Raw genomic sequence first — 144,179 nt, forward strand, 5'->3', positions numbered from 1 at the left:
GAAGTCAGGCTGACTAGAAAAGTTGGACAATAATTATTTTTAAAAATTGGTGGAAACGTGCATGAAAATCTTCATTTATTCGGTTCTGGCAGTAATTGCTAGGTACTCTGTGTGAGGGTAGTGGCTCAAAATGCTGTCATCTTGGAAGAAATGGAAAACAATTGACGCAGGAATACTTGTTTCCGGGAGATATTTTTCGCTGTATTATGTTTTGCTGTTGTAGAATTGGTGTTCCGATGGTCCTCGACATCGTTTTTTCCCTCCAAATTACTTCAGCATTGCACATTGTGGCAAATAATAGGCCCAAATGAGCTGAGAGATCAATTGAATCATCATCTGGCTTTTCGCCGATAACTCAAACACCAAACTTTACTTAATCTCTCACGAGAATATAACGTAACAGAAATCCGAAACATCCTCTATAAAACTCGAATGGATGAAACCTACAAATTGTGTCACGTCAATTACAACTAATGTTTTATAGGTTTGAACTATTATAACATGTATAAATTCATCAGAATGAGCACTGCAAGGCACAAATAAATCTGAACCTCTTGTGCCTTTTTGGGGTAATATGGATCATTTAGAGAAAAACAAACTTCATGATGCATAATCTAACAATCCCAAATAATATGCCAAGAACTGACCATGTGACGAGGGCAATGATTTGTCAAACAAATGATGCAAAACTGATTAAATTCAAAAATTTTTCTGAATTCGTAAGTCAGTCTGACTAGAAAACTTGGACAGAAATCATTTTAAAAGATCAATAAAAAGGTGAATCAAGTCTTCATCTATTCGGTTTTTGCCTTTTTCGCAAAGTTATGTGTTCCAAGATTTGCAGGTAAGTTACCTTTAAAGTACGCTAGCTGTAAGGCTAAATTACCTGCGAATTTAATGTTTATTGTGCAGGTAAAACTAATTAAAATTTGGACTGTTCAGGTAAAATGCAGGTAAAATGCGCAGGTGGTCTAAATGCATATTTCAGTTAAAATTGCCGGCATTTGGAGGTACCTGCAGGTACCGTGCATGTAGTTTGCAGGAACGCCAAAACACATGCAATGTTCAGTTAAATTTACCTGCATTATTAGGTAAATTTACCTGCACGTTTTTTAGAGTGTTCTCGAAACAAATGAGGTGATAAACTTGATGAGCAATACTTTTATCATCTTCAATTACTATTCAACTTTAGATTTATCTATTAGCTGCTGATCAAATTAAATTTTGAACTTTCTTCAATCAAAAAGCAGTTTGCGTGAAATTTGTTGTTTCTACATTGGCGCTGAACTGATTTCGCAATTTAAAAAACCAAGAAATCTGCAGACGGACTTGGTATTCAATATAATTCATATGGGAAAACTGCAATAATTCAGAATTCAGTTCAAGAGCGCAGTAATGTATCTGGAGTTGAATGGTTCGCATTCCAGCTTGGATCCCGTTTTTTGTCGTTTTTTTCTCACATAAAAAAACGAAGAAAAAACTATCGGACCCTACATAAAAATAACGACGAATTAACGAAGAGAACGAAATTTTCCACGTAAAGGCCCTGATCTTTTTTGTCTAGGGAAAACGATTAAAAATGACGATTTCCTACAAGTGAAAAACAAAATTCCTCAACACGGGCTGAGGGGCGCTCTTGGCAGATAACCTCAACTATTTATTCTTCGACTGGCCATTATATTCAAAAAACTGCTGTTAATACAGTTCATAGTGATTTAGACCTTTTTTGGATGATTTTTTATCATTCCATAGTAAAAATTTACATTCCGGCTCGAGATTTCTGGTTGATTTTTTTCCTTTGAACGCTGTCGAAGAAATGCTGTAATTTTTTGTAAGAAATGCGGTAAAAAAATTATTCAACCCCTTTCACCCCATTTCTTGCAAATATTCGCCGCTAAATTAACTGCATTTCTTACAAATAAAAAGCTTCGGGCATGCAATCGGTGAGAGGTTCGAAACCCTGTCCGGGAATTTATTTTTCGTAAGAGTTCGGTTGAAAGCGGTAAAAATAAATAATTCACCGCGATTCGCCGCATTCACCTCAAAAAGATGTAAGAAATACCTCATTTCTTACAAAAACTCGCCGCCAAACTTCGAACCTTGATGGCCGTATCGCAAAAGCAATTCCACTTTTCGTGACTTTACTATTAAATTATGTAAAATCTTTTAGTTACCAAATTCCCCAATTCAACACAAAATGGTATAAGTTTCACCCCCCACTGCTATCATTTAATCAGTTTTCACCCATGATGAAATTAAAAGTTCCTGACACTTGATGAAAACCATCAAAAAATTCAGTTCTTTTAGCTGTTGTTGTATTGTGTCCTCTTTTATCTGTCAACAATCTTCTTCTCATTTCATTCTGATGGAATACTTTCTTCTTCTGCAGCGGAATTTCCCTACAAATCCAAGAATGTGCCACACATACAACGTGTTGTTTGAACCAATCAAATGTCAGCTCATTTCTGACACCAGCAAAGGAGAAAAAGACAATGTTTTCCTCGTTTCCGTGGGGAGGGAAAATAAAAGGGGTGTGGGTTACAGAGCCAGATAAATGTAGCCCTCCTTGACCGAAACCAAGATGAACAATTATATTTGCACAATTTTTTGGGTCGTAGTAGACCTGAAACAGGTGAAAGGAAAATTTATCTCTAGTGGATACCGAGGCTGAGGTGCCTGACCGAAAGCCGTTATGTCAACAACGTCCCAGGCGAAACATATTATGTCCAGACCGTCCCAGACAGAAAGTACCCATGTCCAAAGTTTCGTGCATTCAAGTTGCCTATTTCCAGGATCTTCGTGCGTTCATTTTTCTTTCCAGAATGTGTAATTGCGAACACGCGACGCCCCATTATGTATTCATTTCGGTCTGGAGATATCAATTTTCGGTCTGTGACGTCCACCTGGGTACATAACAAATTACCCAATGCCCTTAAACTCAATTAATTCCATTTGATCACGCTGTCTGAGGGACGCACTTGGAGGATAATCTCAACTATTTATTCTTCGACTGGCCATTATATTCAAAAAATTGCTGTTAGTACAGGTCATAGTGATTTCAGACCTTTTTTGGATGATTTTTTATCATTCCACAGTACGTTCCAAATTTACGTTCCGGCTCGAGGTTTCTGTGTAATTTCTTTGCGTTGAATGCTGTTGAAGAAATGCGTTGAGTACTGTGATTTTTGTAAGAATTTCAATGATTACGGTGAATGCGGTAAAAAAATCATTCAACGCATTTCACCCAATTTTTTGCAAAAATTCACCGCTAAATTAACTGCATTTCTTACAAAAATTTACCGCATTTGTTTTGCAACCTTTTTTTAATCTACTTGGCGCATTGGAATAAGAGGCTTTGGGCATGTAATCGGTGAGAGGTTCGAACCCCTGTCCGGGTTTGTTTTCTGTAAGAGTTCCGTTGAAAGCGGCGAAAGTAAATAATTCACCTTGATTCGCCACAATCACCGCAAAAAAATGTAAGAAATACCGCATTTCTTACGAAAATTCATCGCCAAACTTCGAACCAGGATGGCCGTATCGCAAAAGCAATTCACTTCTTGTGACTTTGCTATTAAATAATCTAAAACATTTTAGTTACCAAATTCCCCAATTCAATAAAAATGGTACACTTTTCACCCCCTACTGCATTCATTTAATCAGTTTTCACCCATGATGAAATTTAAAGTTCCCGGCAAATAATGAAAACCATCAAAAAATTCAGTTATATGAGCTGTTGTTGTATTGTGTCCGCTTTTATATGTCAACAATCCTCTGCTCATTTCATTCTGAAGGAGAGCTTTCTTCTTCTGAAGTGAAATTCCCTCCAAATCCAGGACTGTGCCACACAAACAACGTGTTTTTTGAACCAATCAAACGTTAGCTCATTTCTGAGGCCAGCGTAGGAGAAAAAGACAACGTTCTCCTCCTTTCCATGGGAGGGAAAAAGGGGTGTGGGTTACAGATCCAGATAAATGTAGCTCTCATTGACCGAAACCAAGACGAACAATTATATTTGCACAAATTTTTGGGTCGTAGTAGGCCTGAAACAGCTGAAAGTAAAAAAAGTTTTCGCTTATGGCTACCCAGGCTGAGGTGCCTGACCGCAAGCCAATATCTCCACAATGTCCCGGACGAAAAATGTCCATGTCCAGACCGTCCCAGACGGAAGGTACCCATTTCCAAACTTTCGCGCAATCAAGCTCGCCTATGTCCAGATTTTTGTGCTTTCAATCGTGTTTCCAGACCGTGTAAATTTGAACGCACGAAGCCCCATTGTGAGTTCATTGCGGTCTGGACATATCGATTTTTGATCTGGGACCTTCACCTGGGTAAATAACTATATACTCAATGCCATTATACTCAATCAATTCCATTTGATCATTTGGTTCAATTTATCTCATTCCGATTTATCATTCGGTATTGCAATTGTGTTTCATCTTACTTGGTTGTTGATATATGGGAATCGCAATTCGCAATGCATTTAGATAGGAAAGGGCGCTCTCAAAATTGTAATCAATAATTCTCTTTTCCAAAAACACTGAAATATTTGCTCAAATTTGCCGTGAAAACTAAGAGCATTTCAAAAGTTTTGCTTAGTTAGCTTCTATCAGCGCATCTTTTTTGAATATCTTTGCTCATTTAAAAGTTGGCTCCCGGAATGAGGTGTTTAGAAAAATTATATCTGAACCCAGGAAATGTGACAAAATTAAATTAAGATTTCGGTTCAGCTATGAATGCTTTTGATGTACCTTGATAATTTTGAGGCGTTTGAGGTTGCGACCTGAAGGTGTGAGGGTTGTTGATGAAAAGTCAGTCACTCTGTTGCAATACTGCTGTGGAGAGATAACGTTGTCATAGCCGAAGAGGAGGTAAGTGTTGCTTTAATATCTGCAGCATTTTTCAATTTCTAAATAATTTTGATAGTAAATTTTCTTCCCCTATTTCTTAGTTGTCTTAATTAAAGTAGATTTTTACATTCTGATACAGGTTAGCATTTTACCCTCTAGCCAGGGTGTGGTTACAAAGCAACCGAGGTCTGATCAGACACTCTCCATGCTTTGACCTCTGATCAGAGATCACCGGACAAAATTATATCTTATCAGATTCTTGCCGGAAGATGTCCAAACTTTTAGGACCATGCTTTTTGGACAGCAAGCAGTTTGGGTCCTAGGCACGAGGTTTCAAAGCGTTTCAACGCAAAAATATTTAAAACAAAATAGCTGTAAATGATGTAAACTAAGATAATTTCGGCCCGAAGATAATCTTAGAGAAGACTAGGATTACATTCTTTGAGGATCATTGAAGTTACTTTCTTATGTTCCAGGACAATAATTCCCATCACTGGTTTCTAACCGAAAAGATTACACCGTAAATATTGAGCTCCCCAACTATTTGGGCGAGGAATATAAAACTATCAGTACTGACTGTTCCCGCTCATTGGCTGAAAAATTTACCAAAAGAAGACTCCACTATAAAATGGCAAGACAAGGATTCACAGAACTGCTCGCGTTCCAAATCTGCCTGTAATCCCGCCTATCTTGTCATCATCACGATCGCAGACCCGCAATTAGACTAAATGCTAAGGATAAATCAACAGGCTCCGAATTTCTCTTGTCATCTAAAATATAGATTGAGCGTTTTTTGAAGGGTCTCAAAAAATCCCTAAACGACTCTAATGCCAAAAGAATGAGTAGAATCCCAATTTGGCTACCTTCTGGGTGTACTGTGTGAATTTTTTACCATCGTCAGCCGGCAGAGCAAAACCGTACTCCTTTACAGCAATTGTGATAGGGTTCGGTTGAAAGGAGGAAGTGACGGTAGTATCCAATGTTGCTGGCTGACGGCTTCCAATACAAATAGAACTTGTCTGGAGTTGTTTTCGGGGAGTATGCACTTGTGCTCACAGAGATGGGTCATGCATTTGCACTCGAGCAGACTGGCACTTTTCTGTCTCAAAACAATCATGAGAAGCACTCATATGGCACCGGCCATGGCATGACACGCCAGGGTCGCCCATTTTATTGGGTCCCAAGTTTACACAAATGACTTTTTCGTTCCTTCTAGTACACTTTAACAATCAGTCAGTACTTAAGAGCAGCACGGACTTCGTTCGGGTGTAAGTTGAAACGCAGGGACAGAGTGGTGGCTGCGGATATTCAAGCACCTGATTTTGGTGATAAAGGGATCGTAAACGACAACCAGAATTGACCTCCAAATAACCAACTTTTGATCATAGGGATGCTTTCATATGGAAAATTTTTAAAAAGAGTAGTAGTCTAGCTAATCAATGGCAGAAAAAGCATTGCTTCAATAGGCTAGATTTATTGTAACGCCAAAATCCAACACAAAAAAATTGTGATCAGATATTTCTTCCAACTTTAGATTTTGTCATTAATCCTGGCCTCCAAAAGTGAAAAATCCGACGGGAGATGATTAGAATTTGAATAAATCCGGACCGGTGCTCACTTTGGGATTGATATATTAAAATCCTTATCAGTTTCTTGCTTCGAGTGAGATCTTAAACTCTCTCTTAGCCAAACTCTCTCTCGCTTCATAGTTTGGTGTGATCTAATCGAAGATCCAATTGATATGAGATTGGAACTTTCACTTATCAATGAACAGGCATCGTGAAAATTCAGGCAAACAGTGGCGCAAATGGTGAATCCTAATTACAGCATCCTGATTCCATTCAAAAGAACTTTTTTCAACCAACAAAAGGCAGACCAGTTGCAAAGATCGACCGAACCCAGTCGGACTAACGGGTTGATTGTTCTCAATTCTTAGTAAAAAATCCAAAATGTCAAAAGTTTACAAAATTTCGAAACTTAGATCAATACACAATCGATAATAGCGTAGGGTTCATTAGAAATTAGATTTTATTTTTTATTGGAGCAACCCTATGAGACCTGATTCAGTAAAATTGGCCAAAAATAACTCAATACATTAACATTTTTTGTCAACCGAAGTCTCGACAAGAGTCTCGGCGAAAGTAAATAATTCACCACGATTCGCCACAATCACTGCAAAAAAATGTAAGAAATACCGCATTTCTTACAAAAATTCAACGCCAAACTTCGAACCAGGATGGCCGTATCGCAAAAGCAATTTCACTTTTTGTGACTTTGCTATTAAATAATCTGAAACATTTTAGTTACCAAATTCCCCAATTCAATAAAAATTTTCACCCCCTACTGCATTCATTTAATCAGTTTTCACCCATGATGAAATTTAAAGTTCCCGACAATTGATGAAAACCATCAAACAATTCAGTTATATGAGCTGTTGTTGTATTGTGTCCGCTTTTATATGTCAACAATCCTCTGATCATTTCATTCTGAAGGAGAGCTTTCTTCTTCTGAAGTGAAATTCCCTCCAAATCCAGGACTGTGCCACACAAACAACGTGTTTTTTTAACCAATCAAACGTCAGCTCATTTCTGAGGCCAGCGTAGGAGAAAAAGACAACGTTCTCCTCCTTTCCATAGGAGGGAAAAAGGGATGTGGGTTACAGATCCAGATAAATGTAGCTCTCCTTAACCAAAACCAAGACAAACGATTATATTTGCACAAAATTTTGGGTCGTAGTAGGCCTGAAACAGCTGAAAATAAAAAAGTTTTCTCTGATGACTACCCAGGTTGAGGTACCAGACCGAAAACCAATATATCCAGAACGTCCCAGAGGAAACATGTCTATGTCCAGACCGACCCAGACGGAAAGTACCCAATTCCAAACTTTCGTGCAATCAAAATCGCCTATGTCCAGATTTTTGTGCTTTCAATTGTGTTTCCAGACCGTGTAAATTTGAACCCACAAAGCCCCATTGTGAGTTCATTTCGGTCTGGACATATCGATTTTTGGTCTAGGACCTTCACCTGGGTAAATAACAATATACTCAATGCTATTATACTCAATCAATTCCATTTGATCATTTGGTTCAATTTATCCCATTCCGATTTATCATTCGGTATTGCAATTGTGTTTCATCTTACTAGTTTGTTGATATATTGGAATCGCAATCCGCAATGCATTTAGATAGAAAAGGGCGCTCCCAAAATTGTAATCAATTTTTTTTTCAAAAACACGCAAATATTTGCTCAAATTTTCCGTAAAAACTAAGAGCATTTCAAAAGTTTTGCTTAGTTAGCTTCTATCAGCGCATCTTTTAAGAAAAATTTTTGCTGATTTAAAAGTTGGCTCGCAGAATGAGGTGTTTGAAAAATTGATATCTGAACCCTGGAAATGTGATAAAATTAAATTAAGGCTTCGGTTCTGCTAAGAACGCTTTTAATATACCCTGATAATATTGAGGCGTTTGATGTTGCGACCTGAAGGTGTGAGGGTTGTTGACGAAAAGTCAGTCACTCTGTTGTAATACCGCTGTGGAGAGAAACCGTTGTCATAGCCGAACAGGAGTTAGGTGTTGCTTTAATATCTGCAGCATTTTCCAAGTTCTAAATAATTTTGATAGTAAATTTTCTTCCACTATATTCTTAGTTGTCTTAATTAAAGTGGATTTCTTATATTCTGACAAAGGTTAGCATATTACCCTGTAGCCAGGGTGTGTTTACAAAGCAACCGAGGTCTGCTCAGACACCTTCCAAGCATTGACCTCTCATCAGAGATCAATGGACAAAATATATCTGATCAGATTCTTGCGGGAAAATGTCCAAACTTTTAGGACTATGCTTTTTAGACAGCAAGCAGTTTGGGTCCTAGACTAGAGGTGTCAAAAAATGCAAAACAAAAAAGCTGTGAATGATGATGTAAACTAGGATAATTTTGGCTGCAACTTTGGCCCGAAGATAATCTTAGAGAAGACTAGGATTACATTCTTTGAAGATCATTGAAGTTACTTTCTTATGTTCCAGCACAATAATTCCCGTCACTGGTTTCTAACCGAAAAGATTACACCGTAAATATTGAGCTCCCCAACTATTTGGGCGAGGAATATAAACCTATCAGTACTGACTGTTCCCGCTCATTGGCTGAAAAATTTACCAAAAGAAGACTCCACTATGAAATGGCAAGACAAGGATTCACAGAACTGCACGCGTTCCATATCTGCATGTAATCCCGCCTATCTTGTCATCAACACGATTGCAAACCCGCAAGAAGTTGTAACAAAGACTGACTGAACGCTACAGATAAATCAAAAGGCTCCGAACCTCTGTTATCATCTAAAATATCGATTGAGGGTTTTTTTGAAGGGTATCAAAAAATCCCCAAATGACTCTAATGCAAAAATAATGAGTAGAATTCCAATTTGTCTAATTTCTGGGCGTACTGTTTGAACTTTTTATCTTCGTCAGCCGGAAGAGCAAAACCGTACCTCTTTACCGCAAAAGCGATAGGGTTCGGTTGGAAGGAGGAAGTGAAGATAGCATCCAATATTACTGGCTGACGGCTTTCAATACAAGTAAGAACTTGTCTGCAGTTGTTTTTGAGGAGTATACACTTGTGCTCACAAAGATGGGTCGCACATGTGCACTCGAGCAGACTGACACTTTTCTGTCTCGAAAACAATCGTGGGAAGCACTCATATGACACCGTCCATGGCATGACAAGCCAGGGTCACCAATTGCATAATGAGTCCCAAATTTACACGGAAGACTTTTTCGTTCCTTCTCGTATACATCAACACCCAGTCCGTATTCAAGAGCAGCACGGACTTCATTCGGAGATAAGTTGAAACGCAGGGACAGAGTGGTGACTGCGGATATTCAAGCACCTGCTTTTGGTGATAAAGAGATCGTAAACGACAACCAGAAATGACCTCCAAATAACCATCTTTTGATCATAGGGAAGCTTTCATGTGGAAAATTTTTTTAAAAGAGTAGTAGTCTAGCTAATCAATGACAGAAATAGCATTGCTTCAATATGTTAGATTAAATGTAACGCCAAAATTCAACACAAAAAATTCTGATCAGATACTTCTTCCAAATTTAGATTTTGTCATTAAACTCGGCCTCCGAAAGTAAAAAATCCGACGAGACATGATTAGAAATTGATAAAATCGGGCAGGTGCTCAATTTTGGATTGGTATATTGGGATCACTGTCACTTTCTTTCTTGGTATATTGGAATCATTGTCACTTTCTTGCCCTCTCTCTCTCTCTCTCTCTCTCTCTCTCTCTCTCTTTCGCTTCATAGTTCGGTGTGATCTAATCAAAGATCCAGTTGATATGAGATTGGAGCTTTCACTTATCAATGAATAGGCATCTTGAAAATTCAGGCAAATAGTGGCGCAAATGGTGAATCCTAATTACAGCATCCTGATTCCATTCAAAGGAAATTTTTCTTCCAACAAAAGGCAGAACAGTTGCAAAGATCGAATAAACCCAGGCGGACTAACGGGTTGATTGTTCTCACTTCTTAGTAAAAATTCCAAAATTTCAAAAGTATTCAAAATTTAGTTACAAAGTTAGATCAATACAAAAACGATAATAGCGTAGGGTTCATTAGAAATTAGATTAAACATTATTGGGGAAACCCTATGAGACCTGATTCAGTAAAATTGGCCAAAAATAACTCAATTCATTAACTTTTTTCGTAAGCCGAAGTCCCGCAAGAGTAGTCAACGAATAGATTATAAACACTGGAAACTTCAAGCCAGTTTTACGAAAACAGCAAAACGTTGAAAACTCTAATAATTTTAATGTGGGTCTTGCTTTGCCATCTGGCGATATTTTGATTTTCAAACATACCTGCTCCGTATTGCTGAGAAAACGAGAACCAATTTATTTTTCTGTGAATGGGTCCAATCAGCTCCCAGAAGTACAGGAAGTCTGAATCCCGTCTGGCATTCACTCTGACTTTTGGGTTTTTGGGGTCTTCCAAAGTATCCAATCAGGCAAAAATGAAAGCTGCCAAAAAAAAGCTTTCAATTCTTCAATTTATCAAACTTTTTCAAAATAGCTTTCAATTTATCCAATTCAAAGTTCTTTTATCTTGAAAAGCTCTCGGTGTACCCGGGTTTACAAAAATTCTAATCATAGAACTTTCATATTACGGACCTTTGACATCTTGAATCAAAAAGTTTATAAAAGGTCGCTAAAACGATACCTTTGCTATAAATGAAAGTTCCTTGAATAAAACGTTTCAATTCAATCATTTATACTAATAATTATTATCCACACCCTCTTAAAACTTATAGGTCTGTATATTTAGAGAATTTTTTACCGGGTATAGTAAATAGCGTTTGTTATATTTATTTGTTTGGGTGCCTTTCTCATCATAGAAACGAAGTATGGTTTTCACTTCTCTGCTTAATCCTAAAGATCAATAATCTTAATTCTTTGATTTCGTGTTTCAATTAAAAAAGACAATTCCACTGTTTTCACGCCTTCTTCAACCCAGTATATCTTGAGAAAATGTGAATAAAAACAAATAGTTTAAAGAACATTATGAACCTTATACAGCTCAATAAAAACAGATTTTGCTCGTTGTTTGCATAAGATTTTTATAATGCATTAAGTAGCTCTGTCTTAATTTTAATAAAACAATTCGACACTATTCTGGCTAAAATTTAGCTCCCTCATTCAAAACACATTTGCTCCGTCGCTTATTCTGCTCATTTTTTTATTATTTCTGGGAGAAACAGTTAAACGTTTATTTTATTTTCTGCTCTTTTTGCATCCGAGCTACCTATACCTATGGGAGTGTTGAGAAATCCGTTTCCCTCCTGTTTAATCAGTTCAAGCAAAATGTGAAAACTTTGAAGTACTCTTTCTGTTTTCTGAACATCCAGAAAATTTCCCCTAAATTAAAAGTATTTAATTTTATTTCCTTGACAAAAAATAAAACAAACAACTTGTAATGTTCTATATTATGATATAGTTCTTCTAATGCGATGGTTCATATCTTTTTTCCGGAAAAATAGCCAATATCTTCTGCAATCTCTAAACAAATGTTATTGGCCCTCATACCCAAACGATCTAAATATATAGAAAAGGAATCATTTTTTGCAAAAACTATTTGTCCTTTGAAATGGCCCAGGCCAAAGAAAAATATAATTAAAAAACACTATAGTTTAAGTCAACAATGAAAAGATGATCAGAGAAATTGGCACCTTAGAAGTAAAAGTTGCGATATTTTCCTCCTAATGAGCTTCTTCTGCTAAACTGTACCTAATAAACATTCCATAAGATTTGAAGAAGCTCAATTAGCCAATTAATCTTCAAAAAAAACTACTTGCTAATTTTGCTACATTTTTTGTGTTAAAATCACCAGCTACTAAAACACATACATCAACCAGGTTTAAGCTCACAAATTTTTTCATCAAAGAAGACCTGTATGATGCATACTGAGTAAAGACCGGTTACCAAGCACTTTTTTTAGAAAAAAAGAAAAAGTTTGTTGTGGCTGATGTTTTTGGTGATGTTGTGTTGGTGGTGCTAGTGGAATGTCTTAGTGCGCGTGCATGTGTGCGGGGGGATGAACTATTAAATTTTTAATTTGTTTTGTTAATTTGTACTTTTGTTCAGCTTTCAAATGGTACTTCAACTCTTATCCTTCTACAAAGCATTGAAAAGTTTAAAATTTTGGATGGAAAAAAGACTGTCTATTGCCTATAAAATAGGTTTCTATCTATAGTGAACGTCAAATCAAAAGTAGGTTAGCACCCCTTATTTTCACGAAATAAATTTTTTGAGGCAACACTATTAAGGCAATTTTTGTGAAAAATTCTTTTCACTGTGCAATTTGGATGGAACTCACCATCTTTACATTGGGATTTCTGGTAAGTGAAGCGCTGCATTTTATCTGAACTTAATAAGTAGACGAGAAGACTAGTGTATGGGATCAATGTTGTTAAAATTGTTTCCAAAATTTGATTTTAAGTTGGTTGGAAATTGGCTTTTAAATTGAAATTTATTGCGTGAAAATAGGGGTGCAATTTTACTTTTGCTGTTCAGTACAGAACTGGAATAAAACCCCAATATCCTCCGATGAAAAAATCTGTTTATGACGCCCTATGTGAGGACAAATAAGTACCTGAATTTTGAACATATGTATCCTGTTTCATCTTGCTCTTGGCTGGTTGGCATTTGGAAAATGATAGTGTTTGATCCCTCGATCATCATCCCCCCATCATTTTTCACTTCAGTTCCTAATGTACACTGATTTAGCAGATCTGTAATACATAAATCGAGTCAAGTGATCATTTCTCGGCTGTATTTGAGAGAAACTTTAAGCTCACCAAAGTCAAGTGACATTTATTAATAACATCTAATTTAGGAGATCTAATCTTTTATCTTCAATCACGATTTTTTTTTCTTACCAGGCCAAAATGGGAAACAATAGAAACATACAATTCATGTGTGGAAAAAAGAAATGGACTGATGAAAATTGATTCTTTAAATGTTGGTCTGTTATCTTGATAAACATAGTTATGTTATCGAAGTTAAATGTCAATTTCTGGACGTTAAAAAAAGTTTCCTAGAAGGATGAAGGAAGGAGACACTGGTTCTCCTCTATTGCAAGCCCCCTCCCACCCCGGGTTGATTTTGACCCTCTATAAACGATAATATTACGACTTTATAATGGCGTTCATTGATTGTAATGTGGTCAGTCGCTTATGACTAGGGGCAAAAGAGGGCCCCTATGGCCTCTAAAGCCCATATGGTCAGGAGGCAAAAGAAAAGAAGCGCATTGTTTTGTTCAATTAGCACAACCAAAATAAGAACTTTGTTCACAAAGTAAATGAGCAGGGCTTAAAATCGAGCTTTTCCAATTAAAGCCCCTCCACCCCCCCCATTCAATACACCATAATCGGGGCTATAGTTTCAGGTGGTAGGGAGGGGGGCAGTAACACATGGAATGGCGCCTAATGAGGAGACCCACAAAATTTCTTCCTATGATATAGGTGAGCTTCGATCAATCGAACACATAAAGAAGGAAACAATTACCTGTAGTCAAAACAAAAAGGAACAATCCTCTGAAATTTATAACCGAAACAATTTGCAATGTTCTATATTATGACATAGTTCTTTTAATTCGATGGTTCATATCTTTTTTGCTTTTGGCGCGAAAACTGATTTCATTTGAACGGATTCTTATTGCCGGTTTCCGGAAAAATAGCCAATATCTTCTGCAATCTCTAAACAAATGTTATTGGCCCTCATACTCAAACGATCTAAATATATAGAAAAGCAATCGTTTTTTGCAAAAACTATTTGGCCTTTGGAATGGCCCACGCCAAAGAAAAATATAATTAAAAAACATTATAGTTTTTAGACAATAATGAAAAATGATCAGCGAACTTGGCACCTTAGAAGTAAAAGTTGCGATATTTTCCTCCTAATGAGCTTTTTCTGCTAAACTATACCTAATAAACATTCCATAAGACTTGAAGAAGCTCAATTAGCCAATTAATCTTGAAAAAAACTAATTGCTAATTTTGCTACATTTTTTGTGTTAAAATCACCAGCTACTAAAACACATACATCAACCAGTTATAAGCTCACAAATTTTTTCAATAAAGAAGACCTATATGATGCATACTGAGTAAAGACCGGTTACCAAGCACTTTTTTTAAGAAAAAAAAGAAAAAGTTTGTTGATGTTTTTGGCGATGGTGTGGTGGTGGTGCTAGTGGAATGTCTTAGTGCGCGTGCATGTGTGCGGGGGAAAGAACTTTTAAATTTTTCAGTTGTTTTTTGTTAATTTGTACTTTTGATGAGCTTTCAAATGGTACTTCAACTCTTATCCTTCTACAAAGCATTGAAAAAGTTTAAAGTTTTGGATGGAAAAAAGACGGTCTATTGCCTATAAAATAGAGTTCTATCTATAGTGAACGTCAAATCAAAAGTAAGTTAGCTCCCCTTATTTTCACGAAACAAATTTTTTGAGGCAACATTATTGAGGCAATTTTTGTGAAAAAATCTTTTCACTGTGCAATTTGGATGGAACTCGCCATCTTTACATTGGGATTTCTGGTAAGTGAAGCGCTGCATTTTATCTGAACTTAATAAGTAGACAAGAAGACTAGTGTATGGGATCAATGGTGTTAAAATTGTTTTCAAAAATTGATTTTAAGTTGGTGCGAAACGGCCTTTTAAATTGAAATTTATTGCGTGAAAATGGGAGCAAACTTACTTTTGCTGTTCAGTGCAGAACTGGAATAAAACCCCGATATCCTCCGATGAAAAAATCTGTTTTTGACGCCCTATGTGAGGACAAATAAGTACCTGAATTTTGAACATATGTATCCTGTTTCATCTTGCTCTTGGCTGGTTGGCATTTGGAAAATGATAGTGTTTGATCCCTCGATCATCACCCCCCCATCATTTTTCACTTCAGTTCCTAATGTACACTGATTTAGCAGATCTGTAATACATAAATCGAGTCAAGTGATCATTTCTCGGCTGTATTTGAGAGAAACTTTAAGCTCACCAAAGTAAAGTGGCATTTATTAACAACATCTAATTTAGGAGATCTAATCTTTTATCTTCAATCACGATTTTTTATTCTTACCAGGCCGAATTGGGGGACAATAGAAACATACAATTCGCGTGTGGAAAAAGAAGTGGACTGATGAAATTTGATTCTTTAAATGTTGGTCTGTTATCTTGATAAACATAGTTATGTTATCGAAGTTAAACGTCAATTTCTAGACGTTAAAATAATTATCTTAGAAGGATGAAGGAAGGAGACACTGGCTCTCCTCTATAGCAAGCCCCCTCCCACCCCGGATTGATTTTGACCCTCTATAAACGATAATATTACGACTTTATAATGGCGTTCATTGATTGTAATGTGGTCAGTCGCCTATGACTAGGGGCAAAAGAGGGCGGCCCCTATGGCCTCTAAAGGCCATATGGTCAGAGGGCAAAAGAAAAGAAGCGCATTGTTTTGTTCAATTAGCACAACCAAAATAAGAACTTTGTTCGCACAGTAAATGAGCAGGGCTTAAAATCGAGCTTTTCCAATTAAAGCCCCCCCCCCCATTGAATACACCATAATGGGGGGCTATAGTTTCAGGTGGTAGGGAGGGGGCAATAACATATGGAATGGCGCATAATGAGGAGACCCAAAAAATTTCTTCCTATGATATAGGTGAGCTTCGATCAATCGAACACATAAAGAAGGAAACAATTACCTGTAGTCAAAACAAAAAGGAAGAATCCTCTGAAATTTATAACCGAAACAATTGCCATTTCCAAAATTCACTAATTCAATATTTCTCCAAATGAAGTTGAAATGTCTGGATTAAGTTCAGTTTTGTTTGCTTGTTTGTCGATAATATCAACAATTTTGTGTAACATTTAACAACAACCCAAATAATTGATTTAAATTTAGATCTAGCTTTATTTGTATTGATGAAAAGGGTGTTTCTCAATATCGTCTTTGTGAAATGAAAATGTGTTTCCTTAGAGGTCAACTTTCGCTAAATAGGCTTTGCTAAGATCAGCTATGGTAGTCAACTAGTCAAAAACGAGAGAAAAATGCTGAAATCTCATATTGAGTTCTTTCCTTCAATAAATTCCCGATAGGGATGGACCCTAAATTTAAAGTTAACACTGACTTCATAAAGGCCTTGGTAAGAAGAACAACAAAAGGCATGCCGAGTTGCACTATCAATTCACACAAAAGCAGATAATTCCTCCATTATAATCAAAATTTAAAAAGTAGTCCAGCAAAACTAGTTCTAAACTTTGAAGTTATCAACGGACAGATACGAAAAAAAAAAGAAATATAAAATGCCTAACATTGAAAAACTGCTCGACAAAATCAATCCAATATTAAGCTCACTTTTGTCTAGACAATGGTCTGGAACTTGTCTCTTATATCAGAGGTCAATTCCGCCTGGGACTGTCTGACCAGATGCAGTTTTGAGCACAAAATATTCTGATCAGAGGCCGGTTCGAGCGAACTTTTTTCAAGTTTTTTTTTGGTCTTTTTACTGACAGATGTTGTCTCTCCCAAGAGCCAACAATACAGCAGCCTTCTGATCAGAGAATCATCTGGAGCCTGATGGGGTTGATCAGAAACACGAAGGTGATAGCAACTGCCCGTCGCTTTTTAAAAAGCTTTGGCATAAATGTAGATCAAGATGTTATTATGCAAAGCTGTCTAAGTTCATCTATTCAGTCAGAAATATGAACTAATGACATGCTCAACAAAATTTTTTGTTAAGGATTTGTGATTTCTTTTCATTAGCAATAATTTTGGACTTGGCTCTTCTTAGTTGAATATACTTCTGAAAACATCAATTATCCTGAAATGAAAATAAAATAACAATATTGAGAGATTTCATCAGGCTTAATTGCATTCTCTCATCAGACAATTTCGAGTGCACATTAGTCTGACCATAGGCAATTTCGAGCGCACATTAGTCTGATCAGAGGCGGATTCGAGCGGACACTAGTCTGATCAGGGGGTGACATTCGAGAGCACAATATTCTGATCAGAGGAAGTTTTGGAGCGCACTTTAACCACACGCGGAGCCTCGAGCGCACTATAGTCTGATCAGAGGGCAAGTCAACCTGGGTTGGTCTGATCAGAGGTCACTTTTGTCTGGGACGGTCTGATCAGAGGCCATTTCCGTCTGGACCTGGCCATTTCCGTCTCAACCTAGGCTACATTTCGTAGGACGGGAAATCAAAATAACTTGGACCAACCAACGTCTAAATATTCAATTTAAAAGTGCGATTGAGATTCAATAGAAATTATTGAATTTGGCTGGCCTTCTTCCCTCAGAAACTTAAATATGTATACTAAAAATAATTTTATAAATTGGCGATACTCGGTATGTCTAATAAATTTGTCTTTCTGCCTCTCAAAATTGGTAATTTTGTGCACTCGATCTTTCATCCGGTCCCAAGTGAAATGTCGTGCTGGATATGTGGTAATATCGTAAGACATTATGTAATCAGAGTCTGGTACCTGCTCATTTTTAGACTTTATCTTCTAGCCCGTACCTATTTATAACGCAAGTTCAGTACTGAATCAGAATCTAAATCAGGTCACATTTTGCAGTAAAATTGTCTGATTCAGCGCTAATTCGGAGATTCATTCTGATACAGAAAACAAAATATATTGTCTGCATTTTGTTCTGATTAGAAATTTCAGAAATCACTTTACAATTGGTTCTGAAATGCTTCTGAATCAGTACTAAATCTTTAAAACTCTCTGAAATTGTTCTGAATCAGTACTCCTTTTAAAATTTTGCAAAGAAATAATAGTTTTTGATTGTTTTTCTTAGGGAAAACGGTGGTCAAAGCCCTTATGTTTTTTTGTCTTGAACGGATTTGATGGTTTCTTCGACTGAGGAAGTGCTCGTTTTTAAGCGGTATATTAGGGAGAGAACCGTTTTTGATCGTTTTTACATAGTAGGAAATCACCGTTTCTGACCGTTTTTTTAGGACAAGACAATTTTTACCGTTGTTTATTTAGTAAATGACAGTTCTGTGATCGTTTTTTTAACGTAAGAAATTTTTAACCGTTTTTTTTAGGAGATAACCGTTGTAAGCTGTTATTTTTTTAAGAAGATAACCGTTTTTAACCGGTGTTTTATAAAGATATGACCGTTGAGGACCGTTAGTTTTCAGGACATAACCGTTTTTGAACCGTTATTTTATGGGAGAGTATTTGAGAGCAATCGTTTCTTCTCATACCATCAATCAGAAGCTTGCTTTTTAGAAACTAAGAAAAAGAATATTTGGGCGCAAAATTGGACAATTAAGAAAGTATATTTTACCTTCAGTATTTTTATCATCCTCAGAACAAGGTTACCTCAGAATACTATCGCTGAAAGGCTCTTAAGTGCAGCGCCCTAACCTGCTCTGTCCCGTCCAACTCTCATCAAACAAAAGCGACTAACTTCGGGCGAATTGCTCTCAAACAACTGACGAGCAGTTTGTTATGTTAGGTGTGGTTTTGAACGCTATGCAGCAAGATTCGTGGGGATGTTATGAGGGGAGGGATGAAGTGGGTCCATCACTAAGAACTGCCCTTCACACCAGAAATATACCTCTTTAAAACAGTTTTGTTGAATTGTATACTTAGAATCTAGTAAGCTAAAAGGATCTAAAAGCCCTTAACGCCCTTCGCGCGTTACCAGTTGATCCCGTTTTTATGACAAAAAGTCAAACTGATCGGACGCAAAATTAGTTCATCCAAAAACTGCTGAAAAAGAAGAAGACCAGAGGGCTTCTCTAATTGCTACAAACATCGTTTCAGAACAATTAAACAAAAAATCAGTTAAAAAATGGGTAAAAGTCATCATAACTAGGGTTACATAATCCCCAGTGGTTAATTTGTACGCCGACTTTTGCGAAGGTTGTCATCAAACCAAAAACTGTCAAAAACGTTCAAAAAGGATATTTTCCTAAACAAACTATCAGAATGATAATCTCCTAAAAATTGCTCAGAAACAATCATTTCTTAGAGTTCCCGATCAAAAACAATAAAAAAACAATGATTTCCCAGAATTACCGATCAAAAACGATCGAAAACAATCAAATAGAATCATTTCCTAAAGTTACCGATCAAAAATGGCCACTTCCCACACCAATTTGAATGTTTTTGATCGGTTTGGTCAGTAGGGGTGAGTCAGAATCTAATTCAGGTCACATTTTGCACTGAATTGGTCTGATTCATAGCTAATTCAGTAATTCACTTTGAATTATCTTCTGATTCAGAGAAAAACAGAACATTCTCTCTGAATTTTAATGATTCAGAGATTGAGAAATCTCGTCACAATTGGTTCTGAAATCCTTCTGAACCAGTACTCATTCTTGAAAACTCTGCGAAATTGTTTCGAATAAGTACTGATTGTTGCTGAACCGTTGGGACGGGAGAAAATTGGCCAATCAGTGTATGTTAGTTCAATAGTGACAAACCTATTCAACTGAACCAAACATGTCCGATCATGCGCGCGTATGGAAAGTTCTTGGCAATTATTCCCTGTATATTAGGATTGCTGCCTGAATGTGTAATAGACTTACATTACAACCAATCCATTTTGAAGCACACATGTATAATTCAATCATTTATAAGAAAAACTTAATCAAGCGACTACAATGTGGAGAATATTGTTTTTAAGCCCGAAAAATCTCTGAGAGCTATGAATCCAGTCTATATTTGTCATGAACGCTTTTGTGCAATACCAAAATCTGGGCGTCAAGTGTGAATAAAATAAAAACTGGTATTGCGTATGCAGGCTTAAAGATTTCTTACGCTGATGAAAATACATCTTAACAAAATGTGAAACGTCTGCAAACATAATTTTGAATAGTTCTACTTTCTGCTGAAAATATTACCCAAGGGCTTTTTTTAGAACACAAACTCAAATTCAAACTCGAACTTTTCTTGTTCAGACTGTTGATAAACTTCCCTTTCATTTATTACACAACAAGCTATTTACGTTTTGACGAAATTCGTCCTCAAAAACAACAAGTTTGAACACCATAAAAATAAATGATTTTTCAAGGGAAATATTGTCAAAAAATAACGAACAAAAAAGCAATCTGAAAGATAATAATCTGAAAGAATCCAAACTTTAAACCGATTAATTGTAAATTTGTCCAGCTTAGATGAATGGTTTTTGTCCAGCAACGAGCAGAAAAAAAAACACAATTTCAAGTTGAGAGTAACTTCTTACCAGCAAAAAAAACAGGTTAGTTCATTTTTTTTTTCATTTGAAAAAAATGTGTCGCTTAAAGTGAAATTAGGAAGTTAAAAAAAAGTCTTTGAGGAAGCAAAAAAGTAACGAAACAACTTGCTTCTGATTTTTGAAAGATCTATCAGAAATACAAACAGCTAGTTTCAGGAAGAGCAATTGGCCTGAACAACGTATTGTCACTTGAACAAAAAAACCCTGATTAATTTCCGAGAGCATCAAGACTCCCTCAAAAAAAAATTAGTATGCGCTAGCAAAGAAAGGAGGAAAGGAGAACATATGGAAACCAGAGGAAAAGCGTCTTGCTTTTATATCTTCAGAGCCCATCAAGAATGCCTGAGCAAGAGCAGTGGTTTGAAGAAGCAAAACAAATACTTGTGGAAAGTATGTTTTAAGAATTTTCTTTTATCATTCTCTAGCTCTTCCATCATTTCAATATCTTACCTATATAACTCATCTGCGGACAAAAATTCACAATAATAAGTAGTCTGAGCATCCAAATAAATAAAACTAGCGTCCCATAATCTTCAGCAAGCATTTTAATATCTATGTTTTTAAAGGACAGAAGCTGAGATTAGTCAATTAGCAAACAACCAATACACACATTTATCATTTGTTAAAATTGCATGACACATAGAAAATTTATGACCCATCAAAGTGAAATGATCTTTAATTTTTCACCCTAATGTATAGGTCCCTGAGAACAAGAATATTGTTTAATTTGTGAAAACTAACACAAAACTACTTTAAGAAAAATGCTCATATAAGGTATGTATGAGTTATCAAAGGTCAATTATATATCATTTTGTCCCTCTTAATGTACAAGTCAACGAGAAAAAATTCTTAAGTAAAAGTTGTTCCACTCGTTTAAACTAACACAAAAACACATTATAAAACAACAATTTTGCTAACATAAGGTATATATGAGTCATCAAAGGTCATTTGTACATAAATTTTTCCTTTTAATGTAAAAGTCCTAGTGAAAAATTTCTCAAGTAAATGTTTTTAAATTTGTGAAAACTAACACCAAACTACTTTAAAAATGTCAATTTTGCTCACAAAAACTATGTTTGACTCACCAAAGATCAATTGTACATCATTTTTTCCTCTTATTGTACAAGTCAAAAAAAATTTTCTAGTAAAAGTTTTTTAATTTGTGAAAACTAACACAAAACTACTTTAAAAAACCACAAATTTTGCTCGCACCAAGTATCTATGAGTCATCATATTTCATTTGTACATCATTTTGTTTCTCTTAATGTACAAGTCAAAGAGAAAAGTTTTCTAAGTGAAAATTGTTTCACCAGTGAAAACTAACTCAAAACTACTTTAAAAAATGTCATTTTGGCTCACAAAGGTTATATAAGTCACCAAAGGTCAATTGAACATCGCGTTTTCCTCCTGATGTACAAGTCAAAGAGAAAAATTGTTATGGAAAATTTGCTCCATTAGAGAAAACTAACACAAAACTACTTTGAAAAATCAGTTTTGCTCACATAACATGTACATGAGTCATCAAAGATCAACTGGACATCATTTTTTCCTTCTTAATATACCAGTCCCAGAGAAATGATTTAAAGTCGTTTAATTAGTAAAAACTAACGCAAAATTATTTAAAAAACATCAATTTTGTTCACTTAAATTATAAATGACTCATCAATTGTCAATTGTACAAGTCCCAGCGAAAAATTTTCTGAGGATAATTTGTTCTACAAGTTAAGACTAAAGCAGAAATACATTTAAGAACAACAATCATATTCATAGAAAATATAAGTGTCACAAAATGTCAATTTAACTTTTTTTGATTCGGTGTACAAGAACTACAAGTTCTTTAGATCAAAACTTAAACAGTGTCCAAAAATTCTCAAAAAGTTTTTTGTTTCATTTTAACTTCAAATGTCTCTTTCTCCAGACCTGTGAAAAAAAAAATAGAATGACACCAAAACTGTCTTGTATGAGATATATGAAAAAAACATCTAAGCAAATTTAAATCATTTGACATTATCAAAATATCTGCAACCATAGCAATTTTTTTGCTAAAACTTTTTCTCCAGGCTAAATATGAACGTACTCTTTCAAAAAAAGGGACTCAAAAAGCATTCAAACTTCCTTTACAGTCTTGTATGCATCGTTTTCGGAAAAAACAACTTTGCAAAACTTTCGGAAAGGCAAGATAATTTTTGGAATAAACTAAGTTGATACTTTTAAACATAACTAAGTCTGTTCAGAATTAGCCTAAAAACAAGAAATGAAGTTCATCAGTCATCAGAAGTCAAATGATTAATATTAAAATAATGTTTGTTATTTATAAGAAAACTTTTTTTTAAATAGACTACAAACGATTAACAGAAAAAAATTTTGAAAAAAATTGTAAAACCACTATGCCCACTTCTACAGACCTTCACTTATATTCAGATAGAGAAAAAATTCTTCCTGAATTATGTTCAAGTTTGAAAATTGTATGAGAATGAAAACCAATAAAGGATTGTTCTATATGTCATCTAAAATCAAAGAAGAAATGTGAGAGATAGCAATTTGTACAAATTAGAGCAAAAGCGTTTCGTCATTTCAGTAGTCAATAGCTGCAAACTACTTCTTAAAAATTGCCATAAATTTCTATAAATAGTTAAAAGATTATTTAAAACTGCTGTTCAGATCATTTTGTCAGAAAAGAAATTATTTTGGTCTGCTGATGCCTTCGGAGCATAATTATATACGAACAGGTTAATTCATTTTTTTTTTCATTTAAAAAAATGCGTCGTTTAAATTGAAATTAGGAAGTTAAAACAAAGTCTTTGAGGAAGCAAAAAGGTAACAAAACATCTTGCTTTTGAGCTTTGAAAGATCTATCAGAAATACAAACAGCTAGTGTCAGGAAGAGCTTTTGGCCCGAACAACATATTGTCACTTGAACAAAAAACTTGATTAATTTCCGAGAGCATCAAGATTCCCTCAAAAAATAAATTGGAATGCACTAGCAAAGAAAGGAGAACATATAGAAACCAGAGGAAAAGCGTCTCGCTTTTATATCATCAGAGCCCATCAAGAATGCCTGAGCAAGAGCAGTGGTTTGAAGAAGCAAAACAAATACTTGTGGAAAGTATGTTTTAAAAATTTTCTTTTATCTTTCTGTAGCTCGTCCATCATTTCAATATCTTACCTATATAACTCATCCGCGGACAAAAATTCACAATAAAAAGTAGTCTGAGCATCCAAATAAATAAAACTAGCGTCCCTAATCTTCAGCAAGCATTTTAATCTCTATGTTTATAAAGGACAGAAGCTGAGATTAGTCAATTAGCAAACAATCAATACACACATTTATCATTTTTTAAAATTGCATGACACATAGAATATTTATGACCCATCAAGGTGAAATGAACTTTAATTTTTCCCGCTAATGTATAGGTCCCTGAGAAAAAAAAATTGTTTAATTTGTGAAAACTTACACAAAACTACTTGAAAAGTTATCCACTATAAAACATCAATTTTGCTAACATAACGTATATATGAGTCATCAAAGGTCAGTTGTACATCATTTTTTCCTTTTAATGTAAAAGTCATAGAGAAAAATTTCTCAAGGAAAAGATGTTCACTTAGTAAAATTTAACGCAAAAGTACTTTACAAACATCAATTATGCCCACATAACATATATATGAGTCATCAAAGGTCAATTGTACATCATTTTACCTCTTAACGTACAAGTCATAGAGAAAAGTTTCCCAAGTCAATGTTTTTTAATTTGTAAAAACTAACACCAAACTACTTTAAAAATGTCATTTTTGCTCACAAAAACTATGTTTGACTCACCAAAGATCAATTGTACATCATTTTTTTCTCTTATTGTACAAGTCAAAAAAAATTTTATCTAGTAAAAGTTTTTTAATTTGTAAAAACTAACACCAAACTACTTTAAAAATGTCATTTTTGCTCACAAAAACTATGTTTGACTCACCAAAGATCAATTGTACATCATTTTTTTCTCTTATTGTACAAGTCAAAAAAAATTTTATCTAGTAAAAGTTTTTTAATTTGTGAAAACTAACACAAAACTACTTTAAAAAACGAGAATTTTGCTCACACAAAATATCTATGAGTACAAGTATTACAAGTTCTTTTGGTCAAAACTTGAACAATGTCCAAGAATTCTCAATAAGTTTTTTGTTTCATTTTAACTTCAAATGTTTCTTTCTCCAGACCTGTGAAAAAAATTTGAATGACACCAAAACTGTCTTACATGAGATATACGAAAGATATATCTAAGCAAATTTGAATCATTTGACATTATCAAAATTTCTGCAACCGTAGGCTAAATATGAACCTAATCGATCAAAAAGAAGGGGTCTCAAAAAGCATTCAAAACTCCTTTACCGTCTTGTATACATCGTTTTCGAAAAAAAAACTTTGCAAAAATTTCGGAAAGGCAAGATAATTTTTGGAATAAATTAAGTTGATACTTTTAAACAAAACTAAGACTGTCCAGAATTATCCTAAAAACAAGAAATAAAGTCCATCAGTCATCAGAATTCAAATCTTTAAAATTAAAATAAAGTTTGCTATTTATAAGAAAACTTTTTTATAAATAGACTGCAAAAAGTTCAGAAAATTGACTGCAAAAACAGAAATTTTTTTTTAAAAATTGTAAAATGACTATGCCCACTTCTACAGACCTTCACTTATATTTAAAAAGAGAAAAATTTCTTCTTGAATTATAATCAAGTGTGAACACTGTATGAGAATGAAAACCAATCAAGGACTTCATCTATATGTCATCTAAAATCAAAGAAGAAATATGAGAGATAACAGTTTGTACAAATTAGAGCAAAAGCTTTTCGTCATTTCCTAACTACAAATGAATGTTTCATACCCTCCTATAACAGTCAAGAAACAATTTCAGTAGTTAATAGATGCAAACTACTTCTTAATAATTGCCATAAATTTTTATAAATAGTTAAAAGATTAGTTAAAACTGCTGTTCAGATCACTTTTTCAGAAAAGAAATTATTTTGGTCTGCTGATACCTTCGGAGCACAATTATTTTCAAATTCAAGAATTCATGCATAAATACGAGGCCTCTGTAATTATGTTAAAATTCAACCTCTATAAAAAACAAAATTTAAAAATTCAGCTGAATTAACAACTTGTATTAATTGCTAGCTGTCAATTGTCATTCAACAGCGGTTGTAAAATTTCCTCATTTTTTATGCGTATTTTACGCAGTGCCAGAATTTGTCAAAATGCTAAGTAAAATTTACGGAAACATATTAATGATGTGTTAATGTGTTTGATAGTTCTGCAAGACAAAATATACGATGTTTGCCAAAGGAGCTAAATTTTCAGCAGATTTTCAGGGCGGGAAAAACCTGCTGAAAAGATAAGTAACTACAAACCAGTAGTCAATTGCGTAGCTTCTATTTTCATGCAAGAAGAATTTAAGCTAAAATTGTCAAAAAATGAACACATTTTCAGACGGAAAAATTGTGGAAATCCATATAGTTCTCCTTATTTGACCATTTCCAAGAAAAAGAAGATTTTTCAGTTTTGCTTGATCTGTTGAAATTATCACAGTTTTCGAGTCAGTTATAAGGGATCCTTTAGATTTTCATAAAAGAACAGAAGCTACCCAATTGACTTATAGTTTGTATTTACTTGTTTTATAAACAGTTTTTTCCCCCAATCACTGAAATTTCACTCAAAAATCAGCTCATTTGGCAAAGCATAGCTTATTTTGGTCTTGCAGATCTATCATAACAATCAATAATATGTTTCCATTAATTTCATTTTGCACATAACTCATCCACGGACAAAAATTCAAGATAAAAGTTTGTCTGAGCATCAAAATAAACAAGACTAGCGTCCCTTAATCTTCAGCAAGCATTTTAATCTCTATGTGTTTAAAGGACAGAAGCTGAGATTAGTCAATTAGCAAACAATCAATACACACAATTATCATTTGCTAAAATTGCATGACACATAGAATATTTATGACCCATCAAAGTGAAACGAACTTTAATTTTTCCCCCTAATGTATAGGTTAATGAGAACAAGAATATTGTTTAATTTGTGAAAACAAACACAAAACTACTTTAAAAAACATAAAAAATGCTCATATAAGGTATGCATGAGTTATCAAAGGTCAATTATACATCATTTTGACCCTCTTAATGTACAAGTCAACGAGAAAAATTTCTTAAGTAAAAGTTGTTCCATTCGTAAAAACTAACACAAAAGCACTTTATAAAACATCAATTTTGCTAACCTAAGGTATATATGAGTCATCAAAGTTCATTTGTACATCAATTTTTCCTCTTATTGTACAATTCATAGAGAAAAGTTTTCTAGTAGATGTTTTTTAATTTGTGAAAATTGACACATAACTACTTTAAAAAACAAGAATTTTGCTCACACAAAGTACCAGTGAGTCATCAAAAGTCATTCGTACATCATTTTGTTCCTCTTAATGTACAAGTCAAAGAGAAAAGTTTTCTAAGTGAAAATTGTTTCAATAGTGAAAACTAAGACAAAACTACTTTTAAAAATATCATTTTGGCTCACAAAAAATAGAATGACACCAAAACTGTCTTACATGAGATATACGAAAAAAACATGTAAGCAAATTTAAATCATTTGACATTATCAAAATTTCTGCAACCATAGCAATTTTTTTGCTACAACTTTTTCTCCAGGCTAAATATGAACCTACTCTTTCCAAAAAAGGATCTCAAAAAGCATTAAAAACTCCTTTACAGTCTTGTATACATCGTTTTCGGAAAAAAAAAATTTGCAAAAATTTCGGAAAGGCAAGATAATTTTTGGAATAAACTAAGTTGATACTTTTAAACGTAACTGAGACTGTCCAGAATTGTCCTAAAACAAGAAATAAAGTCCATCAGTCATCAGAAGTCAAATGTTTAATATTAAAATAATGTTTGTTATTTATAGGAAAACTTTTTTATAAATAGACTACAAAAGTTTAACAGAAAAAGTTTTTTTTTAAATTTGTAAAACCACTATGGCCACTTCTACAGACCTTCACTTATATTTAAATAGAGAAAAATTTCTTCCTGAACTGTGTTCAAATGTGAACATTGTATGAGAATGAGAACAGATCAAGGATTTCATCTATATGTCATCTAAAATCAAAGAAGAAGTATGAGAGATATCATTTTGTACAAATTAGAGCAAAAGCTTTTCGTCATTTCCTAACTACAAATGAATGTTTCATACCTTCCTATAACAGTCAAGAAACCATTTCAGTAGTCAATAGATGCAAACTACTTCTTAATAATTGCCATAAATTAATATAAATATTTAAAATATTAGTTAAAACTGCTGTTCAGATCATGTTGTCAGAAAAGAAAATATTTTGGTCTGCTGATGCCTTCGGAGCACAATTATTTTCAAATTCAAGAATTTACGCATATATACGAGGCATCTGTAATTATGTTAAAATTCAACCACTATAAGGAAACAAAATTGAAAAGTTCAGCTCAATTACAACTTGTATAAATTGCCAGCTGTCAATTGTCAATCAACAGCGGTTGCAAAAATTCATTATTATTTACGCGTCTTTTCAGCAGTGCCAGAATTTGTCAAAATGCAAAGTAAACCTGACGGAAACATATTAACGATGTGTTTATGTGTTTGATAGATCTGCAAGACAAAAGATTCGATGTTTGCCAAAGGAGCTATATTTTGAGCATATAGGGCTGGAAAAACCTGCTGAAAAGATAAGTAGCTACAAACCAGTAGTCAATTGCGTAGCTTCTATTCTTTTATAAAAACTTAACACCTTCTTTATAACTACTCGAGAATCTGTGATAAATTTAACAGATCAATAACGTTTTTGACGACTTTAGCTGAAATTGGAAAGCGAACGTGATCCACTTTTTTAGCATATCATGCAAGAAGAAATGGATTACTTTTTTTAACCAATTTTAGCTAAAATTGTCAAAAACAGAACATATTTTCAGATGGAAAAACTGTGGAAATCCATATAGTTCTCCTTATTTGAACATTTCCAAGAAAAAGAAGATTTTTCAGTTTTGATATGTTGAAATTATCAGTTTTCGAGTAGCATATAGGGGATCTTTTAAGTTTTCATAAAAGAAGAGAAGCTACCCAATTGACTTCTAGTTTGTTTTTACTTGTTTTTTTAACAGGTTTCTCCCCCACTTATTGGAACTTCGCTCAAAAATCAGCTCATTTGGCGAAGCATAGCTTATTTTGGTCTTGCAGATCTATCATAACAATCAATAATAAGTTTCCGTTAAATTCATTTTGCATTTTGACAAATTCTGATACCACTGAACATTCACATACAAAAATAAAGAAAAAAATAAAAGAGATATTGACAACCGCTCTTGATTGACAAATGACAGCTGACAATTTATATAAATTGTTTTGCAGCTGAATTTTTCAATTTTGTTTCTTTGAAGTGGTTGAATATTAACGTAATTACAGATGCATGGTAAATATGGATAAATTCAGGAAGTTGCAAAGAAAACAAAACCAATATAAAAGCTTTTCTGACAAAATGATCTCAACAGGTCTTTTTGTTTTTTATTTGAAGCAAAATTAGAGAGAGAAAAAAACTTTTTGCTCTTTCTAATAAACTATGGCAACTATTAAGAAGTGGTTTGCGTCTAGTGACTGCTGAAAACGTTTTTTGACTGTTTAAGAAGGTATGAAGCATTTATAAGTATTTATGTAATGTTGGGGAACTTTTGCTCTAATTTGTTCAAATTATTATATCTCATAATTTTTTTTTATTTTAGTTATCATATAGATGACCTCCTTGGTTTGTTTTCAATCTCAAGCAAGGTTTACATTTGAAGAGCCTTCAGAAAGAAAATAATCTCGTTTTAAATATAAATGAAGGTCTGTAGAAGTGCTCATAGTGGTATCACTGATTTAGAAAAAACTTTCTGATAAACTCTCTGTAGTTTATTTATTAAAAATTTTGCCTTTAAAACAACTCTAATTCAAATATCAAACTCTTGACCTCTAATGACTTATGGACATTTTTTCACGTGCTTGGGATAGCTCTATCAAGGTATTTCATTCTGAAAATTATTTCACCTTTCCAAAAATTTTGCAAACCTCAAACGTTTTATATTAGACTCTAAAGGAGGTTTTAGTGCTTTTTGAGACCCTTATTTGATCAAGTAGGTTGATATTTAGCCTGTAAAACAAGTTTTAGCGAAAAAAATTTGCAATGATTACAGAAGTTTTGATGATCTTAAATGATTTAAATTTGCTTAGATTTTTTTTCCCGTATATCTAATGTAAGATAGTTTCGGTGTCATTCAGTATTTTTCGCTGGTCTGAAGAAAGAGACGTTTGAATTTAAAAAAAAACAATAAAAATTTGAGAATTTTTGGACACTGTTTTAGTTCTGACCAGAAGAATTTGTAACACTTTTACACCCAATAAAAAATTTTAGATTGACATTTGTTGACACATATATACTCTATGAATGTGATTGATATTTTTAAAATGTTTTTCTGCATTATTCTTAATTTTTTGAACAAATTATCCCAGGAAATTTTTTCTCCGGGACTTGTACCTTATAAGGAAAAAATGATGTACAATTGAACTTGACGAGTCATATATGCTTTCAGTGAGCAAAATTGATTTTTTTGTGTTTGTTTCCACTAATGGAAAAAATTTTCCTGAAAAACTTTTCACTAGAACGTGTACATTAAGAGGAGAAAAATGATGTACAATTGAACTTTGATGAGTCATTTATACTGAAAGTGAGCAAAATTGATGATTTTTATGTAGTTTTATGTTACTTTCTGTTAGTGGAACAACTTTTGCAAAAGAAACTAACCTCTTTTACTTGTAAATAAAGAGAAAGAGATGATGTACAATTGATTTTTGACGACTCAAAAAAACCAATTTTTAGTCAAATTGATGTTTTTTAAATTTGTTTTTTGTAAGTTTTCACTAATGAAACAACATTTACCAAAGAAAATTATCTCTGTTACTTGTACATTAAGAGAAAAAATAGATGTAAAAATGACCTTTGATGAATCATAGATACTTTGTGTGAGCAAAGTTGCTGGTTTTTGAAGTAGTTTCGTTTAAGTTTCCACTAATTATGAATTATTTACTTTAGAAATTTTACTCTCTGACTTGTACAATAAGAGGGGAAAACGATGTACAATTGACCTTTGATGACCCATATATATGTTAATTGAGCAAAACAGAAATCGTTTTGACAGAAATCGTTTTGTGTCAGTTTCCACTAATGGAACAGCTTTTCCTTATGAAATTTTTCTCTGGGACTTGTACATTATGAGGAAGAAAAATGATGTACAATTGACTTTTGATGACTCATATTGTTTTATGAGCAAAATTGATGTTATTTAAAGTACATTTGTGTTTGTTTCCACTAATGAAACAAATTTTCCCCAAAAAATTTTTCTCTAGGTCGTGTACATTAAGAGGAAAAAAATTATGTTCAATTCAGCTTTGTTGAGTCATTTATACTTTAGGTGAGCAAAAGTAATGTTTTCTAAGTATTTTTGTGTTAGTTTTTATTAGTGGAAAAACTTTTCCTTAAGAAATTTTTCTCTAGGGTTGGTACACTGAGGGGAAAAAATGATGTGCAACTGACCTTTGATGACTCATTTTTACCTTTTGTAAGCCAAACTTGTTTTAAACTAGTTTAGTGTTAGTCTTTAATAAAGGAATAGCTTTTCCATAAGAAACTTACCTGTATGACTTGTACATTAAGAGGGAAAAAGTGATGGTACAATTCTCAGCGAAAAAATTTTGGGGGGCGATTTGTTCCATAAGTGAAGACAAAAACAGAAATACTTTTAAAATTATCAATCACGTTGATAGAGTATATATGTGTCAACAAATGTCAATTTAGCTTTTTTTATTCGGCGTACAAGAATTACAAGTTCTCTAGGTCAAAAATTAAACAGTGTCCAAAAATTCTGAAAAAGTCATTTGTTTCAATTTAAACTCAAATTTCATTTTCTCCAGACCTTTAAAAAATGGAATGATCCCAAATCTGTCTTACAATAGATATACGAAAAATATATGTAAGCAATTTTAAATCATTTGACATTATCAAAATTTCTGCAATCATGCCACATTTTTTTGCTCCAACTTGTTCTCCAGGCTAAATATCAACCTACTTGATCAAACAAAAAGGGTTTCAAAAAGCATTCAAAAATTCTTTACAATCTTTTATACATCGTATGCGAGGTTTGTAAAAACGTATCGAGGTTTGCAAAAATTTCGGAAAGGCAAGATAATTTTTGGAATGATTTACATTGATAGTTCAGTAAAAATTTCTAAAACATCAGTGAAGCCACTATGCGCACTTCTACAGACCTTCAATTATATTTAAATAGAGAAAGTTTTCTTCCTGAAGGCCGTTCATGTGTGAACATTGTATGAGAATGAAAACCAACCAATGACTTCATCTATATGTCATATCAAATTGAAGAAAAAATATGAGAGATAATAATTTGTACAAAGTAGAGCAAAACCTCTTCATCATTATTTATCTACAAATGAATGTTTCATACCTTCCTAAAACTGTCAAGAAACAATTTCAGTAGTCAACAGATGCAAACTACTTCTTAATAGTTGCCATAAAATATTATAAATAGTTAAAAATTAGTTAAAACTGCTGTTCAGAGAATTTTGGCAGAAACGCAATTATTTTGTTTTGCTGATGCCTTCGGAAAACCGTGATTTTCAAATTCAATTTGTATTTAACCATAAATACAAGGCATATGTAAAAATATTAAAATTAAACCACTATAAGGAAATAAAATTTAAAAATTCAGCTGAATTACACTTTGCATAAACTGTCAGCTGTCAATTGTCAATCAACAGTGGTTGTCCACTTCTCTTGTGTATTTTAATTATTTTTGTATGTGAATGTTCACCAGAACCAAATTCTGTCAAAATGCAAAATGAATTTAACGGAAACAGATAAATTACTGTTATAATAGATCTGCAAGACAAAATATGCTATGCTTTGCCGAAGGAGCTAAATTTTGAGCAAATCTACAGGGCGGGAAAAACCAGCTTGAAAGATTAGTAACTACAAACTAGTAGTTTATTGGGTAGCTTCTATTCTTTTATGAAAACTTAACAGCTCCTTTATATCGTACTCGAAAATCTGTGATAAATATAACAGATCAATAAACAATGGAAATGGTAAAATTTTAGAGCACTATATGGATTTCCACAATTTCTTTGTCTAAAAGTCTGTTCGGTTTTTGACGACTCTAGCAAAAATTGGGATCTGTAAGTTCCCAAAAAAGAACAGCAGCTACCCAACTGACTTCTAGTTTGTAGTTTTTTGTTTTATAAACAAATCTTTTCCCGCCCTGAAACTTCGCTCAAAAATTAGCTCATTTGGCAAAGCAAAGCTTATTTTGGTCTTGCAGATCTATTATGACAATCATTAATATGTTTCCGTTAATTTCATTTTGCATTTTGACAAATTTTGGTGCTGCTAAACATTCACATACAAAAATGAAGAAAAAATATAAAGGAGATATTGACAACCGCTCTTGATTGACAATTGACAGCTGACAATTTATAAAATTTGTAATTCAGCTGATTTTTTCAATTTTGTTTCTTTAAAGTGGTTGAATATTAACGTAATTACAGATGCATTGTAAATTTGCATAAATTCAGGAAGTTGCAAAAAATAGTGCTCCGAGGGCACGATCAAACAAATATACAAGCTTTTCTGACAAAATGATCTCAACAGGATTTTTTTTGTATTCTTTTTGTTTTTTATTTGAAGCAAAATTAGAGAGAAAAAATCTTTTCGCTGTTTCTAATAAATTATGCCCACTATTAAGAAGGAGTTTGCGTCTATTGACTGCTGAAAACGTTTTTTGACTGTTTTAGAAGGTGTGAAGCATTCATTAGTAGTTAAGTAAAGATGGTGAACTTTTGCTTTAATTTGTACAAATTGTTATCTCTCATCATTTTTTTTTTCATTTAAGCTAACATATAGATGAACTCCTTTGTTGGTCTTCAATTTCAAACAAGGTTCACATCCTTCAGAAAAAATTTTTTGTATTTTTAAATATAAGTGAATGTCTTTAGAAGTGCGTATCGTGGTTTTAGTGATTTCTTTAAAAAAAACTTTCTGATAAACTCCTTGTAGTTTATTAGTAAAAACTGTGCCTAAATACAATTATAATTTTACTTTTTGTAAGCCAAACTTGTTTTAAACTAGTTTGGTGTTAGTCTTTGATAAAAGAATAGCTTTTCCATAAGAAACTTACCTCTATGACCTGTACATTAGGATGAGAAAATGATGTTCAATTGACCTTTGATGACTCAGATATATACGACAAAAAGAATGTTTTCAAAGTCGTTTTGCGTTAGTTTTCACTAATGGAACACTTCTTCCTTGAGAAATTTTTCTCTAGGACGTGTACATTAGGAGGAAAAAATGATGGTACAATTCTCAGCGAAAAAATTTTGGGGGGCGATTTGTTCCATAAGTGAAGACAAAAGCAGAAATACATTTAAAATTATCAATAACGTTGATAGAGTATATATGTGTCAACAAATGTCAATTTAGCTTTTTTTTATCCGCTGTAAAAAGAATTACAAGTTCTTTAGGTCAAAAATTAAACAGTGTCCAAAAATTCTGAAAAAGTCATTTGTTTCAATTTAAACTCAACTTTCATTTTCTCCAGACCCTTAAAAAAATGGAATGACCCCAAATCTGTCTTACAATAGATATACGAAAAATATATGTAAGCAATTTTAAATCATTTGACATTATCAAAATTTCTGCAATCATGCCACATTTTTTTGCTCCAACTTGTTCTCCAGGCTAAATATCAACCTACTTGATCAAACAAAAAGGGTTTCAAAAAGCATTCAAAAATTCTTTACAATCTTTTATACATCGTATGCGAGGTTTGTAAAAACGAATCGAGGTTTGCAAAAATTTTGGAAAGGCAAGATAATTTTTGGAATGATTTAAGTTGATACTTCAGTAAAAATTTCTAAAACATCAGTGAAACCACTATGCGCACTTCTACAGACCTTCAATTATATTGAAATAGAGAAAGTTTTCTTCCTGAAGGCCGTTCATGTGTGAACATTGTATGAGAATGAAAACCAACCAATGACTTCATCTATATGTCATATAAAACTGAAGAAAAAATATGAGAGATAATAATTTGTACAAATTAGAGCAAAACCTCTTCATCATTACTTAACTACAAATGAATGTTTCATACCTTCCTAAAGCTGTCAAGAAACAATTTCGATAGTCAATAGATGCAAACTACTTCTTATCTGTTGCCATAAAATATTACAAATAGTTAAAAATTAGTTAAAACTGCTGTCCAGAGCATTTTGTCAGACACGCAATTATTTTGGTTTGCCGATGCCTTCGGAAAACCATTTTTTTCAAATTCAATTTGTTTTTAACCATAAATACAAGGCATATGTAAAAATATAAAAATTAAACCACTATAAAGAAATAAAATTTAAAAATTCAGCTGAATTACACTTTGTATAAATTGTCAGCTGTCAATTGTCAATCAACAGCGGTTGTCCACTTCTCGTTTGTATTTTAATTATTTTTGTATGTGAATGTTAACCAGAACCAAAATTTGTCAAAATGCAAAACGAATTTAACGGAAACCGATAAATTACTGTTATAATAGATCTGCAAGACCAAATAAGCTATGCTTCGCCAAAGGAGCTAAGTTTTGAGCAAATCTACAGGGCGGGAAAAACCAGCTTGAAAGATTAATAACTACAAACTAGTAGTTTATTGGGTAGTTTCCATTCTTTTATGGAAACTTAACAGCTCCCTTATATCCTACTCAAAAATCTGTGATAATTATAACAGATCAATAAACACTGAAAAAAATACTTTTTCTTGGAAATGGTAAAATTTTAGAGCACTATATGGATTTCCACAATTTCTTTGTCTAAAAATCTGTTCGGTTTTTGACGACTTTAGCAAAAACTGGAAATTGAACGTGATCCACTTTTTTAGCATACCATGCAAGAAGAAATGGATAACTTTTTTCCAATTTTTGCTAAAATTGTCAAAAACAAAACACATTTTCAGATGAAAAAATTGTTGAAATCCATATAGTTCTCCTAATTTGTTCATTTCCAAGAATAAGAAGTTTTTTTCAGTTTTGCTTGATCTGTTGAAATTATCACAGTTTTCGAACAGGATATAAGGGATCTTTTAAGTTCCCAAAAAAGAACAGAAGCTACCCAACTGACTTCTACTATGTAGTTACTTGTTTTATAAACAAGTCTATTCCCGCCCTGAAACTTCGCTCAAAAATTAGCTCATTTGGCAAAGCAAAGCCTATTTTGGTCCTGCAGATCTATTATGACAATCATTAATATGTTTCCGTTAATTTCATTTTGCATTTTGACAAATTTTGGTACTGCTAAACATTCACATACAAAAATAAAGAAAAAATATAAGAGATATTGACAACCGCTCTTGATTGACAATTGACAGCTGAAAATTTATAAAATTTGTTTGTAATTCAGCTGAATTTTTCAATTTTGTTTCTTTAAAGTGGTTGAATATTAACGTAATTACAGATGCATTGTATATTTGCATAAATTCAGGAAGTTGCAAAAAACATTAGTGCTCCGAGGGCACCATCAAACAAATATACAAGCTTTTCTGACAAAATGATCTCAACAGGATTTTTTTGTATTCTTTTTGCTTTTTATTTGAAGTAAAATTACAGAGAAAAAACCCTTTTGCTGCTTCTAATAAATTATGCCCACTATTACGAAGTAGTTTGCGTCTATTGACTGCTGAAAACGTTTTTTGACTGTCTTAGAAGGTATGAAGCATTCATAAGTAGTTAAGTAAAGATGGGGAAGTTTTGATTTGCTTTAATTTGTACAAATTGTTATCTCTCATCACTTTTTTTATTTAAGTTAACATATTGATGAACTCCTTTGTTGGTCTTCAATCTCAAACAAGGTTCACATTTGAACATCCTTCATAAAAAATTTTGTATTTTTAAATATAAGTGAAGGTCTTTAGAAGTGCGTATCGTGGTTTTACTGATTTTAAAAAAAACCTTCTGATAAAAACCTTGTAGTTTATTAGTAAAAACTGTGCCTAAATACAATTACAATTTTATTATCAAACATTTGACCTCTAATGACTCATGGACATTTTTTCTCGTTTTCGGGATACTTCTGGACATTTTAAGTTAATTTTAAAAGTATCAACGTAATTCATTCTGAAAATTATTTGGCCTTTCCAAAAGTTTTGCAAACCTCAAAAGTATTATATTAGACTGTTAAGGACTTTTGAATGCTTATTTGATCAAGTAGTTTGATGTTTATTCTGTAAAACAAGTTGTTAGCGAAAAAAAAATTGCAATGATTGCAGAAGTTTTGATGATCTTAATTGATTTAAATTTGCTTAGATTTTTTCCGTATATCTAATGTAAGATTGTTTCGGTGTCATTCAATATTTTTCGCTGGTCTGAAGAAAGAAACGTTTGAATTTAAAATAAAACAAAAAAATTGAGATTTTTTGGACACTGTTTTAGTTTTGACCAAAAAAAATTGTAACACTTGTACACCCATTAAAAAATATTAAATTGACATTGGGTGACACACATATAATCTATGAACGTGATTGATATTTTCAAATGTTTTTCTGCAGTAGCCTCAACTCATTGAACAAGTTATCGCAAGAAAATTTTTCTCTTGGAATTGTGCCCTATGAGGAAAAAAGGAAATACAATTGACCTTGATGAGTCATTTATGCTTTAATTGAGCAATATTGATGGTTTTCATGTAGTTTTTTGTTACTTTCCTCCAGTGGAACAAATTTTGCAGAAGAAACCAACCTCATTAGGAGGAGGAGATGATGTACAATTGACCTTTGACGACTCATATAAACTTTTTGTGAGCCAAACTGATGTTTTTTAAATTAGTTTTCAAATGAAACAACATTTACCAAAGAAAATTATCTCTAATACTTGTACATTAAGAGAAAAAATAAGATGTACAAATGCCCTTCGATGAATCATAGATACATTGTGTGAGCAAAATTGATGGTTTTTGAAGTAGTTTGTGTAAGTTTTCACTAATTAAAAAATTTTTACTTAGGAAATTTTTCTCTCTGACCTGTACAAGAAGAGGGAAAAATGATGTAAAATTGACCTTTGATGAATCATATATAAGTTAAGTGCGCAAAATTGATGTTTTTCAAAAGTTTTGTGTTAGTTTCCACTAATGGAACAACTTTTCCTAAAGAATTTTTTCTCTAGGACTTGTACATTATGAGGGAAAAAAATATGTACAATTCACTTTTGATGACTCATAAATGTTTTATGAGCAAAATTGATGTTATTTAAAGTAAATTTGTGTTAGTTTCCGCTATTGAAACAACTTTTCTTGAAAAAAATTTTTTCTAGGTCGTGAAAGTTAAATGGAAAAAAATTATTTACAATTGAATTTTGATGAGTCATTTATAACTTAAATGAGCAAAAGTGATGTTTTTGAAGTAGTTTTGTGTTTGATTTCAATAGTGGAAGAACTTTCCGTAAGAAATTTTTCGGACTTTAAAGAATTTTTTAGGATTTGTACATTGAGAGTAAAAAGTGATGTACAATTGACCATTGATGATTCATATATACCTTTTGTGAGCAAAATTGATGCTTTTAAACTAATTTTGTGTTAGTTTTTGCGAATGGAATAACTTTTCCATAAGAAATTTACCTCTATGACTTGTACATTAGGAGGGAAAAAATGATTGTACAAGTCTCAGCGAAAAATTTTCTGCGAATGATTTGTTCCATAAGTGAACACAAGAGCAAAAACACATTTAAAAATATCAATCACGTTCATAGAGTATTTAGGTTTCAACAAATTTCAATTTAACTTTTTTTTATTCGGTGTACAAGAATTACAATTTCTTTAGGTAAAAACTTAAAGAGTGTCCAAAAATTCGCAAAAAAATTTTGTTTCATTTTAATTTAAGATTACCTGTGAAAAATGAAATGACACCAAAACTGTCTTACAATAGATATACGAAAAAAAAATCAAAGCAAAATTAAATCATTTGACTTTATCAAAGTATCTGCAATCATACCACATTTCTTTGCTACAACTTGTTCTCCAGGCTAAATATCAACCTACATGATAAAAAAAGGATCTTAAAAGGCATTCAAAATTCCTTCACAGTCTTGTATACATCGTATGCGAGGTTTGCAAAAACGTATCGAGGTTTGCAAAAATTTCGGAAAGGCAAGATAATTTTTGGAATGATTTACGTTGATACATTAGTAAAAATTTCTAAAACATCAGTGAAACCAACATGCGCACATCTACAGACCTTCAATTATATTTAAATAGAGAAAGTTTTCTTCCTGAAGGCTGTTCAAGTGTGAACATTATATGAGAAAGAAAACGAGGACTTCATCTATATGTCATCTAAAATAAAAGAGCAAAGATGAGAGATAATAATTTGTACAAATTTGTAAATTATTAGAAATCGTTAAAAATTTAGTTAAAACTGCTGTTCAGAGCATTTTGTCAGAAAAGCATTTTTTTTGGTTTGCTGATGCCTTCAGAGCACCATTTAAAAATTCATCTGAATCACAATTTGTCAAAACTGTCAGCTGTCAATTGTCAATCAACAGCTGTTGTATAAATCTCTTGTATCTTTTATTTATTTTTGTATGTGAATGTTCAGCACTACCAAATTTCATCAAAAAGCAAAATCAATTCAACGGCAACAGATAAATGATTGTTATTATAGATATGCAAGACATATTATGCTATGCTTTTCAAAGTTTTGAGCAAATTTTCAGGGCGGGAAAAGTCAGCTTGGAAGATAAGTAACTAGAAACCAGTAGTTAATTGGGTAGCAGATCAATAAAAACTGAAAAAAATCCTTTTCTTGGAAATGGGAAAAATTTAGAGCACTATATGGATTTGCATAATATCTTTACCTAAAAATGTGTTCGGTTTTTGACGACTGTAGCTAAAAATGGAAATTGAACGTGATCCACTTTTTTAGCATATCATGCAAGAAAAAATTGACAATTTTTGTTTCCAATTTTAGCTAAAATTGTCAAAAACAGAACACATTTTCATATGAAAAAATTTTGGAACTCCATATAGTTCTCCTAATTAGTCCATTTCCAAGAAAAAGAAGTTCTTTCAGTTTTGCTTGATCTGTTGAAATTATCACAGTTTTCGAGTAGGATATAAGGGATCTGTTAAGATCCCAAAAAACAACAGAAGCTACCCAACTGACTTCTACTATGTAGTTACTTGTTTTATAAACTAGTCTATTCCCGCCCTGAAACTTCGCTCAAAAATTAGCTCAATTGGCAAAGCAAAGCTTATTTTTGTCTTGAAGATCTATTATAACAATCATTAATATGTTTCCGTTAAATGCTTTTTGCATTTTGACAATTTTTGGTACTGCTAAAAATTCACATAAAATTAAAGAAAAAATACAAGGGATAGTGACAACCGCTCTTGATTGACAATTGACAGCTAACAATTTATACAATTTTTAATGCAGCTGATTTTTTTAATTTTGTTTCTTTAAAGTGCTTGAAGATTAACGTAATTACAGATGCATTGTTAACTTGCATAAATCCAGGAAGTTGCAAAGAAAAATAGCGCACCGAGGGCACCATTAAACCAATATAAAAGCTTTTCTGACAAAATGATCTCCACAGGAGTTTTTTTGTATTCTTTTTGTTTTTTATTTGAAGCAAAATCAGAGAGAAAAAAGCTTTTTGCTGTTTCTAATAAATTCTGCCCGCTATTAAGAAGTAGTTTGCGTCTAGTGACTGTTGAAAACGTTTTTTGACTGTTTTAGAACGTATGAAGCATTCATATGTAGTTAAGTAATGATGGGGATTTTTGCTTTAATTTGTACAAATTATTATCGCTCATATTTTTTTTTGATTTAGGTTAACATTTAGACCAACTCCTTGGTTGGTTTTCAATCTCAAACAAGATTCACATTTGAACATCCTTCAGAAGAAGAATTTTGTCTTTTTGAATATAAGTGAAGGTCTGTAGAAGTGCTCATAGTGGTTTTATTGATTTCTTTAAAAAAACTTTCTGATAAACTCTTTGTAGTTCATTAAGAAAAATTTTGCATAAAAAACAATCATAATTTTAATATCAAACATTTGACTTCTAATGACTAATGGACATTTTTTCACGTTTTTGGGATACTTCTGGACATTTTAAGTTAAATTTAAAAGTATCAACCTAATTCATTCTGAAAAATTTTTGGCCTTCCCCAAAATTTTTGCAAACTTCAAACGTATTATATTTGACTGTAAAGGATTTTTGAATGCTTTTAGAGACATTTCTTGGACAAGTGGGCTGATACTTATCCTGCAAATCAAGTTTTAGCGAAAAAAAAAAACTTGCAATGATTGCAGAAGTTTTGATAGTCTTAAATGATTTAAATTTGCTCAGATTTTTTTTCCCGTATATCTAATATAACATAGTTTCGGTGTCATTCCAGTTTTTTCGCAGGTCTGAAGAAATAGACGTTTGAATTTAAAATGAAACAAAAAACATTTGAGAATTTTTGGACACTGTTTAAGTTTTGACCAAGAGAACTTGTAATACTTGTACGCCCAATAAAAAATTTAAGTTGATTATTTGGTAACACATATATACTCTATGAACGTGATTGATATTTTTAAATTGTTTTTCTGCATTATTCTTAATTTATGGAACAAATTATCCCAGGATATTTTTTCTCCGGGACTTGTACCGTATGAGGAAAAAATGATGTACAATTGAACTTGATGTGTCATATATGCTTTCAGTGAGCAAAATTGATTTTTTTAAAAGTATTTTTGTGTTTGTTTCCACTAATGGAAAAAAGTTTCCTTAGAAACTTTTCTCTAGAACGTGTACATTAAGAGGAGAAAAATGATGTACAATTGAACTTTGATGAGTCATTTATACTTAAAGTGAGCAAAATTGATGATTTTTATGAAGTTTTATGTTACTTTCAATTAGTGGAACAACTTTTGCAAAAGAAGCTCACCTCTTTTACTGTACAATTGACCTTTGACGACTCATATAAACCAATTTTTAGCCAATTTGATGGTTTTTAAATTTGTTTTGTGTAAGTTTTCACTATCGAAACAACATTTACCAAAGAAACTTATCGCTAGTACTCGTACATTAAGAGAAAAAAAAGATGTACAAATGACCTTCGATGAATCATAGATACTTTGTGTGAGCAAAATTGATGGTTTTTGAAGCAGTTTCGTTTAAGTTTTCACTAATTAAAAAACATTTACTTCGGAAACTTTTCTCTCTGACTTGTACAATAAGAGGGTAAAATGATGTACAATTGACCTTTGATGAATCATATATAAGTTAAGTGCGCAAAATTGATGTTTTTCAAAATTGTTTTGTGTTAGTTTCCACTAATGGAACAACTTTTCCTTAAGAATTTTTTCTCTAGGACTTGTACATTATGAGGAAAAAAAATATGTACAATTCACTTTTGATGACTCATAAATGTTTTATGAGCAAAATTGATGTTATTTAAAGTAAATTTGTGTTAGTTTCCGCTAATGAAACAATTTTTACAGAAAAAAATTTTTTCTAGGTCATGAAAATTAAATGGAAAAAAATTATGTACAATTGACTTTTGATGAGTCATTTATAATTTAAATTAGCAAAAGTGATGTTTTTTAAGTAGTTTTGTGTTAGATTTCAATAGTGGAAGAACTTTCCGTAAGAAATTTTTCGGACTTTAAAGAATTTTTTAGGATTTGTACATTGAGAGGAAAAAGTGATGAACAATTGACCATTGATGATTCATATATACCTTTTTTGAGCAAAATTGATGCTTTTAAAATAATTTTGTGTTAGTTTTTGCTAATGGATTAACTTTTCCATAAGAAATTTACCTCTATGACTTGTACATTAGGATGAGAAAATGATGTTCAATTGACCTTTGATAACTCAGATATATACGACAAAAAGAATGTTTTCAAAGTCGTTTTGCGTTAGTTTTCACTAATGGAACACTTCTTCCTTGAGAAATTTTTCTCTAGGACGTGTACATTAGGAGGAAAAAATGATGTACAATTGATCTTTGATGAATCATTTGTGCCTTAAGTGAGCAAAAATGATGTTTTTAAAAGTAGTTTTGTGTTAGTTTTCACTAATAGATTAAATTTTACATAAAAATTTTTCTCTATGACTTGTACACCAAGAGTCAAAAATTGATGTCGTTTCAAAATTGATGGGTCGTCTATTTTCTATTTGTGATACCATCTTGACAAATGATAAATGTTTGTTTGGGTAATGCAGCTGTTTGGGTAATGCAAAAATTGATGTCATTTCACAATTGATGGGTCGTCTATATTCTATTTGTGATACCATCTTGACCAATGATAAATATTTGTTTGGGTAACTCAATCTCTCCTTCAAAAACATAGAGAAAAAATGATTGCTGATAATTAAGGAACGCTATTTTAAAATTTTTTTGTTGCTCCGACTACTTTTTTTTAAAAAAAAAATCGATCCGTGGAGGAGTTATATAGGTGAAAATTAGAATTGGTGAAAATCTATACTGGGTAAAAAGAAATTTTTTATGGCTTACTTTCCATAAGTTTTCTAATTTCCTTCTCTACACCACTCCTATTGCTGACTGGTTCTTGATCCGCTCAAATGATATAGCAGCAAAATGTTGTTCTTCTGGTTTCCAGATGTTCACTTTTTTGCTTCCTTATACCAATTTGTTTTTTGAGGGAGTTTTGAACCCGTCGGAAGTTAAACAACAGGTTTTTTCTGTTGTTTCCGTTTTTTTTCTGCTTTCTTTCCCACTCTCTGTAACCAAAGATTTTGTTCCACCGCTTTCTAGTTGTTCTTCTTGACACTGCTCGTTTTTTCTGACTGATTCTTCCAAACTAAAAAAAAACAAGATATTTGTTTACTTTTCTGCTTCCTCGCTGACTTAGTTTTAAATTTTTAGTATTGAACTGATCATTTTGTGCGGGGCGGAAAATGCTCACAACTTACAATTTTGTTTTTTTTCTGCTCGACAATTGTCTTCCCTGTGGAAAATTACTGATCTTTGCTGGAGAAAGTAACATATAATCAATTCAAAGATTGGATTCTCTCAGATTATTATCTTTCAGAATGCGTTTTTTGTTCCTTAATTTTTGACATAAACTCTATTGAAGAATCATTCACTTTTATCGTGTTCAAACATGTTGTTTTCGAGGACGGATTTCGTCAAAATGTAATTATTCTGAATCATATTGCTGGTTGTGTAATAAAAGTGAGGGAAGCCATTTAACAGTCAGAACGAGACGAGTTTGAGTTCGTGTTCTAAAAATAGCCCTTAGGTAATATTTTCATCAGAATGTAGAACACTAAAAAATTTTGTTTGCTGACGTTTCACATGTAATTAAAAAGTATTATCTTCGACGTGAGAAGTCCCTGAGCCTGCATACGCAAGACGAATATATAATTTATTCACACTAGACGCTCAGATTTTTGGCAATCCGCAAAAGTGTTCATGGCAACCATAGACTCGATTTATAGCCCCCAGGCATTAGTCGGGTATACAAACAATAATCTCCACATTGTAAGCGCTTGATTAATTATTCCTTATAAATCAAGGAGTTAAACCTGTGGGCTTCAAAATGGAGGTAAGATGAGTCTGTTACATATTCAGGCAACAATCCTAGCATACAGGGAATAATTGCCAGGAACATTCCATCCGCGCGCATGATCGAACATGTTTGGGAGAAAAAGCCAAAAAGTGAGTTCAGATGAATAGTTTTGTTACAACTTTGGTCCTATGAAAAGTATCACCTGAGTCATTTCACTGCATAAATTTAGCACATAAGAACAATTACTTTACAACGATCAGTAATTGGAAACTTTGTTCTAAAAAATTGTGGCTATTACCGAAAAATAGACCGGAAAAATTTCCTTCTTCATGTACCCTGTTTTAAAATCTGATATCAAACCTATTTTATATCTCGCAACAAAAGTTTTTCGCCTATTTTAACAGATGCCTAAAACAGTTGTGCTTTTGTTCACTTTCACCAATTTACAGCTCATAAAAACATAATTTAATTTATTTTGGAGTTTTCAATCGTAGAGTCAGACTGAACGGATGAAGTGCCACCTTCTACTTCAATATAAAGAAAAAAAAACAAAAAAAAACATGAAAATTACGAAAGTGTTACAATAAAGATGATTAAAACACGAAAAGTTCTTGTTTATTTATAGAATAGCCCTCTAAGTGGTTTCACACCACAATGTTTTCACGCGGGACAGATGCCAATAAAAACTTGAAAAAGAACCGGCATGTATACTTCTAAAACTTATTTATGTCTTCACTGTTTGTTCTTTTCTTGCGCGAGAAGTAACTCATTGAGAAAGACAAAAACGACTTGAAAAAACTTGCGGAATCAAGAAGGCAAGCCGCTCCACTTTACTGCAGTTTAAAATTACTCTTGTCAAACATATCTGTTTTTAGTTATTAGTGAGACCAAGTTGCAATATAATTTGTTCCGAACGGAAGCCTCCATTGAAGAATAACAGAAATAACAGAGAAACAAAAATAACAGAATATAACAAATAAAAGTTTGGCGGCTCCAGCTCTTTTTCTTTGCAAATTTTATGTTTCTGTCAAAATTTTTTTGGAAGACTACTAATAGTTTGACAAGAGGTTGTTTTTTTCTCCGTCAGAAAAGAGAAGAAAATTTAAATTTTTATCTGGTTTTCTTTCGTCTATTTACTGAAAAGATGGCGTACTTTCACTATGATTATGATGAGTACCAGGACTACTACTATATAGAAGGTTGTTCAATGGATCCGACCCTGCTAAAAAAAAACTTTCGAGTTCGATGAAATGCGCTGAGTTATTTCGAGTCATGGACATGAGCTGACCTGCAGACGAAACTTATTGCAAATTGAGAAATGTGCCGGAAAACCGCTCAATACCTCTTTGAAAAACTCCGCGAATTTAGCGCATAATAGTTGTTACAGCAGAAAAGATATGATTAATGCAGGTCCAATTTTCGTAATGATTTTTTAATTGTTCTAATTTTATTTCATTTTTTTGCTCGGAAGCACTTTAGTGTTGGGTGCAACTATAGACTCGAATGTTTTTTTTCACTTTTAGCCAATCGATATTATCATCCTGGAGAGTAGTGATTGAAATCATTAGCAAGAGCGTACAGCTTAGCATATGTAATTCGACGATCTTTTTGAATTGCGTTTTTTTCTAGGCGAGTATCGGGGTTCAAGATTTGTTAACATTGCAAAGTTATCCGTTGTTTTGTTCACACTTTACAAAAACTTTGGTCAATTTGACGTTAACTTTGTCATAGTTTAAGAATTTAGTTGCTAGTAGTACTATTTATTTCGGCTAATGACCCAAAGGAGTGTTGCTAACTCTTTTTCTTCCGATAATTTTAGCCTGAAATCTGATGAATTGCATAAAAGGAAACTTCTGGCTCTGCAATATTTTGGTTTTTTAAAATTTCACTGAGTGTTTTAAAAACACTTCCAGGTGCTAGTAAATAATTATGATCGTTAACACAGATTTTTGGGAAGTAAGGGTCTTTTCATTATGATGTTTACTGACGACTGAGCTTCGCTTTGAGTTTTCAACAAAATTGTTGGAAAAATATTACTCAAGTTTGCTAATCCTAAGTGTAGCATCAATAAAAATATGATTTCTTCCTCTATGGTTTTTGTTATAATCTCAATTTTAAGTTAAATTCAACGTACAAAGAAGCTACGAAGAAAACCTCCCAGAAGTTTTTTAATCTTCCCCAGATTGATGTCCGGGACGAAAAATCCTTATGTCCAGATGATCCCAGACAAAACATGTCTATGTCCAGACCCTCCAAAGCAGTAACGTCTTTTAAGATACAAATTTATCAATATGGAGCTTCAGTTGCGGCTCTAACTAATCTCAATTAGACTTTATAATTTGAGAATAGAACTATAAGTAACAGCAGAGGTCTATAAAACGACATCATCACTCATAGATATTCAATTTCAAGACACAAATTCCGATCGAATGTGAAGAGAGGTAACACAAGCTGAATGATCGGCAGAACATTCATGGATGAGGAATATCATGTCTGCCTGTGGAACTCATCAAATAATAGGAATTCGAATATCGTCAAAAACATATTACTATAGGCTTTGCACTCGATATATATGAGATCGATAAATTTTCCAATTTCTACCTATAATTACTTTATGTAAGGAGAATAAATCTACTGAATTTTACGAAAACAGCTATCAATAAAGTAATCACTACCATACACTGTTTGCTGAAAACATTTTGTGGCTTCATTGAGACCTCAATTGGAATTTATCAAGTGTCATTGTAAGAAAAGGAGAAGTTGCTCAAAGGCTAATTCGAGTAACCGTAACTAAGCACAAATAAAAGCTTTGCATCTTCTTTTCAACAAATTACCGCAAAACAACGATGAAAAAGTAAAACAGAAAAAAAAACAGTTTACTAAAAACTGAAAACAACTATATTGATATTGTTTTATGATATAGAGTTTTTTAATTCTTTCAAACGACGTGTAAAATATCAACAGCATTGTTATCAGTTCGCTGTTAAATAAACGAAAACTTTGAGATCAGGTAAATTGGCAAAAATTAGCATACTTTGACAAATAATATTGATAAATGACAATAAAACTCATTTTGAAATCTCAATTGACGAAAACAATATAAAACTCGATTACTCCTTAAAGAACGGGTTTCTTGGGAAAGTTGTTCTTATTCTTTATGCTACGCTCTAAGGGCTTTCGTTCAATATCAATAACATTTTTGTGCAATAATTAAATCGATTTGCCAAAATTGGATGTCGAAAAAATCTCAGTTGAGCGTATAGTTCTTCCCACGCCGTGGTTCGGAACAACAAGAAACACATTAAAGGATTGTTGTGTGAAATAATTTAGCTATTTACTAGGTTCAATATTTGATAAATTTTAGAAATATTTAATCATCAAATTGACAATTTGCAAATTAATTCTACCGTATATTGAGCACCTTTTGGTATATGAATTAATTCTAAAAAAATTTGGCAATTTTAGAAGCAATATTTGTTAAATGGGCACATTTGGTTGATTTAAATTTTTCCACCACCAAACAGACCTCGAAAGATCCTTAATTTGTTGCAGGAATACTTTTGTGACCAAAAGTGCGTTTAATAATGACTATCATCGTATAGTAATGATAAAATTTCTGCAACACTTATCTATTTTTACACTTTTGTAAAGAATTCATCTTTAGCTTAAGATTGAGCATTTCAGGGAAGCATTTCAGAGAAGCGATGGTTGCTTGAATCTGCTTGAGGTCATTAAGAACTTTTGGTGTTTTTCGAGAACCGCGAAACAGTCCGTGATATTGGGTCAAAATTTCTAAGCGACTTCTGCAGGGTCACGTAATCATGAAGAACACACGAAACGCGCATTTTTGTAAAATAAGAAGGTCAACGGAAGTCAACTTCTTTCTAAGTGGGAATTTCTGGCATTTCTGGGATTTTTGACACTGCAGGTTTTTGGGATTTTAAATTGTGCACTCAGTTTTTTTTAAAATCAGGTGCGAGTTTTTAACTACGTTCATTAACACGGATATTTGGCAGGTAAGGTGCATTTTTTAATGATTTTTGCTGTCGACTGAGCTTTGCTCTGAGTTTTCAAAAAATTGTTATAATCCTATTTCTTAAGTTATTCAATCCTAAGAGTAGCAAGCTATTAAAAACGGATTTCTTTTCTATAGCTTTGTTATAATCCCGCTTTTAAATTAATCTTAACAAACAAAAAAGCTACGAATTTAATTTCCCTGACCTTCTTTAACCTTTCCCAGGTTGAGGTCCCAGACCAAAACTCCTTATGTATAGATTATCCAAAACAAAACACGTCTCGTTCCAGACCTTCTCAAACCTAAAGTACCTAAGTCCAGACATTCGTGCGTTTCAAAAAATTTGTCCGTTCTTCGAGCGTCTACCGAACTCGCCTATATCCAGACATTTATCCATTGAAAATAACTTTTACCAGATTTTGGTGCTTTGTAAATCAAATTTCGTGCACTCCAAATTTGAAAAGTTATGAGTTCATATCAGGTCTTTTGTGCGTTCAAAAGTTTTCGTGCCTTCGTCGTGCGTTTAATAGTGTTCACGTCCAAAGTTGTACGCTTTTATGACCAGACTTATCTACATTCTTGTGCATAAAGTGTCCCCGAAATTTTTATAATGCAATTAGTTCAAGTATAGATAACTTGAATTTAGTGTTGGCTGTGATGAATTGACATAGTAGCTGACAACCATTTAATAAAAGTTGCTCGCTGTGCATTTTAGTTGAAAGGGCTGCGAGCCATCTATTTTTAAAAAGTTGATGTTTTTGCAACTTCAGCAATGATCTGCAATTCTTGGCTTGAACTTATCCGAAACAAAGTGAATTGTGGATAAAATTTTCCTGCGTTTCGCAATTGTAGATCTCAACTGAGTTAAAGCTTTATGTTCGAAAGTTTTCACTTGATTTAGCACTCTTGTAACAGTTCTTGGTCAAACAGGAGCTCATAAATTTTCTGGCAACATTCTTTCATTAAAAAAAGATTTGCGCACTCAAAAATCACTATGTTCCAACTTTGTGCGTTCCAAGTTGCCTATTTTCTGACTTTTGTACGTACGAAATGTGCTCTGTATAGACTATCGTGCTTTCAAAAACACCAACGTCCAGACTTTGGTGCGTCATTACTATGCAAATGTAAGAATAAGCTAAAACAAGGCAAAATCTGCCCACGCTATAGGTGGTTTCCTATGACACACTTAGTACATGCAAAATTACCGACTTTTACATTGTCATGGGGCATTCTAAGAGACAGAAATTCAATTATCCCAAGCCTTGCTATAGGCTCCGTTTTGCTTCCCTCGAGGAGACCATGTGGTACTGTGGCGCGGGGTCCCTAAATTTGCCAAAGTCGGTTGTTCAGGATACTAAAAGACCGTTAATAGGATTGAAAATCACAAAATAAACAAATAAATGCGAGCATAAACATCTTTATGCATTTAAAAGCACAGAGCATTTAAACACAAACACAAATAGTACAATATTCTTGCTGGAAATTATACTAAACAAACAAATAAACCAAGCATTTTCCAAAGAGTGATGTGGATCCTAATTCCAATAAGTTTGGGTTGATTTTCAGACCTCGGACGTCGGGCAGACTGTCTGCTTTAGGGAGTTTTATTATACAAAATTTTGCCAGAACTGATCAAGGTCCTTTTTCATTCCGTTTTATGTATGGCGTATTCGTATAGAGAATTCATTTGAACGGACTTTTTGTTTCAATTGCCTGAGCTGTTCATATACCACTCTATTATGTCTATCGTGCATACTCTGTTAAAAATGTCTACTACTCAGCTTTCTAATCGTTGATGATAAATAGAAAGAAGCTAGTTGATTGCATGACATTTCCGATATTCAAGTATGCTGAGGTTTCTTTGCTTTTTAACATCTTTTTCGTGTGATATTTTTCATTTTTTTGAATTGAATTGTCACTAGCCGTAACACTCAAAACAATAAAAGTGTCACCTCACTCCAAGAAGTTGCTTAGCAAAGATTGCTTGGGGTAGCACTTTTCTTATTTTGAAAAGTTCCACGCTCAAGAAGGGTGACAGTTCGATAATCACTCTTGTTCTACAAAATATGTTAGAGTTTGTGCAACAGATTCAATAAATAAAAACAATTGAAAATCTTAATGAACTTAAAGACAGTCAACAAACAAGGACAAAATAGTTTTGCTTTCATTAAACAATATTCATAACAAGCTTGCTATCTACTATACAAGAGAAGTCACCATCATCAACAGTTAGATATGGGACTAAAAATGAAAAAAAAAATGTTTCATCGCCGGTAAGAACTGAAACAGAAAATTATCAACCAATTTGATCTTGCAAAAATAAACATTGTTTTGATGAAAACTTTCAATGAATAATCAGTGAGTTGGACAATCTCTATTATCACATGTCTTCCCTAACTACATAATTTTTTGTTACTCAAATTATGCTCAAAACACCAACTTTGTCTAACGTATTCCCCGCAAAATGGCATTTTTGTTCTAATATGGTTTCCAAAACACCCTAATGTTCAATGCGAAACCGTAGTTGGAGGTGATTAGCAGAGCGCTCTGAATCGAAACCAGTTCCCCGATTTGAGCAACGTCGAGATACTAGCTCAATTCTATTAGAGGTTGTTAGAAATTGTATGAACAAAGGCGCACCCAATTTTAATTTGCGCTCGGGAAAATGCATGACATATTCAACACTTGCCATCGGGGAAACCATGTTTTGGTTTAAACAGTGAGAGTATGCATACGAAAGGGGTTCAATTTTCAGAGCATTTTGATTCAAAATTAGTTTCCCCGTTTTGAAAAGTGTAGAGATACTAGCTCAATTTTATAAGGGATAGTTATAAACTGTAGAACAAAAAGCGCAACAAATTTTACTTAGCGCTCGGGCAATTGCGTGACATATTCAAAATTTGCCATTGGGGACACCGTATTTTGGTCTAATGGCGTGAATCTGCATACTAAGTGTTCTATTTTCTCTCCCGAGCGCGTTATCTTGAACGCACAACGACCACCTGGTGCGTTCATTTGGTTTGGACGTATCAGTTCTTGGTCAGGCACCTCAATTTTTGCTTCTTTATACAAAAAATTTCAGTGTTTGAGTAATACTACTAAGAACAAAACAACTTAAGTAAATCGTCAATTGAGTGAAGTGTTCAGATACTACTCGATTATGTCCATTAGGCTTAATCTAAGGCTAAAATTCATTACTCTAATCGTTGATAAAAAAACGAAAGCAGCTGGATAATTGCAAAACGCTTCTGATTTTAAGTTTGCTGATGCCTCATTGCCTTTTAACCTCTTTTTATGTGCTAGTTTTCCAATTTTTAAACCGAATTGTCACGAGCCGTAATACTCAAAACAAAAAAGTAGCACCTCCAAGAAGATGCCTATTAACTTGAAAAAGTTCCGCGCTCAAGAAGGGTGACTGTTCGATAACTTCTCTGATTCTCCAGAAATATTAGTGTCTATAAACCAAATCCAATTGAAGGATTGAAAAACTTAATACAATTAAAGACAGGCAACAATTAATGACAATTTTTTTTTGTTTTCATTAAGCAAACTTTATAACAAGCTTGCTATCCATCATAAAAGAAAATTCACAATCAGCAACAGTTAGATATGGGTCTACAAGAGAAAATTTTTTTTTTGGGTTAGAAATGAAACAGAATATTATCAACAAATTTGAACTTGCAATAGTAAACATCGATTCGATTAAAAGGAATGATGAGCCATCAGTGAGTTGGGCAACAGTTTTAGTCATGTGTTTTCCCTAACTACAAGTTTTTTGTTACTTTCAAATTTTGCTCAAAACACCAAGTTTGTCTAACGTATTCCCCTGAAAATTTTCATTCCGAAACCGTAGTTAGAGGGGAATAGCAGATCGTTTTGATTAAAAAACAGTTTCACCGTTTTGAAAATTGTCGAGTTACCAGCTCAATTTTATTAGGGGTAGTTAGAAACTGTAGAACAAAAAGCACGCCAAATTTTACTTAGCACTTGGGAAATTGCGTGACAAATTCAAAACTTACCATCGGGGAAACCGTTTTTTGGTCTAATGGCGTGAGTCTGCATACTAAGTGGTCTATTTTCTTTTCAGAGCGTTTCATTTTGAACGCAGAACGACCAGCTGTTGCGTTCATTTTGGTCTGGACATATCATATTTGGTCTACATAATTTCAAACTTTGCAAACTTTTGAAACGCAGTTTAAATTTAAAAATGCCTCCATATAGGTATTGATATAAATTAGTAAATTCATGACCAAATTTCAGCAGTTCTCCAAAAAAACAAATTATGCTAAGTTTTGCAGTTTTCTTGCTGTAAAATTTTAGTTTATCTGCTCCGTTTCCCGTCGTGTGGTGAGCTAGACAAATTTTATGAATGCTTTTGCCGTGCAGTTGTTCTATGACTCTGCTGAGTAGAGTTTGCGGTGCAAAAGACGCTTTCGGTTTTAGGACGAAATTATATTAATGTTTTGCAAGGGGAATATTGCGAGGCAATTGACTTCTCAATTGTACTTGAGAAAAAGCGTTGATAATAAGTTCGATTATCAACTGCTCTCCAATGAGCAAATTAGAACCAAGATTATGTTGGACACAGTGAATTTTCATAAGTAGATGCTGAGAGTAAATTAGACAATTTAGGTCAATTTAGACAAGTTCATTATTAAACTTTCTTTCGTAGAGGGTTATTGTTTCGAAGGCGCCAGAGAGTTGAATTGAGTGATTTATCTTAAACTAACAAATTAAAGAACAAAAGCATATTGAGCTGTCGATATATTTCGTTTATTTAGCAGAGTTGTATTTGCGTCAAGCCAAAGTCGAAATGAGTATTTTAAATTTAGAAAAAAACTAAATAGCGAACATTTGAAGTGAACTAGCCACTTTGAACAGAATTGGAATTTCATTTTGAGGGAAAAGAAATGCGATTTAGAAATTGAAGAAAAATGGGTACACACAAACCTATCATTTAGTGACAAAAAATACCCACCCCGGTCTTCTTTTCCGAATTCGGATTTTTCGGGTTTTGGTCGACACGACTCGTGAAAAACATTCATATTGAGAACGACTCGCAACGGCTAATACGTTGGTCAAAAATCTTGGCAGGCAAGATGGTGGCACCCCACTCGAAATTTTTACTCGAAAACGTTTTGACAACTACTTCTCGAAATATTGCGTTCTGAAATTTGGTTTCATCCGGGAGGTCGAAGAAAAGTGTGAGCAGTCATTGCTCGCGTTCTATTGTGAGTTAGGGGATGAAATTTTGTAGGTAGATGCACCTAGCCATGATAATAACTAGTTTTGTTAACTTGACCCATCACTTTGGACGGCTGACCTTTGGATGACTTCTAGAAGTCAAATTAAGGGCCTTTAGGAATATTAGATGTTTCGGCAGTTTTTAACCTGGGAATTGCGTTAAATGTTGAGAAGACTCAGAATAACAATTGGTCTTAGCTTTGGGGCCTAATTTAGTTATCTAATCAACAAATGATGGCAGGGATTGATTGCAGCTAGTCAATTTGATAGCAGAAATAGAGGGAAAAGAACTGTTCAGAGCATCGTCAATTGTTTACTAAGCAAACACTGAGTGGCATGTTGAGTGCTTATACTAGATAAAGCGAAGTGTGTTCGTTTAAATAAGAGTGCAAGGGTTGTTTACTTAGGAATAGAAGAATATTTATTAATCGTTGGTAGCAGTTGAAGGACAGAGCATAAATTGATATTGATTTGTTTGCATAGCAACAAAAGCCCCCCCTAGAGAATGTTACAGATTTCAAGTGTAAGTTACAAGGTTTACTTAAGAGATGAAGGTTCGTTTGCTTATTGGGCGTATTGGTTGAGTATAAATTGAAGTGACACGAAGAGAGATGAGGGAGGGTTGGAGAGCTTTGTATAGACACAGCAGAAGCTGAACAGAGGAGAGATTTTCGCACAAGCGAGAGAAAGTAGTTGCGTTATTGGGACTAAACTTTAGATGCTATTGTGAAAACCAGAGAGGAGACTGAGTACTGAAAGTTTGTAATTGCAAAACCAGTTGGGATACTTATAGCGTTTTTGATTTAGTTCATTTGGCAGGTGAACCACGAATATTGTTATTACTATTTTAATTACTAATATAAATTGTCTGAGTTTTGTACTTTTCATTGATGTGCAAGTAAGATTCATACTTTTGTTATCCATATTACTAGAATTGATATTACGACCCCCATTGTAGATTAACTTATTTCAAGGCAATCTAATTTTAAACACCATACAAGAGTGGAAGAGGGTAAACTGCAGAGTAACAAAGTAATGCTTGCTTCAACAATTCAAAAACCTTTGGTTTAATTTAATTGATCAATCTTCTGGGCAACAGAGTCCCCTCACTGCCTAGCAGAACTTCAGAAAACGACAGTGGCGCTGCTGGGTGGGCTGTGTTTCTTTGCAACTTGTTGCTGTGAATTAATTCCCAAATAGTTGGAGAGCGTGCGATATTTTTTCGTCGAAAATACTGCTGAGAGCGCACCAGAAGTTGACTTAAATTTGCGATTTGGGTTACCATTAGTTTGATTTTCTTTCGTTGTCAATTGATGAAGCTTTTTGTTTCACCAGGCTACGAAGTTTGGAAATTTTGGCGTGAATATTATTTGAGCACTGGCATGAAGCTGCGATGAACGCAAGAAGAGATGACGAAGTCGGTGCCTACAAAATTGTGTGGGTGGGCCTTGATTGCAGTAAGTGATTTACCAAGAGGTTATTGGCGGTTGATTCCAGAGAAGCCAGCATGGACACTGTCAGAAACGCTGTATCAGTTCGACATACGATTGTCGGACAATCCAATTTTTTAACGAGAAAATCTACAATTTGTTTGTTAGAGGGAAAGCGAGAAGTAGGGCCGAGTTGATTGAAAGCAGTGATACTGTGGATCAGAGAACGCGACATCAGTCTTCTCGAGGGCGAGTGGTTGATACAAGTAGAAGCGTTGACACTTCTCTAATGGTTGAATTTCGGGAACCCGGCAAAAGTTCTGAAGGGCTTGGCATTGGGTCCTGCTGGGGTGTGTCAAGAAGTGGAGCTTTCAGTAAGGATCTGTTTTGAGAAGTGGAAGATACGAGAATTGCTGAGAATTATAGTTCAATTAGAACTCGAGGTTATCTCGATGAAGTGCAAACTAGAACTGAGGTCGAGTTTACAGAGTAAATTTTTGATCAAATAAATGAGGAAATTAATAGAGCAGCGCTAAGCGAATATGATAAAAGTGGCTTCAGAAAAATTCTGACGGAAGGAAAAATCATTGAGAGCAGTGTTGAGTCTTGTGGACCAGATGAGAAACATGCTGTGGAAAAAGCTTATGTACTGTCGCCAGAGTCTGAGGAGCTAAGCAATGAACTGTCGAATGACGGCTATTGATTTGAACATGTTTTGGATACAGATTTTTTGGATGTAGAGGAACTTGATGTCAACTATGCGGGAAGCGAGAGAGGTTTTGCCGCAATTTTGAATTCAGTAGCATGCAACAATGTAACAGCAAAATCGAGTAATTTTGACGGTGGTGCCAAAATTAGCAGAAACGACATGTTGGGAGCCTGGGGCTTGATGGAGATAAAGCCAGGAGGTCTTGACCAGAAGTTCTGCAATGCAACACACGTGGTTGATGAGACACAAATGTCTACAACTGAGTGCGCTGTGGACAAAAGAATTGGACAACTTCAGGAGGAATTGGTTGGCAGTTATGTGAGACACAGGAGGGTCAAAACGATAAGGCCGCAGGTGACCGAAAAAGTTTTGCGCAGTTGGGAAAGGAGCTGGAGGAAAGGGTGCAATCTCAATTGAAGGAAAGTCAGCTTAATGACAGTGTTCCGGTCAAACCAACGGATGACCATCAAAAAGAAAGTGACAGAACAGGGAAATTCGATCAGAAGTCAATAATTAGATTGTTGCACAATTGGGTTCATGATGATCAACAGCCTAGGAGGGTGGACTCTAGCAGGTTTTCGATGGAAGTTGAGCAGAAAGTTGAGAGATGGATTGCATCGCGATTTCTGGAGATTGCAAATCTGTTGCTGAGGAACCGGTCTTCAAGCCAGCAAGAGAGGTGGATCTGCATGGAAGCATCAAGACAGCAGTCATGGCAGGATTACAGGAGAAATTGCAGCTACATTGGAAGAAGAGGCTGAAATCCATTCAAGCATCAGAGGAAGAAGGTATTCATGCACAGATGCACGAGTGCATGATGAGAGGGACATTGACAGCTAATTTATTTGAGACTTTTTGTAAAACTGCTGCCTAGGACATTTTGATTCAGCACTGTAGCCCTAGGATTCTTTTTTCAAAAAAAGATAAATCAGGGAAATCTGTAGTTTTGGTAGATCTATTTTTAGATTGTTTTTCTTTACTTCAGCGAATTTGGGGTTCATTGGGAGGATGTATGTCAGAGGCAACAAAGTTTGATCAAAAATCAATGTTGATGAATTAGGTAGAAAATTTTAATTTGCGAAAATGCGAAAATGTTTTCGAATCTGATTTTATCAACCGCCATTGAAAAATTTTTGTGCAGTTAGTTTATATTAAACAGGAGCTGAAACAAAGGGGTTCAATTCCATAGGTTGACTACTTTTAAAGTACGTAGGAGTTAATTAATAGGTTCACAGAATAACGGCTTGCGATTTTTCGGGAGAATAATAATATAGGAGGGTGGAGTGTAGGACGCTGGGAATTTTCATAAGTAGATACTGCAAGTTAGTTAGACAACTTTTGTCAATTTGGACACGTTAATTAGGTGTATGAAAAACTTTTTTTTTCGTAAAGGATTATTGTTTTGAAGGTGCCAGAGAGTGGAGTTGAGTGATATGTCTTGAACAAACAAATAAATGAATAAAAGCATATTGAGCTGTCATATTTCGTTTATTTAGCAAAGTTGTATTTGTGCATCAGGCCAAAGTCCAAATGAAAGATTTAAATTTAGAAAAAACAAGATAGCGAACATTTGAGGTGAACTAGATACTTTAAACAGAATTGGAGTTTCAATTTGAAGGAAATGAAATGCGATTTAGAATTTCCAGAACAATGGGCACCCCCAAAACTGGTGCACCTTAACTCTTTATATTTTATTCATCATTGGACTCTGAAAACATTTGGGGATGTTCCCCTAATTATTGTTCATTAATAATAGGGATGCGCGGCCGGTTACCCCATTTTGATTTGATTTAGTTATGTAATTTTTTTTTTTAATTAGAGTAAAATAAAAAGGCAATTTATCAGTCTTTGAAATTCACCAAGCAGATTTTAACCACTCCAATGGAAGTTATACTCAGCATACGTTTGTTAAGTTTAAGGTCAGGTACACCCAAAGCCCCTCTCAGGCTGGTATACCCGTTGGCCCGTCCGACCACCCAACCCCGAGTTATTAACACCGGAATTGGTGTGATTTGAAGATTTTCGATATTTTGAATGGAAAAATGACTGAGTGTGATATAAGGCTAATTAAGAGTTGCAATGGGTATCAAGTCAAGAGTAATGCATGAGATGATCATTGAAAGTGTTAGGGATAACTTTTTGGGTATTCTGCTGTAAATAGGCTGTTTTTGCCGGAAGATAGTGAGTGAGCACTTAAGTTGAAATAAAAATTTCTCAGAAATTTGAGGTAGGATTGACCTGAAAATTGGGGAATAGACTTATTTGGGTGCAATTAATCCGAATGTGAGTTCAGAAGACCAATCCCCAGATCAATACCAACAAAAAAAGCGCACGCGGGTGCTGCGGAACGTAAAACTTGAATTGCTCGTGGAGTATTGGTAGTAGCCTTATCATTTTTGGAGGGCTAGTGTAATTTTTCAAGGGCTTTCGATTGGTGATATTTTCAACCTCAGAATTCCTTCCGCACGCCCGTGCTGGGGGATGACTCGAGAGCCGAAAACCGAAAATTACGAATCTTTGGCCCCCAAATGAGTTTGATATGGTAAAAACATGATAACCTGAGACAGTTAGTGACAAAATTTAACTACCACCGTCACTTTTTCCGAATTTGGATTTTTCGAGTTTTGCTCGACACGAATCGTTAAAAAGTTTCAAATTGCAAACGACTGGCAACGGCTAATCCGTAGTTCAAAAAACTTGGCTGGCAAAATGTTGGCACCCTGTATTTACTCGAAATTTTTACTCGAAGACGTTTTGACCACTACTTTCCGAGATATTGCGTTCTGAAAGTTAGGTCATACATCCAGGAGGTCAACGAAAAGTTTGCGCAGTCATTGCTCGCGTTCTATTGGGAGTTAGGGGATAAATATTTGTAGGTAGATGCGAACTATGAGAGAATTTTTGATGACGATAATTAATTTAATCAACTTGAACCTAATTTTGGACGGGTGACCTTCAGATGACCTCTACATGTCAAACTGTGGGGTTTTAGAGACGTTAAATTTTTCGGCAATTTTTAACTTGGGAATTGCATGAAATTGTGAAAAGACTCAGAATAACAATTGTTCTTAGCTTTGGGGCTTATTTTAGTTATTTATTCCACAATAGATTTTTGACAGGGATTGATTGAAGCTGGCAATTGAATGACAGAGCATAATTTGATATTGATTTTTTTGCATAGCAAACAAAGCCCTCCTAGAGAAAATTACAGACTTCAAGTGTAAGTAGCAATGTTTACTTAAGAGATGAAGGTTTGTTTGCTTAAGATAAGAGCGTATTGGTTGAGTATAAATTCAAGTGACACGAAGACAGATGACGGAGGGCTGGAGAGCTTTGTATAGACACAGCAGAAGCTGAACAGTGGAGAGATTTTCGCACAAGCGAGAGAAAGTAGTTGCGTTATTGGGGCTAAGTTTTAGAAACTAGTTTGAAAAGCAGAGAGGAGACTGAATTTGGAAGTTTGTAATTGCAATACCAGTTGGGATACTTTGAGCGTTTTTGGTTTAGTTCATTTGGTAAGTGAACCACGGATTTAATTATTATTATTATTTTAAATACAATTATAAACTCTTTTAATTTGTACCTTCCATTGATGTGCAAGTAATTTTCATACTTTTGTTATCCATAAAAATAGAATTGCTATTACGAGCCCCAATCTGGATTAACTTATGTCAAGGCAATCTAATTTGCTACAGCATACAAGCGTGGAAGAGGGGAAACTGCAGAGTAACAAAGTAATGCTTGCTTCACCAATTCAAAACCTTTGGTTTATTTTAATTGATCGATCTTCTGGGCGACAGAGACCTCTCACTGTTGTGCCTAGCAGAAATTCAGAGTACGACAGATTTTGTTTAAAAATTTAAAGGAATCGCAATTTGATAATAATTGAACAGACAACTATTTCACAATATCTTGTCTGATATTTGAATAAAAAAATATGGGAACAAACGCTAAAATTAAAATTGATCTAAATAGACAGCATTAATATCAGAATATGACATTGCAATTTTCATCACCGTATGGTAATCCCCCCCCTGAGGAGACAACTATATAGAGAAATAAATTAAATAACACAGAGCTCAGACGATATTTACCGGTTATAGATTATTTGAAATATCCTTCAATATTTCAGTGTAACTGAGTTTTGAAAAATGACAAACTCTATTGGTATAGTCCTTGTTTTCCTCACCTTACTCTGCGTCTGATATTTTTCCCTTACCTGGGACAGATTGGGTTTCGTGTCGGATGTCCAACGTCCGTTTGGGTTCCTTGGGGAACAACTTCGAAGAATTGTTGATATATTGAACAACAAGAGTTATTATAGCCCTCCGTAATTTGAATATCCTAAATCACCGTTTGAATTGGTGTAGATTCTTTCATTTTCTTTTGCCTTTACTACGGCGAGTAGTAAATGGCCAAAATTGTTATCCTGAAGTTTCTTCACTCAATGTCATTGCTGTTGTTTTTTGTATGTCAAATTTGAGTTAGTTACTAGGCTGTGTAATTTGACGGGGCTCGGAGTTGTGCGTACTCCGCAAGTTCAATATTTCGCTCGTTCCAAATTTGACGGTGTCTGGATTGAAAACTATCTATAGCTTCCAGCTTATTTGGCTCCTTTATCATTCTGGTTGAGGGGCTTCATTTCTTCACTGTGCTCCCCGAGGCGGGGACCTATAAGCGCCCGTCTAATGTTCTCTTGAGGCGTTGATTAGCATTTATATCTCGCTCAATTTTTACCTGAACGCTATGTTGAGATGGTGGAAGTGAGCTCGGAGTATTCTCCGACCACATAAGGGCTTCATGGTCTTGCACTTCTGCCTGTTTGTCTGTTGCATGGTTAGTTGCAGCTCAAATAACCATTTCCATTTCTACGTCGCTGCAATCGACCGTATCAACATACTGTGAGTCAGTGAGATACGATCTGCCCTTGATTGTGTCATCGTCTAAATAACGAAATCTCTTATTTTTTGTACTTTAGATCTCTACTATCTGTTTTTGTTGCGATATTTTATATTGGCGTTTAAAGTGCTCTGCCAAAATGCGCTTCAAATGGCGGCGTTACTTTTTTTATTAGAACATTTCTAATTCCTTTGCAATTGCATGAACTGCAGAAAGAATATTGATTGTTCTAATGATTTGCGTTTTTTCAGGCCTGACAATGGTCCTCTACTTGATTGAAAGAGGGTTTCTACAATTCTAATCGCTCGATAGTCAATATCAGAGGTTTATATGGCTTCAAAGCTGTTTTCTTAAGAGAAAATCCATTTTCTCCAGACAGACATACAACTTGATCAAATCTAATTGATCTTGGAACTCTGTGATTATAAGTATTCGATTGCTTAGGCGAGTGAATCACCGTTGATATATTGCAGCCAACAGTACTGTGCAAGGCTTAGCATTGCCAAGTTGCCTGGTTTATTGAAGCGTTTATGCTCCAGCATCGATTTCTTGATCGTTTTCCGTTTTGCTATTCTCTCCTCTACACACAAACATGTGCTCGTCACGCTCAATTCCCGCCAATGGGAGTGTATTTAGGGTTTGATCTCTTTAAGCCTCCGTTTGCCGCTTTTGAGTACACACACTCGCAATGCATTCGAAACTGCGTCTTTCAATGTCAATATGGTGATCACACTCTTGCTAATTTTTTTCCCAAACTTTTCCCACAAACAACCGTTTTTGATCCTCCTGTTGATTCCGTGGATGTGTATCAAATCTCTGGTATTGTATGCGCGGTTGAGAAGTCCGATTCGGCATTGAAAGTCACTCTCGATTTAGCTGGGGTTGAGGTTTGCGATGATTTGGCTCAAGGCCAAATGAGGTTTTTGATTGATTTATACCTTTTATAGTGAGTGATTTGAAATTTTAGTGCTCAATTGAGAATTTTATCGTTAATGCACGTTTCGGTATCAAACAGGGTGAAGAAAGCGCGAAGCGAAATGTTCTCCTTGTTCATATTCTTCTAATTGCGACTTTCGCAACGCAATTGCACTAACAATATCTGATAAATAAGCCTTATTTGTGGGAGGATTATGCTCTGCGTGATTAGTGGTTTGAAATAAAGTGAAAGGAAAAGGGATTTGTGATGCAATAGCCTTACATGATTTTTGCTCTGAGTGTTTACTAGAATGGATGGATTAATTACGATGCGAAGTGTGGGGGTTGGTTGATCGTGTGGTAACGTTGACTTATTAGAATATCATGATAATTCATTTTCAATAGAAAGAGACAGCGATGCAACATCCAGGTTGACAGGTTTATTTTAATTGTGATTTATGGTTTCTGTTAAAATTTTAATTCTTCTTGATCTGGGCTTTGAAACGCGCTTGAATGAGTCCTCCAATTGTAAAATGGTTGCTATGACAAAAATCATATCGAATGTACAAACATTTTAGCAATCTCATACGAGTTATGTTGATTGCAGTCGACTAGACTCATTTTTGCTCTTGCTAAGTGCTCAGTTGTGAATTTGTGATGAGTTAATTGAACTATTCACCGAGATAATCACTGTTGTTTGATTTATTTGTCCTGCGTTTCTTTAAAATCGATGACTAGCAACGAACATATTTTTTTTCCTATGGATACTAATTGAAGTGATCAATTGACCACACTATACAAACTATACCCAAAAGTTCGAGTTCATCGACACTAGTGTTTCGCAGGAAATTTTAAGAATCTGGAGGCAAATGCTATAATTTTTCATCCATCCCTCTAATGCTGCTCCAAATCGTGATCTGGATGCTAGGCGTTTTAATCTCACTTTAAAGTCGTGATTGAAATTACCTTTTTCTGCGATTGATTAAATTTTGTTTTGAAATTTGTGAAAATGATTTTGATGTTCTTTTATACAATAATACAGTTTTCGTACACTTCATCTATAGTGGATGTAGTGGGTGACAAAATTGAGCAAAACTTGGTATGCATTTGTTAATATAATGCACTGAGACTATAAATGACTTCCGGAAGGAGTTGCTAAGTTTGCGGCCGCTCCTTATTTTGAGGAGGAAAATTGCAGTTTAGTAGGATTTTTTCCCAGCCGTTTGATTTGAGGTTTTGCAAGTTGACGTTTTGGAAGATTGATAAGCAAGATGTCTTCGTTTTGTCGTTTTACGTGTTTTAAATGTTTTTTTCTCTAGATTCGGTTTTAACTATCATGATATCTTCCAAAAACCAAATGTATATTGTGAACCCACAATAGTATTATCCATTGTTTTTTGAAAATCTAGCGGCCTATCTGTTAGCCCGTAAACTCCAGTTCCATATGTGTATGTAACTGTTGATTCACAAATATGATTTTGAGGTTGAGATAATTTATATATCTTTTTGCAATTGGAGTCGACTATATGCCTATTTCTGTTTGATTGCTGAAAGGTTTTGTTTTTGACATTTATGAGTTTCAATGTCATGTTTGGACATGGAAACGATAAGCTTTTCCTTGTTACACATTTAATGTTTTTATTTACAATAAGCTTTGTTTAGGACTTTATAGTCTGATGCCAACCTTAAATAATGATATTTTTACACAGTAGTGGCGATAGGGAAAATGGAGTTTTCATTAGAACAATTTGAGAGTTTTGAGATTGATGTGGCCTTCTTTTTGCAACCGACCAATTTCTTTTGTAACTCTGGTTGTAACTTTGTCCGAGCGCATCTACTTTTGTATTGTCTGAATACAGTTTAGGATAAGATATCATTTATGTAGATTTCCGTTATGTATTCGCTGTTGTTGAACCGCCAGTCCCTGATCTTTCACAGGGCATCGTCTCACAATGCTGTTTCACCGTCCCCAACAATTTTTAGAATCGCATCTGTGCTTTCCAAATTGTTACATCTAACGGAGGTTCTCTGTCTGCCAATCACTTTTATGGGTTCTTTATTGAATGTTTTGAGTTCCTTTTTGTTTGGTGTGTGTGAATCATTTGTGCAGTTGCTGTACTCGCTGGTACTTTATTAGCTAAGCATCGATTGATGATGCTACAAACAACCCTTACCAAACTGTATGAATATATTCAAGTTTCCTACTTTTGTAGCGATGACAAAAGAAAGTGCGGCGACCCTGTAATTCTCTGATGTACCATCGTAAATGAAGCCGTTTAGTTGATAACATAGTTTCAGCTAACTACCTTTTTAGTTTACAGTTCGATTGTCATTGCCACCGTTTGCTTGGTCGTTCATATTGTGGGTCACATATGTTTGTTTTGTCTGTTTTTGAGAACATTGTGCTCGTTTGATGCAATTATTAGCCAATCATTTTTGTGTAAAGCCAGTCGCATAGGTATTGGTCATAGTAAATTTTGGTAATTATCGGAGTTAAAATTTTTGTTTTCAAAATCTTTAACCAAATTTGGCGCTCGGTTTTTGCAATTCCTTCTCCGGTTGATATGTTGTTTTTTAATGCAAAGTTCCAGTGAAATTGCCTTTGTGCAGCCATTGTTTTGCTAAGAGGCCCTTTTTGTGTGTCCAAATCAGAAATTTTTTATGAAATAAACATACAATTAGTTCATGATATTTTGTCTGGGTTATGAATGGATAAAAATGGAAACAAAGTAAAATTGAACTAGTTAAACATCACTAAATTAGGATTATAATATTGGGAATATCATGGCCGCACGACAGACTTTTCCGATAAATTCTCATGGGTTCTAGCCGTTTTAAAGCTTTTTACTCAATATTCTGCGACTAAATTTACACTCTAATAAATATTTAAACGATTTTTTCCTATATACCCATTTTAATTTTTGGTCCAGTTGTTATGTGATTAAACTTCTCCTTTAGTAATCAATCCTCAATTTTACAAATAATGCATTGTCATTATTAGTTTTTGTCCATTGTTACTGATAAAAAAAGATCAGATGTAACTGAGAGGTTATTAGCCAATCAGAGTCGAGTATTTGAATACGGATTTAAATGAAAAAGTACGCAGAGAAGTTGTTCCAATTTACGTACAAAGAACGAAAAAACTTTGCTTAACATTTTTTTAGGGAATCCTTATCATAAGAGCTATCAAATAAGACAATTTTCTTCTGAATAATTTTCGGGTTTTTGGATTCATTGGTACAAAAAGGTGACTGGCATTGATCTGATTCGTTATCAGACAAAACACCGGACAAATGAGCAAAAAAAACTGCCGTCTAAAAAACTACTTGTTGATATGATTGCACCAATACTAATACGATATCCTACGCTTATATGTTGATTTGTTGCTATATTGTGCTTTGCCGAAAAACGTTTTTTAGATCGATTTTAACGTCAAATTGTATATTCGAAAGAGTAGTTTACACCTTTACATTTGGTGCTGGTCTCTACAAAGCCAGCTTTAGTAAAACCTAGTTGGGCAGCGTTTGTAAGCCTTATTATCACAGACCTAGAAATTGGTGCAAACCATTACAAACCGAGTTAATCAGGTTTCTTTCTCACAACATAATACCCATAAGCCGGGAGTCCCAATTTCTACCACAAAAGGACTGGCAATTAATCTCAGTCGTGGTTCCTGAGACAAATCTCAACAGAATGCGACACGACGAAACATGTAATAAGCTGAATCATGGGTTTTAAGTCTCAACGGATCTCAAAAAAGACAAGGCCAGGGTTGTGGGCGGAGAGATCTTTTCTTCGATTCCGAGTCTTTCAACCGGAGCTTCAGAACCATCAGGAAGTGACGGAACAGCAAGCTAATTGGACTGCGGATAAGGATGGATTGAAACTATCAACTTGTAATTCGCAAAATCGACATTGGTGAAGGGTCGACCGAAAACAATGTAAGCCAGAGCAAACATTCAACGATCTGTGAGAACAGTAGATTTTTGATATTTGGCAGTAAATAAAAACAAAGCGTTTAGGCGGCAAAAACCCAGCCCCTGAAAACTTGAATTTACTTTAGAGGATTTTACTATTTTTTCTCTATCGAAACCTTGATTTTGAAAATTTTTGGTCGAATTTGCAAAAATTGGAAAAAAAGACAATGTTGGTTCGTATATCGTAAAATAAACTCTGATAAAGAAAAAATTGAGAGAATTGTGCTATATTGATATATGTGCTATGTGATATGTGAAAATTGTTGCTCAATTTGATGTAATTCAAGAAACATAGAAAATCAATATAGCAAAGATGATAAACCGAACTTTCAGGCATCAAAAGGTTCCTGTTTACTAAATTACTGTTCTGTATACGAAGATTTGCAAAAATTGCCCAATAAAAGAAGAAAAAATTATTGACAATTTTTTCAAAATTGAACTTTGCCAGATGGAGTTTTTTTCGTTCATTGACTGAAACTCCGCGTATCTTTCGCCCTTTAGCCTTTGAAACCTCGGTGTTTCGTTCTTTTTTCAATGATTTTGTTCTCCCAAATTTTGTTTATCATTTGTGTACCTGATCAATCCGATTTTGCGATCAATGTCATATATTCGCTTCATAAGTAATCCTCATCATGAGAACTATCAAATAAGACAATATTCTGGAAAATAGTTTTTGGGTTTTGGATTCATCGGCACAAAATGGTGACTGATTAGTTATCAGACAAAATACCGGCCAATTGAGAATCAAAAATTGCCGTCTAAAAGACCAGTTTTTGCTCTGATCGCACCAAGTCTCATGCTATGTCCTAAGTGTATACGTTGATTTGTTACTATATTGTGCTTTGTCGAAAAATGTTGTTTTATATCGATTTTAACGTCAAAATGTATCTTCGAAAGAGTCACTTTACACCTTTACATTTGGTGTCGCTCTCTACAGGGCCACCTTGGACCAAAGTGCCGCTCTCTAAAGAGCCACCTTGGACCAAAAATTGGACAAAAGCATAATTTTTTGACTAATTTGTCAAAAAAAGAATTTTGCCAGAAGAAGGTTTTTCGTTCATTGAGTGAAACTCAATACAGAAAAGCTGGGAATAAAATGGCAATCTCCGGCCTACAAACAAAACAATCGCAATGCCAGATTTTTTTCACGTTGCTCGATTCAATATCGTATCGTCCGCGTATCTTTCGTCTTTTAGCCTTTGAAATCTCCGTGTTTCGTTTTTTTTTTCAATGATGTTGCTCTATCAAAATTTTGTTTTTCATTTTCATAGTTTATCGTTCCAAAATTGCGTTCAACTTCTCATCTAGTCGCTTCAATTTTTTCTTCAATGTAGTATGTTATCATAGGTGATGAAGAATATTTTTTTTGCAGTAAGTTGTTTACGAATGTATGCTGGTTTGTTGTTTTGATCTGTAGTTTACTAAGGTGTGACCCGGTCAATTCACGAGTTACGGCGAGAGTGTCTCTTGATTTTTTCAATTTTACGAATTCACTAGCTCTCATGTTGAGGAAAAATGATTTTTGCCGCTGTATGTTTGCGTGTAATTGTATGATTGCCAGTTGGTTTGATCTCTTGCATTCTACGGTGTGACGTAAATTTGTTCTGGAGTTACAACAAGGTTGTTGTTGTCTTTTCCAGCCATCAAAGACTACAAGTACAATTTTGTAGTTTGTTTCGTATTTGCAGTAGTTTGTCTAGAATTATTAGTGTGCTGATCGGTTGTTTACTTTTAGATATTGCTAGGATGTGACTTTACTTTATTCTGTAGTTACGGTTAGTTAGCTTCATGCTCTTTTCATCCATTTAATATACAACTGCGTTGCCGTAAATTAGTTTGTTACTGGTATATTAAGCCCCAAACTGACTTTTGCTAGTTCGTCTTTCAATAGCATCTCTCCTCCTTCCAAGGGAGTGACTTAATTTTGTCCCGTTGACTTGAGTTTGTTGCTGTGGTCTGCTAGCATAGTACTTCACTACCTCCTCGCTTGTGGCTTGCCGTTTGCCGCCCCTTCTATACGGACTTCCACTCTCGTCACGCGCTACCCGCTCGACTTTTTTAATGCGTCTGTCTTGTTCCCCGTCTCGTCATGCGTACTTCGCCCGACGTTTCCGTCCTGTCCTAACATTTTCTCATTTCGTCTTGCGCTGTTTGCTTGACGTTCCCGATTGTCCTTCCCGTTTCCATTTGGGCCGTGTGTTGCTCCCTTACCATCCGTCCCGTCTGCCGTCTTGTCTTGTGCCTCGCTTTCTTCGCTCAACGTTTTTTCCATTCTTTCGACTGGTATTTCTGTACTCGACGCAAACCTTCGCTCTTTGGCGGTTTGCTCTAGGAAAACCGTTATACTAGGGTTTTGTTGAACTCTTTATGTTGTGTATGTATGTGTACCTTGTAATTGTACCGAAATAAACTTTTAATTCTTGTTTTGATAAGATCATGAAAGTCTTGCAGGTCAAAATTGAGTTAATAGTTCGATGCAAAATTGGAGGCAGAATTTAAAATTATTTTGTATTCAAATTAACAATGCTGTGAACAAGCAAGACAGGAAAAAGATCGAACTTCTGATTGTAAAATCCAAAAATGCACTCACAAGTGTAATTGAGAAGAATGAGAAGCTCATTGATCTTGCGCTTACGACTGAAGATCCGCTTATAACTAAGATGTATGACAAAAATGATCGCGTAATTTGATTTGGTCCAAAACAAAGAGACAGCAAAGCAAAACACATCTCATAGTTCAAAATCAGGTTTGCATATGACTTCCTCAATAACATTTACCCAGCATCAACGAGACTTAGAAACATCAAGACTTAAGAGGGATGAACTTGAAAAGCAACATGAAGCAGAGCTGCACACTTTCAGACAGCGTTTCAAAATCGAAACATAAACGAAATTGCAATAGTTGGAAACTGGGCAGCTGGAGGAGGAACATCGCAACCTAGTAGATGCTGCAGCTCATGAAAAAGTCATCAACCGACGGTGCCGATACAGGTAAATTGAGCAAGCTCAATACGGAAAAAAGTTCAATCAAGAACAAGAAAATGTTCAAGGTTGGGTCAGTTCTACACCGGCCGGGAACAAAGCAAATAATGCAAATAAACCGAGTGTGCACTTTTTGGGTCGTTCGAAGAAACCAACCAAGCAATTGCCCCTCGTCCTTCTTCAGCTCAATCTCTAAAGTCACTTTCTAATCTCAACACACATTGTTAACTTGAGGCTAATATCAACCTCTATATCCTTAGGCCCCAACACACAAGTAATAGAACCAATGAAAAATTAATGTAAATACTGCCAGCTCAACTAAACACCCCAAACACAGCCAGACAACTGTCTCAAGCTACAATGCACTTTGGATGATTTACAGTTAGACCACCAATTCTTTTGCAGGTCGAGCATTCTTGGACAGTTGAATTGAGTCAGCCCTTCTTTGATCACCACCCGCAAACGCACTTTCTAGTGATCCACTAACCCATAATCAGCCACAAGCACACAAAAATGCCCACGGAATTCCACCCCAGTCCCGAACCCAATAGACCCGCAAGTTCACTTAGTCCCCACCGCCTATTGTTTTGCTCCCGCGCCACCACCAGCTCTCTTAAAAAATGTAAATAAACACATGGCAAACAATGCCGAACAGTTACCGCCCTTTCAGCCCGCGCAGAAATTTTCTCCTCCTGTAAATGTTTCTTTACCCCACCTATTTTATCCACCAGAGCTAGAGTACAAGTACATGCCCCTATGTCCTATACCTTCAAACAATGCATCTCTCCTTCCTTCAAATCCAAACGTATGACGCATTCCGGCATCCGTTCCAGCTAGTTCGATGCCACTTGTTGGCACATCCGTAAACTTAAACAAGGTACCACTGTCCCAGTTCAGCAACTCTCATGTCCCCCAGCTCACATCCAAGGCTCACGTAGAGGCAGCAATTAGGTCTTAAACTGATGTAGCATCAGACTTCATGCAACAAAAAACATTTCGGTTTTCCACTGTTACCGACTCGGCTTTTGCTGCTCCCATGGTCCCTACAATGTATGGAGCTACCGTTCCGAAACCGTTGTGTTGGGGTTAACTCATGCATCCCACACCTTCGGAGCCTTCTTCGGCCTCCGTGGATTTGAGAAAAAACAGTTGGCGGACGCAATCAATAGTAAAAATAACAATCTACTGACCAAATGGAAACTGTCACAGTTGCATGAATGATTTGGACAAAATCAAAGCGCCATATATTCAAAGTTACTGACTGATGCTGTCAAACTGACTTACAGAAACTCAGGTAACTGGAAAAGCGAAGACTGCTACCAATGAGTATGAATGCTGCAGAATAATGTATAGAGAGGAACTTGAATGCAAATTTGGCCAGCCACAGGCAGTTGTCAGCGCACATTTAAACAAACTCAACTCTTTTGCACCGCACAAGATGCACAAAAGCGAAAATATCCCTAACTATTCGGAATGCATTTCAGGTATCGTCGAGGTCTTTAAGTCACTCTCGTACGATTCGGATTTAAAGAGTGCTGCGCTTCCCAACACTGAGGTACAAAAACTCCCACTCAAAATGAAGGACATATGGTGCTCTTCACTGTCAAAAAGCTTTGGTCAAAACCTACTGCGCTGGATTTTAATGCCTGGGTAAACGAGAAGACCGAAGCGCACGATTTAATGAAGAATACCGCAATTAAAACAAAGAATGAGAGTACCATAAACCAGGCGACCAAGACAAAAGTTGCATCGAAGGCATTCGCCGCAAATACGCAACAGAAGAGTCACCAGAAGTTAGGACAAAGTTCGTCAACATCTATCGTAAGCTGCATTTATACAAAGGCAGTCAATGGACGAGTGCCGTTTATTCAAGGAGAAGACTCCCACGCAGCGGGACACCGTTGTGTCTGAAGCAAAGCTGTCTTTCTTGTTTTCGTGTCAAAATCATGTTTAGGCAATACCCAATTACCTTTCAAATGTAGAAAAGATGGCTGCGACAGCTCCCATAACACCTTGCTTCACGGAGCTGGAACGATTGTTCCAGCTAAAGCCCCAACAAACGCCAACATCAAAAATTCAAATTCAAATGCAGGTTCTAGTAGGTCAACTATCGGTCAACAGCAACCAAGCAAAACGACCACTTTGTCCTTTGTCACTGAGAATGAACTATTCCTCTGGTACTAGTATTACGGAGCTAGTTTTATACGATACCGCCTGCAGTAACTCTTGGTCATCCGATAGTCTCTCAGCTAGACTCGGTTTGCAAGGTACCGCATTAAAGCTCATTGGCAAGTGTATTAAAGCAGAGGTACTCCTCAACACAAAGGTTGTTCTATTGACGCAACACCTCATAAAGGTCGAAACTTCGAAGCGTTTACTATTTGTCCCTATGTGAGAGAAATAATAAATGTAGTTTCCGACGTCACTGACGTTTTGTCCATGCAAGATTCGTACCCACATCTGGCCGTCCTAGGTCTAGTAAGATATAGCTACGGGGATATTGAGGCAAAACCAACGCTTCCCACAGTTTCGGCTACGTCCGCGGATTTGATAAAAAAATTTTGGCGGCCGCAATCACTCGCAAAGAGATCAGTCCACTGCCCAAGTGGAAACTGTCACAGTGGAGTGAATGGTTTGGACAATTTAAAAGCGCCATAGATTCAAAGTTACTGACTGATGATGTCAAGCTGACTTAACTAAACTCTAGTAACTGGAAAAGCAAAGATTGCTACTAATGAGTATGCGCGCTGCGGAATAATGTATAGCGATTCATTTAGGACACTTGAACGCAAGTTCGGCCAGCCACAGGAAGAGGTCAGTGCACATTTAGACAAACTGAACTCTTATCCAACACTGAAGATGCAGAATGGCAAAATTACCATTAACTATTCAGAATGCATTTCAGGTATTGTCGAGGTCTTTATATTGCTCTCGTACAATTCGGATTTAAAGAGTGCTGCGCTTCTCATCACTGACGTACAGAAGTTACCACCCAATAATGTAGGGATGCTTAACTGAGTGTCCCAATCGAGGGAAATAATAAACGTAGGTTCTGACATCAATGACGTTAAGTCCATGAAAGAAGCTTAATCACATCTGGTCGTCCCAGATCTAGTAAGGTATAGCTACAGACTTCGAAGTTTTTACTCTGCGTCCCTCTGTTAGGGAAATAATAAATGTAGGTTCTAAATTAATTGGTGTTAAGTCCGTGTAAGAATCTTACCCAAATCTGGCCGTCCTGATCTACGGAGTTATGGCTAGGGAGACATTGAGATGATACATGGAGAGGATGTCTGCCATGCCACCCGTCCAATAGAGTACTTTCCTGTGGACGAAAAGTGGTGACTGTTTGCTGTTCGCTTGTCCATTGGTTGGGTTTTAAGCGGCAACTTCCGTCAAGTTCAGGCTTGGTCTCGCCGTGTTTTGAAGCCAATGTTGAACAGGATTTAGAACTGGCTTGAAAAACTAAGTCTCCGTATGGTATGGAATCATTCCGCGCGTACAAGCAGGATGACCCACGATTTGCAGCGGATGCTCGCGCGCATGAAATACTTGAAAGAACTGATTTTAATAATAGCAAAAGATGTGATGTCAGTATGTTGTGAGCTCATGACAATAACCAGCTCCCAATAAACTCTTTTCGTCACTGTACAGCGTACGGCTTGAATCTTTCAAAAAGCGGCTCTCGAGAGACACAACATTGAAGAAACCTTACACTAAGACCATCAGTGAAAACATGGAAAAGGCTACCTAATTACAGACCATCAAGTGGTCAAACAGCAGTGGTGGGATAAAGAATGATACCTACCACAGCTTCCCTTAATCAACCCGAACAAACGGGGAAAGTGCGTAGGGTAATAATTGGTACAGCAAAAATTCTCGGTACTTTTTTGAACAAATCTTTGCTCACTGGCCCCGACTGAGAACTTAATCCACGTACTACTCATGTTTCGTAATCATCAATTTGCGTAATACGCGGATATTAAGTGTATTTTCCCTCTGGTTAGGGTCCCAGACCGTGACCAGCCATCACACTGTTTTTTGTAGCGAGAGGACCCTACAACGGATTTTGTAGCATGTCCAAACACGCGCCATATTTTCGGGACTAATGAGTTGCCCGCTTGCGCTAACTATGCATTGCAACAAAAGGCACGAGCAAACATAGGTCAGTAAACGAAAGCAACCAAAGCACTTCTGGAAAACTTCTACATGGTCGATCACATAGACTCTGAGGAGTTCAATGAGAGGGCTCTCAACATATCGAAGGAATCGGTGCATCATCTCCATCTAGGTGGATTCAAGCTTAATATGTTTGCAAACAATGTACGGAATATGGCTAACCAAATTGTCGGGTCACCGCAGTCCACCGAACCAAGAGTAAACGCTTCATCTGTGGAGGAATCTTTACGTGTGCTTTGGTTGAAATGGGATCACAACAAGGATACCCTATTTGTGAGTAGAGTCACCTGCGGTACAGTTACTACGTCTTTAACAAAACGCTTGGAATTGAGTCTTGTGTCTAAGGTATTTGGTCCCATCTTTCTAGTGGCACCATTTACCGTTGGTGCTCGGTTGAGACTAATAGAAATCTGGCGTGTCCGAGGGCAGCATTTGGATGAAGAGCAACCGAAAGACACTGTTGAAGGGTTCCTCGAATGGAGTGCAGAACTACCCAAGAAATCACTATACCGGGCAGATACATCTCGGGAAACTTTGAATACCTGGAACTACACATGTTTCGCGATAGTTTGCAAGAATTCGTCAGTGCTGTTTCATTTCTCCTTCTCAAGTAAATACCTGGAGTGCAACACAAAAGGAGCTTGCGTTTGTCCTGGTAAAGCTCGCGTAGCACCTATGAAGTTGATGACAATTCCAAAGCTGAAATTACAGACAGCGCTATTCGCAGCTCGATTGAAAAAAGATCTCTGTGGAGTTCTAACTGTAAATGTCGACATGATTTTCATGTTTTGATGTGGACCGACAGTACTACTATCTCGCAATGGCTTATCTCTACAACCAGGCACCCAATATTTATTGCAAATAGTGTTTTAGAGATCTTAGAAAACACTACGGTTGACGAATGGAACCACGTTACCTCAAGTGATAACCCTCAGACGCCGGTACTCGTGGTATGTCCGCTGAGGTATTAATATCAATTAGCTGCGTGAAGGGCCGGGAATTACTGAAAACCAAGCGGTTCCCGTTGGAACGAAGCACTGAAGTTTATAATAACATCAAACTCGGTATAGCAATCAAATAAACTGAAGGTACTCACACAACATTGGCAAAATTGGCGGCATTTGTAACTAAATCAAATAAAGTACCGCCCCAGCAACTAATCCGATTCGATAATTTCGTTCTTTCACAAATTTATACGAATACCAGAATTCTAATTTCGGCTGTTGTCCTCACATGAAAGCTGTTGTAATGTCAATGATATTATAATGGATCCTACTGAGCATGACGAAGCCAAGCGTTTTCTTCAGTAGCTTATTCAAGGAGAATTGTTTAATTCCGAAAAAGACCTCTTGCAAAACAAACCCGTTAAACGGAGTAGCCATATTGCCCCATTTTCCGCTCTCGTCGGACTAAATGTTCTAATCCGTTCGGCTGGTTGCACCAAAGATATGTTGAAGGTGCTTTTAAGGTAAAACCAATCATTCTAAAAGCAGGCCATATAATTGTGAAGATTTTTCTGCCTCATACCTACGGGAAAAACCACACTCAGGGCGTTTACTATCTGCAGGCTAAAGTACAGGAACGTTATACCATCCTGAAATTACGGCCCTCACTGCGTTGGGTTCAATCTAACTGCGTCACCTGTAGAGTGTTCGGCGCAGCCATAATTCAACCCATCATGGCTGACCTCCCAGTAAAAAGACTCCCATACCAATCTGCTCCCTTCACAAACACCGGGGTTGGCTGCTTGGGACCGTTTTGCTTTACTGTGCGTACGACTACCAATCCATTCATGGCAAAATTATTCCGTCCATGGACGCCAGTTCGTGCGTAATGGGAGTCAAGCGGTTTGTCTCCCGTCGAGATGCACCTGCCATTATTTGGCAGACAACTGTACTAAATTTGTCGGCGTTAAAAGTGAACTACACGAGAATATCGAAAAATGGAGTACAATCAATATTTGAAGCAAAACTTGCCCATAAAGGCATTAAGTGGATTTTCAACCCACACTGCGCACCACAACTAGTACGTAGTTTTAGGCGAACGCTTTACACTATCCTCGGTACTCGTTGCCTCACTGACGAACTTTGGAACACTACTTTTTTGTCTCATGGAATGTGCAATGAGCGCACGCGCGTTAACTCCCATAAGAGCCGACCCATCCCACCGAGGCGCAATAACACCTAACCATTTTCTATTTGGTAAACTAGCAAACGCAATTCCGTCAGTCTTTGTCTTCGACTAGGTCAGCCAACATAAGCACTACGCTCGCGCACAATCATGAGCTAACGCAATTTGGTTTTGTTGGATCAAAGAGTACATCCCGACACAGAACGGACGTTCTAAGCGGCCAACGCCTGCCGAGGAACACCTAAAGACCGGTGACTTGGTTTGGGTAGTCGAAAAGACCAACACAAGGACTTACATCCCTACTGCTTGGATCACTGAACTACGTTACTATTCAGACAACGTCGCAAGCTCCACCGTATTGCGCACGTTCACCGGATTGCTCGTCCACCCTCTTGTAAAGTTAGTACATATTCTCTCAACATCTTCTCTCTGAGCTTGAGGATGTTACTGAGTAAATAAAACAATCAGACGTAAGCGAGGGAGAATATTAGCCAATCAGAATCGAGTAATTGAATATGGATTTAAATGAATAAAATATGCAAACAAATCTTTCCAATTTACCTACATAGCTCGAAAAAAAATTGTTTCACATAATTTTAAGTCATCGTAATACTAAATCTTTTTAACTGAGGCAATATTTGCCTTAAAAAATTCCGGTTTTTGGACTCATCGGTACAAAATGGTGGCTGACCTTGAACTGATTTGTTATCAGAGAAAATACCGGAGAATTGAGCATCATATATTGCCGCCTAAAGAACATCATGTTGCTAAGGTCGTAGCAATATTAATCCGTTGTCCTACGCTTATACGTTGATTTGTCGCTATACTTTGCTCTGTCAAAAACGTTGCCTTATATCAATTTGAACAATGAAATGAATCTTCTAAAGAGTATTTTAACACTTTTACTTTTTACAATCATATTCCAAGTATTCTCGTCTTCTCTGTTTGAATTTGAGTAATTTTGCTCAGAAATTTTAACTTTCAGTTCTATATTTTTTCAAATACTCGAAAACCCCTTCGCAAAACAAAATTCTGATTGATTGCTGCAGCCACTGTCTTTTGGCACCATTATCCCTCAGAAAAAAATTGTTTATTGTTTTGCCGTTTTAGACAGAAAAAAATTCCAGTTCTTGAGTTATTTAAAAAAGTACTGTGTTTCTTTATCTGCTGGAAAATTCTATATCTTTTTGAAAGGCCGTTAGCTTCAGATTTTCTTAAAAGCAATTGATTGAGCTTTTGGATTTTAATTTAAAAATACATGATCAGTTTTTGGTTACTAAGTCAATTGAGGAACCGCTCCAGCAACTAATCCTATTCGATAAGTTCAGTTCTTTTTACAAATTTCTACGAAAAACAGCATACATACTCCCGCTACTCCCGCTGTTGCCCTTGCCTGAATGCACCCCTAATGTCGATGATATTATATTGGATCTTAGTGAGCTTGACGAAGCCGAGCGTTATTTTCAAAACCTCCTTCAAGGAGAATCGTTTATTGCCGAAAGTAAAGACCTCCTGGAAAACAAACGCCTTAAACGGAGTATCCGTATTGCCCCGTTTTCCTCCTTCGTCGAACTAACTGGTGTAGTCCGCGTTCGGGTGGTTGCATCAAAGGATAGATCGAAGTTGATTTTGATTTATAACTTCCCATCATTTTTGAGGCACACCACTTAATAATAAAGGTGTTCCTGCGACACACCTACGTAAAAAAATCACCAGCGAGGCTTTAAATAACTGCGGGCTTAAGTAAAGGAACGATATACCATCCTGAAGTTACGACCCTAACTGCGTTCTATTAAACCCAACTGGGTCACGTGCAGAATGTTCCGCGCAGCCAATATTCAATTCATCATGGCTGACCTTCCAGTAGAAAAACCCACATACAAGTCTCCTCCTTCACGAACAACGGGTCGACTACTTCGACCAGTTTCGCGTTGCTGTGCGTAGGACTACCGAGCTGTTCATGATTAAATTGTTCCGTCCATGGATGCCAGTTCGTGCTTAATGGGAGTGGAGCGGTTTGTCTCCCGTCAAGTTTTTTGAGTTGTTTAAAAGGTACTGGATTTCTGCAAATCTGAGAGAGACTGTTATATCTTTTTTAAAGGCCACTAACTTCAGTTTCTCTCAGAAGCAAACAATTGAGCGTTTGTATTTTAATTTTAAAATGCTTGGCAAGTTTTCAGTACTTCTGACGATATATTGCTCAAAAAATGATCATTTAAGTCTCAATTTTTCCAGTTTTCTCTCTGTAAGGCGTTGATCTCTTCAAGCCTGCCTGCGTCACTTCTGATTAAACAGTCCCCAACTCCTTCAAAATGGATTCCTTCTCAGTCTATAAGGCTACCAGATTCTTGCTGAAATTTTTTCTAATCATCTCCAAAATTTTTGACCCTCTGAGGCTTTCAGCAAGTTTATTGATGATTTTAATTCGGTTGATGTGTATCAAGTCCCTCTTGTTGTTTGCGCAGGCGTGGAGTCCGCTGCATTACTGAACGTCACTCTTGAATTAGCTGGGGTTGATTCTTTTGATGATTTAATACGATGAAAAATGATGTTTTTCATTGTTTTATTTCTTACAGTGATTGATTAAAATTGTTGTGTTCAATTGCAATACAATTTTTATGCGAAAAAATTTTTGCCCGTTTTTATACGTGGAATTTGCTCTTTTCCCGCTCAACTGAGGATGTTTAACAATATTGCATGTTCTCCTTGTTCACATTTTTTGAAGGGCAACATTCTCAACGTAATTACAATACCGCTATCTGAGAAGTAGCCCTTATTTGTGGGCGGATTATGCTCGTTGGAATTAGAGTTCTGAAATGAAATGGGAACTTGTGATGCAATAGGCCTATATGAAAGATGATGTGATTTTTTACTAGAATAAAATAACTTCGACGCAAATGTCGAGGGTTGGTTAATTGTGTGAAGTTGTGGTGAGATTAACTTTTTAGAATTTAGCGATTTTTCATTTTCAAACGAAGGAGATGGCGAAACAACTTCTAAGATTGACCCTTTTGTAAAATGTGATTTAAGATATTTGTTAATGTGTTAACTGTTGATTTGAGTTTTAAAATATGCTTGAGTGAGTGCTCTGTTCTTGAATTGGTTGAGACAAAAATTTCATCGTATGTAGAAATAATTTCAGCGTTCGCATATGGTTTCTGTTAAATGCAGTCGACTAGTCCCTTTTTTGCTTTTGCTTAGTGTTCGGTTGTGAAATTGTATGGAGTTAATCGAACTGCTCATCGAGATTGTCTACTGATGTCTGATTTATTTGTCCTGTGTTTCTTTTAAATCGAGTGTAATGCTAGATGATCAGCGATGACCGTAAAAATTCTCCCTAGAGATATTAATATAAGTGATCACTTGTGGTGTTCCACAGAAGATTGTAAAATTCTGGAGGCAAAAGCTATAAGTTTCCATCCAGCAAATGCTATACTCTAATGCTGCCCCAAGAGGTGATCTGGATGCGTGGCATTTTAATCTCACTTCAAAATTTTTGTTGAAATGACAGTTTTCTGTGTTCGAAGCAATTTGTTTGTAATTTCTTAAAGAGGTCTTTCATATTCTTCGTTCTTACAAATTTCGTAGCCTTCTTTAATAATGGACGTAGTGGGTGACACAATTAATTAGTGAATGTTTTGAGTTCTTTATCGACAAAAACCGCTCTGCAGTTTGAGTACTCGCTAGTATTTTATAAGCGAAGCTTCGATTGATGATGCTACAAACAAACCCTTACTAAACTGTATGGGTATAATCAAGTGTCCAACTTTTGTTGCGACGATGCTGGAAGTTGCAGCCAAATAGTCATTCTCTGATATACTATGGTAAACAAAGTTGTGTAGTTTATAAGAGATGTCTATAACTACTCATTTAGTCTACATATTCATTTAGCTATGGTTGATTTGTCGGTATTGTTTAATACAAAGTTCCTTTTGTATTGCCTTTTGCGGGCACTTTTGTCTGGACCTTGGTTCGCTATGAATCTCTTTTTTTGCATCGAAACAAGAATTTCTTCATGATATGAGTCGACAATTATTTCACGATATTGTGTCTTGGTTATGAATGAATAAATATGGCAGCAAATTAAATCTGCACCCATTACACATCACTCAATTAAAAATACAACATTGGGAAAATAATGGCCGTGTGATAGACCTTTTCCTAGAGATTCCCATTGGTATTAATTTTTTTGAATGTTTCGATTCAATATTCTGCTGCTAAATTTACCTTTTAAGAAAAATTAAACAATTTTTTTTCCTATACAACCATTAAAAAATAGTGGTCCAGTTGTCATATGAATAGATTTCTCCTTCAGTTGTCATTCATCATTCTTACGAAGATCGCCTTTTTCATTATTAGCTTTTATGCATATTCCAGTTATTCTCGCCTTCTCTGCTTGAATTTGACTAATATTGCTCAGGAAATTTAAATTTTTTGTTTTTTTTCCAAATACTCAAAAACAATTTCAAACTCGGATTAGGAGAAGGAACCACAATTTTTAGCAGCCTTTCTGCCTCAGAAAATTTCACCCGTTGTATTGCCGTTTTAGACAGAAATATATGCAGTGTTTGAGTAATTTAAAAAGGTCCTGGAAATTATTATCTGCTAAAAACTTTTTTTGAAAGGCCGCTAACTTCAGACTTTCTAAGAAGCTAATAAATGAGTTTTTTGATTTTAATTTAAAATTGCAGGACCAGTTTCAGTACTTCTGGCGATATATTGTTCCAAAAAATTTTTGAAGTCTAATTTTTTTCCAGTTTTCTTGCTGTAAATGATTACATGTCAGCCTCTTTTCTTGAGCTGCTATTTGGTCTCTTTTATTTCAGGTCTGGGATTGCTGCTTTGCTGGCACTCTCTTTTTCATGTGATTCACTTGACAACGTAACTTCATTTTTGTTAACTTCGAGTCACTTCTGAAAAAGTCTCTTCTGTCCAATTAAATGTATGTTTACTTTCGAGATTACTAGTCATATTCAGAATTAAAAACATATTTCCTACAAAAAATTACACGCATATTGTTTGTATATTCCGATAAAAACTTGAGCTTAATTTTACCCAACAGCACTACTCATTTGATTGCCATTTATTTTTCGAACCAAAAACAATAAAAGTGATGATTTTTTCCGTCTGCTGATTTTGTAGCTTTATTGTTTTTTTACATAAGTCTTGAATGCATAGCACTTCTAAAACGTAAGCAGCAGTTGAAAACATTTTTTTAAAAAAAATGGAAGTTGCCCTGTGTTTCTAAAAGTAGCAGCGGCAACAATTGTTCCGCTTCTCGCTTCCACAAAAGCATTCCATTCCTTGGATTGGCTTTCTAAACAATTGTAATTGCAGTTTTCGTATAATTGATTAGTTTTCTAGGGTTGTTTGTTGCTTAAAACGTTTAAAATCTTTCAATGTTGTCAGGTTGATTCATTTAAAGTTGCTACGAAAGAAGAAAATGAACATCAGTTGGTAGTTTCAGGGCCAGTTAATATTGACTCACCGTATACTTTCCGAAAAGGCAACTTTTTTCGCAGTTTTGTTGATATGAAAGCGTATATTTCTGTTTTTTCTTTGAATTGCTTTTTTCTGTGTTAATTGAAATTTTGAGTGATTGCCTTGCTGGAACCGTCGCTTTTCTGATCTCGCATTCGACAATTTAATTTCGATTAAAAATAATAAAGTAATTAAAAATTTTCTGCAAAAACTCAATGTGCTCAAAGAAATTCATGCTGACTTCAACTCTAATATGATGATTCGTAGCCATACCCAAGAAGAAAAAAAAAATTGGTAAACTTTAGCACAAACTAATTTTGCATAGCTCGTAATTTCTGTTAAAAGAGAAAATGTACCACTTCCTGGCTATTCAGTAATCTGCCCCGCAAGAATAACAGTATCATGGTAGTAATTTTTTCCATTTTCTGCTCTTTTTTTGTTTGCTTCTGTTAATTTTTGCATGGATTTATCAAGTTGTTGAGAAAACTTAAACTCTGCGTGTTACTCTTTTTCTATTTTTTTGACATTTTGGCAGTTAATAACACAATTTTTCCCAATATGCATTTTCGAAAAAGTTGTCGCATTGGTTTTTTTAAATCCAAACTAATTACATATCTTGAACTACATTGATCATTGCTTGTATGTAATTCATCATATGTATCACATTTTCATTATAATCCATTCAACTCTGTATTTTCAAGTACGTTCATTTGAATTAAAATGTGGAAAAAACTTACTGTTTCTGGAGTTTACTGCCTATAAAGAAGTCACCATGGAGTGGTTTTTCGTTTCAGTCGTCAAATATTCCTGCAACACAAAAATCTAGCCAATTAAATAAAGTTTCTTCCGTTTTATGACACAGAGCATCAAAATTAGGCATGTTACGTTAAATAAGCGTCAAATTTTTGCAGTTTTTGTTATAATTTCGTTTCGCTTCACTCTAGAAAATATGAAACATTTAATCTCTTGAAAACATATGTTCAATTTTTTTTTCTGCGGATAAAATTCTTACTAGAAATCAGATGCTGTCAGATTTCCTGATAAAAGACTTGAAATTTTCTTCTACAGAGTCACGTTACCTTTCTCTAAATATATACCTTGCATCTTCCACAGGAGGCTTCGCCTATCAAAAAATTTGTCAATAGTGATTTTTTTTTATTTTCTTTATTTGGGTGTATGTGTGCTTTGAAGTTGACATGAAATAATCTTCAATTCAACAGAAAAAAATAAAACGTGTAAACACATTTTCATTGGTATAAGATTTGTTGCAGGCAATGCGGAAAAGTGCAGATGTAAACTAGGGGGCATATGTGAAAAAGAAAACAAAAAAATATAATTGTACCTCTTCCCATCTATATTGTCTCTCATTCCCAATTTTCGCGGGTTCATTACATTTTTCGAAGCATACTTAACAAAAATAAGCTTCAGCTTCACTTTTGGCCCAGAAGATTTGTTTCAGTGCAATCGATAAATTATTTTGATTATTTCAGAATTCGGTTTTTCCGAGGAATCTAGTTTCATGAAAAATCCATTGAACAATATCTAGGTTTTGGGATCAAAGATTTTGCGGAATTTAAAAGTATCTGGTTACAACAAGCTGACAAAATGGAAATCATCTCGTCGACCTTTCTAGTACAGGTAAATTTGCAAACTCTCTTCGTTCCGATTTATCTCATCTCTTTAATCAGGCTTTTTTTTTATGCAAAAGTTAACTCTCTCCCGAGTCTTTGTTATGAATTAAAATAATATAAAGATCCGCTTATCACATGAACGGTGAAAGCCAAGCTCTAGCTAGTGGTGAATTTTTGTACTAAAAATAAATATTTAGCTCTTATATATTTTCTCTTATGTGAAGTCGAGATGGATTTGACCCGGTTTATTTTTTTAATCGCCCATTTTTTATAACTCTATCAAGATATTCAAAAAATGTGTTTTTGAAGGCCGTTTTGATTGGAGTTGTTCTATTTCTAAACCTGTACTGCCTTGGAGTTCTGATATTCAACAAGAAACTGCATTCGCTTGACTACTACTTTGTATTTATGCAAACTGTCACTGAAATCTGTGGTTCAGTCGGAGTCATTGGAATAGTGACAAGCGTTCTGAAATCGTGGCAGAGTGAGAATGATGTTTGTTATATGAGAGAACAGGGTGTCTTTAACCCGTATTACATGTAGTTACTGTCGAAACAGATTTGTGAATTAAGTTTAGCTGGGAGTTTTAGTTTAAAACATTTTGCGTCTACCTGGATATTCATAGACTATGGTACGGTTCCCGGGTCGAGGTTTGAAGTTGAATTTTTGTAAAAAATGCAGTGAAATGCGTTGAAAAATTTTTTTCACCGCCTATTTCTGACATATTTTTGCGAAGAATGCGGTAAATTGCGTGAATTATTTATTTTCACCGCATTCTCGGTATTCCTACAAAAAAATCCTCAGTACACGGGTTCGAACCTCTCATCTCCTTCATATCCTCAACTTTCTTTTCGAGTGCACCAATTGCCACTTAATTCTATGACAATTCTGGTGAATTTAAATCATATTCAAAAAACGTTGAAAAACAAAAACAAATGCGGTGATTTTTGTGTTAAAATTTTGTTAGAAATACTGTTTCATCGCATTCACCGCAAAAACTAAATGCGGAGGATTTTGACGAACTTTTGTAAGAAATGCGGTGACGTTAAGTGAATTAATTTTTTCGACTGCAATCATCGAAGTTCTTAAAAAATTACCGCATATCTTACAAAAATTTACCGCATATCTTACAAATATTCAACCGAAAACCTTGACCTATATATAATCTTGCAACAAAGATGCACCAATTAGGGAAATTAAACAGAGCTCATTGTCAAAACTGTAGTTTTATGTATTCATTAACATTATTTCAAAACTGATTATAATTGCTGTTAATCACTCAAAAATGGAACTGAAACGTTTTTGTTAAGAACATATTAGTGAAGAATTTGGTTTGTCTTGACAAATTGAAGCAAATTGAAATGATAAAGCAATGCAGCTACGCGTTACTCTGAAGAATTGGGGATTAGCAAAGAAAACCAATCATCAAAAGCACTATCAAAAATCTTTTGTGAACTTTCCGAAATTGGAAAAAAATTGAGAGTTTCTGTCGCTCGTCCCTTCAAAAGTTTCGTGAAATCAGCAAGCTGCCAAATTGAACGTTTTGGCCATTGTTTGACCCCATCTCAGGAAGATCACGGAAAGGTTTACTTGTTACTATGATAGTGAAAACTTGCTATCATGGTTTAGTAAATCAAAGATTTCTGAAAGATCAAATCGATTTGTCCGTAGATTCAGTATAACTTGCCTGTCATTCTAAACTCTGGTCATGTTTACACGTTATGCAACAGAATTTCCAGAGAATTATGTGAAACGGCTGCTTTCCTGTCAATGACAAGGAAAGTTTTGTTACCGACCAGTTCGTAATAAGCGTTTCACAGGCTTTAGCGATACTCTAGATTAACTTTGCATTAACCGTTGATTTAATAATCCAAATAACTAATCGCTCAGCATTGTTGAATAATGAATTCGTTCGTTGAACTACTCAAATAATTAAAATCAAGTAATCAAATATTTTCTAAGTTTTGCAAATTCGAAGTTTATGTGTTTAAATCAAACTGTAGGTTGCTCACTGTATGTATTTTTAAACGAACCCAACAAGGACCCTTCAATTTAAAAACAGAACGCGATTCACAGAGGAAAATTCGTATTTTCCCATTAGCGGACTTGAAGTATTGGTCAAAACACAGATTCTTTCTTTAGACACAGGGACCAAAGCCGTAGAGATGAAGTAGCATCTCAATTTTTTGCTTGGAAAACTCTAATCTTTGGACTGCAAATCTATCTTACACCGCCTAATACTTTCAAAACATGTAATCAATCGGTCGGCTGATCAAAGAAAAAAAAATTTTTTCTTTGACCTGCTGTTAGATTTCACAGGTTCTTTGATAACCTTTCTTTGAAGTTAACTAAAATTTCATTACCGAATCCGTGGTCATATAAATTACAAGTGTTACGGTAGCGCAACACAGTATATTACTGTTCAAGTGAGATTGCGACAACCCGCAGTTTATTTCAATTTAACACCCATGGAATTTAACACTGTTGCTGTTTAAGTTCTTTCTATTGTCTGCTATTTCGATTGTACATTTCAATTCTCAACCGTATATTGTGTTAATCTAACTTGGTCGACATAGCTCCAAGACTCGGACCATTTTCCATTTAAAAATGACGTCATGAGTTGATTCTTAACCATGTAGATTAGCCATAGAAATTTTCATAAAGACGTCGGCATTTCGGTGTAAAATTGACCCATTAATCTATAATAAAGCGTACTCCGTGTTTATATATTTAGGAACGAGATATGTCGGCATATAATGACTCAGTTTTGCTCTGAATGCGTCTCTAAATTTGCTTCTATAAAAAAAAACTTCTGGCAAAATTAGTAATGCCCGGCCTCTACATTATTCGTACTTTCAAATGGAGCCCACATTATAAACAATTATAAAAAAAATGTATAAAAATTTAATTCGAAATTTGTTCATTGCTTTTGCATCCGATATTATGCAGATCAGCAACACCTGTAAAATAATGACAGATATCGATGACGAATACCTTATCTGTCCTTTACAGGTTTTTTGATGTCAATATGAGGGTTTATATAAACTCTTTTGTCTGTCCCGTTCAGAAGAAAGTGTTCTGTTTTTGGAGTCCGAAGTTATCAATTGTTTGACAAATGAACAATCTAACGCTTCAACGGAGCAGGACAGAAGAACAAAACGCCCCCAATATACTAATTATTAACTTCAATAATTTCAATTTTTCATATAAATTGATTGAATGAAACTAGGTAGCTTAACGATAGCGGTCTTCTTCACATTGGACATAAGAAAAAGATGTAAAAAAAATGTGTCCCTTTCAAAATTGTGATTGATCAGTGTTTTGAAAAACACAGACTATTAATTGATTTTCGATTCATTCAAAATTTCTAAAGAAGGAGAATTGCTTCCTACTTTTTGATCATCAGAGTACAATTAAATAGCACGCAAAATTTTTTGATGCCAGAAGAGGTTCTCAAGAAATTTTTTGTGATTCTGTCTGGAAAACAGACGTGTGAAGTGCTTTGCAGTAAACTTCATCCAAAACAGACTTGGATCGATTTAAGACCTAGATGAAAAAAGAATGAGGTGATTTATTGAACTTATGTCTCTTTTAAGGATTAATTGAGTCGAAAATTGAAAATAGTTGTTAGTTACACATTTTGAGTCTAGCATGTTTTTTTCAAACTTTTTCATTATTGTGGCCCTTTCAGAAGCTTAGGCATGAACCTAGAAATCTATTTGCGCCATTACTGTCAGATTTTCTTGAGATGGCGTTAAGATCCTGTTCCGGCTATGACGATTGAATAATCCAATATTAATCTGACCTCTATTCAAGCCATTAATAGCTCAATCTTACAGAAAAAAGTAGTGTCTACTAAAAAAAATATGGACGAAAAAGATTCCAAATCATTCGACATTAACTTTCAGGCACTTGTGGGTATATAATTACGAACCAGATTGTAATCTTGGCAAAATTCATCAAAAAATGTTTTGGAAGAAGGAGATTTCCGCTAGGGCAGTTTTATTAATGCATTCTATCAGAACTCTCAATACTTTCTTTTATGCGTTTTCTATTTCGGGCTTTGCGATTGAAAGATATTTTCTGGTTTGCAAAGCAACGGAAAACACTTTTGTGAAAAGAACCACATCGAAAACTGTTTTCTATGTTGCTACGACGGTGTGTCCTTTTCTATTCTGGTTACCTTTTCTTGCAGTACTATTTTGGGATAAGTTGTCTCTTTTCACGGGCCTACAACTTTTTGCCTATGTCAGCAGTTTTCTTGAACTAACTTCTATATTGTTCTTGAACAGCAACAGTCGATTTTAGTTCTGAAATCTATACTACAGTAATTTTTTTTTAAAATTCTATATATTATTTGATCACATTGATTCGATTTTTCATGCATCAATAAAAGCATAAATTCGTTCCATTTTTGCGAAGTCGGGTTCAATAAATTAGCATCTGACCTTAATTTGTACAAAGATTTCTCAATTATTTTTTGGGGTTACTCTTTAAAGGCTTGGTCTTTTATTATAAATAATTCGGCTATTAGGTTTAAAAAAGTAAGAGAATGAATTTTAATAGGTTGTTTCTTTATCTGCTCTATGAATTGAACAATGTTTTCCGGGAAGTTAGCTCGGGGTGTAAAAAAACACAGGCTGTAGAATATCGGAGACGACTAGCAGAGTCGTACAATATGAACTCTTTTCTAACCCCACCTAATTCAGAAGAATGAAGAACAAAATTGAAAAAGCCATGTACAGTGAGAAAAAAAGAGATAATTTTTAGTGAGTTTTATGGGTAGGTAGGAAAGTGTGAGTGTGTGTTTGTGTGTGTGTATGTGTTTGTGTGTGAGTGTGTTTGTGTGCTTGTGTGTGTTTGAGTGCGTGTGTTTGTGTGTGTGTGTGTGTGTGTGTGTGTGTGTGTGTGTGTGTGTGTGTGTGTGTGTGTGTGTGTGTGTGTGTGTGTGCGTGGGTGAAGGGGGTGTAAGTTTGGGATAAAAAATTCTCGAAATGAGTTTTTCACCATAAATATTACCATCAATCCTCAATTACAAGACCTTACAAACTAAGCTACTTTTATTAGCTTAGTTTTTTTTTGTGGGGGGGGGGGGGGGGAGGTTGGGTTAGGAGGTGGTTAGTTTAATCAAAATTTCCCAATTTCGCCCCCTCACCTTGAATATTACCAGGGGTTCCAAACTGCTATACCTTACAATTAGCTATTGTCAAAGTCCAATGTTCAAAAACAAAAGTCAAAAATCAAAACGGATGTAAATGATTGAATAAAAAGAAGTGAAAATTCAAGTCTTGAACAAACGTGGGTCCGCTTAAAAAACACAGACGGTAGTATACTTCTCTATCCTAACCTAAGTGAATACTGAACACCGGAACACACGCAAGAGAAATTCACCTAGCCCAGTAAAAAACAAAAATGAAATCAAAAAAATATTTGAAAAAAATCCAGACAAACATTTTTCAATTCAGGTGCTTGGGGTTTTTGAGGGAGGAGTAGTTTGGGGGGGGGGGGGTGGTAGGTGAGGAGGGGAGTCAGGTGGAGGGCAGGGCGCAGGGTTAGGTAGGTGATGAGAGGGGATAGTTGGAGGGGGTTGTTGGATGGGAGGAGCGTATGTGGAGGTGAGGGGTATGTAGATGTGGGGCTGCGGGTAGGCTAGGCGGGGGCTAACTGTAAGTAGGTGGCTTGATGAGTAGCTTCGGTAGGTATGAGGTACTTAGATGGGACCAAACGTTCTCAAAATGACATTTTCATCTTGAAAATTACCATCATTTTTAGTTACGATACATTACAAACTAAGCTACTTATAAAATAGCACAGACATGTTTAAACAAAGTCAACGATTAAAATCGGTAGTCAATTTTTGAAAACATAAGTTAAATTTCAAGTCATGACTTTAGCTTAAATTTGAAGAATCTCAATACTCCTCTTTGAGTCGTAAAAACATGTGGAATCCCAATGCCCCTCTTCGAGTCGTAAAGACTTGTAGAAAATCGTTACTCCACTTCCAGTCGCAAAAAAATGTAGAATCTCAATACTCCTCTTCGAGCTGCAAAAAAACCTGTAGAATCTCAAAACTCATCTTCGGGTGGTAATAATTTTGTTCAAAATCTGGTTAGGAAAATGTGGTAACAAGTGACACTTACATTGCCTGAAGATTTGTATATAAATAAAAAGTCAAAGATTTCTACTCGAATATTTCAAGTTGAAGTAAATGTTCAAATTTTGTATTTTGCCGTTTTTTCTTTCATTGTTTTTTTTACCTGAGATCATCTAATTCAAATCTAGTGGACTTGCTCAAAATACAACGCAGAGTTTTCATATTAGCTTGAAGATTTGCAAAACGGCATTGTTGAATTGCCAATCATTCAGGCTATAAAACTCAATTCGAAAAACTGCAGAGATCATGTATTCCTGTTACAAACTTTGCGGGGTACTATACTTTTTTCGTTAAATTTGTTGTGCTTTTTCAGCCTACAAATTCAACAATACTCAACCTGATTATTGATGCAGTTTTTTTCTCTTTGTTTGAGTTAAACTTTTTGCCTTTTGATTGTTTTGAGCGCTTAGAAAATTCTCGTTTCAAATATTGTACTCATACCTTGAAAACTAGGAAAATCCATATGGTCTTGTATTTCTATGCACTGTAGAAATTTAATAATTTAAGGTTACTAAAAAATATTTCAGAGTTACTATGTTCTTTAAAAATTTAAGTGAATCAATTTAAAAATTTTAAATTTTGATCGTCATACCTTGATTTCATTTGACTCTTAAGTTTTTAACAGCGTTATAACCTTCTGTACACTTATACGGTCATGCAACATTGTACATGACAGTAACTGCTGTTTTTGATGACTTTTATTTTTGATTTGGAATTTTGGATATAATGGCAAAGTATCTTTTGGCTAAAATGATAAGCTATTAGCAAGGAATTAAACTTGTCAAGTGTATCTGATATACACTTCTAATTTAAAAATTGCAACAAGATGGTTGTAATGAAAATACTGTCGGGACATCAGTTGCACAAGAAACACTGGAAAAAAAACGACAAATGAGAAATTTTTCATCCAAAATAACAGTTTTTAACCAGAACAGCTTGAAATGAATCTAAAGTATATACTCTAAACATGTTAATATAATACGAAATTGCAAAAAGCTGTTTTGATAGACACCACATATCAGCGTATGGAGAAACACTGCCTTTTCTGTCATCCAATTTCTTATAAAAGGTATTCTTACTCTCGCATCAGGATCCATGTCCCTCGTTCTATATGGAAAAATCATTCGAGAGCTCAATTCTTCGGTTTCAACCTCAGCAGACACTCACAGCCGGAATCGATTACTGGCTGTTTCCTTCAAGCTCATTTGCTCTATGTTCCTAGGGATCTTTTCAGTTTTTCGACTGCAGTAATCTGTCTAAACTGATATGCTAAAATCGATTAGTTTCAATCTTTTGTAAGAATGGTCCATTTCAACCGATCCTTTAAAATTATTGTTTTGTTAACACTGAAAAAAAACAATCGAATCAAAACAGAAAAAAGCACAAAAACTGTTTACTCTGCTCCATTTTAAAAGTAAGGTTTATTTGTCATAATTTCAACCTTATTAGTATAAAAAAAACTTATGAAGTTACTACTGCATGCAACCTCTATACCAAAAATTATTGCATATCAGTTGTTGTACACAAAAATTCTATTGTTTTAAAAAACACCTACTTCAAGTGAGTTCTCATCAGAATTGATTATCATTTACCAATATTTTTTGAAGATTTTTTTGAAGCACAACAAAAACATCAATAAAACACTCATAAATTTTATTAAGTCGGACACATTCTGTCCGGTAAAAATACGTAAACTGAATGGAAAAGCGCAACTTGTGTTCCTTCATAAAAAGCAATCATTTCCGCACACATGTTGCACAGCAAAAACAATTTGAAATCGAACCCCACAGTTGAAAAGGAATGTAACTATAAATCTAAAAGTGAGAAAAGATTAATAAAACGCATCTTTGCACGAAATTTAACAGCAATTAGGACTGACACATAAGTGCATTCCTTTAATAGAAATGTGTAAATGAATATCTGCTTAAAATAGAAAAAGATATAAGTCAACAAATTCTAATATCTCGATGAAAAAGATTAGGAACACATCATTGAATATTGCCACATCTAAATGACTTCGAAGTTGTATTTTTAGGGTATTCCTTAACTAATGAGTTTTTCAAGTAAATTCTTGGCACAACAAAAATGGGCAATCGACCAAGAGACACTTTTATGCTAGATAAGTTTAGTGGGAAATTAGCTAATTGATACCCCCAAGGTCACTTGTGATGGTACTTTAACGAGTTTAGAATTGTAACAGTTGAAAGTTGTTTTTTTGTTAAAGTCCAACTTTTGCAAAATAATTGACATCAAAAAAGCTTAAGTTCCGAGATTATATAAAATAAATGTAACATAAAAACAAAATTTTCAGATGACCTGTACGTCCTCTAGACAAGTTGAATGACTAGAGCCTAGAAATTTGATCAATTGATAACCTGGGATATTATGAAACAAAAAACTGATTGGTTAAAGAAGATTACGTAGTCTCAATGGGTTTTTTCTGCATGTTTTGCAACTGAAGAGTTATGCAAAAGTGGAAAAATAATGAGACAGAGGACTTCACTTAACTAAAAAAAATTGCCACTTTTTAAGTACCATACGAAAAGCCTCCTCGTTTTCTCATCTTTGTCACAATTATCTCTTCAAACGAAAAATGAATTCGGATTTAGTTGAAAACTTGAAAACGGTTTCTAGAACCAACACTACGATTTTGAAAACCGCGTTCAAACAAATTGATGCATATGCGGAAGAGAAACAAATTTATAAGAAGGTGGCTAACCATCAGCTTAATCAAATACAGAAGTACAACACTGGTGAGAAAGAAAACACTCTAAAAGGAGATGAGGAAACAGTTTTGCTGATTACTTTGCTTCTTCAAATCAGAATTAAACAGATATGATTACCTGCAAACTATTTATTCATTCAATATTAGTTAAGATGAAATTTGGGTAGCGAGACAATAATTTTTTGTATACTTACTGATTGAAAACCTTGATTGATGCTTTGAGAAAAAAAAAGTAAATGGTACTCAATTGAAGCGAGCACAGCTACTCCTTTCTTTGTATTCGACAAGGGATATTTGTTCTTTAAGAGGCGAAAAAACAAAGAATCAAATACAGCCGAGTGAAAAGCACTTTTTTGGTGTTTTGTTTTAAAATAAATTATCAAGCAATTGCAAAATTTCTTTTTTTTTCCATTCCTCATTTTCTTTCTCTTCACACCCGGTAGTTCCGGTAGTTCCTAGACTGATTGGCTCATGTTCATGACTTGATTTTTGAAGAAAACAAATACGGATGAAAAATTACTAAAAAAATTAAACAAAAACTCCAAATTGATGGGAGCTGAACATGAACCAGAACAAGAGGAAGCGATGAGGAAGATTTCGAATCCTCACTTCAAGACTTCAAATCCATACTTCAAGATTGCAAACTGTGAATTGAGGGAATGCGTTTCGTTTCATTTCGATTAACTGGTTGTATATAAATTTATCGATCAAAATTGTAGACTTCCTAATACATGGATTTGGGTTTGTAAGCAAAATCAAGCAAAGCTTTTTCAATTGCCATCATGGAAATTATTAAGAATTTATGCTTGATGCAGAAAAAAACCAATTGTTTTGAGTTGAGTTTTTAACTGGTGCAGTTTCAACTATATCAATTATAGCTGATAACAAACCATTTCAGTTTTTATGTTTCAACTAGCTATCTTATTACTCACTTTGGAAACGGGATTAAAAGTTTCAATTTTCGTTAATTTGAAAATCGCCTGTAAAAATTTCAATTGTTTAGAATCGATCTGCAACAGTTAAGGAGTAGTCGAGTAAGAAATTTTTTTACTGGTAAGAGATTGATTTACTAAGGTTGAGAGAAATTTGAAACAAGAAGCAACGGTTTCACACACTGGTATAGGAGCAACACATTAAGGTCCTGGACAGTTTGATAATTGACAATACATGGTGGTATTACTATTAACATTTTAGGTTTGAGTATGGGAAAAAAATAAAGATTTCTCTTTAAAATTACCTTTATGACTATAGGTTGTGTTTTGCACAACCTATTATGACTATAGGTTGTGTTTTGCAAAAATTTGGCTCAGGTTTCAAGCTTTTCAATTAACAAAATTGATCTGCTCAGTTTTTGATTTTTATCAAATAAATCGACGAGGCAATATCTACCATCTTATTACCATCACTATTAACACTTTTTTTAAAAGTCAAAACTAATGACACATAACATCTTTAATGGATGCAGCTAATTTGAAATTGAATGTATTCGCCGTGGCCGAATTTTTTTGCTTTGATATCTAGTATGAAATATATTTTTTCGTTAACTAATTTTTTTGTTCTATGAGTTATAAGTTGTTTTATATCATCAGGTAATCCATTATAATCCTAATTGAAATTAATTATCTCTTCGAATGCTTTATCATAACCAATATTATTAGCATAACCAACCTCTTCGAGCAGTATTATTATCATAACCAATATTCCGTCTTTCTTCAGAAAAAAAGCTCACTTCCAATCTAACAATAACATTCAGTACCATTGATTACGTTAAACATTTAATGGTTTAGAATCGATCTGCAACGGTTAAGGTGTGGTCGAGTAAAAAATGTTTTATTGGTAAAAGAATAAAATACAATGGTTGAGAGATTTTTGAAACAAGAAGCAACGGTTTTACACACTGGTATAGGAGCAACACAATAAAGTCCTGGATAGACTGATAATTGATAATACATGGTGGTCTGTTATTAACATTTTAGGTTTGGGTATAGGAAAAAGATATACCTTTCTCTTTAATAAAAAAAAACTAGGTACCTTTGAATATAGGTTATGTTTTACAAAAACTTGGCTCAGGTTTCAAACTTTTCAACTAAATAAATGTGTTCGATCTGCTCAATTTGTGGTTTTCATCAAATAATTTGAGGAGACTTTATCTACCATCTTATTACTATTTTTGTAGTCATAAATAATGACACATAACATCTTTAATGGATGCAGCTAATTTGAAAAAAATGTGTATTCGCCGTGGTCTAATTTTATCGCTTTGATATCGAGTATCAAATACATATAATCTGTTACTACTTTTTATTGTTCTATGATTTGTAAATGGTTTTATGTTATCAAGTAATCCAATATAGTATTTATAGAAATTAATTATCTCTTTGAAAGCTTCATCATGAGTATCACTATCATAACTAGTATTCAGTAATTTTTAGAAGAAAAACTCACTTCCAATCTAACAATAATATTCAGTACCATTGATTACATTAAAAACTCAATGGTTTAGCATCGATCTGCAACGGTTAAGGAGTGGTCGAGTAAGAAATCGTTTATTGGTGAAAGATTAATATACAATTTTGAGAAAAATTTGAAACAAGAAGTGACGATTTTACACACTTTATTACCGTCACTATTAAAACTGATAATTTGTTTAGTCAAACCTAATGACACATAACATCTTTAAAAGATGCAGCTAATTTAAAATAAAGTGCATTCGTCGTGGTCCAATATTATCGCTTTTATATCTAGTATCAAATACATATATTCTGTAACTACTTTTTATTGTTCTATAATTTCCAAATGGTTTTATATTATAAGCTAATCCAATATAGGCTTTATTGAATTTAATTATATCTTTGAATGCTTCATCATGATTATGACTATCATAACCAATATTCAGTCTTTCTTCAGAAAAAAATTCACTTCCAATCTAAAAATAACAATCAGAACCAATGAATATAATAAACATTCAATGGTTAAGCATCGATCTGCAACGATTAAGGAGTGGTCGAGTAAGAAATCTTTTATTGGTAAAAGATTAATATACAATGGTTGAGAGAAATTTGAAACAAGAAGCAACGGTTTTACACACTGGTACAGGAGCAACACATTAGGGTCCTGGATAGACTGATAATTGATAATACATGGTGGATTGTTATAAACAATTTGGGTTTGGGAATGGGAAAAAGATATAGATTTCTCTTTAATAAAAAACTATGTAGCTTTGACTATTGGTTATGTTTTTTGGCCCAGCTTTCAAACTTTTCAGTTAACAAAATGTGTTCCGTCTGCTCCTTGTTTGGTTTTTATCAGATAGTTCGACGAGGCAATATCTACCATCTTATTACCATCACTATTAACACTTATAATTTTTTAAGTCAAAACTAATGACACATAACGTCTTTAATGGATGCAGCTAATTTGAAATAAAGTGTATTCGTCGTGGTCCAATGTTATCACTTTTATATCTAGTATCAAACACATATATTTGTAACTACTATTATTGTTCTATGGTTTTTAAATGGTTTTATTTTATCAGGTAAATCAATATAGTCTTTATTGAAATTAATTATCCCTTTGAATGCTTCATCATGAGTATCACTATCATAACAATATTCAGTATTTCTTCAGAAAAAAAACTCACTTCCAATCTAACAATAACATTCAGTACCATTGATCACATTAAAAATTCAATGGTTTAGCATCGATCTGCAACGGTTAAGGAGTGGTCGAGTAAGAAATATTTGTTGCTGATGGATTAATACACAATTTGGAGAAAAATTTGAAACAAGAAGCAACGGTTTTACGCACTGATATAGGAGCAATATAATAAGATCAATTACAATAACAGTACAATTCCAGTCTAACATAAACCTTCAGTACCATTGATTATTTTAAACAAACTTTTATCTTGTTCTTGCATTTTTACATTATTATTCTCAAAACAGACTTTCATATATTGTGATCTCTCCATGCCACTCTCTAATTCAAGATCAGACAAGAATTTAGTAGCTTTCTTTAGGATTATATTTTTGTTATTACTACGATCTATTGATGGTGCACATCAAGATATCTCTCTAAGTTTAGTGTTCCTCCTCTACATTAGTGTTCTTGTCTTTAGACATTTCAAAACAAAAAATCGGTTCTCTCGAAACTTCAATAAATTGATCACCAAAGTGATCCCTTTTTATCTAATTCAAACTTGTTCTTTTGTCCTTACTGGGATCTATTGATGATACACATCAAGATAATTCTCTAATCTCTGTGTTAGCACTATTTGCAACGGCAACTTGAGTACCATTAACGCTATATAACGCTCTAAATATTATTTCTCTCTATTGTTAACTTGAGCAATATGCAAATAAATTTTTTCTACGTCATTAACAAAACTAAATAGATCAGTCATCTTAACCCACATATTCAATTGACAGCATCCAACGGAAACATCAACAATTTTCAATTGATTATCTCTATCACCTGATCTCTAACAAAAACATTTTCGTTTTATCACTATTAGCACCATGAAATTTATACAATAATAGATAAAATGACAATGATCTAAGTGTTAAATCGTTCTACCTTTACTAGTTCAAAATCTAATGGAACTGATCATCTAATAATCAACATCATCTAATAATTAACATAAATAAGTTAAGCATCTTTTCCAAACATACCTCCAATCAGCTATATAATCAGCTACATTAAATTCAACCTCAAGGTAAGAGATTCAAATGGATTTAATCCTCATCGAATATAACTTTATGGTCTGTCTTTTAAGATCTTGTTTTTGTTGTATATCACTATTAAACCCATAAGTTTTATCTAAATTGCAGTCCATTTTTAAAATATAAAAATGGCAAAAGACTAAACTTTTAATGGGAAAACAAAAAAATCACTAAAGGGTTAACTACAATTGAAGATGAACATGCATTGAATTTTAAGATGATAAAACCAACAGAAAGATTTTGCTTTAACGAATCTATACTCAATACTTCAAAGTTCAATTTTATTAGACTCTGTTAGAAATCAGCCAGTTTTTCAGTATAACTGAAAGGAATAATCAATTACTATTTTCTAAAAAACTTATAAAATTACAAAAACTTTTACCGGGAATCGAAGATGATGCTACAAAGTAAATTATAAAAACACCTGGTGCATATGAAACATCTGATATAGCAGATTTAATAAAAGAAACTGATAGAAGTGTTGTAATCGAAGTTTAAAGGAATGCAGAATAATTTAAGGTGGATGTTAGTGGTTTTGTTATCTTGGATATCGATAATTCAATCGCATCATTACAAGGAATTCAATAGCAAAACTCATCAAAAGATAAATAAGCTGCTGATAAGATAGTTGTTATTATGGATTTTAGTACAATTATTATTTACTTCAATCTCTGATCTAGTGTTAAAGATAATGGTAAAGACTCGTATATTATACACATTCAATCTAACACAACCACCAGGTCATATGATAATCTTTGCACCACCAAAGCTTTATATCAAAACCTAACAAGAGAATTGCTTTGAATCTAGTATTATAGATGAACAAGGAAGATCAATCAATTTCAGTAAAGATGTTTTAAAATTTGCATTACATTTGATGCTGTAATTAACTTTGATAATAAATTGAGTATAAAATAAACAATTAATTTTTTTAAAATTTTTAATAAAATAAAAATAATGAAAATATTTGAATTTTTAATTATAAATCTAATGATAATTATAATCAAGCTGGTAATCAATAATTAACTGAATCTTCTCCCTATTAACCCTTACTTTTCCGTTAGTGCTCTTATTTTTAGATATTTCTAAAACAATGTAATAATACAGTTCTCTCCAAACTTCATTGATTTGATCAGCAAAGTGATCGTACTTTATCTCACGATCAGTAAAGAACTCATCAACATTGTACTCGTAATCCTACCTCTCTGCCCAAACTCTAAAAGCAAATTACATTTCTCTATTATAAACATTTTGTTTATCAAATGAAAACAGTTTTTAATTAAGATATACAATATCTCAACTTTCTGCCGAAATCTATTCCCATCGAAATTTGATTTGTTTTAATTACTTTCGACAAAATTTTTTTTCTGCTAAGTTTTTTATACAGAAAGAATCCTTCTAACATAGTTTTTAATTTTTACATTTCACAATACCTTTAAATAAACGCTTTTTTGGAGATCAACGATGTTGTAAAATAAGTTTTCAATTTTGGTCATATTTATACTTTAAAAAAAATCATCGCCTTTTAAGTGAATTTGAACGGAAAACTTTCTGCAACAACAGCGTCAAGAAAATTCATTGCAATAGAAACATTGTGATATTGGATAATCGTTCTCTAAAAGCATCGTTGTTAAAAATTTAATTTTGAGTTTATTTTTTTTGTCAAAAATGCCGCTTTTGTAATATCTAATGCTCACAAAAATGGTCTTTATAATACAAATTTGATAGAAAAGTCTCTTGTGCAAAACTATTCATTCTGAAAACCAATTATTATATGAGAAAAATTTGTTAGAAATATGAAGCGTGCTTCGAAGGAAGCGGACTTCTAAAATAAGTTTTTAAAGGATTCAAAATTGAATTGATATATTGAATTGAATTGTGTTTTGAAAGAGGTGGAATTGGAAAATAAGTTTTTCAAAGATTAAAAATCGAATTGATTTATATGCCGAAAATACATATTAATGCAAGTTTGAATAACAAATTTTCACGCAAAATGTTCATTGAAAAATAGTTTTAAAAAATTTCTCTACGAATATTAATTTGCTTTCAAAACTGCGTATTAATAAGCTTTGAGATCAACGTCGTTGAGATTCAAATTTGATTTTATTTCTTTGACAAAAGTGAATTTTTTAATCACTTTTAATTGAAGTCGTTTTTAATTGAAGTCGTTTTTAATTGTAATTTTTATAGCAAATCTTTTTCATCAAAATTATTTATACAAAAAAAACAATTTTGAGAAAAACTGATTTAGATTCTTAAATTTAAACACCCGTGCTTCTGATAAGGCGTTTTTGAAAACAAAGTTGAAAATCTGGCAAAAAAAAATCTTTAATGTAAACCTGATAAAAACTTCTCATCCTCAAATAATGTTCATAAAAAGAACTAAATTAAAAATTGTTTCTAGGAAGACTCATTTTGCAAACTAGTGTCTTAAGAATACGTATTTGGAAGAAAATGTCGCTAAACAAGTCTATTTTGAGTTGAAGTTTCTATCGTATAATGATGTTTCGTTGCATTCAATTGTTACATTTTTTGAGAAAATAAATTTGATTTAATAATTTTGTCCTGAAAAATGGTCTATGGAGAAAGATATATTCTAAAAATTGTCTTTTACAGTTTTAACTATTTAAAAATTGTGATTTAGAAAATAATTTGCTAGGAGCACATTCGCTAAAAAAGCCGAAATCTGAGCAATTTTTTATCTTACAGTAATTCCAGAGAGAAAACTTCATTTTCAACAAGACTTAACACAAGATCTAACACTTAACAAGCAATAGCGCAAATTAAGAAAAAAAATTATTGCAAAATTTGTGATAAAAAAAGCGTTGGAAAAAAACCGAGAGAGTGTTGTGACGAGGTCGCAGTAAATGATTTGTTATTTACGAAGCTAATTTTTGATCAGATACATTAAGTAGGCACCATTATTTTTGAACTAATAAATATTGCCAAGTTATTAATGTTTAAATCGCAGTATAAAAAATATAAACTTGCAAAGATATTATTTTTCATTAAAAAACCCTTTCTGATACTGAAATTTGCAAAAAGTAGAAAAAATGTCGCCTCATTTTTTTACAACTTTGATTTAAAAAACTTTGAATCAAAAAATTGCAAAAAAAACAATCAGCTGAAAAAATCATCATATAGAAAAAATCGTTTTTCTAAATTACAATATTGAAATGAAAACAATTATTGTAAGAGATAACTTTCAATATACTATTTTTTTTATACGAGTAGTATAATAGTTCCGTGTGCTGATATTAATTATCCCTGAAACGAGCGCAATTCTTCGGTGAAAGAAATGAAGGAATTGAGGTTGCATTAGAACCGGATCGCAACCAATCATTTGCAATTGGTGTCAAATCCATCACGCGGTGGCCATATTTCAATGTTGCGTCATCATAGTTTTAGTTGTTTTCAATGTAAAAAAAAGTTTTCATAAAAATTCAATTCGTTCTACATCTCTGGGTAATTAACACGAAACACTATGAGTGATCTGCAGCTCGTCATCACACCGTGTCTTTTTTGGAACAAATTATATTTTGTACACATGAAATTCAGAATTCAGTCTCTTCAAAGGTTGCAATTGCTTTGAATTCTTCCTATTTGGAAAGAACGTCTAAAAATTAACAACTATAGGCAAATATTTGAACCCAACAGCAAATAAGTTGTCATTCAAATTCAAACCAGCCCCCTAAAAATTTATCTTTCAGCAATTCAGTTTAAATATGTAAGTTTGGTCTAATTTTTCATGCGAAATTGTTTGTATAAAAACAATATTAAAAATGTCTCTGAGAATAACTTTTTTCCTTCATAGTCGTGCTGTTAAAAACGTTTTCTGAGATCAACTTCCTTAAAAAAAAGTCGATTTTGAATTTTAAAAATTTCTATTCAAAAAAAGCACATTTTGATAAAATGTTTGTAGATATTTAATTTTGCAAAAATGTGCTTTCAAAAATGAGTCTTTTGATAAGAAACTTGCTAAAACATCAATCTTATTTGTGGTTATGTTTCTAACCAAAACCTATGATTTGAAAGTTTATTTTATAAATCAGATCAGGGCATTCTTATTAGAAAAAGATTTCCCAAAAACGCATATTTTACACAAAAATATGATTTTTCAACTACACTTTGAGAAAAAAACCGCTTCTGGAAAACTTTTTGCAATTTTTTTTCTTACAGAAAATTTTCTAAAATTATGTTCCTTTGATTAAAACGCATTGAATAAAGGGCTTTTTTGACAGCACTACCTTAAAAACAAATTTTTGTGAGATTTATGCATTGCGCTTTTTTGGTTTTATTCAATTCTCCCGTTCTCTTTCACAAAAAAGGTTTCATTCCGAATATATTCATCTATGTTCATGTTTTTGTTTATATCTGTCAACATCACATTCGAAAAATAATTGTGAGATAAAAATTATACAACAAACGCTTTTTTTCAAAAACAGGGCTTTGAAAGAACAATAACATTCTAAAGGATTATTTTTTAACATTTTTCGCACAAAAAATTTTGCAGGAACACTTTCTTTTATTTACATAATGAAACCAATGAATCCTAAAAATTAGATAGTAAATAAAAAATGTTTTTTTATAGAAGGCAGACTTTAAGGCAATTTTGATTCTTAAACTACGTTTTTTTTCGAAACGTTTTTCGTTGTTACAAGCAATTTTGCAGAAAAAGGATTTTTCATCGAAATTATGTAAAAAAAATTTCTCCAGAATTAGATTTGATAGGACAATATAACACCTACTCCTGGACAACGGCCGTTTTTTCCGTGTCGTAGTGATGAACGATCCGCTTTTTCAGATCTGTTTTCTCAGATCGCTTTTTGGTAATTGAGATAATATTTTCCATTTTTCTTTAGATCTCGCTCTATGGTTTCTAAAGCTCTTTTTTTCTATGTTTCCACAGTTCTTCTGGAACAAGAGCACTTTTGGAACACTTTGTCGTCACTCATTGCAAAACTTTTATCATACAAGAATGATGTACAAAATTTAGTATCGCAATTCCTGTGTATGAACACAAAATCCGTAATCTCGGAAAAAAATGTAAATTGTATTTGAGTTTTCTTATTCGTTTTTGGAAGCTTACAGACGGATTTTGTACTAATCCTTTTAGATTTCTTTTAATTAGATTTACACTTACTAAGAAATCTGATTAATATTTCAGTACATTGTAGAAGGAAAGAAAAATACAATCTGTTGTGGAGATTATGAAATAGCTTCCCAGTACAATACTACAATAGTTTCTTACGTTAATAATTATCATCTCTAAAACGGCTCTCTTAAATAAATCATAAAGTGGACATACAATAGGGTTGCGTCATCACACCATTGTTTCTTTTTTTGTTTTGGAAGAACTAATTGTCTTCCTCATATTGCAAGTTGCGGTATATCTGTGAGTAATTGAAACAAAACGATGTGAATGATCTGCAGCTCGGTATCACATCCCTTTTTTGGAACAGATTACGTATCATATAAACAAAATTTAGAGCTCTGTGTCTACCGGCTGTTGCAATTGCTTTGACTTTTTCCGATTTGGACAGAACGTCTAGATGAAAACATCGATTATGAGTAAATATTTGATGCCTCCAGCATGTATGTTTCAGAAGCATTAACAGCAGTAAACATTAAAATATTAACAAAAAGCTCTTTTGGAGTAGGTGTTACCACAAATTGTCCGTGGAGGATGTTCGAGGTTGTTAAATTAAAACAAAATATGTGCTGCGTGGTTGAGATGATCTGTCACTTGAATAACTTTGTTAGTTTTGATACAAAAATGCTCTGCGCAATTCCAGAAGACAAAATATTGCAAGATCTGTTAAATGTCCCACAAAAAACAACAGTTTAAAATTTAAAAAAAAAAACACTATTTAAGAGAACAGACAGCCATTATTAACACTTGTTTTGTGATATTCTTTGGCGTCTTGAAAAATTGCATAAAAACAAAATATTTTGGACCAACCCATCTGTGTGCCACCAACTGATATTAGTCCACGAATGGATCTTCTGACTTTTTTTGAAAATTTGTTTTTATTATTTATGCGGTTTAAACAAATACAATTTGTCAACATCTTGTAGTTTTTAGAATGTGGCCCTTTTATACTGTGTATGGCTAAATATCGGCTTGTGAAAAAAAAATTATTGACCGCGACTGCTTCACAAGGCTCTCAGTTATTTTCAAATCTTCTATTTGAGGATACACTATGCGATAAAATTTTCAAAAAATAGCGGAAGTAATGTCTGAAAAAAAATAAATATGAAGCTAATTTTTGACGCCGACAGGTGAAAGATCGGTCGAAACAGAATCAGCACACTGATTGAGTTCTATGCCAGCAAATACGAAATGGCATCATTGTATCGTAAGTTCTTCAAAAACGTTTTCGAAAACATGACGTTAGTTCAGATTTCAAGCGTAACATATCAATAATGAAAACAGTTCTCTCAGATCCATATGGACTGACAAGGTTTTTCAGAATTGGTTTTCTGGTACATATATTTGTCAGTATAATAGGCTTTGGAGTAAGGTAGATTATTACCAATGGCCTTTGACAGAACATCAACCCAAGCTCTTCGTTTGTCACAAGTTAGGCAAGAATAGGTTTTAAAACTGGAAAATACAGCAGCAGCAACAAAACTAGGGAACACCGAAAATTTGAAAAAGTTCTTGTTCCTGAATAAATACTCCCAAAAAGTTCCTAGTTTTTTAATGAAATAAAATTAAGCTATGTGATTGAGATGATCTGTCAATAGACTGGCTTTTTTCATTTTGTAGCAAAAACATTCTCCACGTTTCCAGAAAATGGTTATACGCAATACCTGTTATATGATCGAAAGAACAAAATTTAAACCTGAAATTAATTTTTGGTACCTTGTAAAAGTACCGGTAGCCAATTTTCCTATTTGTTTCGAGATATTTTTCCGCATCATTGAAAATTACATTTACGACATTTTTGAACAAATGGCCAATTTCTGGGTCTTTCAGCCGCCATCTCCTATTAGTTCCCCTAATGGAGCTTCTCGATTGACTTTCTTTTTGTATTTTTATTGTCACAGCTTCTACAAACGGCCAAAAAATTGCCATTTCGTAGTTCCAAAAACAATGCTCAACTTTTTTTCTGAGTCCGCGAATTCGTCATGATTAATATCAAACAACAGCTTTGTTTTTGTTTCAAAAAGTGAATAGTTACATCAAACAACATCAATCATCATTTTGAAAACTTTACAAACATTCTCATGCACCCATGCACTTTGCAGTTTCATTCAGTTTTTTTAATTTTTCAGTAGCAGTAGTGATGTTATTTCATCAGTCATTGTGCGTCGTTTCCGCAACTCTCAAATTCTGACGGAAAAAAATCATTTTCTTCTAAAATAAAATTAATTGGAATCATCCTGGAGAAAAGTTCCGGTCACATCAAAATTTAATTTTTCTTCTACGTCAATGGGTTGGAACAAATGTTTGTCAATATCCTGCAGAACCCTCTATCAAGCAATTGTTTTTCTTTCAAAATCGCAGGCAGTTTTCCAGTAATATGCTTCAATCCCCAGACTGATAGCATTAGAAACATGTGAATAGCGACATATTTGCAAAAAATCTTCAAACATTCAAATCGGTGTCCAATTCGTGTCTGTTGTGATTGTTTCGTCTGCGATGCCAAGTCCACATTGCTGGTTACTGTTTTCTTGAAAAAATCAACAGTTGCCCTTCGTTATCAATCTTCTGATCAGGTTTTGAGTTTTCAACTTAAACGTTTTATCTATAAACATTGAAATGATGCTGTTTTTATGGTATATAATCGGTGATGACGGAACAGTTGGTTTTCCTTGGTAGTTCTTTTTTTAAAACAAAAAAGCGTTTTGCCGTTAATAGAGACACAGCAGTGATAAACCTGTGGACTAAACGGATGATTTTGAAATTAAAAGTTAATATTTGAAGGCTAAATAAAGAGAACTTGTACAAATAATGTTCATTGAAACTTGTAACCGAAAAAAAAATTCTTCTAAAAATTAATTTTATCCAATGACATTTGGGTAAAACGATAAATAATTGCGCAAATATTATATTTTAGTCAATGGGATCATATAAAAAATTTCATCTAGCCATTGAAAATTAAGTGCACATCAAGTGACGTAAACGTTTTGCCAATTTTTTTTTGGTTATATCAGTTGATGTCAGAAATGTAATTGTTATAAAAAAGAAAGTTGCTGAGGGAACATTTAGTGAAAACAAAAGAGAGTTATTGTCCTCCTGTACTTCTATTGAAAAGCAACTGTTTTTAGGAATATTTTAATGAGACCATTGGGTCTCATCAGTATCGTTTGGAATTTCATGTGACAAAATTAAAACTGAAAATATCAAAATCGAAAGCTAATGCAAAAAGCACAAAAGGAATTTCTGAGTAACATCAAATTTTCAAGAAAATGAATAATGAGACAAAAAAATTACGAAAAAATGATAAACAGAAAACCTGAAAACTCGCGTAAATACAGTGAAAAATAACACGTAAAGTTTTGTGAAAACAAAGTTTTGTGAAATTTGGACTTTTTTTGGATCAGACACTATTTATGTAAAACAATATTTTTCAAAAAACAGTACGAATACAAACTTATGGACACCTAGTCTTTTTCGGAAACGACAGGTTAAGAAAATGGAAACAAAAAAAGACAAAGAACAAAAACTTTTTGTTGAAAAGCTTATGTTAAAAATTACATATTGACACAAAACCATTTCTAAGTAAAAGAATAATTTATTTCACAAAAAATAAAATTAAACTAAAAAAGCTAAAAATACCTTTTTTAAATTTTTTTTCTCGAGTCATGACAAAGTAGGCTGAAATAACTGAATGTAACTGCTTAAAAGTGATGATTTGGTTAAATTTCATAAAATAGAGAAGATCAGATGTAAGAAAAATAAAGACTTTGGATCGGAAAATCAATTTTCCCGACTGAATGCATTTCACCTGTGTTTAATGAGATAAGTTATTAGCTCTATTTCTCTCACCGTTTCTTTTGTTACATCTGAGGAAACTTGTCGAAAATACGCTTTATCTGATCTGAATACATGGCTACATCATTTACATCGCAATATCTTGCTCTTTATACAAATAATTCGCAAGAGTCTTGCAATTTAACTATTTTCCATGATTTATGTAAATTTCATGAAGGATCATGTGAGATCATGCAGGTTAACACTCTGGCCATGATTAGGGCGGAAAAATCTCGGCACGTGCACGAGATACATTTTACATAAACAAAAGGCAATTATTCTCTCTATATATATTTAAATATATATATATATTATATATATATATATATATATATTTATATATATTTATATATATATATATATATATATATATATATATATATATATATAGCTGGAGACAAAAACTGAAAAGACCACTTCTTTAGTTGTTCAGATGATTCACAGTGCTGTTGAAATGGGTCTCAAAATTGGGCATGACAATTATATCATAGTTTGTCCTGATGAGCGTTATGACACACAGAACAGTGCCTTATGCACCATTAAGGTGTGGACGGTGACAGAAACAGTCGAAATTGTCAATGATTGTCTGTGGCTGATCTTCGGTGTTGCAAACTCGCTCATTTTCATTGTTCTCATTCGTCCCTTCCATCAGCCAATCTTAGCCGCTGGTCGGCAACTCAGTAAATGTTTTGGTTAATAGTAATTAGCAGAAACCCGTGTTGAGAAATAGCGACAAAACGGAAGAAAGAAGAGTAGTTTTTGTCGGTTTTTTTTAGTTGGCGGTGGTTTTTGTGTAAGAACTGTCGATTAATGTCCTTTTTGTCGGTATCGTCGACAAGTTATGTTGAAAGTTTCGATTAACGCCGCTAAGGTTTAAAACCGACGACAACCGACGCTTCCTATGTTTTAAGACCGACGATAAACGAAGCTTTTTACCTTTTAAAATCGACGAAAACCGACGCTTCTTACCAGCAAAAACCCGACGAAAACCAACGCTTCTTTCCTGTAAAACCCGATGAAAACTGACGCTTCTTATGTTTTAAAACCCGACGAAAACCGACTTCCTACCTGCAAAACCCGACGAAAACCGACGCTTCCTACGTTTTAAAACCAACAAAAACCGACGCTTCTTATTTTTGAAATCGACGACAACCGATCGAAAGGTTTTGATGTTTTTTTGCTACGTCATACCGACGAAAAGCGACAATTTCTTAAGTTCGGCGATGTTTTCAACACGGGAAAGATGAATCCTCTCTGTTTGTGCACCACATTTCGTTGTGATCCCCTGTTGATAAAGCACTTACCTTTCTTTACTTTGTGTTTCTTTTTAAGTTCAAGCCGAGATCCAGAAAATGTAATTAGCTTAATAGCCAACATCTTATTCCTCAATGAAAGGATAATCTTTTGGTTAAACATCAGTTATGATTAACGAACAAACGATTTTAAACATAAATCTTATATAGTAAATCAAAATAGAAAACTGTAGGATTTTGGAAAAAATGTAAAATAAGCTGTAATTAGCTTTCGGAAACACGAAATTGCCCCGCAAAGTTTGCGCTGAGAGCATTAAAATTGACGTCACAATTTCAACGTATTCTCAAATAAGTTACGTAGGTATAACGCGGGATTTTTCTGAGTTTCCAACGATGGATAAATCTGATCTGGAATAGGAATTGAAATTCTAACCGTAGATTCAACATAGTTTTGGCGATTCTAATCGTGAATGTTCATTAGGTTAGCGTTTTCAAAACAGAACAAACTTTGAATTTCAAAAAGAGTAGATCTTACAATATCAATGCTTATTTCTACTTTAGATATTGCCTATATAAAACTTTTCATTGTATTGCTCTTGCATAGTCTCGACACTTGAATCTGTCTGTGAGACTTGAACAACCGACCACCTCCATTCTAGTCTGCTCTTCGGCCGCTGTGTAAATATAAATAAATTTTTTTAAGATGGCTTACTTCTAAAATGACCTATCATAAGTGTTGAAATGTTAAATCTTAAATCTTTTGAAATTCGTTAAATCTTGACAAAAAATTAGGTTGAAAAATGTTTGTTCCATTTTTGCCAACAATGCCATGATTGCACCATTTGCACCATAATTAAATCCACCGCTTTTCCTAAGAATAATTTTGGCGTACAGGTAGCCTATTTTATTGCGACAATATGCAAAAACAACTGAATACTACCACTATCAGATTCAAAAATAACGCTTAGAGATGTAAAATGAAATCTAGGAAACGCATAATAATTGAATATCAATGCGAAATTGAAACAAACAGGATCAAACCTATAATAAAAAGTAAGATACACTTTGAAAAGTCTTTCATTAAGACGCAGAGGTATACCCAAATCGACACGGGCAGATATACCCGATGCGTGTATCTCGTGTTCGTTTTTACTATGTTAATGGAATAATATTGCGGAAAACAGCAATTTTAGCAGAAAACAGCAAAATTGAAGGGAAATTAGCAACCCGTGTTCGTAAAAGTGTCCCAATTCTAGCTACAAACTTTACAACCTATTTTCCGCTCGGCTTGTATTGCGCATCTGCTCCACGCCTAGTACTTATTAGTACTATTTATTACTACTTATGAAAATCGGCCAGTCCCACATTGATACACAAAGTTTTTATGCGAGGGATTTTTTCAGAAAAAAATCAGTTTTTGTGGTTGCATGTATTTAAAGCACTTCAAAGCTTTCGAAGTTTCAATTAAATCTTTATCAGAGTGCTTATTGCATGCTCAAAATGCGCGCGAATAATAGATACCTAAATTGAGCGGAAACGGGCTACCCACTTTTCCTTCCGAATATTCTTTTATTTTGCAAAACTGGCGGAATTCCATTTGCGAAAAGTAAAATACAAAGGATGTCACCTATTTTCGTTCGTTGAATGTATCTGATTTTTAAGCGAATTTTACTAAGCCAGACATTTTGGGGTATAACTCTGCGTCGTAATGTTCAGATTATAACCACAGCTGAGAAAGTTTTTATTACAAACTGAGCTGGTTCAAAAATGTATATTTGAATTTGTCTTACCATATCGTGGCCATTTTTCCTAATTCTGTCAACAATCATATGTGCAAATATAACGCTCAAAAACTCAAAAAACTTACATTTGTGTCCAATAACGTTCATTACAACGCAGAGGCATACCAAAATCGTCCCAGGCAGATATGCCTGATGCGTGTATCTCTAGTTCGTTTTTACTATGTTAATATATTGAAAATGGAGGGACTTTTGCGGAAAATGGCTACTTTAGCAGAAGCGGGCAAAGTGGAATTGAAATTAGCAACCCGTGTTCACAAAAGTGTCCTAATACCAGCTGCGAAATACTAAAACAAAATTTTTTAACCTGTTTTTTGCACGGATTGTATCACGCATCTGCTCCATTTATGTATCTTTTTTTCGCACGCACTGTGGATCCATTTGGCATATAATTCACGGTAAAGCCTGCCTAACTTAATTACTACTTATTTAATAAATTCTACATTATTACTACTATTAGTACTTTATTACTACTTTATTACTACTTATAGTACTTAATTACTACTTATTTCTACTCACTGGTACTATTTGTTACTACTTATTAAAATCGGTCAGTCCCTCATTGATATACAAAGCCTTTGATATGCGAGGGATTTTTCGGGAAAAAAATCAGTTTTTGTGGTTGCATGTGTTTAAAGCACTTAAAAGCTTTGAAGGCTTCAATTAAATCTTTATTAAAGTGATTATTACATGCTCAAAATGCGCGCAAATAGTAAATACCTAAATTGAGCGGAAACATACTACAAGACTTGTAACCTAATTCTCTTTCCGAATTTTCTTTTTTTTCGCACAATTGGCGGAACCCCTTTTGCGAAAAGTAAAGCACAAAGGATGTCTCCTATTTTCGTTCATTGTATGTATCTGAATTTTGAGCGAATTTTACTTAGGCAAAAATTTTGGGGTATACCTCTGTGTCGCAATAATCAGATTATAACCCCAGCTGAGAAGGTTTTTAATACAAATTGCGCTGTTCAAAATGGTATATTTCAATTTTTCTTACCATATCGTGGCCATTTCTCTAATTCTGTCAACAAAAATTCATGTGTGCAACTATAACGTTCGAAAAACTCAAAAATCTTACTTTTGTGTCCAATAACGTTCATTACAACGCAGGGGTATACCCAAATCGTCACAGGCAGATATGCCTGATGCGTGTATCTCTAGTTCGTTTTTACTATGTTAAAACATTGAAAATGAAACAATATTGCGGAAAAGGGCTACTTTAGCAGAAGCCGGCAAAGTGGAAGTGAAATTAGCAACCCGTGTTCAGAAAAGTGTCCTAATCCTAGCTGCGAAATACAGAAACAAAATTTATAACCTTTTTTTGCACGGATTGTATCACTCATCTGCTCAATTTATGTATGTTTTTTTCGCACGCACTGTGGATCGATTTGGCATATAATCCACGGTAAAGCCTGCCTAACTTAATTACTACTTATTTAATTATGCCTTAATTTCGGGGAAAAAATTAGTTTTTGTGGTTGCATGTGTTTAAAGCACTTAAAAGCTTTGAAGGCTTCAATTAAATCTTCATTAAAGTGCTTATTGCATGCTCAAAATTCGCGCGAATAATACTTACCTAAATTAAGCGGAAACGGGCTGCAATACTTGTAACCTACTTTTCTTTCCGAATGTTCTTTTATATCGCACAATTGGCGGAACACCTTTTTCCGAAGTACGATACAAAGGATTTCTCCTAAATTCGTTCATTGTAGGTATCTAATTTTCGAGCCAATTTTACCAAGGCTTAAATTTTGGGGTAAACCTCTGCGTCGTAATGTTAGGCAAACATTTTTTCATCATGAACTTTGACCTGCACACTAAAATTTGCAAGGGCAGCCGAACTCAACCAAACTTTCTAAGTAACGCGGAGTTTATTTAAAATGGCAGAAAAACGCATATGTTCTCGAATATCAACAGTTAAATGCCCCGCAATTGAGGTTAAATTTTTCGAAAGATGTTTTATGTCTTTTACTGAACAGAAACTGCAGAACAGATAGTTTTTACACAAGCAAACTATGTCAAATCGTTTGCTGGTTGATATAATTGATTAACTAGCAGACGTTTACGCCACTCTTGCTTGGTTTTTATCAAAAGTTGGACCGGAAAACAATATTCAAATTTTGTTATCAGCATAGTAGCGCAGCATCATTGAAATATATAAAAATAATCAATAACTTTTCTATAGAAAAAAGTCCATAAATGCAATTTATGCATGCTTTCTGCGCATTAAAGATCATTTCATGCGCACTCTCTAACCTCCATCAAACATTGACTGTTCGTGACGTCAACTATGGTCTGGTAAAGTAAACGTTCAATCCTCCAAGGAAAATTAAAAAAGTATAAACCTTTCAATTTCAGACGTTTTAAGCTTTCAGAAATCTCAATTCAAAAGATTTCAAATATTCTGGTAGAGTATTTTTTGTTGCTCCATACTCAAAACGCGGCGCACAATTCACACTCCAAAAATCTCTTACTTGTGGAATGTTCTGTAGAAAACACCAGTGTTTTCCTCAACAAAACAAGCATAGGGTTAAGACTCAACAAATGGCTTTATGACCCAAAAAGTGTGGACTTGCAAACTGGGGACCAAACAACCTTTCAGCTTTATATCACACTAAACGTAAAACTATGCGAGACGAATGTTAAAATTTAAGCATTTAATTATTGTAAGAGCAGCACAGATATTACGCGCTATATTTAATATGGTTAAATCTAACTCTTTGGCGGTGAAAAGGTGATAGATTATTAATAGATCACCCAAAAAGGTCACAATTTTATGATATAAGCCTAAGAAAGCCAAAATTATCAAAGATGAACCCGACAAACTTTTGTGACACGACAAATTTTTTTAAGACCTGGGCTATAAAAAACAGAAAAAAAGTTAAGTCTACACTGAGAAAAGATCTCTGGAAACTGAAAAATTACGCCATATCTACTCTTGTAAACGCTAATTTATGTCAGATCAACAATCAAAAATGGCAATGTCTTGTTGTCAAAGCATTTAAGGTCGATCATCTGATTTCAATGCTTTCACCGCCAAGCTTACAACAATGAAATTTGCCCCCCAGCTTGCAAACTTACAGAATCCTCAGCCCTGGATTGTTTGAGTACCAGAAGCTGAATGAATCTGACAAAATAAAAAAAAATGATCTGAGCTGAGTTGGAATTGTCTTATGAACAGACTGTTTCTGGTCACAACCATATAATGAATCGCCCAATAGTTCTGACTAAAAATACAATAGGAGACCCTTTGAATTACAAGAATTTAAGATCGATGATTGTCATAGGTATAAAGTACATCAAAGATCAGGCCACTCCCAGTTAAAAAGACCTGACATCAGGTTCTTTCATTAGCTTATCTTGTCTATGAGTCCGTACCCGTGAGTTTGTTCAACACTTCAGATACCCGGAGTTGAAGTTTTTGCTAAAAATTTTGTAAGAAATGAATTGACAGGCGCTGAAAAAAAAACTCTGTAGACCAATTTTCCATAATTATTTGCTTAATCTGCTGAAATTTCAATGCATTTATCACAGAATTTCGAAATTGTTTTATGTTTTATTCGCTGACATTTTTTTCAGCGGCCGTCATTACATCTATTACATAATTGTTAGTTTGTTCAGCACTTGTCTCACGCTTTTTCAAAGCTTCCTTTACAGCATTTCAGTCTTTTAAGCAATTACCTTGCACAATTCTAGGACTTAGCTTAGTAGGCATTTTAAACCCTTAAAGCACATTTTTGAAACAAGTATTTGATAAAAACTAATTTCTGCTACTGTACAAGTAGAAGCAACACTGTAGCATAGCTAAAAAGCAGTGCAACAGAGCAGTCCATCATAAAACAAAACAGTTAAAAAACTGCCAAAAAATTTTTGATTTTTAAACTCTTAAGAAAAGCAGTGATCGTCACTGGACTATATTTCACCTTACTTGACTGAACGAAACCATGTATCTTAACTGTATTGGTCTTCCTTACGTTAGGCATGGTGAAAATGTGACGCTTTTAAGTTGATCTCTTTTCCATAGAAATGAAAAAAAATGTGAAATTTCCTATTTTTCTGTACCGCTGAAAACATGCTAGAATTGCATTGAATACATAGTTTCAGAACAGTCAGCGCATCTCTTATAAAAGTATCCACTTAATCACGATTACATCTCGAACGGTTAATGGGTGGTGATTAACCACTCATATTTTTGGTACGATTAGTGAAACGCAAACTGAGGTCATAAATCTATGCGCCGTAAACTGATTTTTTTGTTGCTTTCATTTTCCCATCTTCTCTATGGTCAATAGGAACGTTTGTCTGGTGGCTGATTTTTTTTCTGAGATTTCTCGTTCCAGTTTTTATGGTTAATCATTTACTTGATCCTGTTTTCATTATTTCTTGTCATGGTTCGTTTTTGCTTCTAAAGTATTGACCGTGCCAGTGTATAATTTTTATCTTAACTGAATGATGTTGGTGCTATCTTTGTTTTGGTTTACTGTGAAAAGTCCAATTCGTTTGTTTTCAACAATTTTTTTTGAAAATTTTTAGTCCGTCTATAAAACACCTGGTGTTTTACGGAATCAAACACACACACGTGATGCAGGCGTTACTGTAAATGCGAACTGAACAGTTATTGGACAGTATGAGCTGGAACTTTAATGGAAAATTTTACACTGGAACTTTATTTTTGAAATGAGTTCGATGTTGGACATAGTAAGCATATCAAATTTTTAACAGACCTGTGTTTTGTTGTTGCTCAGTGTCTGTCTATATGTAGCCAGTTAGTTTATCATTTGTAATCTATGTATTCCAAAGTAAGACCTTTTTTGCTCTGATGGTATATTCTCATTATTGACCCCACAAATCGTATTTGGTCTCCGATCGGCTAAATCCCCCCCCCCCCCCTCTTTTTTGACCGCTCCTATTCCAGTCGTTTTCTCGGCAGTCATTGCAATTATTTTGAAAAATTTTGTTGAAATTCCTAATTAATGCCACGTTGCGTTGTTTATACCATTGTCGGTTATTAGTATTTAAGTTTTAAAATTATCATTGGTTGTAATCATCTTTGTTTTTAATATAGTTTTCCTTTCAAGGCAAAAATGCTGGTTTCTCTTGTTCTTTCTTTTTAATAATGCTCGATAGTTAATTCCTGTAATGCATATATGAAGCAGACTTCAAACAATTTCTGTATTACCCGCTTGTCAGATTTTTTTAGTTAATCCAATTGCTAATAGTTGTTCTTTTTGCGATTGAACCTAGGGTAAATGTTCATCGTTTTTAACTGCACCAAGTCAAGAAAAATTTCAAAAGTTGATTGAAAAGAGTGATCCAATTTTTGAAATACTTATATCTGTTCTACCGTTCCTGCCTGAGTTGCGGTAGTGTCAAAGTTAAATGATCAATTTCCACCGAGTTCTTAATTCGGTTAGACTTTTTTGCCGGGAATGCGAAAATCCGAAAAAACTACTCTTTTTTTCGAAATTTAACTTTTTTAAGGTATTTGTTTTGAAAGTTAGTTTTTTTTTTAAAAAATCAACTTTGTTTTGAAATTTGTTGGTGTCTAAAATTGCCTCAGGTTTACCGAGTTGCTCGAAATTTTCTTAGCAATTGTAATCTACCCGAATGTTGTCTTTGCGGACGTAAGTAATTCATTCAAATGCTGCTAATGCCCATAACTTTCAAAGTAAATCAGTACTGAATCTGGAAGTTTTATAGAAACAATTTAGAACGGATTAAGAGTCTGTTTTTGTCAAGTTTCGCTCTTGTATTTTCTCATTCAGGCTCTGATTGAGACTCTGAATCGAAGTCTGAATCGGACTCTGATTTTTTTCGGAATCAGACTGTGGTTTTCGTCTGAATAAGGTTAGAGTCATTACTCTAAATGTGAGTCAAGGTAAAGTTATGATTTGTTTTCGCTCTCAAGTCTTTAATCAATACAATGTCATAAAACACCTTAAACATTAAGCTAAAGTTTTTCCGATCGTAATCTGAATTCATCATTGTTTCCTTACAAATTTCATGAAGTGTTTAGTTTCCCTACTTATCATTAACTCTGTGTTGGTTTGTGTGTTTTGAAAGAGAACAATATCAACCCAGTTTTGATTAAGTCGCAAAAGAAAAAACTTTGAAATTTTCTGATGAATGAAAGAAAGCAACATCAGTGTGTCTCATTTAAGAAAAAGATATCAGCAAAATTATAATTCCATTTCTTCTTTTTGTCTAGAGTCGCTGGTATTTTGCTCCAATACCTAATCAAAACAGTTAAATAATCGTGGGAAATTTTTCTATTGTGCTTTTCTGCAGTTTTGAGAAAAGTTTCTGATTTTCTTTTGTTTTTGGAGCAAAAACAGAAAACCATCTTGAATTTTCCTCTGATTCAGAGATATTCAGATGACAAGGCTTCTGAATTTTGCTCTGGCTCAGAGAAATTTCAGTATCGATCCACAATGGGCTCGCGATCCAGAGGGCAGTCAATTCAAATTTCAAATTAGACGGGCATGGCCACTAAAGCTTTTTCAAAACCCGATAATTTCTCGCAGACAAAGACTTGTATCTGACATTCACCCATAAAAAGGCGTAAGATCAGCCCATTGTGGGTTAACTACAATTCGGGGAAATGATTAATGACAATCAAAAAATCTCAGAGTGTTCAAAACCGAAGAAAACCCGATGAGTTCTCAGGGCCAAAGCAAACTAATATCTATTGTGATCAGTTCGCTCTTCCCAAAAAATCAGTCAAAATATTATTTAGCAAGGCTTCCTCACATTTGATGCCGGATTAGTTTAAGTAAAGCATTCTCTAAGTAGAGCTTTGGCACTTTTTGGCCCCCATAATCTTCGAAGTTGATGTGATGTTATCAAACTTTATTTATAATAGTATAGCCCGTACCAAACAATAGCGGTCACTACAGTCATCCAGATTGAGCATGTTTGACTGATTTGTGCGGGACATTTTCGGACGAAATTTTAAAACTTTAGTTCTGCGTAAATTACTGTGTTCTATGAATTGGCTTGGATTGAGTCATTTTGAGGTATTAATTTAGGGAGGGATTGAAAAATTCAGGGATTATTTGAGAAAATTTGAATATTTGATTAATTAGATCTTGCGATCTGAGTAAATGAAATCCCTTAAATGCGTAGTTAGATTCCACAAACTGTAAAATTAGATTCCACAATTTGCATAGTTAGATTCGACAAAATACATAGTTAGATTCCGTTCCAAGGATTCAGTGTGTGCTTGATTTTTTTTCAACATGTCCAGCACTGACGATAAAAGGAGATCAAGTGAAGATCTAGCTACAACAATAGAAAAGACAAAAACAACAAAAATAAATTCGACATGGAATACTATGGATTAGACTGCCGGCTCGGTTTTGATTCATGACTAGCTTGCAAACTGATACAACTCACAAAATCGGGAAATGATACATCAAAACAACTTTGTGGATTAGATTGTGTTTTTGTGGATTGCTTTAGACCTAACTTATGGCATATTTTGAATACATTTTTCTTGTTTTTTTTTCCACAAAGAACCCCTTGAACATCCTTTCTGGATTATAACATATGAAAAGGTGTTTATATATTGAAAACGAGGTGTTTGATTTTCTTCGCAACGATACCCTCTAGGCTTTCATTCTAGATTTTAACATACGGAGACTAGATGATATACCTTTTGTATTGCCCGAAAACCCCCTCTTCGTAAAAAATCCCTATGCGGAAACTATGGTATATAATTAGTTTCCTTTTTTGCTGGAAAATCCACTCAATGTGCTTCCGGTACCGAACGTCAAGTTAATAACAGCATTTATATACCGCACTTTAGGCAAGAACTTTTCATCTCTGCAAGAAAAGTGCTGGGCATCTCAGGCCCTAACACGGGAGACCTGAGAATGGATCACTGAAAGAGCGCAATTTTCGCAAGTAAAATATCAGAATGAGCCCCAGTGTGACCATTAAGAAATCGGGATGATTGCATGTCTGACAATCCAAGAAGAGGCATGAATGAGCCTTTGATTAAGTGTTGACAGGGAATTGCATTTAATATGGTCCAGTAGTGGAATGCATTTGAAACTAAAACGCACTCGAACTTCGATGGCTAAAAATTGTTTCTAATCCAAAAAAATGCAACTTTTGAGTTCGTCTCACTTAAAATTTTGAAATATTTTTTTTTCGAAATCACAATTAATTGCCCTTGATTACATAACTTAATCTCAATTATGGGAGAGGGGATATTTTTGCATTTAATCATCGAACATTGGCTTAAACCTGGAAGTGTATAATACACAATTTTTCTCCGAATAAAGGAAATTAGAAATGAAGAAGTTTTAATCCCTTTTTCATGCTCTCTTAAACTCCATGCCAAAACCTTTCAGTTTGCATTGCGACAATTTTTTTTGTATTGTCAGTCTAGTACAAGAAAACCCTTTAAAAGTGCTTTGTGGACAACAGTGACGGAATAGTGTAAGTGTAACACAAGTTTCCGTTACTTATATCCAGATGCCTAAAGAAAGGGAGAACTTGAACTAAATAAGGGTCTGTTTTGGACAGTAATGTGAAATTTGCAGCAAAAAATTAAGGACCTTCAAGAAACTTTCTTTTCTTTTGATATTTCAGACTTCCTAAACTTCGTTTTTTATGATACCGTTGCAATGTTTGCGGTGCGTGATCTAGCTGGTGATAATAGACTCTAATCTTATCACATCATATTTATTTGTTTGGCTAACAAAAATTACCCCAAAGTCTTTAAAATGAACCACACGTTTATCCAGGAGAGTTCTCGGGCAAGATTAATTGAAAGATTAAACTTTGCCCTCTGCACCAACACAACCATTGAAAAATCTTCAGAAAAACGCACAAAAAATACAGGCCCAAACTACTCAACATCAGTAAATTTTTTTTGAATTTTGAGAAATTTTTCGAGCATTAGAACACTCACAGATGATGTCATAAGATTACAGGATAATTCTACAAGCTAAATCATAAAACAGAGTTTTTTCAGCGGAATCATAATCTTGAAATTTATTTGGCTTAAAGGTTACTGAGAACCCTGTATTATTAAAGGGGTTCCGAACTACCCTTAAGCTCTTTAATTCGGAGTTTGTGATACCACTACAAAGTTTGTGGTATCTGATCCAGCCGGCAATAATAACCTCTGATCATATTGCATCGTCTTCGAGTGTGCTCGACAGCCATGTGAATAACCCGATCTAGATTAGCCCTGGCGTCATCCGGAAATAATCTCGGCTAGAACTTATTTTTAAATTGGTTTATTTATTATTTTTGACTTAAGGGTTTACTTATTAATCAATGAGTGATGTGGATTTGAATCAGAAAATTGGGTAATTTCGAACAAAACAGCCAAACTTACTGGGTCAGCTCTAGCTGTTATTGATATGGGTCTGGGAACTCAAACCCTGATACTGGAGGGAGCATCATTTTGAAGTTCCGTACTTTCAAATTCAGAATTGCAATTTTAGCCGCTATGCAAAGCTTCACACAAACCTTAATTGTCTTTACTCAGTCACCGATTGCTGATTTGGCCGACTGCGTTTAGCCGACAGCGCTACAAAGAGAAGTAAATCAAAATTTACTTAATATAAGAAATTAGACGCCGACATGCCAACAAGAGCTGTGTTTGGCCAAAATCTCCTTTTTTCTTTGTCTTATCCGACCTTCTTGACCACTCCCTTGTCGTATGTCTTAACACATCCTCCTTGTCCGATCCTAATTTAGACTTTCAGCAATCAAAGTTTCCAGTTATTTTCGAATCTCAGCTTAATCTTAATACATAAGAATAACTTAACAAAAACAAATAAGTTGGAATTTACGGTAGCTGTACGCACTGGGGTGAAATATAAAAGTAAAAAGTCTACATTCTGCAAAAATGAAGATCTTAAAAAGTATCCTGGCGTCGCTTTGGGCCTGAGTTTAAACTAATAGCTTCCTAACTTTTCTTCTGATTCAGTGGTACTGATAATATACCGCGAGATCCTGCAAGATTCCTCCACATCTGAGGACTCCTACAAGATTCCTGCACATTTTGCTATAGAATTGTTCACATTGATTGATTTCTCCAATATATGCACCCATTGTCGGAAGATCTTGTAAAATCTCTGGGAAGGTTATCGTCGGAGCTCCAAAAATGGTTGCACTTAGAAGCTGATACGAGAATTGTCATCTTTTATTTCAGATATTGGCATATTTCACATATATTTCCAAATGTAAGCTTTGATTTAATCTTACTTATCAATTAGTTCCCGGACTGCACTTAATATTTTTTATCGGTGAATCTTGATAACTTTTTTTCTGAATTTTGGACTGCCAAGTATCATGATCATGTCAAAAATTACGATGGTCAGAGTAAAAATTCAAGACAACCTAGTTTCTCTGAAATTGTTCTGAACTATATGACAAAATCGGAGTGTACAATTACTGCACAGAAGAAAAAATAAGCCTGAAAAAAAAATCTCAGAAAAAAACTCAGCATGTAAATACTCTAAACTTACTCTGAGAATAAAGAAAGAACAGTAAAAAAATATTAACTTCAATAAAAAATATTCAGTCCAATTGCAGTTCTCATCTCTGGTACTGGCATTGGTGAAAGAAAATTCTGCTGAGGGTCACACTGGTACCACGGGCCCAAAATTATATAGGCGCAATTTGGTTAATTAGCTGTTGGAAATTACAGGTAACACCTAAATTTGACGTTTGAACAACATTTCAGCGAAAAAAAATCAAAAAACACTAAATTTCAAGATTTTTTGGTTGGGCCTGTTTTTTTGGTGCCATACCAAAAAACAGGCTTATGTTAAAGAACAGTGTTATAGGAGTTGCGATACTGCTAAGTTTTTTTTGAGTGAGCATATTCTTTTCATGACAAGTGGGACCAAAAAAATCAACAAAATCACTATTATTGAAGTTTTTTGGTCTTGGGCCCGTTTTTTCGTCCAATACAAAAAACGGGCCCAAAATATGACAACTGACTTTTATTTCTTATTCGAGAATTGTACAACGTCAGAATTAGTTTTTTTGAGCTTGGATATTGTTTTTAGGGTGAACTGGAAGAAAAAAATTACTTTTTTTGAGAATTTTGGTCTTGGGCCCTTTTTTTCATCCAATCCCAAAAAACGGGCCCAAAAAATACATGCTTTTAATTTTCTTTTGAAAGTTTTCAATCGTCAGATCTATCTTTTTTGGAGACGGATAGTGTTTTTAGGTTGAACCGGACCAAAAAATTAGGAATTCTCACAGGATTTGAGGTTTTCTGTTTTGGAGCCGTTTTTTGAGAACACGTTTAAAAATCGGGCACAAAAAATGACAAACGCTTTAAAGAGTGTCCTTATTGTTTCACATTGCCAAAAACACTTTCTGTTAGCCAGAATAGGCTCTCGAGACTATATCAGAACCAGGAATAGTGGTTTATAACTCTTTATTCAGTTTTTTTATTTTTTGGGCCCGTTTTTTGAGCCCACTTTAAAAAACGTGCCCTAAAATTGGTAATTGGTTTAAAGATAGTATTATTAATGGTAAATTCCCGGAAATAGTTTATACGTACCCGAATGGTCTCTATAGACAAGCTTACACCAAAATAAAACAGAACTGCAGATACTTTGGCGATTGGTCCCGAAAACGAACCCAAGAAAATTACCGATGTTAACAAAACGTGCACAAAGATTTGAATTTCTTCTTTATAAAATTTCTGTTCAAAATTCATCACTAACTAGGCACAGGAAGGATAAGAAGTCAGAGTTTTTAACTTTATGTAGCGATCCCAATTTCTGCACAAGTAAATAAAAACCATCTCCCCAATAGATGTGGGTTGCCGTGAGTATCCATTAATTCAATTACGAAGTGTTTTTGTTGTTCTGAAACTCTTTGGAAGCCTAACAATGTTTTTAATAACATTTAACAAAAGAAAACACTTAATTTAGGAAATACAGCCACTTTGTTAAGTGGGCCCAAAAACGGGCCCAAAAAAATAAAGATGTTGCCAAAACTTGTACAAAGTGTTAATTTTCGTATTTATGATTTTTTGGTCAAAATCTATCACCAACTAGGCATACGAATGATAAAAAGTCAAAAATATAATGTCATGCTGCAATCGCAACTTCCTTACTTGTACATAAAATCCGTCTCCCCAATAGATGTGGGTTATTCGTGAGCATCCATTAATTCAATTCAGAAGTGTTTTTGATCCGAATTATTTTTTGCAGCTTAACAATGTTTTTAATAAATTTTAACACAAGAAAGCACTTAATTTAAGGAACTTCAGCCACTTTGGTAAGTGGGCCCCGAAAACGGGCCCAAGAATATTACAGATGTTACCAAAACTTGCACAAATTGTTAGTGTTCGTATTTATGATTTTTCTGGGCAAAATTCATCACTAACTAGGCAGATGAACAATGAAAAGTTAAAATTGTAAAGTTCCTCACTTCCTCACTTCTACATAATAACAATTTCCCCAATAGTGGTGGGTTATCCGTGAGTATCCATTAATTCAATTAGGAATTGATTTTGTTGTTCTGAACTAATTTTGGCAGCATAACAAGGTTCTTAAAAATCTTCAACATAAGAAACTACTAAAATAAAAGGAATACGGCCACTTTGGTAGGTGGTCCCAAAAACGGGCCCAAGACAGTTACAGATGTTACCAAAAATTGCACAAAATGCTATTTTTCGTATTTGTAATTTTTCTGGGCAAAGTCTATCACTAACTGGCAGAGGAATGATAATAAGTCAAAAATTATAACCTTATGCTGCTATCCAAACTTGTTCACTTGTGCATAAAAACCATTTCCGCAATAGAGGTTGGTAATGCGCGAGTATCCTTTAATTCAATTAAGAAGTGTTTTTGTTGTTTTGAACTTTTTTTAAGCAGCATAGCAATATTTTTAATAACATTTAACACAAGAAAACACTTACTCTAAAGAACTACAGCCACTTTGGTAAGTGGGCCCAAGAAAATTATAGAGGTTACCAAAATTTGCACAAAGTGTTAATTTTCGTATTTAGGCTTTTTCTGGACAAAGTCCATCACTAACTAGGCAGAGGAACGACAAAAAGTTAAAAATTATAAAGTTATGCTGCCATCGCAACTTCCTCACTTGTACATAGAAACCATTTCCCCAATAGAGGTGGGTTATCCGTGAGTATCCATTAATTCAATTAGGAAGTGGTTGTGTTGTTCTGAACTAAATTTGGCAGCGTAACAACGTTTTTAAAAATATTTAACATAGGAAAACACTAAAATAAAAGAACTTCGGTCACTTTGATAGGCGGGCCCAAAAACGGGCCCAAGAAAGTTAGAAATGTTACCAAAACTTGCACAAAGATTTATTTTTTCTATTTATGATTTTCTGGGCACAGTCTATCTTCAACTAGGCAGAGGAATAAAAATATGTCAAAAATTATAAAGTTATGCTGCGATCGCAACTTCCTCACTTGTACATAAAAACCACTTCCCCAATAGAGGTGGTTTATCCGTGAGTATCCATTAATTCAATTAGGAAGTTGTTTTGTTATTATGAACTAAATTTGGCAGCATAACAATGTTTTTAAAAACATTTAACAAAAGAAAACACTAAAACAAAAGAACTACGGCCACTTTGTTAGGCGGGACCAAAAACGGGCCCAAGAGAGGTACAGATGTTAAAAAAAACTTGCACAAAGTTTTAACTTTCGTATTTATGATTTTTCTGGGCACAGTCTATCACTAACTAGGCAGAGGAATGAAGATAAGTCAAAAATTATAAAGTTATGCAGCGATCACATTTTTTTGGCTCGTACATAGAAACCATTTCCCCAATAGAGGTGGGTTATCCGCGAGTATCCCTCAATTCAATTAAGAAGTGTTTTTGTTGTTCTGAATTTTTTTTTGGCAGCATAACAATGTTTTTAAAAACATTTAACACAAGAAAACGCTTAATTTAAAGAACTACAGCCACTTTGGTAAAATGTTCCAAAAACGGGCCCAAGAAAATTACAGATGTTACCAACACTTACACAAAATATTCATTTTGGTATTTATCATTTTTTTGGGCAAAATCCATTACTAACTAGGCAGAGGAACGATAAAAACTGAAAAATTATAAAGTTATGCCGCGGTCCTAACTTCTTCACTAGTACATAAAAACTACTTCCCCAATAGAGGACGGTTATCCGTGAGTATCCATTAATTCAATTACGAAGTGTTTTTGTTGTTTTGAACTTTTTGGCAAAATAACAATGTGTTTAAAAACATTGAACAGAAGAAAACACTAAAATAAAAGAACTACAGCCTCTTTGGTAAGTGGTTCCAAAAACGGGCCCAGGAAAATTACAGATGTTACCAAAACTTGCATAAAATGTTCATTTTCGTATTTATAATTTTTCAGGGCAAATTCCAGCACTAACTAGGCAGAGGAACGATAAAAACTGAAAAATTATAAAGTTATGCCGCGATCCTAACTTCTTCACTAGTACATAAAAACTATTTCCCCAATAGAGGACGGTTATCCGTGAGTATCCATTAATTCAATTACGAAGTGGTTTTGTTGTTTTGAACAATTTTTGGCTGCATAACAATGTTTTTAGAAACATTTAACAGAAGAAAACGCTAAAATAAAAGAACTACGGCCACTTTGGTAGATGGGCCCAAAAACAGGCCCAAGAGATTCAAAGATGTTACCAAAACTTGCACAATGTTTTATTTTTCTTCTTTATGATTTTTCTGGGAAAAGTTTATCACTAACTAGGCAGAGGAATGATAAAATGTCCACACTATATAGCTAAGCTGCGATCGCAACTTCATTGCTTGTACATAAAAACCATTTCCCCAATAGTTGTGGGTTATCCGTGAGTATCCATTAATTCAATTAAGAAGTGTTTTTGTGCTTCTGATTTTTTTTGATAGCATAACAATGTTTTTAATAACATTTAACACAAGAAAACATTTAATTTAAAGAACTACAGTAACTTTGGTAAGTGTGCCCAAAAACGGGCCCAAGAAAATCAAAAACGTTACCAAAACTTCGACAAAGTGTTATTTTTCGTAATTTTGATTTTTCAGGGCAAAGTCTCTCACTAACTAGGCAGAGGAACGATAAAAAGTCAAAAATTATAAAATTATGCTTCGATCTTGACTTCTTCACTTGTACATAAAAACCATTTCCCCAATAGAGGTCGGTTACCCGTGAGTGTCCATTAATTCAATTACGAGGTGTTTTTGTTGTTTTGAACAATTTTTTGAAGCATAACAATGTTTTTAGAAACATTTAACAGAAGTAAACGCTAAAATAGAAGAACTACGGCTACTTTGGTAGTTGGGCCCAAAAACAGGCCCATGAAATTTAAAGATGTTACCAAAACTTGCACAATGTTTTAACTTTCGTATTTATGATTTTTCTGGGAAAATTTTATCCCTAACTAGGCAGAGGAATGATCAAGTGTCAAAATTATATAGCTAAGCTGCGATCGCAACTTCATTGCTTGTACAATGAAACAATCTCCCCAATAGATGTGGGTTATCCGTGAGTATCCCTTATTTCAATTAAGAAGAGTTTTTGTGGTTCTGAATTTTTTTGGCAGCATTACAATATTTTTAATAAGAGTAAACAGAAGATAACACTTAATTTAAAGAACTACAGCCACTTTGGTAAGTGCGCCCAAAAACGGGCCCAAGAAAATCAAATACGTTACCAAAACTTACACAAAGTGTTATTTTTCATACTTATAATTTTGCAGGGCAAATTCCAGCACTAACTAGGCAGAGGAACGATAAAAAGTTAAAAAATATAAAGTTATGCTGCGATCCTAACTTCTCCACGTTTCATAAAAACTATTTCCCCAATAGCGGTCGGTTATCCATGAGTATCCCATAATTCACTTACGAATTGTATTTGTTGTTCTGAACTATTTTTGGCAGCATAACCATGTTTTTATAAACGTTTAACAGTAGAAAACACTAAAATAAAAGAACTACGGCCACTTTGGTAGGTGGGCCAAAAAACGGGCCCAAGAAAACTACAGATGTTACCAAAACTTGCACAATGTTTTAATTTTCGTATTTATGATTATTCTGGGAAAAGTTTATCACTAACTAGGCAATTGAATGAAAATAAGTCAAAAGTTATAAAGTTATGCTGCGATCTCAACTTCATTGCTTGTACAATGAAACAATCTCCCCAATAGATGTGGGTTATCCGTGAGTATCCATTATTTCAATTAAGAAGAGTTTTTGTGGTTCTGAATTTTTTTGGCAGCACTACAATATTTTTAATAAGAGTTAACAGAAGATAACACTTAATTTAAAGAACTACAGCCACTTTAGTAAGTGCGCCCAAAAACGGGCCCAAGAAAATCAAATACGGTACCAAAACTTGAACAAATTGTTATTTTTCGTACTTGTGATTTTTCAAAGTCCATCACTAACTAGGCAGAGCAAGGATAAAAAGTCAGAAACTAAAAAGTTACGATGCGCTCGCAACTTCTTGACTTGTACATAAAAACCAATTCTCCATTAGAGTTGGGTTATCCGTGAGTATCCATTAATTCAATTAGGAAGTGTTTCTGTTGTTCTGAACTATTTTTGGGAGAAAAACAGTTTTTTTAAAAAACATTTAACAGAAGATAGCACTAAAATCAAAGAACTACGGCCACTTTGGTAGGTGGGCCCAAAAACGGGCCCAAGAAAATTACAGATGTTACCAAAACTTGCACAAAGTTTTATTTTTCGTATTTATAATTTTTCTGGGCAAATTCTATCACTAACTAGGCAGAGAATGATAAAATGCCAAAAATATAAAATTAGGCTGCGATCCTAACATCTTCGCATGTTCATAAAAACCATTTCCCCAATAGAGGTGGGTTATCCGTGAGTATCCATTAAATCAATTAGGAAGTGTTTTTGTTGTTCTGAGCTATTTTTGGCAGCATATCAATGTTTTTAATAACATTTAACAGAAGAAAACCCTAAAGAAATACGGTCAATGTGCTAGGTGGGCGCAGAAAAGGGCCCAAGAAATTTACAGATGTTACCAAAACTTGCACAAAATTTTAATTTTCGTATTTATGACTTTTCTGGGCTATTTATTACTTTTATCATTCGTCTGATGACTTTTTTCATTCCTCTGCATCATTAACTAGGCAGAGGAATGACAAAAAGTCAAAAATAAAAAGCTATGCTGCGATCGCAAGTTCTTCACTTGTTCATAAGAACCCCTGAACTATTTTGGCAGCGTAACAAGGCTTCCAATAATATTTAACACAAGAAAACACTTAAATTAAACAACTACCGCCACTTTGGTAAGTGGGCCCAAAAACGAGCCCAGGAATATAACAGATGTTACAAAAAGTTGCACAAATTGTTAGTCGTCGTATTTATGATTTTTCTGGGCAAAGTCCATCACTAATTAGGCAGAGTAACGCATTAAGATATTCTGTGATCCTAACTTTTTCATTTGCCCATGAAAACCATTTCCCCAATAGAGGTGGGTTATCCGTGGGTACCCATTAATTCAATTAAGAAGTGTTGTTGTGGTTCTGAACTATTTTTGGCAGTATAACAATGTTTTCAATAACAATTAAGACAAAAAACACTTAAATTAAAGAACTATAGCCACTTTGGTAAGAAACTTCTTCACTGGTATATAAAAACCAATTCCCCAATAGAGGTGGGTTATCCGTGAGCTTACATTAATTCAATTAAGAAGTGTTCTTGTTGTTCTGAACTTTATTGGCAGCATAAAAATGTTTTTGATAACATTTAGCACAAGAAAACAGTAAAATCAAAGAAATAGAGCTACTTGGTTAGTGGGCCTAGAAACGGGACCAAGAAAATTACAGATATTACCAAAACTTGCACAAAGTGTAAAATTTCGTTTTTAAGTTTTTTTCTGGGCAAACTTCATCATTTACTAGGTCATAAAAAGTCATAAGTTAAAAGTTATGCTGCGATCGCAACTTCTTCACTTTTACATAAAAACCATTTCCCTAATAGATGTGGGTTATCTGTGAGTATCCATTTATTCAATAAAGATGTGATTTTCTAGTTCTGAATTATTTTTGGCAGCATAACAATGTTCTTAATAACATTTAACACAAGAAAACAATTAATTTAAAGAACTACAGCCATTTTGGTAAGTGCGCCCAAAACGGGCCCAAGAAAATCAAATACGTTACCAAAACTTGCACAAATTGTTATTTTTCGTACTTGTGATTTTTTAGGGCAAAATCCATCACTAACTAGGCAGAGCAACGATAAAAATTCAGAAACTAAAAAGTTACGCTGCGCTCGCAACTTCTTGACTTGTACATTAAAATCATTTCTCCATTAGAGTTGGGTTATCCGTGAGTATCCATTAATTCAATTACGAAGTGTTTTTGTTGTTCTTAACTATTTTTGGCAGCATAACAATGTTTTTAAAAACATTTAACAGAAGAAAATACTAAAATAAAAGAACTACCGCCACTTTGGCAAGTGCGCCCAAAAAAGCGCCCCATTATAATACAGATGTTACTAAAACTTGCAGAAATTGTTAGTTCTCTTATTTATGATTTTTCTGGGCAAAGTCCACCAATAACTAGACAGACGAACAATAGAACTTCAAAAATTATTAGGGTATGCTGAGATACCAACTTCTTCACTTGCACATGAAAACCATTTCCCCAATAGAAGTGGGTTATCCGTGAGTACCCATTAATTCAATTAAAAAGTAATTTTGTGGTTCTGAACTATTTTTGGCAGCATAACAAAGTTTTCAATAACATTTAACAAAAGAAAACAATTAAACTAAAGAACTACAGCCACTTTGCTAAGTGGGCCCAAAAAGGGGCCCCAGGAATATTACTGATGTTACCAAAACTTGCACAAAGTGTTAGTTTCCGTATTTATGACATTCTCGGGCAAAGTTCATCACTAACTAGGCAGAAGAATGATAAAAAGTCAAAATTTATAAAGTTATGCTGCGATCACAACTTCCTCACTTGTACATAAAAACCATTCCGCAATAGAGGTGGGTTATCCGTGAGTATCCATTATTTCAATTAGGAAATGGTTTTGTTGTTCTGGACATTTAGCATAACAAAAAAACTGAAAGAACTACGGCCACTTTGGTAGCTGGGCCAAAAGTGGGCCCAGTAAAGATTCAGATGTTACCAAAACTTGCACAAATTGTTATTTTTCGTATTTAAGATTTTTCTGGTCAAAATCCAGCACTAACTAGGCAGAGGAATGATAAAAAGTTAAAAAATATAGCTACGCTGCGATCGAGACTTCTTCACTTGTATATAAAAACCAATTCCCTAGTAGAGGTGGGTTTTCCGTGAGTATCCATTTTTTTTAATTAGGAAGTGTTTTTGTTGTTCTGAACTATTTTTGGCAGCATACCAATGTTTCTAATAACGTTTAATAACATTTTAATAAAAATTTTTATTGAAGTTTTTTTAAAGTCACATCTTCAAAATTTAAGTAAAAAAATAGGGATAACATTGCGACGTCGAAAAATTACAAGCATTCAAATTATCTGAAACAAGGAAAGTTTTTTTTTCAAAATTTATAGTTCTCAAAAATATTTTTCCTTTTTCACAAATAACTTTTTTTTCTGTTACTGATATGTAAAACTTAATGGGGACCGAAAAACTAGAGCGTGTTCTTTTTACAGAAAATGAGATACTTATCAGTAGTTTTATCATCACTCTTCTATTTGTAAGGTGATAAGTTAAAGACAAAAGAATTTGACTGAATAGAGATTGTATTCTCTGAGACCTGGAAATTCTGCTCCTATCAAATTTCTGTTTTGAGGTATTCACAGATTTTTCCAAATTTTTCGTTTTCATATTCTTTTGTTTTTTTTCAGAAGTTTTCAATTTTTTTGAATAATTTGTTCAAAAATGTTCAAACATTTGACAAAGACACCACTTCTCAATAAAAATGTTGGAGGCCTATTTTGTCGACAATATTGTAATCTATAAAACTACCTTTTCAGGTGTTTCTCCGTTTGCAAATATTGTCATTTTTACAGTTCTTTGAAAAAAAAACTCATTTCAACTTGGCTACAATTCGTCAAAAATTTTACAAAAACTAAAACATTTCTAATCATATTAAATTTTGATTTTGTTTACATTGATTCTTCTTCACCCAATCGAAACAAATTAAGCATGGAAATTGACTCAAAAATGGATTTAAACACAATTTTTTATTATTCCCACTAGCAACTTTTCACAACATCAAATTGAGAGTTTAAGTTTCTCTTTTTCAGAATTTCTAATTGAAGAGGTTTTCAGAGGGTCTAATTGACCTCCGTTTTCTTTTGATTGACTTCGGGAGCGATTGAGTTTTGACGTCTTGGATTTGTCCGGTGTTGCTGTTGTTGCTACCAAGCTTGAACAAGCCTCTGTTCTTCTGCACTGATATTCTGCTGTTGTCTCATGCATCTTTTCAAAAGTTGTTGTTGAAGTTGTTGAACATGAGTGGGACGATGTTCTGAAGTCGGTCGCAGAGAAATTCAGCATCCATTGACTTGCAGTTGGTATTGAGCCAGAAAGCCATGCAAGTTTCTCCTCTGAAGCTGAGGAATACAGAGACGATGAGCCCTCGCGAGTCACAGTGACACTATGATCAGAAGTTGGCGTTGAAGCACATCCTGGTGTTGATGGTGATGAGTCGCGTGATTGTAAAAGTCCCCATTATTCGGCTAGGTCATTACAAGCCCGAACTACTCCAAGTTGACTTTCGAAAAAAGGCAGAGAGTCACAGTCGTATTTTGCTAAGAATGGTTCGAGTTTTTTTGGCAGCGGCGCGAAAGAGGATGTAACAGGAACAAACGTGGAACGAACCCGCCTGAAGTGATAAATCTTCCATTGCATTCTTCACGCTCCTCTGTGTCCGGCAAAGTGGCAATGAAGTTAATAAAATTTTTGAGTATCATGAAGTGTTCAAGTGTTGTCCAATTTTCCTCTTTCCCATTCGTTCTTTTTGTTGGGTAAAAAGTACAAGGTTTTCCTAAATTTTTTTTTGGGATTGTTTGCTCCCAGTCATTGTTTTGGTCACTTGGAAGATGAAAAGACACATATTTTCTGCGTTTGAGGAGATAAGGAGCAAAAAGTTTTCTTAAATAATTTAGGAAAGCATTGCGCGTTTTGGAGCAAATTGTTTTCTTTTCAATTTTTTTGACAGTTGAACAAGAAAACAGATTTGAAGTTACTTAATGTTGAAGCGAGATGAATTTTTTGATGAATTCTTTGATACCAAAATTTTACTGAAGGGAAATAAAATATAGAGGGGAATAGAGGTTGTACCCCATGTAGTTTATGTGAGTTAACAATGGTTCCACTGACCTGTCCGTCTCTCTCCTATCTGCTACCGGTACAACCAAAGGCCATTTACTTTTGTCATGAATTTTGATTGAAAAAATATTTGCTTTATTGCTTTGTCTATAATAGACGAAAGGTGTTTTTCATTATTTTGCAATAAAATTCAAGTCGGATAAGTAGACCACACAAGTGTAACCCACGCATGCCAAGCGCCCAAGGTGGAGAGCGCGTTGCTTGTAATTGAAATCAGCCTTTGCTCCATGTTATGACGCAATTACATCACAGCCACAAGTAACACTTATTCCCCTCCTTGTCAGTCAGTTTCTTTAAAACTCATGGTGTTAGGGACTATTACCAGCGTGTGTTTGTGTGCGTTTGTGTGTGTGTGTGTGTGTGTGTGTGTGTGTGTGTGTGTGTTAGCAAGGCTATGTTGACCCACAAAGCATTTGCTCATGTTGTCCTTAAAATAACTCCGTGATAATAAATTATCAGGTAATTACACGGACATCTGCAAACCTTGATATTTATGAATCACATGAAACACCATAATCAGTACCGTTTCGTAATAAATACAGTTCATTTGAATGAGTTCATTTGACTACGTTCTACAACCGAATATTCAAACCTATTTTGATGGAAATGGTATTTCGATATATCTAAAACAGAAGACAGGTTGATAAGTGCTACTCTTAAACTCTATAAAAACACCGGACTCTATGTCTTTTAGAAGTTTTTTTTAAAAAGACAATGAATATAAATTTGAGCAGAGAATATCTCTTACAACAGAGGAATATGGCAAATTTAAGAAGAAATGTGGCAAGATGCGAAGTTCGGTGCCAGAGTCAGACAGGAAAAAAGAGACTTCTGTTGCTGAAAAAGCCGGTCGTTAAAAAAACCTAAACTAGCGGAAAAAGAATCTGGAGACGAATAAGCGTCGTCATCTTCGGCTGCTTCCGCAGAATAATCAAAAGCTTGGAAGCAATGTTCGAACGATCGCCGGGTTACTTAAAACGATTTCAGAAGGAGGTCGAATTTTTAGTTTGTAATGAAAAACCGGAGTTAAGTGATGTAAAATTTTATGCTGTGTGTGCTCGTCTAGAAAACCCCTTTTGCACCTTGAAAACTGACCGTTACCATGATTTGGTGGATACATCAGACGTAACAAAGTCTACAGACAAATCTAAGTTTTAAAAAGTTATACAGTGCCTTGTCTCTACACGACTTTCAAGATTTTGTTTGCCAATTCAAATTCGTATACAAATTCAAAAGAGAAATTTTTGAAAACTTGCTCTGGCAGTTGAATACAACAAAAGAGGCATAGAGTCCCAATCAATTCAGAAACTGTTGCTAAACTTCTATAACGTAGCTGCTAATCAAAAGGTCAACAACAACAGCTGTAGCAGCAACGTGACTTTGGATGCAGAAGCTCACCAACGACGGCAGAAAAAAAAACCGCTCGGAATTTCAACTTCATCAAGATCATTGCAAAACTGTATTAAGAAGTCCAATTACCAACAAACTCAAAGTGATAGCTTTGTAAGTGACTCTCTAAAGAGATTTCAAAATATCTTGTCCGGGCAAAAATCAGGTGTTATGCAAAATAATAGGCATATTTTTGATTGGATATGGTAATTTGATTATTGACTCTAATGTTTTGTCTGTTCGCAAAGTTCATGAAGAGAAAATAAAATTTTGAAAAGAAAGTTTTTCAACTAAGCAGAGTTTTAGTATAGAGGTAGAGAATCACGTGAAGCGCAAATCGAATCAAATCACCAGCAGTCATTTTTTTAATTTCTGGCTTTTTAAAACTGTAATTTGCAACATCAATACAAAATCAGCCAAACGAGAATTAGTTTTGTGTTTATATTGGTTGAATTCTAAGCAATTCATACACGATTTGAATATCTGGTGAAGCAGAGGCTAGTCTGTTGTAGAAACATTTGTATGATGTTAGTTTTTGCTCAATTGGAACAGCAAAAAAGTAATTGGCATTCTTCCTACCCAATGTGTTCTACAATAGAACCAGAGCTGTATAGATTCAAAATATGAATCTGTTCTGTGATAATTTCAAAAGGAAATCATCAGCTGCAAAGACACCACAAAATTTGTACTTTAGACCTTTACATGCTTGAAACAGACTGTTTATTTCGTCCTCATCCGTCAGTTTGTCAGAACATGATATTTCAAAACTTTCCAAGCATAATCGATCAAAATGCTGCTCCTTTTCTTACAAACAATGAAAATTTCTATATCACTTGGCCAGGCAGCTGAAAACTTCTGTTCAATTGAAATTTAATAATTCGTGAGTTCAGGGTGAATAGAATCATGCCACGCCTGATGAGTGCTATTGCGATCATACACCATAAAGAAATGGCTCGTGTACTCAGACAATTCAATTCCATGACCATTGTCAATATAAGCTAATCCTGACATTGTCTTGAAATATAAGCGTTTTTCATCAGTTGTTTTTTTGGATTGTCAGGAACAGAAAATCGTTTTTGATAAAAACAAATCTGCTCCAGATTAACTTTACGAAACTGGAAAATACTGAGTTGTTTGATTCCTAAAAACGCTTTATTTGTATTAAGGAATATAGTAGGACGTCGAATGGGCTGCCTGCTTCAAAAATCCTCCTGTTTCAAGCTTTGCAAGCCAGTGGTAGCAAGATATTTTTTTAGTTATGGTCTCCAAGTACGGATAGGACGCTGGAATTGAACGTAAAAAAATTTCAATTGCAGAAAACACGTCGTTGTTCATCATCATTTTTCTCGCAGAAAAATTAACTTCTATAGTTTTTACTTTGTGGGATTTTGCAGCATAGTCGGAAAATGTGACACAATTATCTAGAGATTGTCCCAAAGAAACTCGCAGCATCATACCACTCTAAAAGTTGCCAATCGCAAGTAAGGAAAAAATATGCATCTACTTTTCCATATGAAATACATTCGGCAGATTGTCTAACCAAAACTTTTTGTTCTTAACTTCACATGCCGGAATTGCCCAGGTTAATCTTCTTATGAATAAATTTGTCATGCCGACCAAGTTTCTTTGGAGTCTTTGGTATGAGATCATTCAGTTTCAATGCAATATTTGTTCGCATAATCTCCATTTGTATTTGAAAGCTTTAATCCGTTGGCAGGTGCTGTGCAGTCAGAAAAAAGGGAATGTGAAAAGTTATCGCTGAAGTTATTGCATTTGTATTTATTTGATTTTCAGTAACAGGAATTCGTTTTCGATAAATAGAAATTTGCTCCAGATTGACTTTACAAAAATGGAAAGAACTGAGTTCTTTGCTTCCTAAAAACGCTGCATTTGTGTTAAGGCATATAGCAGGACGTCGAATTCGCTGCCTGCTGAAAATATCCTCCTATTTCAAGCTTTGCAAGCCAATGATAGCAAGAAACGTTTTAGTTGTTGTCTCCAAGTACAAATAGGACGCTGGAATTGAAAGTAAAAGTTTTTCAATTGCAGAAACCACGTCATCGTTCAACGTCATTTTACTCGCAGAAAAATTAGCTTCTATAGTTTTTACTTTGTGGGATTTTGCAGCATTGTCGGAAATTGTGACACAATCATCCAGAGATTGTCGCAAAGCAATTCGCAGCGTAATATCACTCAAAAGATGCCAATCGCAAGTAAGAAAAAAATATGCAGCTACTTTTCCATAAAATATTGGTCAGATTGTATAACCGAAGCTTTTTGTCTCTTAACTTGACATGTCGGAATTGCCCAGATTAATCTTTTTATGAATAAATTTGTCATGCCGACCAAGTTTCTTTTGAATCCTTGTTATGAGATCATTCAGTTTCTCTGCAATTTTTTTTTTCGCATAATCTCCATTTGTATTTGAAAGCTTTAATCCGTTGGCAGGTGATGTGCAGTCAGAAAAAAGCGAATGTAAAAAGTTATCTCTGAAGTTATTGCATTTGTATTTATTGGATTTTCAGTAACAGGAATTCGTTTTCGATAAATAAAATTTGCTCCAGATTGACTTAACAAAAATGGAAAGAACTGAGTTGTTTGCTTCCTAAAAGCGCTGCATTTGTGTTAAGGCATATAGCAGGACGTCGAATTGGCTGCCTGCTGGAAGTATTCTCCTGTTTCAAGCTTTGCAAGCCAATGGTAGCGAGAAACGTTTTAGTTATGGTCTCCAAGTACGGATAGGACGCTGGAATTGAAGGTAAAATTTTTCAATTGCAGAAACCACGGCATCGTTCAACGTCATTTTTTCCACTGGAAAATTAGCTGCTATAGTTTTTTTCTGGGATTTTGCAGCATTGTCGGAAAATGTGACACAATCCTCTAGAGATTGTCGCAAAGCAATTCGCAGCGTCATACCACTCAAAAGATGCCAATCGCAAGTAAGAAAGAAATATGCATCTACTTTTCCATAAAATATACATTGGGCAGATTGTCTAACCGGAGCTTCTTGCCTCTTAACTTCACATGCCGGAATTGCCCTGGTTAATCTTCGTATGAATAAATTTGTCATGCCGACCAAGTTTCTTTTGAATCCTTGTTATGAAATCCTTCAGTTTCAATGCACCTTTTTATCGCATAATCTCCATTTGTCTTTGAAAGCTTTAATCCGTTGGCAGGTACTGTGCAGTCAGAAAAGAGCGAATGTAAAAATTTATCGCTAAACATATTGCATTTGTATTTATTGGATTGTCAGGAACAGGAATTCGTTTTTGATAAATACAAATCTGCTCCAGATTGACTTTACGAAACTGGAAAGTACTGAGTTTTTTGCTTCCTAAAAACGCTTTATTTGTGTTAAGGCATATAGTAGGACGTCGAATGGGCTGCCTGCTGTAAAAATCCTCCTGTTTCAAGCTTTGCAAGCCAGTGGTAGCAAGACATTTTTTATTTATGGTCTCCCAGTACGGATAGGACGCTGGAATTGAACGTAAAAAAATTTCAATTGCAGAAAACACGTCGTTGTTCATCATCATTTTTCTCGCAGAAAAATTAACTTCTATACGTTTTACTTTGTGGGATTTTGCAGCATTGTCGGAAAATGTGACACAATCATCTAGAGATTGTCGCAAAGCAATTCGCAGCGTCATACCACTCAAAAGATGCCAATCGCAAGTAAGAAAAAAATATGCAGCTACTTTTCCATAAAATATACATTGGGCAGATTGTCTAACTGAAGCTTTTTTCTCTTAACTTCACATGCCGGAATTGCTCAGGTTAATCTTTGTATAAATAAGATTGTCATACCGACCAAGTTTCTTTTGAATCCTTGTTATGAGATCATTCAGTTGCAATGCAATTTTCAGTAGCATAAATTCCGTTTGCATTCGAAAGCTTTAATCCTTTGGCAGGTACTGTGCAGTCAGAAAAGACGGAATGTAAAAGGTTATTGCAGAAATAAGGAGCGTATGTTTTGGTTACGTCTGCTGTAGTTCCAGCGTCTTATTTCATGTCGGCTTCAGAAGCTTGATTTTTTTCTTGTATCTGATTTCCAAGAAAATTTTTTGTAGTTCAATAAAAATATTTCTGTCCCTAGCAACCTCAAACACATCCGTTAGGCCTTAAATCTGGCCCTAATTTTTGACAAAAACTATCATCAAAATTTTCAAGAAGCGCTGCTTCTTCAAATGAATCCAGGGAACTATGTGTTGCCTCTTTTGGTAACATTTAACAGCTCATGTTTAACTCTTGCAAAGAAATCCGACCGACTTCTTGGCTGTTTATATTTTGAGTTGCATACCTTTCTCAGTTAGGTACTTTTCTAGTTTTTGAAACCGAACGTTAGACCGTCTCCAATTCGTCAGGTTTTACCGTCTCATTTGCAGTGCTAAGAAGCCTCCTGTCTGGTTTTTGACCCTTTTTGAAATTATATTTGTTAACGCCTGCTTTGCGGATTGTTTTGATGATAATATCTTCTAACTCAAGACATTTTGTAAGAGAAGTTCTTTTCCTTCCCGTTTTGCTGCGGGTAGAATGAATTTTCGTGCAAGAGGTTAGGCAATTAGACCAATGCCACTAGCTAAAGCTCCAAAGTGGCTTCATCATTGTCGCTAGTGTCCAGAAAAATAAAGCAAGGAAGATGTTTGGTAGGTGCAGTATAATTCCATTGTTTTACTCACCAAAATTTTTGAAACGTCAATACTACTTTACCAGTCCCTGAAAAGGGGTCCAATTGATCTGTTTTAGTACGTAGCTCCATGGAAAATGATTGAGTTGTATCTGAAAGTAGCTTTTAATAGTCCAAACTTGAAAAAAAAACTATTCCATGTATCGTTTCAAGTACAAACACGTTACCGTTTTTCAGAAACTATTGTGAATAAATGACACGTAATAACGGAGCCTTAGCGTCACCAAAAAACTGATGATATTGAATGCTTGTGTAAATGAACACTAGGTGATTTCCCGCGCACAGACGAGCTGGGAATTCTCCATAATAGGCTTTTGTCTGATCGCTCTTCGTTAAGTTATTTGATAAAGCTGTATTCATTTTGTCCCAAAATGCACACCGTTTCCATCTCGAGTTCCTGTTAAACCCACAATTCTGGGTATTTTTTACTAAAAAAGTGATTCCCTCAATTTGACCAAAATTTTAATCGTATTTTCCAGTACTCTTGATTTCACGAAACAAAAAATTGAGTTGTTCAAGTGTTTACTTGATAGTACTTAAAAGTTGAGCAAAAGTGTCAAAGTTTTCAGTCATGAGAGAGAATTTTTCTCCATTCTGGGGTCGAGAGATGACATTGGCATCAGATGAGACTCTTTTCCATTAAAATTGTGCTGAAATTTGGTCGGAAAAAAATTCACTAGGAGCTACTCACCAGTCGCCAGATTGTTGAAATGCATCGATGAAAAACTTTCTGAACAAAGCTAGTGTGCTTTGATCAAACATCTCTATCGAACCGCTAGAATCCAAAAGTAACGTAAACTTGTCTCCGAATCGTTTTCTTCCCATATATAGAGGAGAATCTCGAACTAGCTAAAGTTCGGTTTCATAGAATTTACCCTGGATCACTGAGTGAATACGTGAGAGGATGCAATGTTGGGATGGATGCGATTTCAAAAAGTTCGTCAGTAAACGACTGTTTGTAGCCCTCCCCGAACGTCTCCTCTTTTTTGACTATGCGCACAAAAAATCAATAAAAAACTTGGGTGTATGACAAACTGCTGTGGATGCAGTCAAGAACACAAGCCTTTGAACGTTCTTCTTTGTGACTTTTTTCGGAGCGGGCTTTATTGTTCAATTTAATCTGGAAATGATTGTTTTAACAAACGCATCCAATTTGTCTGGGTATGATTAGGCCAAATTTTCTTCTATGTATCTGCAGATTTTTTCTTCAAAGAGCTTTTTTTTCGCAAAAGCGGATTTTTCTCACTGAAGGTACTATATAAATGAATTCAGCATTCAGTGCTTATTGCTTCGAAGTTACCTAGGAATTCTGTACCATCATCGACTCAAACATCTTCAGGTTGTTTATGCTTGATCACTTTTTTGAAGAATTGTGCTGTCTCTGTGGCATATTTCGTTTTCAGTGGGTCAACCTTGAGATCCCTTGACAAAGAATCCAGAGCCAAAAGCAGATATTTTACACCACGGTTGTGTTTTGCAATTTTATCAACATATGCTAGATCTACAGACATGATCTCGTGTATGTCGTTAACAGCCACTTTAAGCCTTGTAAACCTGAGGTGGCGTGATTAGTATTTGGTGAAAGATGGTTCCGTTTACAGATACGTTTTAACTTTCTTCATTGATAATTTACTCAAGTTCTGAAATTTACTCTTCTGGTAGCAAGGAACGTTTTAGTTGTGGTCTCCAAGTACGCATAGGACGCTGGAATTGAAAGTAAATTTTTTCAATTGCAAAAACCACGTCATCGTTCAACGTCATTTTTCTCGCAGAAAAATTAGCTTCTATAGTTTTTACTTTGTGGGATCTTGCAGTATTGTCGGAAAACGTGACACGATCATCTAGAGATCGTCGCAAAGCGATTCGCGGCGTCACACCAATCAAAAGATGCCAATCGCAAGTAAGAAAAAAATATGCAGCCACTTTTCCATAAAATATGCATTCGGCAGATTGTCTAACCGAAGCCTTTTGTCTCTTAACTTCACTTGCCAGAATTGCCCAGATTTTTCTTTGTATAAATAAATTTTTCATGCCGACCAAGTTTCTTTTGAATCCTTGTTATGAGATCATTCGGTTGCAATGCAATTTTTAGTAGCATCATTTCTATTTGCATTTGAGGCTTCAATCCTTTGGCAGGTACTGTGCAGTCAGAAAAAAGCGAATGTAAAAAGTTATTGCAGAAGTAAGGAGCGTTTGTTTTGGTTACGTCTGATGCAGCTCCAGCGTCTTATTTCAAGTCGGCTTCAGAAGCTTGATTTTTCTTGCATCTGATTTCCACGAAAATCCGGCCCTAAATTTTGACAAAAACTATCATCAAAAGTTACAAGAAGCACTGCTTTTTGAAATAAATCCAGGGCACTATGTGTTGCCTCTGTTGGTAACATTTTACAGCTCATCTTTAACTCTTGCAAAGAAATACGACGGACTTCTTCTTTGCTGTTTATATTTTGAGTTGCATGCCCTTCTCATTTAAGTAATTTTCTAGTTTTTGAAACAAAACGTTAGACCGTCTCCAATTCATCAGGTTTTGCCGTCTCATTTGCAGTGCTAAGAAGCCTCCTGTTTGGTTTTTGACCCTTTTTGAAATTATATTTGTTAACGCCTGCTTTGCGGATTGTTTTGATGATAATATCTTCTAACTCAAGACATTTTGTAAGAGAAGTTCTTTTCCTTCCCGTTTTGCTGCGGGTAGAATGAATTTTTGCGCAAGAGGTAAGGCAATTAGACCTATGTCACTAGCTAAAGCTCCAAAGCGGCTTCATCATTGTCGCTAGTGTCCAGAAAAATAAGGCAAGGAAGATGTTTGGTTGGTGCAGTATAATTCCATTGTTTTACTCACCAAAATTTTTGAAACGTCAAAACAACTTTACCAGTCTTGAAAAGGGGTCCAATTGATCTGTTTTAGTAAGTAGCTCCATGGAAAATGATTGAGTTGTATCTGAAAGTAGCTTTTAATATTCCAAACTTGAAAAAAAAACTATTCCATGTATCGTTTCAAGTACAAACACGTTACCGTTTTTCAGAAACTATTGTGAATAAATGACACGTAATAACGGAGCCTTAGCGTCACCAAAAACTGATGATATTGAATGCTTGTGTAAATGAACACTAGGTGATTTCCCGCGCACAGACGAGCTTGGAATTCTCCATAATAGGCTTTTGTCTGATCGCTCTTCGTTAATTTATTTGATGTAGCTGTATTCATTTTGTCCCAAAATGCACACCGTTTCCATCTCGAGTTCCTGTTAAACCCACAATTCTGGGTATTTTTATACTTAAAAAAAGTGATTCCCTCAATTTGAACAAAATGTTAATCATATTTTCCAGTACTCTTGATTTCCCGAAACAACGAAACAAAAAATTGAGTTGTTCAAGTGTTTACTTGATAGTACTTAAAAGTTGAGCAAAAGTGTCAAAGTTTCCAGTCATGAGAGAGAATTTTTCTCCACTCTAGGGTCGAGAGATGACATTGGAATCAGATGAGACTCTCTGTGAGTCCTCGTAACCCTTAAGGCTATATGCTATCAAACGTCCATTAAAATCGTGCTGAAATTTGGTCGGAAAAAAATTCACTAAGAGCTACTCTCCAGTCGCCAGACTGTTGAAATGCATCGATGAAAAACTTTCTGAACAAAGCTAGTGTGCTTTGATCAAACATCTCTCTCGAAGCGCGAGAAACCAAAAGTACAGTAAACTTGTCTCCGAATCATTTACTTCCCTTTTATAGAGGAGACTCTCGAACTAGCTAAAGTTCGGTTTCATAGAATTTATACTGGATCACCAAGTGAATTCGTGGGAGGATGCAATGTTGGGATTGATGCGATTTCAAAAACCTCGTCATTAAACGACTGTTTGTAGCCCTTCCCGAACGTCTCCTCTTTTTTGACTATGCGCACAAAAAAAATCAATAAAAAACTTGGGTTTATGACAAACTGCTGTAGATGCAGTCAAGAACACAAGCCTTTGAACGTTCTTCTTTGTGACTTTTTTCGGAGCGGGCTTTAAGGTTCAATTTGGTCTGGAAATGATTGTTCTAACAAACGCATCCAATTTGTCTGGGTATGAATAGGCCAAATTTTCTTCTAGGTATCTGTAGATTTTTTCTTCAAAGAACGTATATTTTTTTCGCAAAAGCAGACTTTTTCTCACTGAAGGTACTATATAAATGAATTCAGCGTTCAGTGCTTATGGCTTCAAAGCTACCTAGGAATTCTCTACCATCAGCGACTCAAACATCTTCAGGTTGTCTCTGCTTGATCTTTTTTTTGAAGTTTTGTGCTGTCTCTGTGGCATATTTCATTTTCAGTGGTTCAACCTTGAGATACCTTGACAAAGAATCAACAGCCAAAAGCAGATATTTTACACCACGGTTGTGTTTTGCAATTTTATCAACATATGCTAGATATACAGACATGATCTCGTTTATGTTGTTAACAGCCACTTTAAGCTTTGTAAACCTGAGGCGGCGCGAACAGTATTTGGTGAAAGATGGTTCCGTTTAGAGATACGTTTTAACTTTCGTCATTGATAATTTACTCAAGTTCTGAAATCTTTTGCGCTTCCAAATGGCGCAGGACCTTTTAAACAGAATTTGTCAAGTTTCACACATCGTCATTGGGAATCCCAGTTTTTTTCTACAAGCCTCTTCCGCTTTTTTTCTCTTTAATTTTATCGACTCTTGGCTTTGCGTTTTTCTCTTGCTTCAGATAAGGTTGTTTTGATAAGGTTTCCTTTTCATCTTCAGAATAAAACTTATCCAGAACTTTTTTGCGTGGGTATTATAAACCAAGTCGGCTGATATATCAAGTTTACTCAAGATTTCGGAATAGTTTGACGAGTCAGTTTTTTGTAGGTTGTGGTAAATTGTACAAAAAGCTTGTTATCTCTACTCCTTGAGGCTCATCGTCAATTTGGAGAATATTAGTCTGTTTGCTTGTAGAAATGATATTTGAATGGGAAACTTTGTTTAGAATAATTGCAGCTGTTTTGATTTTGTTTTCATCCAACAGTTTTGGTTCTAACATTATTGAATCAAATGGCAAATCCTTCTTTTTTTTCACAATTGGTTCTATTTCACTGTTTAAAAAACGATTCGGTTTTTACCTCGTTTGCTTCACTTGTTGCATCGCGGCTACTCATTTTTTCTTGATCGATTAGTGTTAGTGTTTGCAACTTGCACTTTTTATCATTTTTTTTGTTCCATATTTGGATAGTCCTTTGTAGGAATGCTAACTGGGTTGCTTTTTGGTGGTAAATTGGATAATCAAAAATTTTCTTCTTGTTCGAGTTTTTTCAAATGAATATTATTTTGGGTATGAAAACAAACTCCTCTGTATGCATTTTTCGACCTTCATGTAAATATAGCACGATAATCCCAACGCTCGAATGAGTTCTGGTTTTTTGACAAATATTTTTCGCTTTTTCTTCAAACATGTTTCCTTTGAAAAAAGTTGTTGAAATGATTTCTCCTGATTTTTAAGTAACTGCCTGTTCACTGGAACATTGTCATTGATCACATTGAGCAAACGCTCAAAAAGAAAATTTTGTGGTGCTTGTTTGAGGAACTTTCTCAAATTGCTCTCGGGCAGCTCGAGCATTTGCTTTAACATACATAACTCTTTGTTTCTCATCTGTCAAAGTAGTGAAAACCGTTTTGGAGGAAGGTAGATGGAAAATTGTTGGACCTGGTTGTACACTATTTGAACAATAACGCAGGTAGTCTGATGTTTTCGGATCTCAGACAAGGAGTAAGTGTCCAAAAGGTTGTTTTGTTGGAAGTTCAGTGCTTGATTTCAAAAAATTTGTTTTGTTAAATTGTTTTCCAACATAGTTGATCTGCTGTATGTCTCTAGGTGAATTGAACAAAATGACATGAGTTGTGTTAAGATCAATCGTAGGTGATTGTTTACACTGTTGAAATTAATTATGCTTAACATAAATCACACTAATGTTTCTATGGCTTCCTGGAGTTTTGAAAATTCTTTTTCAATGAATATTTCTTCAAACGAATCGTCAAATACTAGCAGACAGTTTTCCAGCTGAAAAATGAACTCAAATCTGGAAAAGTTAGTGACAAAATGCTCACTTTACGCTCTTTTGTACTGAACTTTGGTTGCTCGTGTTGATAGAAGTAATACATAGAACTAAAGTTCACATAGAAAGTGTTTCTCAATAGCATCTGAAAATTAATTTCTGGGTTTTCACAACGCGACGGAACACAAACAGCCATAAAAAATCTATCGCTAGTGGATATTTCTTTTTCATAGCTTTGGATGTAGAAGAGCGTTGCCAACTGTGCACGAAAGCAATGGAAACCAAAATGTTGATTCTTTAAAACAAATTTTGGAAAGCACACGCTTGGTTAGAAACACTACAATAAGAAAAAGTATTATTAAAATTTGAGTAAAATAAACGAATTCTAAACGTGGTAGCCGAAAATTAAAAAACCTCCAAGAGCGCCTCTATTGATTATCCTAATCAAAAATTAAAACTTTCAAACCTCCTTCATTAGCGGAGTCTATCTGGTATTCTTTAACACTCATTTGAAAATGAGTTATTTAGACAATTGAATCAACACACACTTCATTATTTTAAACTGCTTTTTTATTAGTCTCTCTTTCTATCCAAAAGAATTCATAAGTAGTAAATCTAGAGTCTTTGTCGTCTTTTTGTATGTCACTTTACAGTTTGCCTTTATGTCATAAACGCTTCTATAGTAGACAACAGACTCTACGTTGCCTTCATCGACCAACATTTTATTTTCATCAGGGAGATTTTCATTGTGCAGAGGTACTTGAACTAGCGATGGCCTCTTGGGCGTAGGTAAAGGGGTTAGTTTAAGTTTTCTCGTTTTCTGCTGTAACAACTTGGTACGTTTGAAAATATTCAGATAATGAAAGGTATTTCTTCAGAATCTCAATTTACTTACTGTTGCAGAGAATCTGTTGTTTTCGCAGAAGATTCTGTCCTCATAATTCTGTTTTGTTTTCTTTTATTAAACTCAATGTCAACAGATTATCATTTGTTGTGTAACTGCATACTGTCAAACTTGGAGATAAATTCACTTAGAGAAGTGACGCCTTCTCCACTTGATGGTTCATTAGATGGCAGTGAGAACCATAGAAATACAACTCTTTTAGCACAATATTTCCTAGCTTGCTTTTCTGGTAGCTAAGGAGTGAAGAGCGCAAGTTTTATTTTCAATTGGCGATTTAATATCTTATAACTTCGGACATACTCTTTTTCCTTCTGGCATAAAATTTCCGTAACAGAAACAGATGCTTATTGGCGACGAAATTTTGCGACAGTAAACAGTAGGTAGAGGTGCCACTGCTCCAAGACAGACCATGTAAAACTTTGGTAACCCACTTTTGAGATCTCCTGTCAGTAGCGGGAAGTGAGTTGAAGGAAACCGGCGGAAGAAAAAAAATGAGTCCAGGATAATTATTTGAACAAAGCGATAACTCTATTATTATACAAGCAGTTTTTTGTATCGAAAACCTTCAAAGTCTAATTTCACTATTTCTTGTTTCAGCATTCCATCAAAGTGAACAAATTGTTTTTGAAAGTCTTCACAAAAAATAATAAGCCAATTCATGATATGATCCAAATACTCGTTCCTAAATGGATAAGGTAACACATAGGGGTATCCAGGGACTTTAGGACTGTACTCTGCTATAACAAAAGATGCGTCGTGGAGTATTGCATGGAGTCGAAGTTTTTTGAACGATTTGATATAGTTGTCCAAAGACAATTTATCAATTCCAATCAGACCTCCATACGGTCTCAGCTTCAATGGTGTCTCCAAATCAATATCGGGATCAAGGTAATTAAAATCACATAGAAAATACAGAAATTTTTTACCTTAATTTGGATAGTTGCTTTTTATCTGCAGGTAGAATTCATGAATATGTTTTAGATCAATGGTTGCAATCGTTTTGGCCATCTTTTCAACCTAACTTTATTCTGACAAAAAGCATTCTAATCCTACCTCCTAAGATAACCTCCGCTCTTGATTTTTGAACAAAAGTATATTCCAACTATCAACCAACCACGTGTAGCGAAAATACCACTCGTTTAACATGAATGATCTCCCCTCTCTCACAAACTACACTACCACAAATTATATATACCAACAATGAACCCTCCAGACGAAAACATGTAAGGCAATGAACACATTCATAACCAAAAAGATCTCCCCTAAGGGATCAGGAATCCCCCCCTGAAAAAGTTATCTCGAAAGATCACCCCTCTCCCGATCTTACTGTTTATATACGATACTACTGATGAGTATTTGAAGCAGGAAACGAAACTGAAAAGAAATAACTGGAGTGCTATACTCAGAGGAATTTTTTAAAAAAAAAGTCAAGAAAACCTCACCAAATTGTAAAAAAATTTCGACACTCGGTTGATACTCTGTATCGACGAAGGATCAATCGTCACATTTTAGTGAGAAAAAACACTCGTGGCAAGGGCCATAGTATTTAACTACCCCTTTCTATGTGTCAGAGCTGTGTCTATCTGACGAAGCCAAGAGTACTCATGTTTGAAAAAAAAACATTTTTCATAATTTTTTAATCTTTACTCAGAGTTTTTTCTGGAACGAAAAATTTCTGATGCCATTCTAAACGTCTGAGTTCCACTGAAGGTGTCCTGTACGTGAAGACCGAAACAATTAAAAAATCTTCTCAAAAAATTATCAAAATCTTTGCCTGGAAACGAAACCGCGAAAGAACCTTTTCAATTTGAAGAAATTTCTGCACTCGAGGGACTCGTTAAACTACGCTCAACATAATCTTTTCAAAATTATCATACAACCCAAAATTTTTGAAAAGCATTAATTTGCCTCACATTTTCTTAAAATTAGAGCTCTAATAAAACTGGAAAAGCAAACAAGGGCCATGAGGACAAACGAATTTCAGTTGATTCTGAAACATAACCCGAGGAAGAAAAACTCACAATTTTTGCTAATCCGTTATTTGCTCAATAAGTTCTTTCTTCCATCTAGATAATGTTTGCCCTATTACAAACGCTCATACTCTAACGTCTAATTCCGACTTGAGTCATACATTCTTTCAGCGCTGAACCAGCAAATTTTTAGTAGAGACGCTTGATTCAGTTCTGAAACAATGCATCTCCAGAATACTTTAAATTCTTTCGTATGCAGTTTTTTTTTCCATTAAGATTATATTGAGGTCATAGAGATCGCTCAGGCTAAACTGATGCTGTAAAATCTGAAAAATATTTAAAAGACAGAGATAAGTCTGAGCAGATTAATGTCATAGTTTTTTAGCTTAT

The sequence above is a fragment of the Convolutriloba macropyga genome, chromosome 6 (assembly GCF_964194025.1).
Source record: "Convolutriloba macropyga chromosome 6, txConMacr16.3, whole genome shotgun sequence".
Lineage (NCBI taxonomy): Eukaryota > Metazoa > Xenacoelomorpha > Acoela > Convolutidae > Convolutriloba > Convolutriloba macropyga.